Here is a 144,179-nt window from a genome sequence, read left to right as displayed (position 1 = left end):
AGATATGCAAACTACTCCCGCACACAACACAAATACACAGTAAAGATGATCCAAATTTTAATGTTTCTGTTATTAAAGTACCTGCACGGAAAATTACCCTTGATCCGTTGGGTGTCTATGACGGCAAACGTCTAGAATCTTCTTGTCACGGCGATAATCGTCTGACAAGCCTAGTCGTAGAAGTAGATTGCGAAAACATTTACTGAAATATTTAAAAACCCTTTTGGTCATTGTTTCTTTCAATGTTCTTATTTAATGTCGTGCCATATTCTTTTGATTGCATATTTTTAAATTTAATTCGATATTGTGAAATGTTCTTTTCATTGAATTTTTTTTTTGAGATTTATTAAATATTTTGCAAATTACTCTTCATTGCATTTTTTGTATTTTATTGAGTATTTTGCAGTGTTTTTTAATTTCTTATTGTATTTCTTGTATTTTACTGAATATTTTGCAATTATTTTCTCATTGTTTATTTTGTATTTTACTCAGTATTTGCAGTGTTTTTCATATGTATTTTTGAACTTTACAAAATGTCTCACAATGTTTTTATCATTGTATTTTTTATCTTTAGTCTTTTCCCTTCTTTTTATAAATGTAATTTTTTTCTTGAGCCTCGAGTACTCGGCTCAAATGACCCGGACGGTATTAATAGGACATACCTTTTAGTAAAATTAATAAGAATGACATTTTCTCTAAATTGTATTAAAATTAATTTTTGATTAAATTATATTAAAAGTAATTTTCTATCAAAATATATTGAGATTAAATCCATTTATTTCGGTATTACAATTATATACTATTCTAATAAAGATTGTGCCCTTATGAGCAAAAGGCAAAACTGTATACATTTCCCTTGTATCATAAGTCAACAAAAAACTACACTCAGTAAGTTGTGAGATCGACGAGCTAGAGGAATTCCAAAGATTCCTTCTAGAAGGGTAAATGAGCTGATATGGCAAAATTGTCTACCTAATGACGTACATAGACCCAGACGATAGTCTGTAAGAAACGATGGAGCCTCACTTTGAGATACTGGCGCAACACAAGAACTGGATGTATGTGCATATTTGGCCATGTACTAAGAAACTGGTATAAAAAGCCTCAATACGCGGGCACGCCAGTCCATTCGTCAAAAACAATAGGAAGCTTGTTTCGTTACAGGTAAGATTGTCGTCTATGTACTATATTTTTATATAGTATAAGAATTTTAGTGTTAAGATGTTAATCTAACATTACTACGTTTGATCATCGGATTATTTTAATATTTCTTTACTATTCTTTAATATAATGTATTGGAAAGTTTAATCGTTTGAAGAACTTATATTTATTTGTAATTATATTATTGATTACAGAAGAGAAAAAAATAACGTTCGCTACCAATTTCATACTTAGTAATAGTTAATCTAGAAATAAAATACTCTTTAAATAATAGAGATTAACATGCTGACATTTTATATCAAATTCTGTAAAATATATTTATATTAAATCATTGCGGTTTTAGTCTGAAATATTGAATTTTAGATTATTTAGCTATCGTGAATTTATTCGAAATGTAATTATCTGTATTTCGGGGCCCCGAGTGGCCGAGTGGTCTAAAGCGCTCTCCGTTACGGATCACTGCAATCTCACCACTGCCTGCGTGGGTTCGAGTCTCGGATTCAGCCAATGTGGGTATGTGAGAAAAGTAGTGAAGTGGGCCACTTTAGCGACAATGGGAATTAGCATTAAAAACCACCCTGGGCCACTTTGGCGATAATGGGAAATTTAACATTACGTAAACCCCTGGGCCATTTTAGCGACAATGGGAAATTAACATGGGAATATATGTTGGGTCTGTTGAGCGACAAGGGAAATTTAACATGGGAGAAAAAAAGCAATTCTAGGGACAAGGGGAATTTGAACATGGGATTTCTTTTTTTGTTTTTTTCTTCTTTTAAAAATAAAAAAATATAAAAAAGGGGTAGGCAATTGAAAGTCTATCCCTTTTCGAGAGATATGGGTGGCCCTGAAAAGGGCCTTTGAGTTTTATGTTAATATTAAGATATATTGGTCTTCTTCTTGTCCTTAGGCTACGCCTGAATGCAGGACCGTAAATCAGGACTCTTTTGAGGCATCCTTGACGTTCTACATAGACTCTTCGCATCCACAGGCTGGTGTCTGTCCCGTGGATAACTGTCCAGTTGGATCGGACATACATTGGTATGTCCGTCCGGAACATCATCGAAGACACAAGCGTGGAAGATTGTAGGTCGGTCCACATGTTGAGGCGCCGAGAACAGGTGAATCAATGCAGTGAACTGCACTTATTTATAGGGAAAGGAAGGATTGAAACGGATTGAGTTTGTTGACCAATCCAAACACGCGTTACAAAATTCAGTCAGCCCGAATCCAATCCGAAGAGAGCAGTCTGTGACGTCACGTGGTCTATATAGATTCGCTAGCGCCTGTGCGCAGTCAATTCATCCGACAGTTATTCAACATGACGGAAACTCAGAAAACGATAAATTGGGGTGCACCAGCAGTGGAGACCACCCAAGGGAACCCGGACTTACTTTCAGTAGAGGTGAATTGGGATTTTGTGGATTTTCTTACCTCGCAAGAATTTGTTCCGGAACCTGGGTCACCTTCTTCATTATCGTACGTGGATAATTTTAGACAGAGACAAAAAGAAGAATTGGAGAAATTTATACAACAGCAAAAGGAAGCGGAACAAACTTTTCTTCTACAGCAACAACAGCAAGAAGAAGAGGTAAGAAAAAAACAAGAAGAAGAAGAAGCAGCAGCAAAGAAACAAGGGTGTGAAAATCAAACGGTCACGGTACTGTTAGACATTTTAGCGGAGTAAAGAAGTCTGAAACAAATGTATCAGACTTCTTTATTACGACCGAAGAGAATACGACCTTCCCGAGCTAAACACTCCAACCCTGTGACTAAGCCTACCGTACCACCCTTAGTGATTTCAACCAAATCATCATCATCAACAGTACGCAGTCCAGAAGTAGGCCTTGGCCGTGGCAAAGGCTTAAGACAGTTAAAGTTGATTGCTTAAACTCACCCCTACACCAAGAAAGCAAAGTCCCTTTTCAGGGCCACCCACGTCTCTCGAAAAGAGATACACTTTCAATTGCCAATAACTAAAAAAAAAAAAACATTTTAAGCCTATAGTACGTGTGTATGAATGTGTGAGTGAACGTTCTTATTTTAAAATCAAAACCCAAAACCCAAAGACACTTACCTTTTTACACCTAATTTATTCTTTTATAAATATTTACAATCCAATTCACAATTCACAACAGAGCACTTTAAAAAGTTTATAGACCTCTTCTGTCTCATTGTTTAGTCTCTCTGTGTTTTTAATTTCTTCACCGTCACAGTCTTTTCCTCCTCTTACTCCTCTTTTCTTCTCCTGTTTCTTTTTCTTCACCTGTCTGCTTTCTTCCTCCTCTTCTTCTTCTTCCTCTGAAGAATCCCTCTCTTCTTCTGACTCCTCTTGTTTCTTTATTGTGTAGTCTGTTTTTTCAATTTCTTCACCGTCACAGTCTTTTCCTCCTCTTCCTCTTCACCTTCTTTCCATCTTCTTTTCTTCTCCTGTTTCTTTTTCTTTACCTGGCTGCTTTCTTCCTCTGAAGAATCCCTCTCTTCCTCTGAAGAATCCCTCTCTTCTTCTGAAGAATCCTTCTTTTCTTCTGACTCCTCTTGTTTCTTTTTTGGGCAATCTGGAGACCAATGTCCTTTTTCTTGACAATAATAACAGGCATCTTGACTTTTGTCTTTTCTAACCCCTTTTCTTCTTTTTTGACGGTCTGGACACTCTGAAGACCAATGCCCTTTCTTCTGACAGATACAGCAAGTATCTTGACTTTTATCTCGCAAGGAAGGAGAGTAGTCCGTCGGCTGGTCTGAAGAGAATTTTCTAATGACCCCTCGCAAAGCTCTGATGAAATGTTCGATTTGTGTAGTATCTTACATCGTTGTGCTCGGTTAGAGAGTGAAATGAATAGTGAAAGGACAAGACACACCCCCTTTTATATACGCTGGTCTGCCATGACTATAAATTAGTCTATGGTGTTTAAACTTTAATCATTTGACGTTTTGCACTCAAGATGAAACGATCCAATTCATTTGAGAAGAAAGAAGAAGAAAGTAAAAGGCAGAAACGTGATCTATCGCCTCGTACCAGGGCTGAAGTCTTGGCACAAATTCATGCCAGTGATTTTGAAGAGGACATGAGTGAACCAGAATCCAAACCCTCTAAACAAACTTCACCACCCTTAGTCAACCCTGAAAAGTACTATTCCATTCAAGGGACGGAAAAGCGTCCCTCTAGAAAATTTAGAACCACGGCTTACAAATACACGGTGAAGGTTAAAGATTTCAAGTCCGAAGTACCGTTGGAGAAAGCAGAAGGGTTCATCACCGAGATGTGGGATTCTTTACTCACCACATTCAAGCGACAATGTCAACCCAAAGAAGACGATCGCTTGAGACTTTCCATGCAACACGACGGCTTGAAATCCCCTGTTTGGATTGAGTTTAGCAGCCCTGCGGAATTGACCGCTTCCAAAGTCATGGACAAGATTCAACACGTGCAACAATCCAATGACCAGTTTGACATCACCGATGGAAAAGCCACACTGGACATGACCCACGTCTCTCCTCCTCAAGGGACTTGCCGCAAAAAGATGTTATTGGTGAACGACCTTCGCAGCACAAAAAAGAGTCTCGTCCTAATTAACAACCCTCAAGACCAGATGTGTTTAGCCAGGGCTATCGTGGTGCTACGAACCTATGCTAACAAGAATGACACGGTAGAATGGAAAAGAGCCTGGAAAACTATTCAAATATCGGACCGAGCCAAACAAGGAAGTGAAGCAGAACTCCTGTTACAACAAGCCGGCCTGTCCAAAGACACACCCTGTGGCATTCCTGAAATGCAAACATTGCAAGATGTCCTAGCTCCACGCTACACCTTGAAAGTGCACCCTCAAGAAATGCGTGGGCCTCTGTTGTTTCGAGGGAAAGACTTTAAGGATGGAAAATACATTCATGTCTGTTTTCACGATGAACATTTCGATACCGTTACCAGTATCACCGGATTCCTGGCATACAGATATTACTGTGAGAAATGTGACTATGGCTATAACAATCGAGAACAACACAAGCATTGTGGATCGAAACGCTCAGGATGTTTGACCTCTCCACCCTGTCTGAACAAAATGCAAGAACCAGTGAATTGTTCTGGTTGTCTGCATACGTTTGTCAGCCCTGCCTGTTACCAACAACATTTGAAGACGCAAGGTTCACAGCAGAAATGTGCTTGTCAACTGCTGAGATTGTGCCCTACGTGTGGACAAGGCATACGTAGCAATAATGCCAAGGCACACGTATGTTCAAGAAAGAAAAAATGTCACATTTGTCACCACATCGTGGACTTGGAACACCAATGCTACGTGCAAAAATACCAGTCTCAACCAGAGAAAGAGGATGGACACAAGAAGAAAGGCAATTTCATCTTTTTCGATTTCGAATGCATGCAAGAGACCGGTATTCATATTCCTAATTTCTGCGTGGTCATCGAGCGTGCGAGAAGTGCATTCAAGAACCTATCTTCAGTCATTGTCCTCACTGCAGTAAGATTCCCGGAGGGCGTGAAAAAATCTTTCGGGGACCGAACAAGCTAGCCGAGTTCGCCCGATGGGTCCTAGACCCCATCGACAAGACGTAGAGCCAAGAGGACATCGAATGTTACGGAGATTGTCATCGTCATGCCACGGTGATGGCTCACAATTTCTCCGGATACGATGGACAGTTTCTTTTGAGATACTATACGGAACAAGGCACCGAGCGTCCTAAAGTCACTTTGAACGGAGCCAAAATTATTTTCATGCAAGTGGGACAAGTACAGTTTAAAAATTTGATGAGTTACTTGGCCATGCCTTTGAGCCGAATGCCTAAAACATTTGGAATGACAGAAATGGCTAAAGGGTATTTTCCTCACTTTTTCAATACCGAAGCCAATCAACACGCCGTTCTGCCCCAATTACCCGAGGCTCACTATTACGACCCTGAAAACATGCGTACCGAACAACGAGAAGCTTTCTACGCTTGCTACCAGGCTCACGCCTCAGACCCTTTTGACTTTCAGGAAGAAATGTTAAAGTACTGTCGTTCCGACGTGGACATTTTACGACGATGCTGTGGAAAATTTCGAGAACTGTTCATGGAACACGGAGGGGTCGATCCTTTGAAAGAAGTTTGCACCATTGCCAAAGCGTTTTCCTTAGTCTACCGACAACGATTCATGCCTGAAAACACCGTGGCTGTCATCAGTCCTCAAACGACCAACTACGTCAAACGTCAATACTCGGTCAGAGCCCTATGTTGGTTACATTAATTGTGCGACAAGGAAGACAAATGGATTCAGCATGGCCGCAAGGGAGGAGGCGAAAAGACCATCGGAACGCATTCGATCGATGGGTGGGACTTAGAAAACCCCAAGATCGTGTACGAGTTTAACGGTTGCTTATTTCACGGATGTCCCGTCTTTTACCCTGACCGTGGCACTAAAAATCAGTTTTTGCAACGAACCATGGAAGACTTGTACCAGGCCATTTGTTAGCGACGCCTAAAGTTAGAACAGCAAGGATACCAAGTGGTGGAAATGTGGGAACACGAGTACGATCACCGTTTGAAAACCGATCCCGAGTTTAAACGCCTCGTGGAAAGTTACCAGTTCATGGACCCCCTGAACCCGAGGGATAGTTTGCACGGAGGAAGGACCAATGCCACCTGTTTGCTGTACCAAGTCGACGAAGAGAAAGGAGAAGAAATCAAATACTTGGACGTGTGTTCGCTGTATACCTACGTGTGCAAATATTGTCGCTTTCCTGCAGGGCACCCACAATTGCTGACGGAACACATCGACCTGAAAAACATTCGACAATACGAAGGTCTGATCAAGTGCAAAGTTTTGCCTCGCACGAACCTATACCATCCCGTACTACCTCACCATTGTCAATGCAAGCTGATGTTTCCTTTGTGCCGTACTTGTGCCGAAACGTGCAACGAAGACCAACCTTGTCAGCACACCCAGGAAGAACGGGCCTTGACAGGGACGTGGGTCAGCGTAGAATTGTTCAAAGCTCTGGACATGAGATACCAACTGTTAGAAGTGTACGAAATTTGTCACTTTCCCAAGACACAACAATACCACAAGGGTGACCCCAGTCAGAAAGGCATTTTCGCCGACTACGTGGATGCCTTTTTGAAACTGAAGCAAGAAGCCAGCGGCTATCCTTCCTGGTGTCACACTCCCGAAGACCAAATAGAAGTCAAAGAGAAATACCGGGAACAAGAAAGCATCACTTTAGACCACATCGAGAAAAACGAAGGCAGGCGATCGTTTGCCAAAGTGATGTTAAATTGCTTGTGGGGAAAAATGGCACAACGACCGTGTTTACCCAAGACGGAATATTTGACAGAACCTTCCCGCTACTTCCAGATGATTCACGACAAAACCAAATGCATGAAACACGTGGACGTCGTTCGTGAGGATTTGATCTTGGCAATTACGAAGAAGATCTGGACTTTGTACAAGACGACCCTTTGGAAATGTCATCATTGCGGCTTACGTGACAGCTCATGCTAGCTTAAAATTGTACGAAGCTTTAGAACTGTTAGGGGAACGTGTCCTGTACTTTGACACGGACAGTTGCATTTACATCCATCACCCGAGTCAACATCACCCTGACATCGAAGGAGACCGTTTAGGAGCCTGGACAGACGAGCACCCCGACGACAAGATTCTAAGTTTCGTCAGTGGTGGTCCAAAATATTACGGCTACGAATACCGGGACAAACAAGGAGAAGTGCACACGACGTGTAAAGTGAAAGGATTGACTCTGAATTATCGTACCAGTCGTGTGGTCAACTTTGGGGTATTGAAAGAAGCATTGCAGTCTAGAGAAGATGAACACTTTAAAGTGATCACCTATCAGCCCAACAAGATTGTACGTTAACCCACTCACCACATCGTCAGTCGACCCTTGGAAAAAGTCTATCAAATCGTGTACCAGAAGCGAGTGCGACTTCCCAATCATTTCACCTTACCGTATGGACACATCGGTATTGGTCTGTATATAAAAAGGAGCCCTAGGCAAGATCGATAGTTCATTGTGACTACCAGGACCAAGCGAACAAGATGAATACTTTCAGAGAAACACGAAACAAGTTCAGACAGGCACAATTCAAGTTTGGTGACTCTGAAGTAGAATGCGATTGTGAACCTTGCGATGGGAACGATGCTGTACGTTGTGACCTTAGCGACGCCGTAAAGCATCATCATGGGAACTTTGTTCTCACTACCCCTATCATGGAAAGTGATGCTGTGCGTGTCACCCCTGAGGGATGCGAAAGCGATGCCGCTCGTCCTCTTGGACACTTTACTGGGTTTCGTTTTAAAGGTAGATGTCCACCTTCACGTCTACCTCCCTACGGATGTTATCCAGCCCTGAGCAAACTCCTGTCCATGTCACCCAACCCTCATCGAAACGAGCCTGTGAAAGACGAATATTCGTTTCCTGTGCGTTTGTCGGATACTGCGACTTTGAAAATCGTCTTCAATCGTTTAAAGGAAAATGGCTTAAGTATCTGGGAGGACCGACCCCTGAAGAATTAGCCAGAGCCGGATTTTTCTACTTGGGCGAAGGGGATAAAGTCAAGTGCTTCAGTTGCGGTGTGTCACTTCACCACTGGGAACCACAAGATTCGGCCTACGTAGAACATGCTCGATGGTCACCGAATTGTCATTACTTACGCTTAGTGGGACCGAGACATTAAAGTAACTTACCATGTCGTTGAAGAAGAAGAAGAAACCAGATTGGCTAGGAGTCAAATGTTGGACATCACCGAGACCAGTATTTAAACTTCATTTCAAAAGCAATATTGAATCATTACCTAAAGAACTGCAAGAGAAAATTTACAAAGAAGTTTGGCAGAGGCTTGCCAGGGTGAAATCTCAATGGGTGACTGAAGATCTTTTATGTCAAGAAATTAACAAGAGGAAAGTGAAAAAGTCAACCATTGTGTTAGATTTCTCTGGGTCAAGGGTGCATTCATCCTGTTATATTACTCTAAACCGTTTAAATTAAAAGAGTACAGTGAGATTCTTGGTCGTTACCCTGAGTGGCAGTGGTCAGAAATTACTCACTATGTGGATTACTTTTGCTCTAAGAGAAGATTGTGAATTGTACGGACTGACCTATTCATGGATGCTTTGCAAAAGAATATTCGTGCTTTGCCTGTGGAGTTGAGAGAACGCATTTACCGAGAACTGGTCAAAATGCACGTCAAACGTAAAGAACAATTGCATCTGTTACGTCACCGGTGTTTGAACCACTGATACCTGAATGCTATACAAGGACTGATTCAGTTGAAAGCGTTCCATTGGACAGACATTGATCAACGATCCCCTGGTTTTAAAAAGGATTGGTTTGCTATTGATGATTCTATCTACTACATTGTAAACTTACTGCATCGAATTCCAGAGGAAGAGTTAACGAATTAACAACATCTTTTACACAATGTCAACTTAGTGAAAGAGGAAACTTCTGAAGGAATTGTAATGTGTAAATTAGTGATGAAACGATTTAAATTCGACACTGAAGTAAAACCATGTCTGTGCAAACGGTAGATTTCTTGTGTCAGAAAGAGGATTTAGTATGACCTATTCATGGATACTTTACAAGAGAACATTCGTGCTTTGCCTGTGGAGTTGAGAGAACGCAATTACCGAGAACTGGTCAAAATACAAGTGAAACGTAAAGAACAATTGCATCCGTTACGTCACCAGATCTTTAACCACTGGTACCTGAATGGTACAAGAGAACTGATTCGTCAGAAATTGGTTCAGTGATCAGACCTTGTTCAACACTTTGAGTTAGTGAATGAACGACATGTTCATCATTTTGGTTACTTCGAGACTCACCTAGTGCAACTCATTGAGGAAGACAAGTTAAAGGATCACCAACATATTTTACGTGGAATCTACTTAGAGGAAGAGGAAACTTCAAAACGAACTTTGAAGTTTAGGTTACAGTATGCAAGATTTAGATTCCCCACTGCAGAACGAAGATCTCTGGCTAGAAAGTACGTGTATTGCTTCCGAAACAAAGAGAACATAAAAACAGGAATCCATGCCACGACTTTTATCACATGTGATTGAACAGATTCCGTGGAAGGAACTCAATGACCATATTCAAACCGTGGATCATTGCCATCAATTATTACAAGAACTGTATCCAATCAATTTGGGTCGGCGCATAGTGTGTGTCTTATTGACTTGTTTTTCTGAGATTTCGTTTACCAGCCGATTCCATGTGGACTCTTTACGAACAGTACTTACCACCCGAATGGCCTTAAATGGTCACGAAAGACTACTTTTGCTCAAAGCCTTGCGTTTTCATCTGGATACTTCTCGACATCAACAGGAAAAAAAGATTCGTCAACATTTAGCTACCGAAGACGTGTATGACGATGTGTGTGTAGCTTGTGACTTACATCACCATTGGACAGATGTCCGTGACTGGAGAAAATGGGGATTTGAGGCATGGACCCAAGAAGTGGCCCAGTATGCACGAGAGTTGTTCAAGGAAAAAAGTTACTTTTCAACCTGTGTTAGTGACAGTGCCAGAAGAAGAAGAACCCGTCACCCAGGACAGGACTGTCGTGGACATGCCTGAAAGACCCTTTCGGGAGGACACTTGTGTGACCTTACTCCCTATAGAACTGGTCAGAACTTTACCCAAAACATGTTGTACAGAAACTTGTTTCTATTCCACGTTGATGATTTTGATTTGCCTTTTATCGTTGTACTTAAGTTTTTGGCTTTTATGTATTTTTGTCTTTCGTATTCATGTTTAAAACATTCAATAAACGTGTCCTGAAAAAAGTACATAAACTCTTGTCTTGTTTGTTTTCGTGTCACAAGTGAGATTCCTGACACTATAGCTACCTCTGCTGTCTCTGCTCCCTCTTCCTCTACTGTCAAAGTCATCGACGAACACTTAGATCGTGCCAGTTGGGAGGCTTTGTATCTTAGCTATCCCTTTAACATGCTCATTGCTGAACCTAGCGGTTCAGGCAAAACCGAATTCGTCAAACGTTTGATCGAACATGAAAATCATTTGATCGATCGTCCACCTCAACGCATCGTGTGGTGTTACAAAGAGTGGCAATCGGCGTACAGCCTCTTGCGAGAAAATCAAGGCGATTCCATCGTGTTTGTGGGAGGCATTCCTAAAGAAGACGACGGCATCATCTCTGACTCCCGTCAAACAAATTTGGTCATTTTCGACGACATGTTAGGAGAAGAAGAAGAAGAAATTAAACTGTGGTTTACACGCAAAGGGCATCATCGTAATGCCAGTGTCGTTTACATCACCAAAAATTTGTTTCAACAAAGTAAAGCCCATCGCACCATCAGTCTCAATGCGCATTACGTGGTCTTGTTTAAAAGCCCTCGAGATAAATCGCAAGTGCAAGTCTTAGCCAAACAGTTAGGAACGCCTTGGCTGACTCAGGCGTACGACGATGCCACTCAAACTCCACACGCTTATTTACTCGTCGATTTGAAACCTACTACCCCCGATGATTTGCGATTTCGTACCCAGTTGTTTCACCACTGGTGCCAAGACGGAGGGCCTGTCCTGTACACGTCTCCGTCCTCGACTTAACTTCACTCAACAAAAAAATCTATAAAAACCTCAGACACTTTTCGTCTGTCTCACACAGTTTGAACATGACGTCCCTTCAGTCGCATCTTCCCGTCAAATTGATTCGTGTATTGTATGGCATCAGTCGAGAAAAAAATCCACAAATACGAGCTCGTGTCTTAGAAGCTAGTCTCAAAGAAGTCTTACGATGGTTCACGGTGACAGCACGTCAATTACTACAAGGGATCATTCAGATTCCTCATCAAACCAAACGCTTTTTTTATCGAAACAAAGTCGCTTTGACCCAACTGGCCGATCCTCGCATCGACACTCAAGCCAAAAAACAAATCATTTTGAAACCTGGAGGGAGCGGTACTCTAGGAGGGGTCATCATTCGCTCTCTCTTAAGATGGGATCCTAATGCTCCCAAACTTCTCCCCAAGAAAAAAGTCAATCGAAACTCCAAGAAGAAGAAAAAGAGGCACGGTGCCAAGGCCAACTCCCCAAGGAGACCCGTGTCTCCAAGAACTACTCCAGTGGCGGGGCCCTCCTCTTACCAGTCACCACCCCGGAAAAAGAAAAGAAGCCCCCAGAAAAAGAAACAGAGAAAAAGTCCCCAGAAAAAGAAACGTCCACAGAAGAAAACTAGTCGCAAGAGAGGCACTTCGGCCAGGACGCAACCTTACACTCGCAAACCACGACCTGCAACGGCGGTGACCGCGTCTCCGGTATCCTCAGGTTCATTCACTTCTCCGTTGATGACACCAAGAACTGAAGAGTACTTGGAGACGTTGATTACACCAAGAACTTCTCCGTTAATGACCCCAAGAACTTCTCCAGTGGCAGGTCCCTCCAATTTAGCGGCAGTGGCCGCTGCTCACAAAGTACCTTCTCCCAAAATCAAAGTTCAAGAAAGATCCGGCATGTTACAAAGTTTACTGGATTTGTCCAAGCAAGGACTGGTTCGATTTAGTCCGTTACGTACCCCTGCACGACGTGTCATGCCTGTCCTCAAGTTGATACGACGTATAGACAACCAGTGGCGACGCATTGCAGTATAAAATAGGCCTGTGACTAAGTAGGTGTCTCAGTGTTTTTGGTGCTGAAGACTCAAAGATGTCACCCTCCAGAAAACATCCCTCTTCTAAAACCCAAGGAAAGAAAAGGAAAGGACTGCCTCCTCGTTTAGTTAAACATGGGGACATGTTATCTGTCCTGTCCAAAGCTTCTCCATCCCTACGAAAAAAACTCATTCAAACGGCCTCCAAAGAGGTTATCGATACCGTGTGCGAATGTTGTTTGCACCTCTTGAAAGGCACGATCCCTTTGTCCAAACACCAGAAACAATGCTTAGGCAAACATCGTCACGTTCTTCGCCAAATGGTTCAAAAGAAAATCCCCATTCGTCAAAAAAAGAAGATGTTGGTCCAACGTGGAGGAATTTTACCCTTCTTTCTATGCCCATTGCTGAAAAGAGTCTTGGGAACCATGTTGGGAGGACTGGTGGGAGGAAGATAAAAAGGCCCTCTGAAGTCCCAAGATCTCAGAATCGACCCCTGACATCCCATGGAAGGACGAAAACTAGCTTTAGTGCCTTACAAACGATGGATGGAATACCATCGTTGGCAAGAACAACGCACCCAGCATTTACCTACCAATCCCAATTTGAGCGAGATGCCCCAGTTACAACACGAATTGCAGTCCTTGATGGATCGCCAAGATTTGTCCGAAACAGAAAAATCGCAAAAGTACGGTCAACTCTTGCAACGACTGCAACTCTTTAACCAGAAAGCTTTAGACGAAACAGCTCTACTCACTCTGAAAGATTTTAAGACCTTAATGAATAGTCCAGCACCATCATCACTACCACCACCACCACTACTACCATCCCCAGGGGTCACCAGAGATGCTACCCCACGAGGACCTGAGGAAGATGAGATACGAGAAGTGTTTCAAACACCGTCAGCAGCTCCCATTTCAATTAAGATTGCAGCATCCTTGTTGACCCCGTCCCCCACACCCCAACGAGAAGAAATGAAAGCTTGGGTTAAAAAGATGATGTCCACTCCTCCTTCGACAGAAGAGAAAAAGAAAGAACGGAAACCAGAAGTGAAAAAAGAGAAGAAGACCAAAGCCATTCCATTGCCACCTCCACCACCACCACCTTCGACTTCTACTCCCGTAGCCCATCAGACACGTAAATCCGTTTCCAAACCACCCTTTCGACCCACCCAAAGTAGCATCCTCGAAGAGTGGGTGCCTTATTAACACACCAAAAATAAATGGAGACGGTGTTAGGCAGTATTTACTACGATCCCTCCCATCCTGCAGGTTACGCAGGAGTTCAAAAATTGTATCGTGCAGCCAAAACTCGACTGAAAAGTCTCCGTTTACCTCAAGTGCAACGATGGTTGCAAGAACAAGCTACCTACACTTTACACAAACCCATTCGACGCAAGTTTTCCAGAAGTCGCACCCGATTGGAAGGCATCGATCATCAATGGCAAGCCGATTTAGCCGATGTCTCTCATTTGGCCAGCTACAATCGTGGCTACAAATATTTGTTTTGTGTCATCGACGTCTTTTCCAAATTTGCCTGGGTCGTGCCCTTGACTTCCAAATCAAGCAGTGAGTTAGTGCGAGCCCTGCAACGGGTGTTGAAGCAAAGCGGTCGTCACCCTCTTGATGGCAAACGGACAAAGGCACCGAATTTCTGAACCAAGCTTTCCAAAAAGAATGAAAGAAATGTGACATTCATTTTTTTACCACCGAGAATCCCGAAACCAAAGCCAGCATCGTGGAACGTTTTCAACGCACTTTGAAAGAACGCATGTGGAAATATTTTTCGCATCACCACACTCTGAAGTACATCGACATCTTACCGCACCTGGTGCAAGCGTACAACCAATCTTACCATCGAAGCATTGGACGTGCCCCGCAGGAGGTGACTCCCGAGAACGAAGTGCTAGTGTTTGAGCGCCTGTTTGGTACGTCCCCGACGAGGGCTGTCCCCAAGAAAAGTGGAGTGTTGGCCGTAGGAGATTGGGTACGCATTGGCAAAACCAAACGCACTTTCGGCAAAGGTTACTTACCTAACTGGACTACCGAACTGTTTCGTGTCACTGGACGAGTACATGGCCGTGATCCTGCCGTCTATAAATTGGAAGACATGAACGGAGAAGTGCTCAAAGGAACGTTTTTTCTTACCCAAGTTACAACGTGTCACCAAAAAAGAAGACGACGTGCACGACATCGAAAGCATTCTCGAACGCAGAACCCGTAAAGTGGGCAAACGACGTGTCAAAGAAGTCAAAGTACGTTGGAAAGGATATCCACCCAGTTTTGATTCTTGGATCGACGCTTCGCAAGTCATCGACTATAAAAGGAAGAGACCATCATGCCCTTTCACACAGACGCAGCTACTACGGGTACCACTCCTTCACCCAGTTCTTCTGTGCAAGATTTACAAAAGCAACCCTTGTGGGTGTGGTGTGGAGAACGTGTGCCTAAAACGCAAATCGTCTTTTTCTGCCAAATCTTCGTGGTGTATTGTGTCATCGGGGCAGCCATCGCCAATTTGAGTTTGCAACAAGGAGACAAGCAATTGTGGACGATTTTATTGAGCAGTTTCATCGGTTACTTGCTTGCCAGTCCTTCTCTGAAATTCTCTTCCAATGGGAACAACGGGAACCTTGTGTCCAGTGCCAGTGTCAGTCACCACTCCAACAATAACAACAACCTCATTTTGGGCGGAGACACTCCTCTGACGTTCAGTAACCCCTCGGACAATCACAGAACTCTGGAATTATGAGTCACCAAAACCAATTTTACTTAACCTTACCCAGTGACAGTTCCATGGAGGTGTTTCCCAACAACACGTTGTGCTGTTACACGGCCAAATTACCTCAGGCCATCCCATTAGATCACGAAGCCCATTGGGAAGTAGCTTTAGTGGAAATGATTCACGTTACACAAATCCAAAACATCACTGAAAAGCAAAACACTTTTGAGGCCGAAATCATGAACGAACAATTGCAACAAGCCATGAATGACATCGGATTTTCAGGGGACACAAGACCATCCAACAATCCACCCTTCAATATCTACACCTTGAAAATTCCGTCAGGGTTTTATTTTAATGGCCAACATTTGGTGGATACCATTGCTTACAGGTTCGAGTTAGCCTTTGGCAAAGCCCTAAACAAAATCAAAAAAAGTGTCACCCTGGAGTACGATAAAGTGGCTCGTCGCTTACTGATGGAATTTCAGGATACCCAAACGTTGTCCATCAGTTTTAATCGTGACTTGTTTGATATTTTAGGTGCAGACACAAAAATGGCTCCAAATTTTAAACCGAAGATCAACAGCAATACGGAATTTTACAAGTTTTTTCGATTCCCTGTAGAACTGAACCAAGGACTGAATTTGATCTTTGTGTACTCCGATGTGGTGGAGTACTACGTGGTGGGACACACCTCCGTACCGTTACTGCGTGTCATTCCTTTCAAAGTGGATAGTGCCACAACCAATGACCAGGAAGGTGGAAACACTTATCACATTCACCGCGAATTTGTAAATCCTCACTATTTGCCTGTCAGCAAGTCGTATTTGGACACGGTCAACATTGCTATAAAAGGAGATCTGGGACAAAATATTCCATTCACCAAAGGAAAAGTCACGGTGAAACTCCATTTTAGAAAACGGTTCTCTCACGACTCGTAAGTCATGTATCCAGTGTACCGAGGGGTTGCTCGACAGCGAGGACACGGTTTAGGAGATATGCTAAAATCGGTCTTTCGTTCGGTGGCCCCAGTCTTGAAACCGATGGTGACACGCGGATTGCACGCCTTGAAAGATGCGGCATTGACGCAAGGCAAAGAATTTCTCCAAAATGTCATCATCGACAAACAAAACCCAAAATAAGCCTTCATGAGGGAAGGCAAAAATGTCTTGCTGCAAACGGGTAAAGACATTTTGAGCCGACGAGAAACACCTATAAATGCCCTACACTCTACCGAGTCAGGCATTCCTACTTCCTTGAATCCACAGCAAGGACAAGGCAGAAAGCGACGACGAAGAAAACACCCTTTCACCAGACTTCACACCTCTAAAGCTAGAAAGACAAAGAAAAGAAGAACTGTTCGAGACTGAGACTTTTTCGATTATTGAGAAACAGAAAAAATGATGCACCGAGAATCTTGCGCTTGTTCCAAGTCGGAACTGGATCTGTTTGCCATGCCACCCACTATGATGACGATGCAAGAATCCCAATGGGTGGAATTTCACCCTGTTTCCTCTGTCAAGGACTCAGGATCAACTCCCCTCGAGTTTGAAATCAAAGGTCAGCCCGAAGATTACATAGATCTGAATAGCAGTTACTTGTACTTCAAAGTCAAAGTTGAGGATAAGGATGGAAATGCTATAGACACTGAGCCAGTAGCACCCGTCAACAATTTTATGCATTCCTTGTTCAACTCAGTGGATTTGTACTTGAATAACAAACTGATCAGTAGCAGCATGGATACTTACCCTTATCGTGCCTACCTGGAAAATCTCTTGGCGTACGGAATAGACGCCAAGAACACTCATCTGGATGCTTGCGTGGCATGTAAACCTGACACACCAGGTCAATGTAACAACCCCGAAGTGGATACAAAGAAATACCACAGTAAGGGATTTGTAGAACGAAGAAAAAAAATCACAGACAACAAGAGTTTAGAACTGATGGATCGTTTGCATTTGGATATGTGATTAAAAGAAAAGTATTTACTGAATGCGGTGGATTTTCGCCTGAGACTAAATCGTAGCAGTACCGCTTTCCATTTAATGGATGCAACTGATGACGATTACAAAACCAAAATCGAGGAAGCCAAACTCTACGTACGACGCGTGGAAGTGTTACCTAAAGTGGGAAACGACATCAGTCAGACGTTGAGCAGAACGACCGCCAAGTATCCAATACGCCGCGTGGAAGAGAAAACCTTCGCTATTCCCAACGGACAGCAATCCATGATCGAAGGTCATCTGTTCCAAGGTCAGTTACCCAAACGTTTAACACTTGGTATCGTGAGCAATACAGCCTTCAATGGATACCAGAATGAAAATCCTTTCAACTTTTATCACTACAACGTGTCGAAGATTGAAGTCAGTCGCGATGGCAAGACCTTGTGTACCAGACCTTTCGAACCTAACTTTGACAAGAAGAATTACTTGAGATCGTACTTGTCCTTGTACGAAGCTACCGGTCAGTTAGGAACCAACACCAGTCATGGCATTACGTACGAGGATTATGCACAAGGCTACACTTTGTGGCCTTTTGATTTCACTCCAGACCAAGGCAGCGACGAGGGACATTTCCACCCTATAAAATCCGGCCAGATTCGAGTTGAACTTCAGTTTGCTAATGCTCTACCCCACACGGTGAACGTCATCCTGTATGCAGAATTTGATAATACGATAGAAATCAACAGTTTAAGAGAAGTCATTCTAGATTATTAGAAGCCATGGAAGACTGTTATCCCTCTTTACCTAGTGGAGAAACTTTGGGATGTGAGGAGACTGTGGAAGAAGAAGTTATCATGATGAAGTCAAGATGGCCAGAACAAGAAGCCCATTTAGTCTCCTGTTTTGCCAAACACTTGGTCGAAAAAATTACGGAATTGATCAAGAAAGATTGCTATGGATGTCGAAACGATCATCCCAGTCAAATTCAACACGATAAATGCCTGATGCTGAGTCAAGAAGAAAAATTGGACGAGTATCTGGACGAGGCTTGGAGTCTCATCTCGGACGAAGTTGTGTTACATCAGTGGTATAAAGACTTGCGTGAACATTCTTGTCCACCATTAACCACTCAAGAGATCCATCGTATTGAAGCTTTCCTGAATCAGAGTGGGGAGACGAAGCGAAGAAACGGTTATTTGTCGGGCATTTTCAAGCAAAAAGTCAGGATCGAATTGATCACTTATTATTACCTGTGAAGAAGAAGAAGAAAAAACACACAAATCAATGGATACCTGGGAACTTTATTACCTTTTGAACCACAGCTCGTACACGGCTTCTTGGAATCCTGTCGTCTGTGCTAAAGATGAACTCCCTCATCGCAAACCTCAAGACCATCAAGCTTATGTGATCAACACGGACGACAGTCATCTCCCAGGAACCCACTGGGTAGCCGTCTACGTTCCTCAAGAAGGATGTGTGGAATATTTCGATTCGTATGGATTGCCTCCTTTAAAAGACGATATCATTGACTTTATGAGAAGAAATGCTCAGACCACCCGATTCAATAATGTGAAATTACAAGGCACAGATTCCTTGGTGTGTTGACAATATTTAGTGTATTTTCTGCATCATCGCAGCCTGGGCTATTCCTTAGAACATTTAGTAACTCATTTTGATCCTCGTTCTTCTTCTAGAAACGATGTGAAAGTAGATAGATGGTTTTGTGACCATTATGCTTATCTTTTCCATCAATGGCCTAATGACTTCCAACAGTGGAAATCACAATTTCATTCACAACGTTGTCAGCCTTGTCCAAAATAATGTGTCAGTTGAAAAAAATGTTATTTGAAAAAAATGTTTGATGTTATATTGTTGGATTATTGTTAAAAATGTTAGAGTTGTTTGTTAGTGTTAAGTGATTTTTGAATAAAAAAATGTTGTGTTTTGAAAATAAATGCCTTTGTGGTTTGTTTGGCTATAGGAATCTTGATTTATGCTCTTTGACTTCTTACTATCTCTCTCATGACACTCATTGAACGTTGCGGCTCGAAAACCGTGCAGTAATGTTTTCCTTCACGTCCGCGCTTTGACTTTAAAGCCGGGGTAGCCTCCAGTCTAACCATCCATTGTCGACTCATCCTCCTACGAAGATGTGCTCCAAACTAGCTAAGCTAAACGAAGCCTACGTGAATTTGCATAGGGTCAGACACAGTCTGATACCGAAGCCAGAAGAGATAGAGAATGTGAGAATGTTAAAAGTCACTGAAAACCTGATAGAAGAGCTCTTCAGAGAAGAAGTGAACAGGGAGAAAGAAGAATGGACAGAGAAGTACAGACTTCAGAAACAGCAGAGAGAGCAGCAACAGCAACAACAACAGCAGCAGCAGCAGCAGCAGCAGCAACCTGAACCTGACAGAGGCTTTGTCGATTGTCGTATCGACATCAAAGAGTTCTTCTTCTCTTTCCGAAGAAGCAGACCTATCGTCAGAAAGTCTATCGGCAGAGGACGTCGCATTCTTAGAATATAAAAGATCGCCCTAGTTTCAACTTCGCACACAAAAAACAGCCCTTTTCAGGGCTACCCCAATCTCTAGAAAAGAAATAACAATCGATTTGCCAATGTGTGTATGTAGAATAGTGTGAATATAAACACTGACTCTTTTCTGGTGTGATTGTATGTGTTTGTGTTTGTAAGCACTCACTTACGTTTGTGTGGAAAGTAGATAATGATAATGTCTTTTGATGTTTGACGTGTGGGAATAGAAGATTTGGGGTTTGTTTATTGCTGCTCCGCGTATGTGGATAGAATATTATTTTTAATGAAAAATTTTCAAATAGTAATGGGTAGTAAAAAAAGTGAGTGAGTGTTTCTTTTAGGTCCGAGCGTTGTTTGGTTATGATCTAGGTAAGATAAATTTTGTTTTAGGGGATGTTTTCCTTCACGTCCGCGCTTTTAGTATAAATTGAAAATCGCTCGGCAGTCTAGCTACCCTTGTTGATTGATCAACACTAGAGAATGAGCAGAAGGCTAGCGAAACTGTTGGAACTTGATGTGCACCTGGAATATGCCAGGCTCATCCTAAATGAATTGGCCGCGGAGGCCATCGTCGAAGAGGAAAGGATGAAAGAGGAGGAGAGAAGAAAAAAAGAAGAGGAGGAAAAGGAGAGAGGAATGGCTGTAAAACAGCTACAAGAAGGAAATTGCAGAATCCCAGAGACAGAAGATTGGGATTCTGAAGCCACTCATTCCGCCTGTGCTCTCCCCACCAAAAGAGTGAAAGGAGATTGGAGTAGGAGATGTGTGTGTGGTGCCAGGCCTGGAAGGTGCCATCATAAGCCAGATGCCATGGAGTTCAAAACAAACAACCCTTTTCAGGGCTACCCAAACCTTTAGAAAAGAAATAGCAATCCATTTGCCAATGTGTGTAAGTAGAGTAGTGTGAATATAAACACTGACTCTTTTTTCCTAGTGTGAGTGTATGTGTTTGTGTTTGTAAGCGCTCACGTACGTTTGTGTGGTTAGTAGATTATTGGGTTTTGTAAGAGCTTAAGTTGGTTTGTGTGGACAGTAGATTTTGGTTTCATTTCAATGCTTTGCGTGTGTGGATAGTAGATTTGGAGTTTGTTTATTGCTGCTTCACGTATGTGGATAGTAGATAATATGAGAAGAGAAAAGTAGGGGATGTTTTCCTTCACGTCCGCGCGTTGTTTGGTCATGATCTAGGTAATATAAATTTTGTTTTAGGGGGATGTTTTCCTTCACGTCCGCACTTTTCGTATAAGAAACCACAAGGTTCGTCGTTCGCACCATTCTACGGAATAACCGATACAAGATGGAAGTGTCAGCGCTGTTTAACAATTTAAGAAATGTTTACTTTTGGATGATGGACGGAGAATATGCTACAGAAAGAATAGAAAGAGAATGGAAGTTAAAAAAAAGTTTTCACCATGTGAATGAATTAAATTAGCAAGGAAGATGATAGAGGAAGAAGTTAAGAGATTGAGTGGATTGATTCAACCAGAGTATGTCAGAGTGGGGACAATAAAAGAGGCCATGGACAAGGTAACAGAAGTAAGAAGGTTTTTGGAAGAGATAGAAGAAAGGTCAGACTGGTTCTTTGTGAAAAGGGGCAGTGAACAAATAAAGAAAGCGGAGGAACAGATGAAAAAGGTATTAGATGAAGAAGTGCAGAAAATCAAGGACAGGTGGGCAAAAGATAGGAAAGAACAAGAAAGACAATAGAAAGAAAAAGGAAGAATATGAAAAACTGAACAATAACTGGATAAAAATCCAACAGAAGTTTAGAGCAATGGACAACCCTGACTGGATACCTGAAATTGAAAAGAGGAAGAAGAAAGGAATAATGGAAAAAGTGAGGACTTGGTGGAAGAAGTGGAGGAGTTAGAAGAAGAAGAAGAAACCCAAAGGCCCTTTTCAGGGCCACCCACATCTCTCGAGAAGAGATAGACTTTCAATTGCCTACCCCTTTTTTATATTTTTTTTATTTTTAAAAAAAAAAAAAAAATCCCATGTTCAAATTCCCCTTGTCCCTAGAATTGCTTTTTTCCTCCCATGTTAAATTTCCCTTGTCGCTCAACAGACCCAAAATATATTCCCATGTTAATTTCCCATTGTCGCTAAAATGGCCCAGGGGTTTACGTAATGTTAAATTTCCCATTGTCGCCAAAGTGGCCCAGGGTGGTTTTTAATGCTAATTCCCATTGTCGCTAAAGTGGCCCACTTCACTACTGAGAAAGCTTGCCAGTAGCTTTTCATGGGTCGGTGGTTCTTTCCGGGGTTTTCACGGGTTCTTCTTCCACCATTAATACTGGCGCTGACAAATGGCGTCAAACCCTACAACAACATTATCTGTATTATATTCTAAAAGACAGAAATTAAACAAAGTTTTGATGTTCATAAGTGAAGGAATATCGTAGTTTTATATGTATATCTTATATCCGTAATTTAAGTTTATGTAGACTGATAATGGAATGTTGTTGTAATTTTATATGTTGAGTATTTCAATTGATAGTCCATTCGTCAGAGACTCAATGAGGCTTGTGTCGTAACACCATCCCGGAGTACTCTCGCATTGCCATATTCCCCAGATGTAGCCATTGCTTCGTTGTCAAAGTGCACCTCTTTCAAGAGAGCTTGAACCTCTTCTCTCTCTCTCTCTCTCTCTCTCTCGTAATGGGAAACAGCTTGACTAAGAGTTTATGAGACGATCAGTCTCGTAAAACTACTATTTTTTCACCTAGAGTTTGATTTGCACTAAATAGTCAGTGTTGTGTTGATGATGTGCCTTTGAATCAAATACATACATGCATACATGCATACATACATACATACATACATACATAGGGCCCCGAGTGGCCGAGTGGTCTAAAGCGCTCACCGTTCCGGATCACTGCCATCTCACTTCTGTCTGCGTGGGTTCGAGTCCAAGGCTCGGCTAGCGTGGGTACGTGGGAAAGCCTGCCAGTAGCTTCTCGTGGGTTGGTGGTTCTTCCCTGGGTTTTCCAGGATTCTTCCTCCACCAGTTATACTGGCCACCATGTATAGCCTATCTTGTGCTGACAAATGGCGTTAAACCCAAGAACAGCAACATACATACATACATACATACATACATACATACATACATACATACATACATACGTACGTACGTACCTTACTCCTAACCGCAAGTTAAATTTAACGTTTGCATTTTTCTGATTTGACAGAAATTAGATAACCAACTACAAATGAATTATTGTCATGCGCGCAATGTCAGATACGTTTCAAGTAATTTTCATCTGAAACGGAGTGTGAACACTATACAGAATGCTTGGATATACTATTTTAGTTAAGAAGAGTAATGCATTAGTTATGTGCGCACCTAAACTTGCAACAAGGTGAAATCGAATAATGTGTGACATCTCACTAAACGAATGTTTCCAAACGCTTTTGTAATGACAAAACTAAACATGCAAGCTTGAAAATAATGCATACACATTATGCTGTTGTTGTTGTGGAGTTTAACGCCATTTTTCAGCACACGATAGGCCATACATGGCGGCCAGTATTAATGGTGGAGGAAGAACCCGGGAAAACCTCAGAAAGAACCACCGACCCACGAGAAGCTACTGGCAAGAACCATCGACCCACGAGAAGCTACTGGCAAGCTTTCTCACATACCCACATTGGCTGAATCTGAGACTCGAACCTGCGCGGACAGAGGTGAGATGGCAGTGATCCGTAACGGAGAGCGCTTTAGACCACTCGGCCACTCGGGGCCCCAACACATTATGCATATACAAGATGAGTGTATATACATTATACATAGTGTATTATTAACGTGAAGATATATGCTAATACAATATCAGTACTTTGTTTATTTAAAGCCAGAAGTCTGCGATACTGTTTCCACCCTCAAGCTACAACCACACGTCTACAGACCCTATCCCATATCAAAGTTTAAAGCCTGTCTCTAAAACGACACTATCGTCTCCTCTTATATTCTGTTCTGCTACTGGGGATTCTTAATCTGTGTTCTATTATATGTGTCTTTATGGTTTTTATTGCACATTGGATTTTCAAGAATGTTGACACGAATAAACTAGCTCAGAAAAAAAGTCTCAGATATGGCATGTTTTAAAGAAGTCTTTTATACAGCAAACAGAATATCGACCTGCATGCATGATCAACCTAACAGTATTTGCATTGCAAACCAGACAAAAAATGCATTCCCTTCTCAGTTTACCACTCATTCTTAAGATTGAACCTGATCGTCTCGCTCAAACAAAACATAACAAAGCCAAAATATTGATTTTGTTACAAATATTCTGGATGCACCTTGTATAGGACGGGAATATTCGATACTATGCATGTCAACACCTGCAATGTACTTTTAAAAGAAAAACTCGCTTGGGCTATGGAAAGACGGTAACGAAAATTTACATAACGGAAAGTCTTTCTAGAATTCAGCGGTATAAAAAGTAAGAATTTGCTCCTATTAGGCGTAAATGATTGGGACAAAAGATGGATAAGAAAAACCGTGTAAGTCCGTCTCTACCCACAGGAGAGTGTGGTATTACTTATAGTGATATAGAAAATCAGGAATACCAGTGCAACCATGATGAGGAGGAGGGTGGTAAAAGTCCATCCAAGCCATCGCAGAAGGATGGTGCAGGCAATCCGAAGCAGGGGCGTAATACCTGGGCTAACAAAAGGAAAATTTGGACAGCACGATTAAGTGAAAAAATAAGATATAGGTACGAACATATTGTAATGTTTATTTGCTTTATGAGTACTATTTTCTTATCTTAGAGCCTTACAATACCTTGTATATCGTATTCTTTCAGTGTTTGAACTGTCATAAAAAGAGATGAAAAAAACAAAAACATTCATTTCTAATATCAACGACTGGGACTCCATAATAAAGGATGCTTACATTTATATCATTAAAAATAAATCTGCTTGAATCTTACTTGAATTATGTAGAAGATTAAAGACGAAAATAACTTTTGTATTTCAAATCTCAGTTTACGTCTTGTTTAAACTCAGAATAGTACGAAGTAATAAGTGATACATGTGCAGTGCTTTCTCGAGGGGACATTAAAACAAAAAATGTTCGAAAGTAAGACCTAGTTCCTAACTGAAGGCAAGTTTTGATCAGCATACATTAAAGCGACATATTAATCGGAACACATTTTTTCAGAGTGTCAAAGGTGCCTTTTGAAGTTTTTGTTTTCATTTATGATAAAAACTGACGGATATAATAAGATGAGAAGAGATTGTGGATGCATATATTACAGCTGTTCATGTGTCCGAGATTGAGTAGTTAAATCGTTATTATGCGCCTGGATTGAAATAATTTCTGATCGATGGCAAACTAACCAGTCGAAGTGTTTTCGCCAAACCAAAGAATCGTCCATCCTCTGATACTGATCACACTTTTGGCAAGCTTCGTGTATTTTATATACATCTGGTATTGAGTCAAGATCAATGAAAGCTGAGGAACTGCATGATTGAATTATGTTATGTGTGGCACCAAATTAAAATGCTCTAGCTCAATGATAACACAAAAAACACCCCTTAAACAAACAACGAAACAAACAAGGTAATAATTTAAACACTTGCACTCCTGTCAAAGATCAGAGGATGATGAATTAACGTCAATTCAATGAAAAAAAAAGACTCCATAAATTTAGTTAGTCTCGATTGGAGTGTCCGAATGTTTTAAGAATCTTTGTCTTACTCTAGATTTACACGTGACACTATGTGGCCAATGCAAATGCAAGAAACTTGTCTGAGATGGAGCAAAAAGATCACACTAAATATATTTCGTCTTTGCGCACAGGAGTGACGAAGAAGAGTTAAAATTATACTCCTTTCGTGACCACAGTTCAACAGTATAAGACAAAACCTAAGACTAGTCGTTAGACACTGTATTGATCAATTTTAGGCCAGAGTTTAATATTTTTTAGTTGGACTTACCCTGGGACTTAAACTGAATCGAACAATTTGTACGTATGTATGTATGTATGTATGTATGTATGTATGTATGTATGTATGTATCAATGGCCGTTTTTTGCCAGGAAAACCATTCGATATAAGGCAGTTTTGCTGTTCTGATGCAGAGGAAATGGGAGCTAAATGCCCATCCTAAGCTGGAAACATTAATGTTAAATTCACATACAGAAGCAATGTGTATTATAGCAATTGCAACAATATATGCGTTCTATTTACATATATACTTATATTTCTTTCGTTTACGCATATTTAGTAATCACTTATTATGATAACACTAAGGGTGGTTTGCGATCAAACGTTTAAGGAAATATTTTCAAGCATGATTGTCACAATGGATAATGTCTTATTTGAAGTCTCACAACGAGAATTGTACCTAAAACTGGGTTCTTATATTTGATAAACTATACACTGTTTTTCCCACAACAATCAAGGCAATATTTGCCTTCATATTACCTACAAAGTAACTCTTGAATGTTTTCACTCTTTAGTCTCTCAGCAGGGTCGTAATAGTTTTCCACCATGATAATATTGGCAACGTTTTCAATAGCCTTCACTGAGTGGTTTAGGGTCTAACTCTGGTGGTAGCCGATGGCTGACTCGTGCTATGGCTGCCTTCAGTGCATCACTTTTAGCATGCGTAGGCACAAGTCTCCCGAGTGGGTTTACCACCATAATTTTATGCGTATATTTTTATTAGTATATCCTGCATAACTGATTTTGTGTTGTTTCTTCTTCTATTTTGCATTTTCTATGTATGTTGGATGTGTGTTCTTAATGCTTATTTACATCTGCTTTTATTTCGTTTTTCATTTGAGATACCTGAAATTGGAATACTGCAATTATATATCTTCAAATTCCATGTGCAAATTATCAATATTACACACACCCAGATGCTATATTGCATCATTCCATCTATATGTCTCATCTCTGTATTCTAAGAATTGATTTGTTCAGTCATCATAACGGTAAAAATACACATCGTAGAAGTTGCAATATAGAACACAGCTCGAAATCACAAGATATTATCATAATGCAAGTTGCAGAATATTAATCACCGCCATCTGTTATCATGATTAAACCTTATTACAACAGAAATGGATATATACGATATTGAGAGAGAGAGAGAGAGGGAGAAAGAGAGAGAGAGATCGTTTAAATTAATATACAGAATTTCAAATGTATTGTATAAACAAAATCTTAATTGAATGTAATTTATAGAATGTAATTTATAGTCTGCCTTTCATCTCAAGAAAATACAATAAATATGTTGCACAGAATACACTGAAAATGTTCTATTCTTGACATAACTAGAACATCCTTGCTTATCATTCTATTTTCAGGAAAAAGGTACGTGATTATCTTAGCCGATTGGAGAAATGTGGATGCAAGAAAAAATGTGAAATTATGAAGAACTTTCCACTTTCGTGCTATCCTAGCCGATTGCAGAATTGTGGATGCAAGAAAAAATGTGAAATTATGAAGAACTTTCCACTTTCGTGCTATCTTAGCCGATTGCAGGATTGTGAATGCAAGAAAAAAATGTGAAATTATGAAGAAATTTCCACTTTCGTGCAATCCTAGCCGATTGCTGAATTGTGGATGCAAGACAAAATGTAAAATGATAAAGAACATTCCACTTTCATGCTATCCTAGCCGATTGGAGAATAGTGAATGCAAGGAAAGATGTAAAATGGTTAAGAATTTTCTACTTTCAAACTACAACTTGCTTGATTAAACATTTTAAGTACATGCTATTAAAGTTATACAGGTAAGAACGAAATATTATTTACGAGTTATTAATTGAAACAGTTTGAACTCCAGTTGCAAGTAATGTTACGAAAGTTACGTGGTCGACTTATTTTCTTGATTTTTGTTACAGCAGGCTGCAAGTGATCAAAATAATATTATATATCGGCAGCTTTGAACGAAAGTCATATTTATGTGGATGCTAATGAAGAAAACGGCTTTTTCTGTCATAAATTACCCAGTGTAACAATTGCATGCAGCAATTATGTGCGAGATTACACACATACACCTGATTACAATACAGTGCTATCATTCGTTGTTCTCCGGCTAAATAGTACGCAGATTAAAACTGGACAAACTAAAATATCCTATGAGAATGCGTTGAAATGTCAAGACAGATATGTTCCATACTTGTGCGTGTACTTTTTGGACAATTTTAAATTCTGTGTTTTGTAATAATTTTTTAAAATCATCATCTGTACGTATTTGATAATACAAAATTAACCAGAACAGTTTTGTTGTTACAGTCCTTTGCTAACTATAATAACTGTAAGCGTAGAAAATTCTGAGAAACATGACCAATTAATATCAGTATTTTAAACCATTTAAGGTATGGGTCTAGCAACAAGAAAGCATAGTTCTGCATTGTCGTCGCGATATGACTCCGTAGTTAAACCTTAGATATATTGACTTGTTTTGTTCCAACTTGAATACTCTCACATGTTGAGTCTTAAATATAAACATTTTATAACTAAAGATATCTCAAGTCACATATATACTAACATTTTAGAAGAAACGTGTTTACAATCTCGATGTCAGAGAAATATGCAAATGTATACATTATATTAAATTGATCATGTTCTTTTGCAGTGCTTCTTGAAGATACAGAGAAGATGGAGAGAAATGGCATATATGATAGAATTGTGGAGGTCATCTCTGAAACAAATCGAGGGTGAGTTTTGACGCTTGATAGACAGGTTACTAAATATTCTACTATTCCTGGAGAGGGGGGCGAGATGAATCATGTTTTATATATTGAAAATGCTCTCTCTCTCTCTCTCTCTCTCGATTGATTAATGTTTGAAATATATTTTGACACACTCAAGTTGTTTCCTATATATCTGCGTTTATAATTACCCTGCCCTATTCCAGCTCTTTCCCTACATTGCAAACACTTACATGTTCGTTACTTGCACCGTAGAAATGTAATATTTCTTCCTGACCTGTTAATTTAACCAATGTTGTTGCAAAGGATTTCAGTTGGTTACTTTATCTACTTACATCAATTAAAGCATCATGTGTTACTTGAAAATCTAAACAAGAAAAATAATTTTAAAACCCAAAATTAAAAACATTTCCGTGAATGACGGTAAGTAGCATATCTAATGTGGGTAGACGTCAGTAAAAGGCCCTATGACTTTAACACTTAAATTCAGTTGTCATCGTTTCTCAGCTGCGGAAATAATGAATAAGGAACCTCAATTTAATATTATGAACACAAGTTTTGACCCTCAGCAAAAGAACTTGTTTTGACTACACTATAACATTATATGATTGTGTCATTTTTTGTAAGTCGTGAAGCCAAGCTTGTATGACTCTGTATAAGAACGCAATTTAACCTCACGCAATGTGTGTGTGTGTGTGTGTGTGTGTGTGTGTGTGGTCTGAATAACGTTCAAGTAATCAATGTACTTTGCTCCAGAGGAAATATTTTGCAAAATCGATCAATACGAAATCAAATCAAGTCCTTCACATTACAGTTTAAGATGAATTATATAATTCCTCCGCTCTTGCATTCTAAAATTATGAGATATTGGTTGGATGGTACGATGAAAGTTAGAAATGATTTGACTTGGGTTAACAAATGTCGAAGTTTCTACGTATATAATGTAATTTTAAATTTCGATCCTCAAGTTCATCCTCCCTAAACCTCCTGACAATATAAAAACTACAAAAGGTATATCAGATCTTGATTTTTAAGGCAGTTATTCTATTCTCCGCTACATGTTTTGGTGTAGCTGTTGATTACGCGCAAGAAGTAACACCCAAACGTAAAAGGCTATGGTAAGTTGAACAATACAGGATATGTGAGTATTTGCTATTATCTACCAAGCTGAGCTGATATGGATCTCTTTTGTTGAGAAGGAGAGTCGTTTGCCAATCATGTCTTAAATTAAATTAAATTTGAAGACGCAATAAAACGGGCGTAGACCAAGTTCGAGGATATGCCTTAAAATGCATATAGCACACCGGTGGTGTCAAGCAGAGAAATACAGTATGGTAATGAGTCTCAAAACCAGATATTGGCAATTTCGAAAGTCCAGTAAAAGTGACAGATCAAATAGTACTACGTTCATAGAATCTACTTTGATATGATCTTTTGAATAATTATGCCAGTCGTGACCAGTTTGATTGGTTCTGTTCATGTACACCGTATGTAATCCTATAATTATCCACAAATAGACATTCAGTTATGGGGCTAATATAGCTTTCGCAAGAGTCATTTAATCTCCCCATTTTTCAGAGAGAGAAAGAGAGAGAGAGAGAGAAAGAAGCAAAAGAACAAACAGCTATTTTAGTACAAAGGTCTATACTGACAAACCATTTAAGTCCAGCCCAATTAGCATACTGAAGTCCATTCGCTATGTGTAAGTAACATTAATGAAGAACATCATGTCGAGTAAAAATCAAAATTAATTAATTGTCATTATGTTAATTAGTACATAAAAGAAACAATCTGCTACACATTTTGATGTGTTGGAGATTGAAAGAAAGTTAGAGGGGATTTCAGTTCATCAGAAATTAGTAAAGATGAACGGATAGAAAAGAAATCGACTTATCGTGAGATCCTACATATTATATTCTGCCAGTAGATCGCCAGTTCCTTGCACTATTACTTTTGTCAAAAAATATTGTTGTTCCACCAGGGCTAGAGAAGTTACTTTTCGATTTGGTCTCTCCATAATTTTACATGTGAACATCAATAATGCTGTGAAGGTACATGTATGGAAACACCATTTGTTCCTTGTAAATCGGAGATGACACATACTCTACTTTAAGTATCTTCCAAACCGTAATGATGGTGTATTATATAAGATAATAAAAGGTTATTGAAATGTACCTCTTGAGAGGAACGCACGTTATGTGTATTTTATTATTTTGAGGATTTAAACTGTACGCATGTCAAATAAAGAAATAAACATTCGGAGGAATAGTATACAGGTATCTTTTGCTTTGCAATACTCTACCCAATGCTCTTTTGCACCTATGCTTTGATGGCATTTTTCTTATTTGTAGGGTTCGATTTTATGATGTCTTCTGCATTCCTTTTACTTTCTTGTTATCGTTTGTGTTGGCATTGGTCATGAGAGTTTTACGTATCCTAAAGAATCCAAAATATAAATCGTATCAGTTGTGTTTCATTCCTTATTGTATGAGTATCGTACCTTTCACCTTTTCGTGGCTGGCATGGGGCACATCTTTGAAAAATCGGAAACAAATTTAATTTAATAATAATCAGCGATAGCTATATGTAAAACTGTTCCTTAACACTCAATGTAACTTTCATGGTAATTATCTATTTCAGATCACCTGGGAGCAAACATTGCATCCTATTTCGTGTTTTTAAGGTGGCTGTTTCTTCTTGATATCTTCCTCTTCTTCCTGCTATTTGTCACCATTGTCTTCTTCCAAATCACCTTCAGCGTCAGTGATTACGATGAATACGTTCAGGGGAAGGACAGTTTCTATTTCAGTACTAATCTGGCCGACAAGTGCACTGCGTCATACAATGTTAACGTTTCCTCAGATGCTCTGCAGCTCATACTGGACTTCTTACAAGGAACGGTATGTTGACAGACATAATTTGAAGTACTCCACATTAGTGCCTACTATCATTCCATATCATATATAGTATTCAGTTTAATTTGAATGCAGATTTTATGTTGACATGTGGAAATAAAGTTTGTGACTACTGAATATAATTCAAAGTGAAAGTTAGTTACATAAGTGATGTCAAATTTAGTGTTAACGTCGTGTTTGTGACATTATTAATCTCACTAGCAGAAGGAAATGTTTGTCCCATAAGTTGTATTGCAAACAAAAAACAATGGTCACTATCAAAGGGAGTAATATACACGGTGGCAAGTTCTGTTAAAGCTGTTGATTTGCGACTTTGGCTATGGTTTATGATATATATCAATGCTTTGTTGGTTAATATAGTTACTATTAGATATCAGTAAAGGAAACTTGCATAAATCTCCGATCTGTGACCCACGAGACTAAACGAAACACATCAGTTGACCCACATATGGGTAGTGTGCCATTAGTGGCACAAAGATTTGCAGAAAGATTTGTAGTTACGTTTAACTCTGTTGCCGGAAACATTCATTAATGAGAAATTTTAATTTTGTGCACATTATCCTATTTGTTTTAAAAAATTCTTTCAGTGATATTTGAAACAAACATTTTTATAACTGAGCAATTATTATTCCTAATGAAGGAATAAATGCGGTAACTATGTTGACTGATCACTAGCTAAAACAAACTTATAATTAAGAAAATATAAATGTCCTGTATGCCGAGGTAAATAATTTGGATTTTAGTTAAATAACTGCTGGTTCTAATTACTTATCATAATCAAACTATCGAGTATTGCTTGCATGTTTAGATCTTTACTTTTATTCGTCACTAAATATCAATTATTGGAATGATGCATCTTTTAAACGTTAATCATACCTTTATGGATTATAATTGTTCCTACATCTTGTCTTATTTTATACGCAATCAGTTCGATTCAGTTCAGTGAGATAGAAGTAATTCAATTCAGGTCAAATAAGTATAAGTAAAATCAAAGTTCATCCAAGATGATATCCTTTCATTCCGTTTGAGTTATTTCTTAAGAATTCTGTTGACGTTTGTTACTTTAATGTTTCTTCAGTAGCTGCACAGAAATGTTTTTTCAAAACTACAGTCTAAATGCTTGCATTGCCATAAAACTAGCCAATCTAGAGTCATGAATGAAACAGACCACTTGTTTCATGTTTTTTAAAATATCGCTTATATAGGCCTATTTAAAACTATTTTCCTTAAGTAGTTATTTATTTACTGTTGAAATAAAGCTCTAGACTTTCTTTTGACCTTTTCAGGGTTGGATGGAGAGAACGGCTATGTTTTATGGTTACTATAGCAACGCTGAAGTCAAACTGGCAATATCGGATTACAACATGCCCCTTGCTTACTTCTTGGCTATCTGTTTTGCAATTCTTGTGAGCTCACTCCTGTTGACTGGAAAGTAAGTGAATGTTTCAAGAACAAAACTTTTTATGCAGAGTATTTGTGAGTGCTCTTGTTTCATTTGAATTCAAGACAAAGATGGCAACTCATGGAAGTGGGTATTGCTAATTCCAAAGTAATTAACAGAACACTATGAAAGCTTGGGGAACAAATAAGTTTTAAAATGAAACATAAGTCTGAATGAACATTAAAGATGGGTTATACTTGGCCGCTATAAGTCACTGCTTTTAAAATACACATATCGTACGAAGGAATCACTGGTTTAGTGTTTCTTTCTGGCAGCTCGTATTTCTGAATGGTTATTCCGTGGTCATAGCAAATGACCGCTTTTTACTCGTGTAGCTGTAAGACAGGCATGCATATAGTTTGTGCCTTATTGATAGTCATATATGAAGTTACCTCTAACGGCAGTGGCTTCTTTGTGACATCTCTACGGCTGTTTATAGCATCCACGTGGTTGCTGTGTGGTATGCATATTAATGCATTGTGGTATCTACATGGCTGATTTGTGTATGCCACGGGGTGACTTCATGATGTCCACCTGTCTACCTTGTGGCATCTCTCTCTCTCTCTCTCTCTCTCTCTCTGCATTCACATAGATGCATCATAGCACCCAGTTTCATTGCATTACGGTCACAAGACCACAAGGCTGCATTGATTTATTCACATAACTCTTTCATGAGCTCAGCAGCTTTGCACCATGTCAACCACATAGCTGGTTCATGGCAACAACAGCTCTGCATCGTCTCCACCACACATATTCACGATATCGATATCACGGTCTTGTAACATGTAGTCACAGCTTCACTACTGACACCTACCCTGATCTTTGCCTTAATTTCCCCGTAATTGAATGGTCGTCCTATCGTTGCATATGAAGGTTCCCTATAAATCATTGTCACCACGGAGTTTCCCTGTTTAATATATTGTCTATAATTGCTTTTATATTATTTTCTTGGCATGGCAAATGGGGGTTATGAGATACATGCCAGGCTGCCATATCGTTGACGAGGAAATATAATGTTACTTATAATAACATTTCTTGTTTCTGCTTAGTAATTTTAGAAGTACTTAATGACTCAAACAAAATTTAATATAGTGCTTTGTGTTAGGAACAGATTGGATAAGTTGAAGTTTCACCATTTTCGAACTTAACCTTATCATGTTATAGTCCCTGTTTGATGCAGAACTTTGTTCTTCCATTAAAATAAAATATATTTTTCGCTCTATATTTTTTGGAGAACGTTCTGAATAGAAAAGAAATTTAGGTAGAAGGCTTTTCATTAGTGTGGCACGTTAAAGGTCAGGTTTCACCATAAAAATTAAAGACTTGAATCGTAGTTTAGTGTTTGACCTTGGGCCTTTTCGTTCAATTGCATCAGCTTAGCTTTCAGGGCTTAAAACCGCATAAAACTTTACATAATGAAGAGCTTGATCAGTTCTTAATTATAATTCCTTAGGAGAAGTACTATTACCTCGCAAATCGAGCCTTCCCTGATACTACCTTTAGCTTATGGGAGCTAAACGTTGTCTTCCGGCCTATGTGGCGGTCAGGCAGAATGACCTCCTTTTAGGTACAAGACTTGGCGGCAAAGCCTAAGAACCTCTCAGTTACTGCTTTCGCTCGCGCCAATAAGCACGCTCTCGTCACGAGAGAATTCACAAAAGTCTGGACCTACGTGGAAGATATACCACTACAGGTTGGAGGAATTTTTCATCTCTAATGAAAGTATACTCTATCTTAATTTCCATCTTTTTCTCTTTCTATCACAATAAAGTTCTGCCGTTACATGTTGCTAACACTTTGTCGTCGTCACGTATTTGGGTACTTGCACGTGAAGCCTAAGAGACATCACATTCATTTCAGGCTATAATTATCTTATACAAGTCTCTAACGCTTATGTGACTCCTATATATGTGTAATTCCATTATGAACGGGTATAAATCGGTGAATTTCTATTCCAAGGCATTCCAAGCGCCTGGGACCAATTTCTGTACTTGTTCGGGGGATGGGCTTTATTCCCTACAATCATTTGCTCATAATATATATTGTCGCACATACGGTGTACGTTTCTATAATGTTGCCTCAGTTAACTTTTCATTTGAAGTTATTTATGTGCTATGTAGGCACACGTGTACGTATCTGTATTTCTTCCGCTTTGGCCGGAAAAATACAGGTCAGCGTTTTATACATATTTTATTCAGTCGCATCCAACGCATGTATTTGTCTCTAGGCGAGATTTGAGTCATGTTTATCTGCATAAATATTCGATCATATTTAACCAGCAATAAGTTGCTCGCACGGGTAGCCCATGTGACTTCACAAGTTAGATTCGGGCTACATTATTTATATGTGTGATTGTCTTTATGATCTTAAAAAAAACGTTTATGCACTATTTTGTCTTAGATATTTGAACTATGGGCAAAGCGTAAACTACACACAGCTCAAAAGGAAGACGTCACAAATCTTCATGCTGACCTTTTACCCAGTGTGAATCTTTATGGGAACATAAGAGATAATTCAACTTACCCTTTAGCAACGAAATGACGGACATTCCCACGCTCTGAAACGTATCCGGCACCCAAGTCACCACCCCATGTGTCGGCATTTTTGGAACTCCTTCTATCTTGCCTCCTCTGTGTCCGAATTGTTCCCTCTGACGAAACGGCGAAAGAGATCTCAAACAGCTCCTTCTCATTCAACAGACAAATTTTAGGTTAAATGGATCAATTATACCATAACCCTTTTCAACTGATGATCCGATTGATATCCTTCTCACACGGATGGCCTATTTCTTTTGCGACTCGCCTAGGCCAGATACTAATACTACCGATCATGAAGGGCCAAACAGTAATAGTATGGGCTGAATCAATAACAGCCCGGTTTCCAGTATATCGAACCAAATTTGTCCAGGCATGTGCAGGGGCCAGTCTAATTCATACCATCTCAAGACACTCATTCGATATGGTACCACTAGTAGTTACCCAAACCTCAATTTTCTTCTCAATTTCTCTACGCTCACTAACGAGAAAAGCGTCTTTACTCTCATACTGTCTTGAAGTCACGGTGTCTAAGTCAAGCTGTTCTGAGTGATTAATGAGCTGCAGACCACGTCAGTCTTCGCCAGATAATTCTCAAGCCTTACAGGGGATCGTAGCATTACCTCACAGAACCAGGATGACCTTGTGCCCTCCAGTACCGTCATCTATTCTACACTATCCGATAAAGGCAGCTTAGACTGGTCCCTGCACATGTCTGGAAAAATTTGGTTCGACATATTGGAAGCCGGGCTGTTATTGATTCAGCCCAATATATGGCGCATATTCTCAGCGCTCATAGGACGTTCCTGCAATTCGCCTGGAACATCGTATACCAATTCATGGCACTCCAGTTGGGGCTCAACGTTGGTCCCTGGATTTTCACTCGTCCAACGAATCGAGTAATAACCCATGTCCAGACCATTTATATGGCGGCAAAATCAAGTTACACGGACGACATACTGCAGCAACATCAGTGAGTTAGTTCAAGACATGATAACCATTGTTACTAATCTGGACATCTCAGCAGCAAGGAAAAATCCGAACTAGTACCATCGCAACGATTTGTTCACCTAGGTATGGAGTTCAATACACAAGCAATCATTTTCATCTCCCTTAGCATCGGGCGTATAAAAAACCAATGATAGCACCTTTCTTTCAAGAAGATTCTATCCATACAGAAATTCTTTTCGCCTACTAGTCTTGCTCAATGCTGCAGCAGGTCTCATGGTCCTAGGTCGCAGTCTACTGCATTTCTACTGTTTCCTGTTCACGAATTGGCGTCCTCAAGTTTGCCCTCTGGACCATCCTCGACCATCGGCACCCAATTGAGGCACCATTTGCGGATTGGGACCAACCTAACTTGTCTCACGGCCAGTATACATCTACACGGCCACCTGCTTAAGATTATATTCTGTACCGATGCAAGTACAGAAGGCTGTGGAGCCCGCATAGTACCAAGATTTATGGACGTCAGCGGTTCATGCTCTCCCGGGAACGGTATCTTCATATCAATAATTCTGGAGAGGACGGCACTTCTGAAAACCTTTCACCCGTGGCAGGAATATTTGCATGGCAATTCTTTCCGACAACTCTTAAGTGGTGAATTATCTCGAACAACAAGCAGGAGCATACTCCTGCAGTGGTGATTCATTTTTACCAACAACGAGAAACGCAGTCGCCCTGACCTTTGCTTCATTTTTTGGAACGTTCTGAAGTGGCATTGTCATCACCAAAGCCACATACATGTTCGCCGTATCCCGGGACGCCTCAATCTACTGGCCAACTCATTATTACGGAACAATCAACTGGTACAGAATGAATGGTCTCTCCATCCCTCTGTTCTCTCTCAGATCTGTAACCGGTCAGATCGACCGTTGTTTGACCTGTTTGCGACAAGGTGGAATGCCAAACGCATACTTTGTCTCTCCCGTCCAAGACAAAAGTTTGGGCAGTTGGCGCACTACTGATGGATTGGACCAACCTGAACGCAAACACCTACCCCCGCAACACCTCTGATTCCAAAAGATATACAGATAGCACGGAAATCAACCCGTCGCCTAATATTAATCTCACCAATCGGATGGGAGGAGTTGTGGATCAACGAAGCCGTCAATTTTGCATCGGAAACCCTGCGGAAAATGTAGGGTTTCTTCACCTACTCAAACAATCATGGCGACTGTTGTTTCATTCTTGTCTGGAGCTACAAAACCTGCACGTCTGGGTCATATCAAACCGGTCTTCAGACTTAATTCTTTCAACCAGTCGTGGACAGAATGGCTCAGGTGCGAAGGCCCTCAAATTTGGAATGCATCTGAATGCAAATGACACATTTTCATCCAGTGGTGCGAAAACGTACTGCGGGTAGCTAATTTTCTCTTCTGGCTCTTCGAGGAGTGAAGGTTTGCACGGTATGATCACAGGTTACAGCTCCACAAATGCTAACTCCTTTTATCATTAGGGGATAAAGATATCGAACGAACTCAGGATTTATCCGACCTTCACGCCAACTATGTGCATACACGGCCAAAAACGTTAACCCTATGCACATCGCGGAACCTATGTCGGCTATTAAATTGGCTGGACAAGACACCTTTTGAACTATTTCAAGGGCATCTCTGACGATCTCTTTCCATCAGGACATGCTTCCTCATGGCAAAAGTATGCCCTATCAGCAGAACTGAATTACATGCAAATGCCGACAAGACAGACAGTTTTATTCATAATGGCATTCTCTTTCACCTCCAAGAACAAACTCCCTTCCACGTGTAAGCAACATTTGGTCATGAAACCTTTGTCTTATATGGAAACATCAACTGAAGGCCACCTATAAGACCCAGTCGGACTTTCAAGTGTGTCTTAATATAAGAGCTGTTTCGTCGAGGGAGAACAGGCCTCTTTCTTCTTGTAACAACATGACAGGAGGCTGTATCAGAATATATTATCTCGTCAAGGAGTAAGGAAATATTTTGCTCAGGATATAGAGTAATAATCTCAGCTCAAATACACTTATTACTCACTTCGGCTCAAGGTAACAAACATCATTCAGGCTGTGGGATGGAGAGCGGAGTCCACATTCACTAGCTTTTATGTCCGAGATATGTGTGCCCAATTAGATCTGGTAGGATCTATATATGCAGCTCAACAGGTCCCTCCTCCAGATCCATCGACAGCTTCTTAAGGCGCGGCTTCACGACTTCGGCTGAATTTTGAGGTGGTAAAATGTTTCCATTTTAAACCCGCATCACGAGAGATAGAGGTCCCTTAGTTGAGTTACCGAGAAGCTGTCTCACATACCTTAGATGACAAGGGATGATATCTCCAGGGTAAGGTGATAAAACTCCTTTCTTCTCCTACCTATTCCCCTAAGGTATTACCATTGGGTAACGTATTTTAAGAAGAAGCCACTTTTTCCTAGTAAAATATGTTTCTTCGAGAATACTTATCCAATCATAATACACACACACCCTCCCAACTTCTCCGCATTTACATACACAGAGAGCGTGCCTCCTACTCCAGTAGTAATTCAGAGGATATTAACCTTTGCTGCCTGCTGCCAAGTCTTATAACTAAGTGGAAATCACTCTGCCTGACCGCCACATAGGCCGGCAGACATTTAACTCCCTTTCGCTAGTTAGTAGTAGTTCTCCACAGGTGTTATGATTGGTTAAGTATTCTTGAAGAAACATATTTAACTAAAAAAAAAAATGGTTTCTATTTCAAGTTTTTCGATACAATATTACCCAGTTATGGCCTTTCTTTTGTGCGATTCAGCACAACAATGATAAGTCATATTATTTTAGCCATGTCTCTGCATTTGTCCATCCCTCGTGACTGACATATTTTGCGTTTAGGTCTATTCAGGTATTATGTTGCGGCATTTATATTCCTCCAACATATTTCTAGTTTCCTTTTATTGGCAGTAAGGTACATCTTGTATTGATACGTTTCGAGGGAATATAACTTACAGCCAATACGGTACGCAAATAATATTTCAATTGCGCATGCCACATAAAATTGTAGCATGACATTTTTAATTTTGTCGTAAAGTAATATTGAACATCCTAAATACCGTAACAACCTTATATACCGATACTTATAGCAAAACATTACCTATTAAAACGTGGCTGATTATTTATGTTAGTGCAATACATATTTCAAGTGTAGCGAGAAAAGTAAAAATATGCCACAACTCAAATGTAGATCATGGTACTGAACTTTGTAACAAAACTTACTATTAGATCAATTGGAAAGGTACAATATTGGCAGCATGCAGTGCACTGCCTTAATAATATTAATGAGAGCCTGAGAGTGACTCGTGTTAAAAATTAAGAGGCTATTATTACGCGTATCGTACTCCAACATGGGACCTGCTTGCGTTAGTCATTTTCCATCTCTTACATTCTTGTGAGGTCAAATGTGTAAATTCTATTCCTGTATTTTACTAGAGGAAGTATAACCTACCATGGCTGCAGGAACAAAGAAACTGGAGTATCATTATTAAGCTCTTGCATTTGCAGTTACTTAGTCAACCTTCTCAGCATAATACACGTTTAAAAGATAAAGTATCAATACCGTTTTATATTTTTCTAGACCAATTGAGAGTTTTCGATTGTATGTGATGGAAAACGAGGTACATTGGACCATCAGAGTGTTTGCAGTATGGGATTATAGTCTGAACGAAGAGGATGCCATTCGTCAAAAGCAGAAAAATATTAGCTATGCTCTGATTGTATGTATATGAATTGGTCTTGTTTATTATTGTCAGTTCCCATATTTAAGTCTAACCTAAGCCATACTAAAATTGGAACAATCGATATGTTCTTACAATATGCAATTTCTACTCATTTACTATAAGATTTATAATATTGGACTTAATAAATGCATTTCATTGCCTGACACAAAACCACCATACATGTAATTTCCACTTATAGAAATACTTAAACATCATTTTCCACTGTCAGAAAATAGATTTTTCAAATACCCAAAACTCGAGATTTATGTTTCCAAAAATAAGATCGCTGAATTGTTTAAGTATACTCTTTGGAATGTATATTGTTGTGAAAGAAAGGACATGACACATTTTCATTATCTATAAGGTTCCTTGCTGCCTGAATCATTTCATTCTAATGTACTTCACATGTAATTACTATCAGTTATAGAAAAACATATTCCATCAATTCTGTTTTAAAATACTACCTTGTGCACTGTATGTCATTTTAATTGCTCTTCTTGTTCATATTTACCACATTCTTGATTGCAACGAAAACGGCAATACATTTTTTAAAGAAATAACATACATAGAACATAAAATTAGATCTTTGTTTTGCATGTATTTTATGTAACAATGATTCGTACAAATAATGTTAAATTAAGTTAAGATTCTGGGAAAAATATAGGTTTTTGTACACTGTGCCAATATTTGTAGTTGTCAATGAAAACTACCGCTATACTTCCATCGAATGACAAATTAGAGCATCATCTTGAGGTGAGCGAAACTGACAGATGGTCACCATAACGTACAGAATACATTTTGTGTTGATTTTTATTAAATAAACATATCTCTCTTGTCCTTACACACGGATGATTACTGTATGCATGTAAATAATTGTACAGGTTTTATTGGCATACAATTTTGTTCCCCAGGCGGACCTTAGATACGATCGAATATCGCTAAAAGACCGTGTGCCGATGAATCTAGAGTATACTCTTTTCGATTCTTTTCTTTATTTAACTTATTAAATTTATTTCATATCTTAAAACAAAAGAAGTAGACATGTGATATCGATTATTGTACATACTTAAGCATCATCTCCATTAGAAGAAATATTGTTTAAGGTTTTTTTTTTCCTTCAAATGGTGAAAATTGAGTTATGTTTCCATAATGAATTTTCAAATGTACTCTCTCAACAGATATTGATGCAAAAGAGAGAACATGACACCTTTTCTTTATTATATACCGTTTCCTTTTTTTACTAAATTGATTCATTCCAATCTATTTAACGTGGAATTACTATGTTTGGAAATGAGAATCTTTTACTTTGTGCCTAATTCTGATTGTTTTTATTGCTAATACTTACCACATTCTTGATTGCATCGAAAATAACCATCAGATTAAAAAAATTTAAATACATATAAAGTACATTTAAATATCATTGCCTTCGTTTATACAACAAATGCTCACAAAAAAATTTAGTAAACATTCGGGGAAAAATATGCACTATACGAATATATGTTCATGTAAATTGTAATGAAAACTACAGCTGCACCTCTATTGAATGACCAGTAATATGATTCTCTTGAAGTGGTCAAAACAAACATGTGGTCACTTTATTCGTATAGGTATATTTTATATTGATCTTTTTTAAATGAACATATTGCTACTGACGTTTTATGCAGGTGGGTCATGTAAGCATATAGTTGCTTGTACAGGTTTGATTGACTTACAATTTTGTTTCCCAGGCTGACTTGAGAGAACAACGCAACAATCGTGACATTGCTCAAAGAAAATGTGCAGGAATATACACTATTCGATTCTTTGTCAATTTTTTGATTATCTGCATGGTGGGTGGTGCTCTAGCCGCCATCTATTACGCTCAGGAGTTTTCTTCCAATGTAAGTAAACTTAATTTCATCTTTTCTGTGTGCCGTCTCTTTCATTTGTTCTGTTGTAATTGTGAGTTCCGTGATGCCTATTTCAACCTCCATAGGAGTATCCTGAAGAGAAAGAAATGTTGTCAGACTCGTACCTGCAAATACTGCAAAAGGAGATACTGTATCATCCTCCTTCGCCTTAGACCTAAAAAAATTGTACGCGGCATAGTTCTCTGTCTTCACTGTCCTTTTCTCATTATTTCATTTGGCATTTGTTGGGGAAAAATTTCAAAGCTAATGTGTACATTGGATGAAAGATCTGGTGTGAAACGATAGGTTTATGTTACATTGCATTCATGTTTTTGTTGACATAAATTTGTTTGACATTTGCAATTAAATGTTGTATAGGATTTTATTTAACACTGAAGCAGAAAACTCTGGTTCTATATCATATTTTTATTGGACTAAATCTCTGAACAAGAAAAATCTTCTTTTTTTAAAAATAAATATTTGTCAATCCCATAGCAGCTTATATTTTTTCCAGTTCCATAAACTTATTATCATTCATAACTTTGCTCCAAAAAATTATTTGTAAGGGAGGAGGCACCTTTGTATTATCATATTAGGGCATACCGCTCAACTGGGTACATCTTATTTAAGTCTTATGATACATCAGTAGGTGTTTTTGCAGTATGTTCCAGGTGCGTGACTGGGTCTTGTCTTAAATTTTCTCTGATATAGTACTGAATTCAGACATATTCTACATCATTTGATTCATACAAAACATATTAGCACACGATGTCGAGAAAATGTCTAGATAGAAGATATTTTATCAGTAGCTATTTTGCTGTATATGTACAAATATGTGAATTTTAATGTGGTTAAATTATATATGAATTGATAAATTGAGGAGACCCTGGGCTGCAAATCTGTATCCCAAGTACAACATTTCCTTCACTCCACTAAAGGGTTGCATAGATTATATATCGAAATTTATAAAATAAAATGGATCCATTGCAAACTACCTCTTTATTCCACTGTTAAAACTGATACATTCTTTTTATGAAATAATAATGCAGTAATGTTTTCATAAGTATCCGTATAAGATTTAAATCATTGTATGGTCTTGCATTTGATGTAAATTATGCCCCAAATGCATGCATGTCATGAGCGTACTCTATTTCTTGTGAGTAACTTAACATCTTATTTATAAGATGTAAAAATATTGAGTTTCATTTCAAAATATACAGTAATAATGAAACATGTCTCCATCTTTTTTCAGTTCACAACCAGCGCCAACGTCAACAACTACCACAGCCTTGTTAAACTGCTGGTTCAGTTCCTGCCGTCCCTCGTCATCACTTTACTTAACGCAGTCTATCCACTCATCTTCAATCTCTTAGTAACCCTGGAAAAATACCGACCAGCTTTTGAATTCAAGATTTCACTTATCAGGTACATTTCAAAATATGCCAGGAAAAGTGAAAACCAATAGAAACAAAAAAGAGGTGTTGCTTGAACATCGACTTCTACAACTTGACACGTTAACGTCTGTGAAATTTACGTGGGGAGCAAAATCGTTACCAGGTTATGATAAAAGTCTGATTTTAACTTGGAAGTGCACAAGATAATTGTTTATTGCGATAACCATCGATATCTCCTGTAAACGTTTTTTCTGCATTTATCATATTGCTGTATGTGTGTGTATGAGAGAGGGAGAGAGAGAGAGAGAGAGTATACATGGTCTGTTAATAAAGTTAGTTAAAACTGGTCCCTTTAAGAAATACATCGTTGGTTTTAAAAAGACAACAGTATAAAGAAAATATAAAGAAAATATACAGATTATAATATGACATTTGTACTAACCTCTTCAATTTTTCTGTAGAAAGGTGTTTCTAAAGCTGGCGTCACTGGCCATGCTGATGACATCTCTGTACATACAGATAACCTGCAGTGATCAAAACAGCTGCCGTGTGGGACAAAACAAATGCCCAGCTATTCAGGTACTTTTTTGTCAACCTGTCTAACTGTAGAATAAGTATTGGTCCAGATACGTGTCGGGATTGTATAGTGCGTTCATTTTTATATGTGCATTTAAATGCAAAAACGAACTTCATGTGATCATTCAGTACCATCCCTAAGTGCGTGCTTTCAAAATTTGCGTAATGTCGCTAAACTCTCCTATAATTTAAGATAGGTAACGATACTTTAAGAGATGCACACAATTTTTGTTTTAATGCAAAAACCACCTATACAGATGGAGTAGTAGAGGGGCCGTGGGATTAAATTTCAAAGACGATGAACAACAGTAACCGAGACAAGCGCAGATGCATTCTGCTTTGTTGCAGTTTTTCGAATTTTATGTGAATTTTAAACAAACACACATACACCCATTATTCGTATAATTGTTATAATCGATTTCCGTTATCCACCTCCAAAATTTCCGGAATGATAATGACAAGTTTACGTGACGATATGATTTGAAACGGTTATTTGTGATATGACTAAGAACTTGTATGACATGTGTTTGTTAAATCGGGACAAAACTTTGAGAATAAAGAACTAATTATTTAAGCAAACTTATGTGTAATTAGTGTGAATCAAAATAAACAAGATTCATTAAAGCATGAAAATTTTAATTAGAGAAACAACTTTATTAAATAATAACGCTATTCCTCGTTTACCAAACAGAGAGATACCTCAAGTAAGAAACTGCCTTTCCAAAAGACCTTCACCTATGAAACTGACTATAAACAGGTAGTTGCTCATTCTAATAATGAGTAGATATACTCACTCAAGTAACGACTTTTTAAATTACACCGATATTAACACGACCCTGTTCCGATGACGTAATGGGTGGAAATATTAGATTACAATTCATATACCACTTTTGATTAGATAGGTTGTATGACAATTACAATAAGAGAGACATACACCATATGTTATTATTATTATTATTATTATTATTATAGTGCTGGGAAACCTATGTTGGTCAAGCTATATATAAGCTGATTCTGTTGAATTTCCTCGTCGAGATCGTGTTCACCCTTCTTGTTGAGCTGCCTCGAAAGTAAGTTCCCTAATTGTCACACGATAAGCTTATATTTGAGGATAAATCCAACCTCTTATTTTTGGAAAGTTACAAAAAAGCACCACATCATGTTAATGTAAAAGAAATACTGTACTAAAAATAAACATGTCATTTGAAATAAGTGGTAGAAACACACTGACAAACGCATAGTTTATGAGCAAAAATATTATACCATTAATCATTTACCAGTAACCACTCTGAGACATAAGAATATACTTTACTAGGTTTATTTCATTTATATATCTTCTCACACTACAACAGTAAACCTAACATATTTTACTGCATGCACCCAACGCAGATATTGCAAAGAAAGCAAGAAAATCCATTCTTAAGCGTCTATGAGATGTGGCTCATTGGTTAACGTATCACAAACGTGTGGGCTCAAATCCCACCCAAATCAGTGTATTTTACTCAAATAGCCAATGGCAAAATATAACCTTACAGGTGCTGATTTGCCTTTTGACACTAAGTAAACAGAGAGGCAAAACGTCAAAAATCCATGTTAATAATTTCATCTTATTGCTGACGAGAAACTTATGAAAATTGCCCATTTTATATTGTGTTCAAATTGCCCATTTTATATTGTGTTCAAATTGCCCATTTTATATTGTGTTCAAATTGCCCATTTTATATTGTGTTCAAATTGCCCATTTTATATTGTATTCAAATTGCCCATTTTATATTGTGTTCAAATTGCCCATTTTATATTGTGTTCAAATTGCCCATTTTATATTGTGTTCAAATTGCCCATTTTATATTGTGTTAAAATAAGTGAATAAGAATAATAAGTAGTTGTAACAGACAGTGTCATTTATTCTTAAGTTCAATTGAGTTCATTTTTGTCAGGTTGATCACAACAAAGCTTAATTGTGGCTTGGACAAGACGATTCAACCAGCTGTGTTTGATCTTCCCTCAAATTTCCTGGAACTAGTATATGCACAGACACTATGCTGGTAAACTTAGATTATAACTAGTATATGCACAGACACTATGCTGGTAAACTTAGATTATAACTAGTATATGCACAGACACTATGCTGGTAAACTTAGATTATAACTAGTATATGCACAGACACTATGCTGGTAAACTTAGATTATAACTAGTATATGCACAGACACTATGCTGGTAAACTTAGATTATAACTAGTATATGCACAGACACTATGCTGGTAAACTTAGATTATAACTAGTATATGCACAGACACTATGCTGGTAAACTTAGATTATAACTAGTATATGCACAGACACTATGCTGGTAAACTTAGATTATAATCATACTCATATTGTAAAAGACATATGTCTATGAGAAATTGTTGTTGTTGTTGCAATACTGGATATTAACTGTGCCAAGCATAAAAGCACCTTTACTCAGAGGTAATACACCTAGCTCCATTCCTCCATTCACAGAATTGAACAAATTTGTGAATTGAAGTCCAGGCATGACCTTTTGTATGACCCAACTTTAACAAACATCCAGTGCACATGATTAAACTTTTAAATATGATCATCTGATCATCCTATTTCATGAATATTGGTGTGTGGCCTCCCAAGGTCCATCAAATTGTGACTGCTTATACCACATGGAGATAAATTAGACATTTATTCTACCTCATTCATACAGTTCTTCTTGATACCTTCTAACTCAAAAGTCCATAAAATGAAAAAAATGAAAAATCATAGTTGAATGTCAGTATTATGTAAGTTTGGTTTGTATATAAAGATAGAATGGATAAGACCTGCCAGAAATGTCTTAACTCAAACTCCACTCTATGGGAACTTACAGAAGATGATTCTTTGTTTTGAAATTTGAGTACAAACTACATTTTTGCTAAGCAATCCTTGAGACCATGAGACCAAAGCTCACAGTGTTATATACTACAAACTGGTAAAATATGGTAATTCTCATCAAATTGTTATGTGTACAAGGCTAGTATAATAAACAGAGCTTTAAGGTAACAAGATTAGGCTTGGTTTAATAATATATCCCCTGTCATTATCATAAGCCAAAAAGTAGACCCACCATTAAAAATCTTCCAATATAGTTTGTTATGTATATTTAATTTGCAATGCTTGTTTGTTATTATTTCTTCTATTTTTTTATTTCATTATATGCTATTGTAATGTAACATTGTATGTTGGACATAATTTTGTCCAAAATCAAGTTTCTTTTCTACTTGACCAGAAGTATTGATTTTTTTATATTTCATTTTGTAAACATCTGATACATAGCTAAAATATTCTGTATGTGTATGGATTTAATATCAGGATCATTATTAATAGAAGTTAACATGTTTGTTTGGGTCAGGGTCTAGGTTATTGAAATTCCCCTACAATTTACCTGGTCTATCAGACATTGTCCAGGTTATATATTAACATTTCAGTAAAATATTTCTGGTTATAACTAACATTTTATTTTGTAAACATTCTGAACTTTCTAGAATGTTATTTTCCATTCGGTAATGTTTTTCTTTATAAAAAAAATGTTAATGGTGACCTGTGGTCAAGGATAAGACTATATAATCAGGAGAGATTTTTTATTTATTCTTTAAGATCTGGCATAATCAATTTTGTATCATTGTTGTGTCCAGAACTACATTCGGACTGAAAATTATTTCTTCAAATTGTTTAATTCAGTGATTGTTTCTCTGGTGGAAATTCAGAGTGCTCATAAACAAATGATATTCTCAGATACATTCTTTGGGATATTTAGTGAATTCAAACCTGGAATTATATTACTGTATTTCAACAAAAGACTGTTGGTGCAATAAACAATACAGGCACACCAACACCTTCAGCACTGTACTTTAATTTGTATTTCCACTGATATATATTCAGAACTTTTTTTTTAGGACTTGTGTCTGCAATTCAATGATTATTTTGGGATTTTAATTCATAATACTGTAAGTTCTTTTTTTATTTTCACTCTTTACTCTAGACAAAAAAATATTTGTTGAACTTTGGAAAACTTATTGCCTTTCACTCTTTTTTGTTACTTATTTTAAGAGCATAGACTCATAACAAGCTATACGGATATTCCAAATGAATATCCATGAATGTTTGTCTTAATCAGTGTTCCTTTGACTACACCCCTTCAAGTGTGTATTAATAATGATTTCTTATCTTTTCTAGGCTTGGATTATACTATGCACCTCTCATACCAGCTATCTATATTTTGAAGTTGTTTGTTATCTTTTACCTGAAAAAAGTGAGTACTTAAATTATATACTATACTGTATTTATCCATGTAGTACAACACTCATCCAACTGTACATTATTGAGTAAGAACAGGTTTACCATTACATCATACCTTGACAGATCAGGTTTTCCACAAAATCCTCCCCATACAACTGATAAATTTGGTATCTTATCAGTTTTTTGTTAACAAATTATTTGAAGTAAAAGTTAAGTTTTTAGAAAATAGGAAAACAACCAAAATATTACTTACAGATTGTTCAAAAGTTTAATGAAGTACAATTTCAGGATGACCTAAAGAAAGTTCCATGGAATAATCCACAGTTTTAATCACATAGATGAAACTCCGAAGGTGTAGACTGACTTATGGAAGTATACTCTAAACTTGCACCACTGAGTGTTCATAAGGTAAAGCATGAAATCCAACCTAACATGCTTGCTAATGAAATCCTAGATGCTATGAAAATACGAGACCAATTTAAGGCTATGGGAAACCATGCACCCTATAAAGTATGGAGAAATAAAATAACAATTAAAAGTGCTAAAAAAATTTATAATCAATCAATACTTGAAAACAAAAGAGAAACTGAAGTTCTGTTTGGAAATTATTCAATGTTGGGGGAACACAAAATGATCAGACAAATACAATAGACTCTCTTATGGTAAATGGCACCATTGCCACTGATGACACTGACATTGCCACTGTTTTCAATTATGTTTGGCACCAACATTGCCACAAAATTAAAGGAACCAGTGATATAAAACAACTAACTTTAATTAACTGAAATGGTCTGCATGAGGAAAATTTTTAGGTAAGTAAATTTCTCTTTTTAAAAAAATGTCTCAATGAACTTGACACCAAGAAAGCTACATTTTCATCTAAGATTCATTAGAACATCTATTTTAGCTATTTTTGATAGCATAACATTCATAATTAATTTAAGTATTGCAACCTCATCTGTCTCCAAAATATGGAAAACTGCAAAGTTAATGCCTATTCACAAATCTGTTTCTAAGACTGATGCTGATAACTACTGGCCAATCTCAATAATACCAAACTGGTCAAAATGGACTGAAAAACATGTCCATCACTTTTCCATGTCATCTTTTACCAAACACTTACTGTTTTACCCTTGCCAATCAGGCTTTAGATAGACACATTCATGTGAGACTGCCTTGACTCCCTAACTGATAAATGGCTTCAAGCACTTGATCAAAGTAGAATAATAGGATCTGTATTTGTAGAAAGCATTTGACATGGTGTATCATGAAATTCTTTTTAAAAATGTTTACATCATACTTAAGTGAGAAAACACAATATGTACATATTAATAATGTTTCATCTCAACCTGGAACAATTAGATATGGAGTACCACAAGGCTCAATTATAGATCCTTTACTATTTATATTATTCATTAATGACTTTTACTGGGGGATTCAATTTCATCTACAGATCTCTATGCAGATGACACAACATTATCAGACACCAAAAACACAAAGCATGAACTGAAAATTTCCTAATAGGATGCCCTTAACAAACTGGTCAACTGGTGCACATGCAATGACATGGTAGTAAATGCTGGGAAAACTAAAATATTACTTATCTAAACAAAGCAAAAAAGAACAAATCATCTAAAGAACAAATCTTGACAGTGATGAACTATGACATGGAAGGATAAAAATTTGCAAATGGTCTGTCATGATAGACTACTTGGTGTTTCGGTAGATAATAACCTATTATGGACTGAACATAGAAAATATACCATTAAAAAGGCTAACTTAAGTTCATGGCTTCTCAGTAGGATAAGATATTTTCTCCCAGAAAGGTACAGAAAACTATTTTATAAGTTACATTCAACTCTATGTAGATTGCTGCAATACAGTATGTGGTAATTCAATAATGATAAAAGCAGCAAGGCTAGCACATCTTCAAAAATAAGAATATTTGGACTTGTATCGATTGAAACAGAAAACAGGAAAAATTAGGCGATAAATTTAGATGATAAGTTAAAAGACCAAATCCAGTGGAGAAAAACCAATGTAATGTACAGGATATCCAATAATAGTGCGCCTGAATATTTGCAGTCACTATTCCAGTATTGGCTTCAGATATGTAGTTAAAATGAGAATGGAAAAATTTGTATTTGAATCCTTGAGTGCCTCTATGCATCTTTAAATATAATACTCATCTATTGTGTCACTAATTGAATATTGCTTGTGTATTTTGACTATGTGGGTTCAATATGTATGTACTAGTATCCATCTGGTGCCCAGATGTAAAGTAAATATATTGTTGTCTGTACATGTACATGCTACTATGTACATGTATGCATGTGTATAAATGTGTGCTTTGCATATATATAAGTTCCTGTGCATGAATGCCTCAAGTTAGATTAGTTCTTCAGCTTAACTGTGGTACCCTCTTTAATTAAAGAATATTATTTGTATTATTGTAATTGTTATTGTTTGCACATATTTCTATCAGAATTCAGCTTGGCTATGGCTGTGGCATTAATAAATGTGTAAAGCTAAATGGGGTATACAAAGTTTGTTCTACTTGTGAAACATACAAAACTGCATATACCATTATCTAGAAGAATATTTACAACTCTGTCAGGTATTCTCAAATTTAGTTTATCTTGAGACTCAAGCTAAATATGAGCACCTGAATTTGATATTGTAAAATTAGACTTTTTAAAATTAGAATTTTTCATTCTAGTAAAGAGACCAATGTTCAGAAAATTGTTAAAGGTCTGTGACTTCAAATGTAATTAGACATAAGCTGCAAGTAGTGGCCATGTTTTGACTTAGGGCTTGAGCTTCATACTGAACAGACTTTGAGAATATCAGTTTATACTTTTTAAAATAATGTGCATATTATTCACCAAATGTATAGTAATCTGAAATGAAATTAACTGCTGCTAATCTGACACAATGAGTTGCCCAGCCAACCTTTCATTGCTTTAAGTGTCTTTTTAGTATTGTAGTTAAGACATTTGTATTGCAGTACTTTCCTTTCTAAATATCTCTGTTTCCTCCCCTCATCCCTACCCACTTACAAACTCCTCATTGCTAAATTGATTCCATGTAAATTGCTTTCTCAACCATATCAAGTACCATACTTCAATATTTTTTCCTGTTGAAACATGTGAAACATTTTTTCTATTTATAAAACTTATTGTATTTAATAAACTTTTCTTATCAATGCATGTCAAAAATGTTGTAATTCCTTCTAATGTTTTGTATATAATCTTGACAAAATCTTAGCTGACAGTTATGTAAGATGGAAGTATTCTCTTTGAAATTTGTAATAAGTAACATTATTTTGGAAATATTGTGATTTTATTTTATGAGAGTCATTATATTCCTCATTTATTCAAAATATAATGTATAGATTTTTATGTTGCTAGTCTGTGTCACATTATCTTGTTAGGGTAAATAAAAATACTTACAATAATTCAAACAGTCTTTCATATTAAAAACTTTAAAACTTGCCCGGGGCAGCTGATTTTAAGGAATTAAAAACAGGAAGTGTATTTTGTTTATTTTGTGGTTCACATTTGTTACTGCTGTGGTGGTGACCTTGTTTGCACATTTCAAGACCAATAAATCAATGATGTGCAGGAAATTATTTTAAAATGTACTCAAAAACCATTATAATAACTCATACTAAAGACATAATTTGATACCAAGTTAAAGGTCTGACAGATTTACATGTACACAAGTAATAAGTCATTTAGAAAAAGGGTAACAACCTCCAGGACTGACTTATTGTGCATGATTAATTACTTGCCAATTAACTGGATTAATGACTCATTTTCAAACAAGTGTAATAACTCATACTGAAATTTTTGGTTCAAATATGGCTTACCTGTTTGATATAAAGATTTAAAACGTGTAACTTGTAAGCTTGTATTTTAGTTTTAGGACCCTCCTTGATGAAGTTGGCACAACCCAATACCACACACATCCCTCTGCCCAACTAAACTATGTATTGATTGGAAGTTGAGAAATACATACACCAATAACCTCAATGATTGGGTTTGCAAGAGAACTTTACTGATTAATGTGTGATTTTAAGCAAATTTGAATTTAGCATTGCATTAATCAGATCTCAACAGAATTAAATTTCCAGCCATCTCTGTCATCACTTAGATGAGATATACTCTCAAATTTTCTATCCTGTTACATTTGTTTCTGATGCTCGATTTCCTTAAATATTGTAGGACTTTATCCAAATTTGGAATGCCACCTGAATGACTTTGATTTCCAGCATCTCGAAGCACCATTTACAGGAGTTATGCCTGTTACAGCAGTTATGCCCCTTGATTGCCTGTACTGCTGACTTTGGTTTTCATGTTGTAACTTTTCTGTTGGATTTCAATGAAATTGCTAAATGGGTTTTATTTTCAACAGTACACAATACTATTATATGAAGTATGCCCCCTGATTTACTATCCTCCTGATTTTGGTATCTGTGGTACAGTATTACTTACTAAGATTTTTGTTTTGTTTCTGTTTTGATCCAAATCTGGTTAGTGGACATTTTATTCAGAGGCCTCAAATTAATTCAGTTTTCAGGAATTATTCTATATGATTGTACGTTCTTCTGAGTTTGGTTCCTGCACCTTTAATTGCACTATCAAGGTTTTCAACTAATTTTGCTGTGGGGCCACTACATTTATGATAGCTTAAGTAAATTCTGTTTCTAAGCTCCACAACATTATGACAAAAGTTCTTGCTTCTAATTGGCCTGCTGCTATCTATATATTGAATTAACTCAATTTTCAGTGGTACACATAATCACTAAGAAGGATTATGTCCTCTAGTTTATCATGCACCTTGATAGAGATGCTGCCTTGAATGAGTTGAATTTCCAGTAGCATTCACAAGTTGTTCTATTTAAGGCCCTGCTAAGAAAACTGCAGTGATTGGGTCTCTTTGTGATACAATTTAAAGACATGCTCTAAATAATTTTGTTTCAATTAATATGTACTGACACTGTAAGATATAGGTAATCAGTTTTGTTATAGAATTTAAACATCATTATGCTGATTGTTACAAAAATAAAGAGGACTAAAGGCAATATTTTTCCAACATGAAGAGCTATTACACTTCACTATTAATGATACACAAGGAAATTCCTTTTAGTTAGTGAGCTATCAGAGTACTCAATCATGACTCCTAGCTATAATGAAACTAACCTTACACTGCCACAAGGGCATAATTATATGCACATTTTGAGTGATGGACTATAATTCAAAATATCATTACACTTTTTCTACAAAAAATATCCCAAGACCAGTAACGTAAAAACAAATGTGTAAACCCTGTGAAACTTGATTCAAGTTCTACTCTAAGTAAGTTGTTTGCTGGGAATTTCAGGCCTACACTTAGCCTTGGCCGTCTCCTTCCCACTTTCCCTTCCAGCAGATGAATGGGTTGCTTAGCTGGTTTCTACATCACTGCCAGAGCCTTATCCAGACTTTCTGTGTCCAAATGATCTCAGGTTCAAAATGTCTAATTCACAGTGTGCATTTAAAGCTCTCAAATCAATCAGAAGATTAGACAGGGACATATAGGTCAAGTCCAGCTGGGACCCTGATAAGGATTTCTGGTGTTTGTCTTAATGATTACTTCAAACTAAATGCATAGGTGCAGATCTGTTGGTTCATTACATGATGGCTGAAGTGGGTCTGTGCATTTTGCAGTTAGATTTGAACTAGTAAGTATATAAAGCTGATTATATGTGCTAGTATCATAATCAGATATATGGTTAGGAGATTAATGCCCAAAATGGTTAGAAAATATGGAACATAATCTATTTAGCACCGTCATTTTAATTGGAATATAAAACATGTTTTTGTTACAAGGTCTTAATTTCTCAAATTGTTTCTACATTTCAAATTTGTGCAGCTGTCAGCAATGTACAACACAGACCCCATTGAAAGCCGTTCCCAGGCATCCAGGAGCAATTCCTACTTCATGATCATCTTGATGGTGGCATTTTTCAAGATCTGTATTCCTGTCAGCCACACTCTAGTCAAGTCAGTACCATGACATTTTTTCATCAAGTTTACATGACAGTTATTTGGGTTATAACAAGTTTGGACAAGCATTTTGTTTCATTTTATCATGCTTATAAAACAGTTGCTTCTAAATCATTACATGACAAGGTGAGTTAATCTTTCATCCACAAAAGGAACAAAGATTTAAGAAAAAAGAAAATTTTAGTATCTATACTATAACATACTAACATTAAGTTAAAAGATACAAGTATCTATGTCAGATTGATATTTCTTTTTTTCACAACTTTATCAGTCATAATATTAAGAAAACTAACACGCCAAAGAATAAGCATCAAACAATTGTACCTTGTCCACGAAAACTCTTTTCTGCCAATAAAAATGGAAACTACTCTCTGTCTGCAAATTAACACTATGTGACTTACTTCAATTGGCAAGAAATCTGATTTTGACTGATACGATTTAATATTATTGTTTTAACTAGATTGACAGTTGCCAATTGTTCCCTTTGTTACTGGTGGAAAAGAGTATTTATTTAAAAAAAGATACAACAGTCACACAAGATACAACTTAGTAACACTGCACATTGGAGCCATGGAGAATACTGACTTATACTAATGTATATTAAACACAATAATGTGAAATATGTTGCCATGTTGCCTTAAACAAGAAATGATTTTGTAATGAAGGAACAAATGGTTATGAATGTTATGTGTGAGAATATTTTTATTAACACAAAAAAGGAGATATGATTGCATTTTTATACAATTTTCTAGAAAATTAGAGTACCTTGTACAAACCTTACCTACCTATCTCAAAGCAAAGTGGTTTGTGAATTACTATGTCAATCCATAATGTTTTAGTTGTTTAATGAAACTATATAAATAAACAAAATACTGGTATGAGGGCATATCCACAGTCAATGCCAAGTTTTCTTGATTTCAATAGTACAATGTGTGAAGTAGAAATGTGATAGTTATTAGTGATGTATATTCATATACATCAATTTCAGGATGACCCCATCCTCCATGTGTGGACCCTTCAGGATCTACAACAGCCCCAAAGACATCTTCAGTGTTGCTATGACGAATACTGGCTATTGGTTCCAGGTCGTGTACTCCATATTAACTCCCTTGGCTATCATTCTCCTTGTGTAGGTATAGTATGGTTGGCAACCAAACTCACTGTGACCTTATATACCAAACTGAAACATGGAAAATACTTTTCAATAATTTAGATAATTTATTTTTAGAATCATATTTCAGGACTTTGAGTGATGTACGAAAACTGTTCCCAATATATTGCTCTTGATCCCAGATTTACCATGCTCTTAATTATGAAAGGTAATAAATATTAAGTCTCTCTGCAGGCTTGTAGAATAAAAATGTGATGGCCCTCCATCATGTCATTCAGGACATTTGATGGAGGCAAACATTTTACGATGTACCCCTTGAGTGTGTTAAACCAGTCTTCCATGCAATCTTGACATTGAAAGCTCTGTAATATATCACCCAGTTACAATTGATGAGAGCTTGAAAAACTGTTTTGGAACAAGGTAAATGGTGTTACTCTCAAGTGTCAAACAATACGGCATATGAGGTGCACTGGTACAAGGTAAATGGTATTACTCTCAAGTGTCAAACAATACGGCATATGAGGTGCACTGGTACAAGGTAAATGGTATTACTCTCAAATGTCAAACAATACAGCATATGAGGTGCACTGGTACAAGGTAAATGGCATTACTCTCAAGTGTCAAAGAATACAGCATATGAGGTGCACTGGTACAAGGTAAATGGCATTACTCTCAAGTGTCAAAGAATACAGCATATGACATACACATGCACCTATAAAGTATGCATCAGAAATATGCATGAAATGTCATTAAAATGAATGCAACCTTACAAGTATTGCATTCCATATACAATATACATAGAACTTGCAAATATTACTTTTAAAGCTATACAGTTATATTTCTTTAATAGTTTATGGAGTTTACCCATATTTGGTCCAGATATATTGTAACTGGCTGGTCAAGATATACAGTATCTCTTTGGGTAAGATCTCAGGTCTTGTCTTAAAGTTCTAAAAGAACATAGAGCTTGAACAAATATACCTAGAAATTATTGACCCACAGTTTGTCAAAATTTGGTATGGGCTTGATATCAAGCAAGGGCATATTATAAGATAAATGTGTCTTTATCAGCTAAAAGTCTATGTCTGTTATATTTGCAGGATGGCACTGTATTACTTCATGATATTTTCGTCAGGACGCAGAGAAACAGTTCCTTTTGTAAAGCATCAGGAACCTAAGGTAATAATGTAAAAATTTTGGATAATAAATTTATATCAACAATAGATGCATATAGATGTACCAGTACTTATTTTAACAGGATAAAACATATTTACATGTGCAAAGAAGTAAAACTCTAAGACCTTTCATTCATTATTCTGATGGTAACTTTTTACAAAAAGATTTAGCATATATTGGGTCTTTTTCATATCCAAATTTAGCATATATTCAGTATTTTTCATATTCAAATTTAGCATATATTGGGTATTTTTCATATCCAAATTTAGCATATATTGGATATTTTTTATATCCAAATTTAGCATATATTGGGTATTTTTCATATCCAAATTTTAACTTAATTCTAAAGGTTTCTTGTCTTGTCTCCAGCAGTAGAGGATATCTACATTGTTTGAGTTGATATAAAGAACCATTTTATGAGTAAAGTGGAAAATGTTAATTTTGACAAGTGGCAAAGCCACAACTGATAATATAAAATGTACCCACTTTGCAAGTGAAATAGTTCTTTTTTATCAACTCAAGCAATGTCAACAGTACAGACACATTTTAAGATCTCTTCATCCTAATTGATCAAAAGAGAGGAAGAGAGGGAGAAAGTGAAAGAAAAGAAGACAGATAAAAGTAACCTAAATAAGAACATACAGGTCTGAATAACATATATAAGGGCAGATTTACTGCCTAATGGAAAAAGAAAGTTATTCCAAAGAAAATATTGCCACTCTGGTGATAACAAGTGGTATCACCAATATGGCAATATCATTTTCTCCCACTGATTGTTTCACTAGGTTGAAGGACCATACACTAACAGATAGTTTTGCACAGACATACAGCAACTTGTGGAACCAAGTGTATGTGGAACCATAAACTGTCAGAAACACATATCTGTGGAAACTTGTGGGACAAAATGCTTGTAGGACCCTATGTTAAGAGATATACAGATACACAGCCACTTATGGGACCATAAACTCTCCATAACAAAGATAAATAGCAACTTGCATGACAAGATTTTTTTGGGACCAAATACTGTCAAAAACATAGATGCACATAAACTTGTGAGATGATAATGTTTGTGAGACCATAAGCTGACAGACTCCCATGAGCTGTATTAATATGCAGAGAATACACAGCAACTTTGAGTTTTGGCAACTCAGAATCATGTCTCATGGATTTAACTTGAAATCTTAATGTATGCATAGATAAGCAAGGATAGAATATTTGATACATTCCATTGAACTAGAATAGATCTTCTTGTGGTAATGAGTCACTTCTGGATTTTAATCGGAGCATATATTGGAATTTAAAATCGATGAGAATACAAAAAATTACCATTTGTATAAATTGTTTCCACTAAGTGAAAATATTTTTCTCCTTGAATTAACGATTTATTATGCAAAGTTCAGTAATTTGTATTTTATGATTAGGCAACTCTTAACATTCTGCCGTTTGTGTGCACAGAAAATTTGAAAGGTTCATTGAGCACCATTATGTCTTAAAATAGATGAACATCATCTTTTATTTTTTTAAAACAATTTAATACATTTTATGACTAAATTTAAAAAATAATAGCTAAAACAGCTGTTTTCTGTCTGCATACAAAACATCTGAGTTGACTTGAAAATACCAGTGATGTTATCATTCCAAATTAAAATACTCATACACGCAGATCAAAATGGTCATATATAATTCATTCAATTATTTCAACAACAATTAATTTGAATTTTTTTTCAGGTGCCCAAAGCGCATGCTTAATGTGTGTAATGGGTTATTTGGTGCTGTGTATGGGTCAACTATAGGAAATCACTCTCTGTTTGTGGCCATTATAGGGAATCAACCACTGTGTATGACCACTATAGGGATGTATTCTCTGTTTTGTGGCCATTATATGGAATCAACCACTGTGTATGACCACTATAGGGAATCTCTTTGTTTGGGACCAATGTATGGAATGAACCACTGTGTATGACCACTATAGGGAATCTCTCTGTTTAGGGCAATTATAGGGAATCACTTTCTTTTGATGGCCACTGTAGAGCATCACACACTTTGTGGGGCCACTGTAAGGAACCACTGCTTGGCTTTTTATCAATTATGAGTATCTTTGATAAATTAAAACATTAGGCTGATTAAAAAAAGTTATGCCAGCTGTGTGATTTTATTCTAGGACTCTCCACAACTATATGAAAGCAATCTACAAATCTCTAGCACCATTGATGCACGTGGAAAAGAACTCTTCACATTACCCAGCAATGAGATGAATGGCAATAAGAGGACTCCAGTCTCCATCATCATCAACACAGAACAGGCAGATGTTGCACGACTGCTAGATTACTCTGAGAACATCCTGTCATTGAGAGAATTTTGACACTGATTATTTGTCAACAATCTATAATCTCTGATGACATGTTGATGATGTATATGGATATAATAAATTATTTTATCCTCTACTAAATTACTATACTGGAAATTATTCTGAATTCATTCAGTGATATTTTGGAGTTAGCATATCATACTATTCCAGACTACTGGCATATCAGCATATTCAATATTAGAATTAATTAAGAACACTACTAAAATTCATTCAGAATCCTTATATATTTTTGGACTTGTAATAGAACTTTAGGACTATTTTAATTTAGTTAACAATGCTGTTCTTTTTACATTTTCACTTTGTATTCAGGGAAATGAATTATGTTTATAATTTTTTAAAACTTGTTAGTTTCTGTTCTGCTACATACTCTAAGACCATAAGTCGTAATACTATTGGGGCAAACTTTATGAGCAGTGAAGTTCTCAATATGTCCAGTTAGCTTGAAAAACCACCAAAGTCTTTACTGTCGTCAATATTCGAGTCAAGTGTAACAATGAAATAGATATCATCCACTCATTTTGTTTCCATGAAGTCACAATCATGATCCCCTCTGCCTAAAATATCAATTTCCCTCCCAAAATGGTCCATATTTTCATCAAAATCAGCACCTGCATTACTGCCTTGAACACTTTCCATCACTTGCCATTTCAGCATTATCTGCCAGTTTGATCCTTGCACAATACTTTGGATGGATAGCTTAGAGAATGTATGAGGATTTATTGTACTTTGGATAGACAGTTTAGAAATAGAATGAGGATTTATTGTACTTTGGATAGACAGTTTAGAAATAGAATGAGGTTTAATTGTACTTTGCATAGACAGTTTAGAAATAGAATGAGGATTTATTGTACTTTGCATAGACAGTTCAGAAATAGAATGAGGATTTATTGTACTTTGGATAGACAGTTCAGAAATAGAATGAGGATTTATTGTACTTTGGATAGTTTAGAAATAGAATGAGGATTTATTGTACTTTGCATAGACAGTTCAGAAATAGAATGAGGATTTATTGTACTTTGGATAGTTTAGAAATAGAATGAGGATTTATTGTACTTTGCATAGACAGTTCAGAAATAGAATGAGGATTTATTGTACTTTGGATAGACAGTTCAGAAATAGAATGAGGATTTATTGTACTTTGGATAGTTTAGAAATAGAATGAGGATTTATTGTACTTTGCATAGACAGTTCAGAAATAGAATGAGGATTTATTGTACTTTGGATAGACAGTTTAGAAATATAATGAGGATTTATTGTACTTTACATAGACAGATTAGAAATAGAATGAGGATTTATTGTACTTTACATAAACAGTTTAGAAATAGAATAAGGATTTATTGTACTTTGGATAGACAGTTTAGAAATAGAATGAGGATTTATTGCACTTTACATAGACAGTTTAGAAATAGAATAAGGATTTATTGTACTTTGGATAGACAGTTTAGAATTAGAATGAGGATTTATTATACTCTGCATAGACAGTTTCGAAAAGTAGTGATAATTTACTGGATTTTGGACAAATAGTTTAGAAACGGAATGTTGATTTACCATACTTTTTGACAAATAGTTTAGAAATGGAATAAAGATTTATTACACTGTGGAAAAAATAGTCTAGAAATGAAATGAGGATTTATAAGGATTTATATGAGGAGATAATTTAGAGAAAGAATGACAAAAATACTGTACTGTGGATAGATAGTATAGAAAAAGAATAAGGACTTACTGTACTTTGGAGAGATAGTTTTGGAATATAAAGGATGTATTCTACTTAAGAGATATTCTGTAAATGGAATATGGATTTGCCTTACATTGTATAGATAGATTAGAAATGAAATGAGGATGTATGGTACTTTTGACAGATATTTTGGAAATGGAATGAGTCTTCACTGTGCTTTGGAGAGATACATTACAAATGAAATGAGGATGTATTGTACTTTATATTGATAGTTTATAAAAGGAATGTGGATTTACTGAACATTTGACAGCTAGTCTGGAAATGTAATGATGATTTACTTTACTTGGCGTAGATAGTCTGGAAATGCAATGATGATTTACTGTATCAGGTTGAGATAGTCTAGAAATGGAATGAGGATTTCTTGTATTTTGGAGAGATAATTTAGAAACAGTCAGGATGTAATGTGCTTTGGGGAGATGATTTAGAAAAGGAATGAAGATTTTACTTTGTGTTGATAGTTTAGAAATGGTATGAGGATTTACTGTGCTTTGGATAAATAGTTTAGTAATGGAATGAGGATTTACTGTACTATACACTGAATAGATAGTTTATGAAAGAAATGAGAATTTGCAGTTCATTGTACAGATATATTAGAAATGAAAAGAAGATTTATTGTACTTTGGATGGATAGTTTAGAAATGGAATGAGGATTTACTCTACTTGGCATAGATAGTCTGGAAATGTAACAAGGATTTACTGTATCAGGTTGAGCTAGTCTAGAAATGGAATGAGGATTTACTGTATCAGGTTGAGCTAGTCTAGAAATGGAATGAGGATTTACTGTATCAGGTTGAGCTAGTCTAGAAATGGAATGAGGATTTACTGTATCAGGTTGAGCTAGTCTAGAAATGGAATGAGGATTTCTTTTATTTTGGAGAGATAGTTTAGAATCGGAATCAGGATGTAATGTGCTTTGGGGAGATGATTTAAAAAAGGAATGAGGATTTTACTTTGTGTTGATAGCTTAGAAATGGTATGAGGATTTACTGTGCTTTGTGTTGATAGTTTAGAAATGGTATGAGGATTTACTGTGCTTTGTGTTGATAGTTTAGAAATGGTATGAGGATTTACTGTACTTTGTGTTGATAGTTTAGAAATAGCATGAGGTTTTACTGTACTATACACTGAATAGATAATGAAAGAAATGGGAATTTGCAGTTCATTGTACAGATAGACTAGAAATGAAAAGAGGATTTATTGCACTTTGGATGGATAGTTTAGAAATGGAATGAGGATTTACACTTCTTTGGATGAAGAGCATATAAACAGAATAACAATTTACTCTATTAGGGGAAATTTTGTTTAGAAATGGAATGAACATTTACTGCACTTGGTTAACAGTTTAGAAATGAAATGAGAATTTACCTTGCTTTGGACAGATAGTTTAAAATGGAATGAGAATTTTATGTACTTCGTACATATAGTTTAGAATAAATTGGAGTGAGGATTATTTACTATACACTGTATAGATAGTTTAAAAATGGAACAAGTTTTATATAACCGACAAATGAGAGTGAATTAATCATATTTAAACTGGCTTTCTTAAAGGGAGCTCTAGGAGTATCTCTTTTTATCATCTGAGTTTTGTCACCCCAAATAAACTTGAAAAATTATGTATTCAGTTGATTGTCTGTGTGGGTGGAAGACTTGGTAGAGCAGCAGAAAGATGATAAAATTTTGACAAAATGACAGATTTTATCAAATTATATTGTCAAAAACAGGAAAAATTTCTTTTGCTGTACCAGCTGAGCAATTTCTTTACTTTCTTCAGCTTCGACCAATAATTAAAATTCAAAAATATCCTCAAAAATTCAAAGAAAAATCTACTCCCAGTAATCCAAATTGGCAATCAACTGTTTAATATCAAATTTGTGACATATTTTTCATTAGAAAGTTTTGATTTCCTATCCAAATAGGTTTTGATTAAAGAACAATGCATTGCAGACCGGATACCGAGGCAAGGTCGTTTCAAATCTGTATGGTACATTGATTATCTTCAAGGACAAAGGGGAACCATCTAATAATAATAAAAAACATCATCAGCATACTGCTTTAATTTGAACTCTGTTTCATTATAGAGAATGCCTGTAATATGTTCTTTTGTCAGTTCTATCGCAGGGAGTTCAATTCTTATTATAAATAAGTAGGGTGCTAAGGGTCTCCCTTGCGATAACCTCTTTGTAAACGGGGGATGTTCTTTTCTAAAAACAGAACATTTTGATTTATTGCAGAATATTCTAAACCACTGACAATAGATTCCCAAAGTTAAAATATTTCATCGCAATCTCCAGAAAGTACAATGACACCTGCCTAGAGGTCACATAGCAGACTACAAAACTTTGTAATATGTGTGCAAGTGTATTTTACCAAGAGACTCATTACCCTGAGAAAAAATAAAGACAAATGATATCAGAAAAATGACCTTTATCCAAAGGTATTTGATCAATTACTTTCAATTACTTTCTTATGATTATACCGTATCTACATGTTTATAAGTTTTCAACTGTCATCTGCACAAATGCAGATCTGCAGCCACATAATACACGAAACGATCTAGGTCTGTACAATTCCTTAGGTGTAATTAGTTGAACAAGTAACAGTGACCTTAATCTGCAGGCACATTTTGCACTTGAGGATCAGTGTCTATTCCTGAATAGAAAATTCCTTCTGAACTTTTGGGAGTAATTAGTGACAATGCGAGTTATCAGACCCAAATTTGATAACTAGATTTTAACAAAGCAGATGGATTAAAACCTAACATTAAAACTCTGCTATAAAATGTCTACAGAATAGTGACAAAACTGCAGCATTGTTAAACATAAATGTTGATAAAAAATATAAAAAGTCGATTGTTAGTTACGCTAGATTATTTCCTTTTGTAGTGAAGCTTAAATCTTCTCTAATAACCCACAGTTTCAATTTAAATCTGCCCAAATAACCCACAGGGTTATCTAGAACTTTCCTTAGTAACCAACGGGTTCAAATAAATCCTGCCCTATTAAATCTAACATTCCACTAAATTAAGTCCTAATAACCCATCTGTTTAAATAAATCTGACCTAGCATCCCACAAATGTAGTTGCAATCTGGCCTAATATCCCACAAATGTAATTGAAATCTGTTCTAAGATCACACAAATTTAATTGAAATCTGGCTTATTATCCCACAAATTTAATTGAAACCTGGCCTAATATCGCACAAATTTAATTGAAATCTGGCTTATTATCCCACAAATTGAATTGAAATCTGGCTTATTATCCCACAAATTTAATTGAAACCTGGCCTAATATCCCACAAATTCAATTGAAATCTGGCTTATTCTCCCACAAATTTAATTGAAACCTGGCCTAATATCCCACAAATTTAATTGAAATCTGGCTTATTATCTCACAAATTTAATTGAAATCTGCCTTAAGATCCCACAAATTTAATTGAAATCTGCCTTAAGAGCCCACAAATTTAATTGAAAACTACCCTAAGATCCCACAAATTTAATTGAAATCTGGCCTAATATCCCACACATTGAATTGAAACCCGGCCTAATATCCTACAGGCTCAATAGTTTAACAGTTTGAATGGCACGATGCTCAGTTCAAATTTAAACTGTAATTAGTTTTGTAAGATTTAGCTTGTTCTCCAATAACATCATATGACTATCGTTTTACTTAGTTACTCTTCCTCAAAAATATTTAATAGCTATATAGGTAGAAGTGCAATTAGATCTCAGTGATACGTGTGATAGAGTGTTTTTCCTTTCTTTTGTGTACATGACATATGTTTGTGAATATTCTGTCCAAAATGTGTTAATATTAATAAAACTTTACCAACCGTAAATATTTCTTTTGTTTTTAGTGTAAAATAATTTATGATTTTACCCTGCTTCCTGATTATTTCGCATAAATTGACAAAATAAGCAGCCAATTGTTTGTACAGTAAACCACTTTCTAGATACAGAATTATATTTGTCCTTGAACTTTTGAAAATCTCGAGCTTATAAGCAGGTCTGATACCTATCTTTTGTTGCAAGTTTATTTGTTATAACCTAGATTTAATTCAAACATATAAATTACAATGCATGGCCTCTTCTATTCCTAGCTAAATTTATATCACAGATTATGTGCTTAAAATTAGATTATCTTTACAAGTAAAATCTATCAATGAAATTATATATGGCTGATTTACATACTGGAAAGAAGGCAATGCTAAAGGTAAAGTATACGTTCCTGCTTATAGCTGAACTTTTTCTTAGTGATTCTTTTAATGTTATCAGCTGTAATGTCTCAGACGTCCGATTTCAGAGTATATCTAAAGCTGCTACCTTTTACCTAGTTTGGTGTTTTCCTGGTGTAATGTCATCCCCAAAAAGTAAACTTAATGTGCTTTTCATTGTGTTTTTGATGCACACACACACATATACTTATAGATGCACAAAGATATAAAGGCCTACCTACCTACCTACCTAAATACTCTACCTACCTACCTACCCCCCCCCCCCCACACACACATACACATACTCTTATTATTTTATGAACTCGAATAGGATAATGTACTTAGAATATCGCCTGTCAATTTCTGAGGTCAGGCGTTATTTCAACAAAACTTGAAAATCAGATTACCATTCATTTCCCCGATATATAAAAACAAATCAATATTGATTTTAATTTTTTAATTTATCAAAATAAACAAGGTTAAAGAAGCTTGATTTTATACATTTAAGAGGCTGGTTAAAGGCTAGAAAGCAACATCAATACCAAACAATACAAAATGAAGTAAAGTAAAACAAACTTGACCGAAGGAGCTGCATTAGTATGTCACGGCAAACATATTTCTAATATGTATATGCAGGGCCGGCGCCAGACCCCGGCCAGACTATCAGGCGCCCTAGGCAAGGTTAGATTCTGGCGCCCCCCGCCCCTCTGGAAAATATCAATGTCCAAATTTATAAACAATGAAAAAAATTTAAAAAATGCGCCCCCCACCCCCCTTAAATCAGCGCCCTAGGCGGCTGCCTAGTTTGCCTATATGTTAGCGCCGACCAGGTGTATATGCATTACAATGTATTTGTAGCAGAGACAAAAAGTAGACGAAATTTCCAAATAGATCCTACAACTATTTATTATTAAACCTTTCAAGCATTATTTTTTACATAAATGTAAATGAATGCATGGATACATATTAGGAAGATAGCTTACTCAAAAACATCTTTAAATCTTTTGCACTAAATGTGAGGCTTTTCTCTCCTTTTTAGTTTCTACTGTTTAGTGGTACCATGGTGGCAATGTAATTAATAAGCCCCGTAATTAACTCTTTCGTATATCGTCATCTGCCACATTAATAGAGAATGGAAGTATTGCAGTAGTGTCAATATGCTGGTTTCGTCCATTTTTTCCCTTTTCGGCTCTGATGCACCACACAGCCTCTTTCCCCTATGACGTGGCAAGCGTGGTGCATACTATGTGCAATAAATAGCTATTAGCATTAGCAATTCACGAAAGTGACTATTCTTGGGGAATAAAGGGTTATAACATATATCAGAAGGGAAAAAGGAGGGAACAAACAGGCTAGATTGACAATACTCATAATATGTACAACCTATTGATGATTAGCACGCTTTTGAGACTGTGTACTGTATCAGCATACATCAGCGGCAGACAACCACTACTGAATAAATACTCTAGTCCCTGTTTTATTACCAACCTTGCTGATAATCCTGACACTTTTGAAACCCCAGTTTGGCCTTCACATTATATATTATTTCTTCTGATATATGTTTCCCTTCTTCTTCTCAATGACGCTGTTTCAAAGTATGTTATACAATTTTTAAAGAAAAGTGATGAGTCTGCTGTAAAAATTGCAATCTTGACGAGTCATTTATCCATATCTTTTATTTCATGTCCTATTTCATTGGATCACATTTTTATTAAATATATATCATCCCTCATATTTGGTAGAGTTTCTTGTTCCAGGGTGTTAATACTACGAATTGTAAGCAGTAGATCTTTATGACTGATCAGATTTTTGTATACCTCATGGCAAGATTTGAGAGCATTCCATATCTGATATAATCTTGTTGAGTTTATGCCCTATCGTTCGTGGTCTTCTTTTGCAGGAGGAGAACCATGCAGGAGCTGTATTTACTTAATAATTTGTGGTGGAAAGTCTAGTTTTGTTTTGACATTTATATATCTTTATTCGTTTTCTGCGGTCTGTGGTACTCAGGGTAGAAAGAGGCATTTTCTTTGTCAGCCAACATTCTTGCATGGGGAAATGAATTTTAAGTTTCCATGATAATTGTCATGAACGTAGTAAGTTGATGTTTACCAAACAATTTTTCCAACATTAAATGATCACCTCGTTGTTTACATTCCCTACTGTCAAACGTTTGAAACTGGTTGAATTCTTCCCAATCTTTATGGAAAATGAAGCAAATATTCTGCTACATACAGAACACAAAATGCTGAGTTAAATTCAGTCTTACATTTTAGATAGTGACATTCATTACAAATTTTACCCCCAAGGTTTATGTTTGTCCTTGATGGAAGCTGGAACAGCAACGATTTTTGCATTAATATACCTTCTATTCTTGACATTTCACTTCTTCAACATATGGTTCAGTAGAACATTTCTTAAGGCTTATGATAACAGCACCCGTGCAACACTTTGGTAGTATTATTGCATTTATAAAAAATGTTAGGTAAATTATAAACGGAAGGAGTTAGAGATAATTAATTATTAATATCTATACCTATATATACTCTTTACTCTTATGACGATCGTCCACTTATCATACTTTTATCGAAAGCTGAAGCATGTAACCTGCGAATGGGGAGCAGATTGGTTGGATTACTCTAAATAGTGCACACGTGGCTTTAGCATATACGTGATTCTGAACTATTGCTTTAGATATTTATATGCAGTACAGAATCCAACCAGAATCAGTCTAGTGGGATCCGGAACTATTTCAGCAAGCGCTGCAACCGATGAAATGATGCGTGGATACGTGATGGAATTAAGGTTAACGTGTATACACCACATGATATTAAGTGATGACTGGATGGTTGTAATCTGGAGAGTTAAAGCCAAATGCGAGATGTTTCTTGAGGTATTATAAGTAGAAAATGAATAAAATGTGGTCCTCCTGGCTTTTGAGTCTTTGATTAAAAACCAGCCAACCACTGATCAGAATGTCAGCCGTCCATTGATAAAAAAAAATCAAAAGTTGAGATAAAAATAAAAGACCTTTTTAAAATTACTCCTGCAAAAATACTTGAGTAAGTATTTTAGCTTTGTTAATGGTCTTGTTTTAATATTATTGCATTGTTCATACTGTCTCAAATCAAAGTGTAACGAATATTCACTATCCCTTGCTCACGTATAAGCAGGACCTGTAAGCAACATCAGAAATGTAATCAGCAACTGATTAAATCACGACAAACTTCAGATGTTGAAGAATATAAACACTAATGATCTACTGCGTACGAAAGACACAATGAGAGCAACTAGAAGATGGTTGATCTTAGGACCTGGAGGAAAATATTGCTTTATGTTAAATGTTTGAGCTCCAAATAAACATACAAGTCAGATTAATATTGTGTTTTCCAATTTTCATATTTAAGTGTAGAAATTGCAACTTTATGATCAAACATAATTAAAACCGGTGCAATGTTTAGCATATAGAAATTGGAGCCAGGGCTTGTGAAATATGAGTCAATGCTTTCCATTTTGTTCTTCAAAGTCACCTACTCTGGGTCTGCGTCTGTTTTGTTTCTTTAATCATTATATGACGAATAGCATGCATGAACAATAAGGAATCATTGCCATTCTGCATACATTTTGAATGAACAATGAATATAATTTGTACCGTTCAAATAAAGTATTTTTCTTAATAACTGTCCCATTTACATACCACCCTCATCTTCTCTTATTAGCGATTCAGATACCTTGAAGTGGGTCTGTACACTCACCTTTTGGAAAAGGCAAGAATACAAAAGGTGGACAAAGTAATTTGTTTCTGATGTTACCGACAAAGTGAAAACAGACAATGGGCCATGCATTAATTGCAATTAAGGCAAAATAATTGCATATCATGAGAGATATAAAGGTCAGAATAAACGCCATAATGGCCGAAGGCAAATTGTAAGTCGACAAGTGAATACCAACTTTAGAAAAGGCAAAAGATGCCAGACCAAAGGAATATGTGCGCGTAAGAATCGTAAACATGTTGTTCTTGTAGGGTGTGTATATGTCAGTGATTTTGAGTTTTAATGTAGCTTTAACAATTGTTCAGTCATATCGCTACGATGTCTGCAGTGTGGCAGTTTAAAGTGATGTCTAGCACTGGGGCATCATGTCGCAGACATGTAGCATGATGTCCTACCCAGTCACATTCTGACACCAAGTCTAACAGTCCTAACACTAACCGCTTAATGCTGAACGCCTAGCGAGGCAGCTATTAGTACCATTTTTACAAGTATTTGGTATAACTCGGCCGAGGCGAACGCTGTAACCAATAGGCCACATGAGCGGTCCTTGTAGGGGAATAATAAACCTCTGTCTTGCGAAGAAAATATCTTTGAGAAAAATAATTAATAATCACTTAAGACATTATATGGCTGCCTTTTTAGAGAACGCTTAGATACAAGTAACACTATAAGCATTATACATACATTTGTGTTTATTTCTTTTTTTTTTCTATAATCAGAGGAAGAAAGTGTTAGCGTATGCTAATAGACATTTCATTGTGTCTGAAAAACGAACTATGTGATTCACTGAATATGAACTTTTCTGAGTCGATAATTCATAATATAGGCTTATCAAATGATAGGAAACATGTGATAACATAATTTTGTTAAAAGGACTTTAATGCAAGACTATGCTGAGGAACACAAGAACTCAGAATTCATTACTAATCTATAGTGGCTTGAACTGTTTGTGTAATTTATTAGCAATGGGATGAATGAGGTACTTTGACAGGCAATTAATTGTTTCAGCAGCAACTTCACATTCGGTTTATCTTGCACATACCTTAACGTTAGTAGTATATGTAAATGGGGATTCTGGGCCACTTTTATCAATACGTGATAAAAAGGGATGGTCCATAAAAGTTCCAATACTGAAGTGTGGGGGTTCTGAGCCATTCCAATAAAACGGGATTCTTGCTCACTGTTTTCTTGAAGCAAAATGGGGATTTCACAGGCTACCTTTACATGATAAAAGATTGGCCTGGAGAGATCTATACTGCGGGGGGTTTCGAGCCTCTTTTTTCTCCTTAGCTCTTTGTATGTGTTAGAGATATGTTTGTAATACAGTGAAGATTTCTCTTCCATGTTATCCCTGGCGTGTGGATCAATTGGGTTTATGTATTAAGGCGATTTGTCCTGTGCCAGAATTAAGTAAAGATGAATATCAGGAACGGTTGAGGCTTGCGAAGGAGTTGATAGCGTATGCGAATAAGGATCTGAGTTATGTGCCTGAGATGATTTACTGTGACGATAGTGAAGAAGAGGAGAACCATGAGTCGGTGAAGCATAGACACAGTCCGCAGCATCCGGTGCACTGGTAGAATCAGAAAAACTATATCAGGGATAAACTTAATCGTCTTCATCTGTCAAAGTTTCAGCGAGATGAATTTTATTTCTTTTTGAATAAGGTGACTCAAGTTCATTGGTACGTCATGCGAAACGCATACCATTTGAGTATGTGTTTAAGTGCATCTTTGAGAAGAAGGGTCTTCAAGAGCATGCGCGATATGTGAGACGGTCTCCGGAAAGAGTTTGGGTGAGGAGTACGCATAATAGGCGTTCTATCTTCCAGATACGTCGTAAGAATCCAAGAGTTGCATCATTCAGGAGATCCAAACCACGTGACGAGCGATTTTTGACCTCGGGTAGAGATGACATTTTCGATTCTGTATACGTCCTGGTTTGTTTTCTGTAATTCCTGCTCGTAAAAAGACCCTTGGATAGGTTCTCCTGATGAATCTTTAAACGTGTAGGTGACTGGAATGGTTTTTTGAATGATATCAATGGCGAAGACTTCTTCGTCCAGTTTGGGTATATCCTTTCTCGAACCTGGTTTTCGGTCTGTGGATTCTGACGTTATCACCTACCTTGAATTTGGATCTAAAGGTTATGCCTCTGTGACCTGTTGTTTTTTATGTGTGTAAGAAGCTTCTGTGGGTGTCATGCGAATGCTTCGATACCACGTTTGATCGTACTGTACAAGGAGGTATGGTAAGAAATCTAAGTATCGGTGATTGTTATCGCTAGTGAATCTCTTCCACATGCGATTTTTGAGAGTTCGGTTAAGCCCCTGGATGATAAAGGCCTTGAGGGGACGTTGTTTGCTGTACAGGTCAATGTCGTTTTTTTAGGCCAGTCCGAGAAGGTGGTGTTATGAAATTCACTTGCAATATCTACCCAGAGATTGTTAAGTTTACGTGTTCCTTTAAGGTTACCCAGTGCCTTTACAATATGCTTTCATTTTTTGTGGAGAAGAACCACTCAGGTGTTTTTACTGAACAGATCGATTCCCGTCATTAAATAGTGGAAGTGATCTTTATGCGCGCTGTAATCTCTCATGTTTACGAGCTCTGCCGACTATATATCATCAGCGGCGACAACTATGACTGCGTCGTGGAAAATGCTTGTGTGCTAGTTTATGCAGTTCTTCTGCCAAAAATGTAATGGCTGGAATGTCACCCAATTTATGTTTAGTACCAATAATGCTACGCACGAGAGCTCGGTCGACACGTTCTCTGCAATTTTTAGGCTTGATTTCTGTTAAGTACCTCAGCATGACTCGATCCCGCTTTATTATCCGGATGATCTCGGTAACATATATTGTGTCGCATCGCGATGTAATCGACGCAGTTGTAGTGTTCCTGGCCTAATAGTGGCTGATCGTATTCATCTAGTTGTTGTTCTAAGGGAATCCATGGTCCGATGTACTTATGTCCTGGCAGCGTCCATCCTCCCTGAGGTCTGGGAAGTTTCACGATCATTGTATGAACATCCACTGCTCCTCAGAGAATTTTGTCGTTGTCCGCAGCCCTTACAGTCTCCCACTCACATACTTCTTTCAACTCGATGGTCCTCGATGCCCGTGTTGAGTTCTCAGTTTCTGCAATGGTGCATGTTTTATACAGGGCATTATATTTTAGTATCCAACTCATGTTGCTTGATGAAATATTCTTGTTTTGGAATCACGCACAGCACAAATCAATTTGATCATGAAGCGATGATTTTTGGCGACCACCAGGATGTGGTTTTCACTCTCAGTTTTGGTTTTGCACTTTAGACACCACTAGGCCATGCTGAGTTATTAGGGTGCATATTATTTTTAGGAATAACACTGTTTTGACTGGAGAGTGCCCTTCATACCTGCGTTGGATATACTCGATGCAATAATAGCCACACGTGATATCGTGGACGTCTTGAAGTTGTAAAGCGTTGTTCACAAATCCTTTAATGGGCTGTCGAAGATAATGTACGACACCATCGGAAGGAGGTAATTTAAACAAAGCGAAATACTTGATATCGTTTAAATGTGGATTTTTGACGACGTCCAGCGTAATGAATCGGTCTGCTGTCACCATTGCGTAGCAGAGGTAATCGCTTTCCGCAGTAGCAATCAATCATATTTCGATGTCGGCTGGAGAATCTTTGAGAGTTTGGAATGTTTGAGACGTCGATGTGAAAGATGGGATATAAGTTAGCTAAATAGTCCAGTGAAATCTGCGTGATTGTATCTATGTCTTGGTACTTTTGCATTACTTCGATCAGTATCATGTACGCCCGAGCATAATGTCCTGTACCTGCAGTTTCATTCGGGTTCTCGCCCTGGATATTGTCTAGAGATGATGCGGATGAGATAGCGAGACAGACTGAGATGGTTAAAGACGTTCTGTCTCTGCTTTGCATAAATACCCATTATTCCATGAAAAGCGTTACCACATGATTAGAATGTAAGGTGCAGAAGGAAAACTGCTTTAATTTCCCGGCATATGTTAATCATCAAAAGCATATTAGAGTTATCCCCTCCTTTTTTGGGCATAGTAACGAATATCCCTTCTGCAGTGAATACATTTTTGTCACCTACGCGATGCTCTCTCTACAATAATTCCAGCAAAAACACTAATTTAGACCCAGAGAGGCCAATAATCTCTACCATAAAACCCACTACAAAATGCATCATAGACTGCTCGAACAAGCTCTCCAACACGGTCTCGTTCTTAACGAAGTTCACCGACACTCAAGTTTAAACAATCCCAGTGGACGAAACCCTATATCGACTTCAACACGACACAACAAGCCAGAGCCACAACCACCTTCGACAATGAATTCTTTAAACTCATGAATAATAGCATTTTCGGGGAAAAAAATTGGAACACATTCGACATCGCAAGAAAACCGAAATTGTCAATGACGTTCGACAATGAGATAAGCTCGTCTCTTTTCTTCACACAAAAATCTTCGACGAAGAACTCGTCGAATCGAATCTACAAAAAAACAATCTCAAGCTGGACAAACCCATCTGCATCGAGGCAGCTGTCTCGAATTTTCCAAAACGCCCATGCTCGAGTCTCATTACGACTTCATCAAATACACCTACGGAGACAAAGCTTCCCTACTCATGACCGATACCTACTCGCTTGTCTATGAAATTCACACATCGGGACGTCTACGCAGATCTCTATCAACACAAACATCTCTTCGATCTAGGTTACTATCCACAATACAGTCCCTTCCATTGTAAAGACATTAACAAAAGTACTCGGAAAATTCAAAGACGTAACTCAAGTCATACCAATCCAGGAAAATCTCGGACTTCGAGCTAATACGTAACACCATTATAAAAAACGCCAAAGAAGCAAAAACAATCCGTCGCTGCCATAATAGACACATTAAACACATGCACTACACGGACACATGCTTTTTCTTACCGCATGAGAACTTTCCGATCACAGCAGAACCAAATATCAAACATACTCAGTCACAAAAGAGGACTATGCTCCTTTGATTATAAACCTTACTCCACCGATTTCATTCACACACTCGCTAATGGACACAATGGCACTTGAGACTAAACCTAAGACAGCCAAGGGAGAAAAGAAAGGTCCGAAATCCCCCGTAGTATAGATTTCTTCAGGTCACTCTTTCTTTTTTACTTCAAGAAAAAAGGAAGAAGAACCCCATTTTTCTGACTGGCTCAGAACACCCACACCTCAGTAATATAAAACAAGTGGGGGCTTTTCTTGGTCATCCCTTTTATTACGTAGTGAAACTTTAGACCCATAACCACCATATTTCTATATTACTAACATTTCATGTATGTCAGCAACATACCAACCCTGGCTCTTATCTAAACAATAGTATAAGTTTTACACCACCAATCAATTAAAATTACAGCACAGAGAGAGAGAGAGAGAGAGAGAGAGAGAGAGAGTCTGTAATTAAATTTTAAAATAGAAAATTGTGTTGGTTTATTTTTACATATATAAATAAAAAATATGCAAGATATAATGTTATATATGATCAGCTTTTAATGTTTTGAAATACAGTATGCATTTATTCGAGCTAAATTAATATTTGCAGGACGATGGTGTGAGGTGGAATGGATAATGTTTCCAATCATAATATATTTGTTTCGATTACCGAAATATATTTTTGTTATCAAACTAAATTAATGGATAATGTATAATAACAATGGATATAATAAGTTTTCCATTTTCTCAACATTACAGAGCTGGAATATTTCCAAAGCTGATTGGGGGTCGATTTTTTTATTTCATTTTCAGACCCCTACCACACCCCACACTCTTAGTAGTCTAAAATTAAATTGTCAGTCCCTCAACGTTTCATTAGCGATCCTCAATGTATCTTTGCAAACAAAGTGCGTTTTCAATGAATAATATTATTTGGTGGAGGATTTATCATGGTCTCATTATTGCACATTCATATTGTTTTCCACCATAAACCCTAAGATATTAGCCAAGAAGCTGTCCAAAACAGTGAAATAAATATAAACTGTCCGCAAAATTATCGCCTCTTTTCAAATCAACAGTTTTTTCATCAACAAAAGAATTTGCGAATTTGCAAAAACGCAAAGCATGAAACATTTCTTATAATGCCTTAAACAAAACAAAAGTAAAGTGTTTACACGTGTGTACGAGTAAATAAAAAATGACGTTTGGACTATATTTTGAAATTATTTCATATGTACTGTAATTTGGGGTAAATCGTCTTCGATTGTGCATTATAAGTCACGTCTCTTTGGCGTACTCCCAAACAAAAGAACAATCCGGGTGAATAAAGCATAAATGCATGTTACTATGGATTATTCACTGTCACACATCATTGATCCTAAAAGCTAAGTAGTAAATTTATGATTGTTATACTTGACTCTTCTCAAGATTCTGAAGCAGTTAAGTTAATAACCACCAAAGTTGCAGCCCAGTAGGTTACACCTGTTAAGCTGGTGAAGGTAGTTTTAAAATTATATCTGATGTTGGAAAAGTTATGCAATTGTTATATGATTTGCCCAATTTGGTCCGAAAGTTGATATATGCTTGAGATGTGACTTATGCTTGAATTCATAAGATTGATGTGACCAACTGGAAATTTTTTTATCTACAAATTTAAGGAATTCATAACTTATTAAATTGTCTTAGAATTCGGAAATACAACTTCTGATGCAGCTTAAATTGTTTCGAAAATAATCATAAACTGTATGTGATGACTAGTTTTCAATAGGAATCCGATCTTCCCACCCATGCAACAGAGGCATCTACCTATTTTCCTAACCTTCCTTTTCCCAATCTCAGTATGATTATCTCAGACCTGTTGTCTCTGTCATGATGTTCAAGGGTTAGGAACTACTTTTAAAACGAAACCCTTGCTGTATCATTGCACTAGTGATAGCAAAACGCCATATTTTCAGGACGAAAAATATAAATTTCCAAGAAAGTCATGAATTAGAAATTTCCTCAGTCACTACGATAGCTTAAGTGGTTAAAGCGTCCGCCTCGGATGCTCAGGTTGTAGGTCATACCAACTGAGTCATACCAAAGACTTCTAAAAAAATGATACTAACAGCTGCTTGTCTAGACATGGTGTTAGAATAATACCTAATGCATTCTGTTTTGTATCTGCTAATTATATTGCAAAAGTGCAGGGTTGTTTTGATTAAGTGGGAAAAAATTGAATGAGTAAAATAATCTCGGTGTTTGTACCAAGAAAAAGAAATCTCTGTTCGCGGGTTTCGATTTTATGTATCCCCCCCCCCCCCCTCGGCAGAGCCCCGCAGAGAGGAAAACAATGCAACCCTTTGACTACGTTTCCTTGTCTCGGTCCAAACCCCAAAATAAATTATATTAGTCCATGGTGCAGTCTTGCTTTGGTAGAGCATATAATCAGACATGGCATTATTTCACAAGAAAACTTTGAATTGGAAAGTTTCTGAAACAAAACTGATTTGGCTATTTTCTTCAACATTATGTTTCGTATTCGCCGCCAAATACATGTATGATATGCCAAAATTGATTATTTTCAGCACGTCATTCGCGGCGATTTTGCAGCGTTAATATAATCAGGTACTACTTCCAGGATGCTGTCTGTCATTGTCTTTTCCGCTTTGTCTAACAGTCTTACGCACTTATTGGAAATTCAATTTTATGTAAGGCACAACAGTAAAAATTTTAAAAAATATGTTAAACAAGGTTTAAAATGTTGCTTTTTTAAAAAACAATGTATGTGCGTAGTGCGTATTTGGACGTTTATGAAGATCAATGTAATTTGAAGTTTTCTTCTTTCTATTACTCAACTTGAAACGGGTGCTAAAATTATAATGAGGACAGATAAGCAAGATGTTTTTATCTGCTTTGTAACCGCTCCGGTGGCCTAGTGGTTAGAGCGTCCGCCTCGGATGTGGGAGGGAGGTCGTGGGTTCGATCCCCGGCCGAATCATACCAGAGACTTACAAAAATGGTACTAACCGCTGCCTCACTTGACGTTCAGCATTAAGAGGTTAGTGTTAGAACTTGTCAGCCTGGTGTCGGTATATGTGACTGGGTGGGACATCATGCTACATGTCTGCGGCATGATCCCCAGTGCTAGACATCACTATAAACTGCCACATTGAACACATCGTAGCGATATGACAGAAAAACTGTTAGAGCTACGTTAAAAATCAAAATTACATCTCACGGTGTCTGCTTTGTATGAATACCCATTATTCCTTGAAAAGCGTTTAAACTGCTTTAATTTCCGGGCATGTGTTAATTTTCAAAAGCATAATAGAGTTATCCCTTCCTTTTTTGAGCTTAGCTACTTTCTTACTATTAACTTACACGAGGTCTCTGCATGGTTATAGCCGTTACTTTGCTTATTGCGTTTTTAGCCCTTGTTGCAACCGCAGCCTTTCCTTCAATTATATACAGTCGTCAAAAGTTACGAATCCTAAACTGGCCAATTCGGCGTCGACAGTCCAAGAACGATGCCAACACCAATTATTTACTCACAAATATCTCATATAGTTTTCCAATGACTATTTCTTCCAACACGTCATTTAAACTTTCTCTAACAGACGACATTTATCCAATCTACTCATTTAATCTTTAAAAACCATGTCAAATCTTCAAATAGAAATGAAGTAAGAGCCCCGAACCCCAACAACCCCCACAAACAAAGACTATGACTCAGTGCCGGAATACTTTGAGACTGTTTGAAATGATCTTATATTGGTAACATTCCGTTGATGGGCGAAGTTTTATGATCAGGACAAAAAAAAAAATTGTAGCCAATTGCCCTTCTTTCAAAATTAGTGTAGGGTCTTTTTTTAAAACCATTACATATATTTAATGTGACTTTTTTAAGCCTGTGTAAAATCGGCTAGGGTCGTCAATTAGAAACGGACTGTCGGCCGACCCGAAACACATTTTTGTGCCCCATCATCATCATCATCATCACAAAGTAACATCATAAAATGAAATGAGCTCCTTGATGATTAAACCACCAAACAGAAAGATCTAAGTACTACATATAAATACATAACCACGGGATATAAAGGAAAAGAACTTGAGCACCGACTATTGAGAAACATGCGCCAACTATACTTAAGAAAGCATCACATAAATTAAGAAACCAACCGCATATAATAGCAACCCTAATGCATATGATGACAAAACCACATCATACTGTATACAAACTACCAGACACCTACACGAAATCACCGCATATAATGTTAAAACTAAACAATATAATGACGAGACGACAGCATATAATGTCAAAAACTACCGCATATGATACGCCAACTACAACATATATTGATTACAGCGTTGCATATCATGACAAGTGTACGACATACAATAAGGGTGAACAGTATAAGACAGACATGGCGTTCCATAGGCGATTGCTTGACGACATTGTCATCAGTTCATAGCTATCATTGAGTTATCAACACAAAAAATGCTATATTCGAGCAAACCACAATAATGAGGAACAACCAAAAGCACACAAAATCAAAGTTTTCCGATACTTCTCTCCAGGAAATTGTAGAATGATTTTCACTGTCACAATCGATGCAAATATCAATTGTTTTTATATTATGTGCCTTTTTAGCACGTGTTATAGCAGCAGCGCTCGGACTTTTCTTTGACATTGGTAATACATGAGGAAATGTGTTTTTCCAGGTTGGATGATATTGTACACTCCATCTTCGCTGCCAACTTCGATTAATATTCATCTTCTTTGAATACGATTTTGCGTCAGAGTCATCAGCAAATGAATAAAAAAGCTCTTTTCTTGAACATTTCGGTATGATCTTTGACGCCTTCCTGCGACAAAAGAGGCGTTTAATCCATGTGGGCACTGGCTCCCGTCTGTGGTACAGGTGAACGCTGAAGGCGGTCAAGGAAGTCCCCAATGCACAGATCAACATAATGCCCAACAAATATATAGCTATGAAAGAAAAAAAAAAAAGAACATTATTTGTATTAATGAAAAAGATCAAGACAGAATGATAGATTCTAATATGATATTTGCTAATATAAATTAAAGAAAATTTTAGAACCAGCCTTGTATCTGCGTGACGACTCATCATGAAATAACTCATTTAAAAGAAACATTTTCGACATCAACTACAAAGTATAGCATAGTAAAAGACTTTACTTTGATAATGAAAATGATCTATTTTCAAGGATCCTGTTGTACAATTTTTTCGGCCATTTTAGTCACGCTGAAACTTGTAACTTACTTAAAAAAAAACAATGTCGTTTTATCTATCTTAGCGAAGCTATATATTAACGTAGACCTTAATTGCTTGTTTTTAATTAGCGTTGCGTTGCGTACAAACTTGAGTTACGCAAAGGTAATAAGGAGTACTGAGTAGTGAAAGATAATAAATGTAAATGCACCATCATACATGTATCTTGCGAGAAGTCGTGGACTTCTATGTAAGACAAGGCAGAAAATGAACAAGTAATAATAGTATCCAGAAAACAGTTGAGATTTGTCAACTCATTAATTGGTCATCAAAGAATAATGTTTCATAGCTTGCCCTTAATGTTACATATACCATTATCTATGTTACCTATGTAAGGCATGTTGATGGACGCCGTAGGCAGCAGCGAACTGAGCAACGTCAGTAATACAGTGTACGAAAGCATGATTGTGAGGCTGTAACTAACTCGCTCTCCTGTTTCTACAGGCAGAACAAATGTCCACACCACCAGTACTGACATCGCCACGGACGGTAGGATAAAGTTCACCAAGTAAAATTCGTTCAGTCTTTTAAATTTGAAAAAGAACGTCAGCGTAGGAGCTCTCTGGCCACTACAGCAATATTCTATGGATGTGTTGCGGGTTCCGTAATCTACGAGTTCCCATTCTCCGTTTTCTGTGTAGGTCACGATATCAAGACCTGTTGCATTATCTGGTGTCTGCTGAATACCAAAAGAAGGATAAATTGTTTCTATTGGCCATCCGATGATTTCAATCCCACAGACCTGTTCGTCGAAAGGAAAGAGAGACGGATTCACGTCACATCTGCATTCAGTGAAAGCAGGTATCTCTAAGAACATGTTACCATTTGGCAAAATTAATGGAGCCATGTTGAATTCGTGCCAGATCCACTGAGTTCCTGCCAAACTGAAATATTAAAATACACAGACAGACGAAGAACAGAATGTAAAGGTTAACAACACATAAAACGCATCTTCTCTGTTAATTGGTTTTCATTTTCTATTTGATACAGTTCGTAATAAACTCGGGGTATAAGCAACTCGGGGTATATTTTGTTATTTGCGGATAGCTTTTCCGTTTCACTTCTATATTAGCAGATCTAAGGAGTAAACATCGTGACATTGTGGTGTCAAGTCAAAGCAGCTTGCGACAACTTTAAGATGGACAATATTGTAATCAAGTCGCTATGGTGTCGGGCATCACGTCATAGGTTAAAAGGACAACAAATGTTTGCCATGCATCTATAGCGGCATGGGTCTCATATAAAATAAAATATATATTGTCTTCTCCTACCGACATACTTTTAATCTCCTGACCGAACGCCTAGTTTCCAGGGTAAGTAAAATAAGAAAATAAACAGGCTGTGCCAAATAATTATATCATACATATAGACTAAAATAGCCTTTGTAAGTGTTATAAGACGGACTGGTTGTACTCCAATGACTGAATCCCAAAGGGCCCCTGTGAAAGGTTTGAAAACAATATCATATTTAGGTACCCTATCTTTGTACGGTATAAATGCTATAATTTACCTCTCCACGAAAAAGATTTGAAATCAGGATACAATTTCATGACTCTCAAACGTTTGTTACACCGAACTGCTAAGTAACAGGCTGCTATGTATGTATATACTTCATTTCGTTTTGACTATTGTAAATCATCTATTGCCATACTTGATAGATTACCATGTGAACATTTGATAGTTTTAAATTTATTTATTTAATATTGTGAGAATTAGGAACGTAAAGTTACACATAACACTATGACAACTACTGGCAAATCGTAAATGCTTACGAGTTGACGATAATGAAGACCGGTCTCCAAACCTTCGTCATCCGTGTCATCTGTACCGGGTATTGAGAGACATTCCACAAAAGTCTCGGATCATTCCAGGTCTATATAGTAATAAACATAAAAAAGAAATTACTTTTCAAGGAATAAACTTTACATTTTGTATGTAGGAAGACAATTATATTATGCCCTTTGCAAGGAAGCAGCCATTTGAGTGTTGTTATCACACCACAAGGTACCTCTGCTTTTCAATTCATTGTAATAGCTCTACTGTCATTGTGCAGAAGACGTTATGGAATAGTATTTTGTGTTCGTCATCAATCATTCGTTCATTGTCCGTCATTCACCCATTATTTGATCCCTTATCATCAGTTATCGCTACACCTCAAAAACTACTTGGATGATTGTCACGAATCTATCCAGGAGCAATCACCACTTATTCAAATTGGTACTAAATGAAAATGCTGACTCTCATACATGTAATATCGTCGTCACAGCATCCACCTTCAAAATCTTGTTATTGTTACTCCGAATGCATGATTATATCAATATGGAGTTTTCACCAAAAGATTTCATATGATTAATAATATTTAGTTTTACATGAAAATAGTGCCAATCTCATGTACAGTATGACCGCCACCAAGCCCATCTTGAAAATTTTGTTATTGATACTCTGTCTTGAACAAATGTTAAAAATAGCATGGAGCTTTGACCAGAAAACATTTTACGATGTCTCGTAAATCGTAAAGGAAGTTGATACTGCTTGAAGGTCCAAAATAGCTGCTACTGTTTCCGTCTTAAAATATTTCAAAACGGTGATGAGGGCATCCATGCTAGATGTGGGACTGATGGAACCAAACTCAATTACAGGCCGTCATGAAGGTGAAGGAAAGATTCATTAGGGACTTCCTCTTTGCAAATACCTGCTCCCTCAAAGCCAGCTCAGAAGAAGACATGCAAACCAGCATGGACAGGTTAGCAGAGGCATAAAAAGAAGACAGAATTCATTTATCAACCTGCCCCTTTAAAGCCATATTACGAACAGACCATCACAGAAAAAGGTCAGTAACTCCAGGTTGTTGACAGCTTGACGTATCTAGGCAGCAGTCAACATTGACACCGAGTTCAACAACAAACTTGCCGAAGCCAGCTCAGACTTCGCTAAACTCCTTTGGAATATTTGGGACCCCAAAGAAATCAGTCTTATCAACAATCTAAAGTGTATCGTGCTACAGTGCTACTCACCCTCACGTATGGCAGCGAAACGTGCACTGTATGTAGCAGAAATTCCAGACAACGTAGTCAATTCATATCTGAGCTATATCTGCAGGATTGTATTGATAATTTGAGCGAAACGTGCACTGTCTATTGCATAGATTAAAGACAACGTAGTAAATTCATATCTGAGCTATATCTGTAGGATTATATTGATAATTTGGCAAGAATTCCTGACATCAATGTTCTCGTGAAGGCCGGCATCCCATCTGTCTTCACCTTGCTACACAGGGCCCAAGTTAGATGGACAAGACACATCGTTCGCATACCTGAGGAAAGGATTCCAAAACAGCTGATCTATGGCGAACTGCTGGAGGAAAAAAAGAAATGTTTCATGGACTCGTTGAAAGTATCTTTGACAAGCCTGCATATCAACAGTGCCTCATGGGAGATCCTTGCGTAAGGACAGAGCTCCCAACAACTTTCCTTCTATACCAACCCTTGTGTGCTCCACATGCCGGAGACACTTCCGTACCCGGATTGACCTTTCTAGTTATCCCTGGACGCACCACTTTACAGCAGAGAATTGAAGCTGCAGTATCGTCGCCATTTTTCTGAACTGATGAACCTAATAACATGTTTTTACGCTGAGTCTTCTTATGGTGTGAGGTTGGTTTTAAATTGACGGGACTCAGGCATCCAGTATGCAACCACAGCAGTGATCTTGTAACTCTTTATATCACTATTCATAAAAAACGAGTAAGAGGTCTTCATTGAAATCTTCTTATGATGATTAATTGGTCATAAATGAAAATGGAACCAATTTTACCTCCAATACGACCGCCAATACCGCATCCTCGAAACTCTTATAATCGCTACTTTTTATATATGGCTGATCATGTTGACATTGTCCTAAAACAGAAGTCATCTCGTGACGCCCACGTGTTCCCAAATGGAAATGGTATACAATAGATAGATATCTAATATGGCCACCATGGCAGCCATCTTGTCAATGATATTATTGTTACTCCTTCAAATGGAAAGTAATATAATCATGAGTTTACTCTAAAGTACTTCTTATGCCTTGTTCGTCGAAGTTTTCACAAATAGACTTTAGTATGCCTAGTTGGTCCTAAATGGATATGCTGCCAATTGTACAGTCAGTATGACTGACATGATGACTGCCTAGAAAATCAAAACAATAGTTTCTAACTGGCTAAATGGATTGATGACGTCAAAGTAAAATCTTGAATAGATAGCTATCTATCTATTGTCAAGTTGTGGCACAGTTTGCCTAATATAATATATCTTACTTTCATTGTGAAGAACCAGCTGCCTGAATGAGTAAACACAGCACACTGATATTAAAAGTAGTGTACATAGCACATTATTTATGCATACTGTTCATTTATCACATAGTAGGAAAATACTCATACAAACACACCGTCGACTTTGAAGATGATCATTTGGTATATTGTTTCGAGTCTAAACGCATTTTGTCGACATTGAATTGCTTTGTAACTGCTTCCAAAGTTTTGAACAAAATCTCAGTTGTATCAAGTCACATAAGATTGTAGTGCATTTAGGATTTGTTGTGCTTTCTGCAGGTGTTACATTAATAAATGGGAAAAAGTACATGTATGAAATAAGTTCCCACTATCATTTTAAAAGAAGAGTAACTGCTTGATTCCATTTAAAATGTATAATTTTACAGAGTAAAATATTTACTTACAAACACAAATACTCCTCCAAATACCATTTTCTCTTTCGCTGTATCCTGTAATAATAAAGAGAATAGTAATATGCATTCAGGAAGGAGAAATTCAATACTACTAAGCTAATACCCTCATAACTTTACACAGAGATAAGCTACAACAAAACGAATAACATTTGAAAGGGATAAATTATATTCCAACACCGTTTCTTTGCGAAAATATTAATCCCACAAGACGTGTCCATATAATGCAATTATTGTACACATCGACTTTCACCTTATGAACAATTCTAAACATGAGACAGAACATCAGAAAGTTAAAGTGCTGCCAAACATGTGTTGAGTTTATCTACGTCGTGAATATAAAAGGGACAGAGTGGACCATTCGATTGATATCGAGTCGTCGTGAGATATTCGAGTTATCGAAGGTTTACTTCATTTTCATATAGCCTCAACCCTTAACATACATCTTCTCTCGAATTTGTTGACATAGCACAAAAATGCAATACCAATCTACAAAACTGAGTTAAAGAAGAAGAATATATGTCAATAGCGTTAGCTATAAATCATTAATGAGCAAAGTCAAAGAACTGAGAGTTGAATATATTTAATAGCAGTACTAAAAATGTGTGTGTTTTGTATGTGTGCATGAGCGAGAGAGAGAGAGAGAGAAAGAAAGAGACACCAGCGTTTATCTTCACCACCCCTTATACTGTAATATTTTTCTTTATATTTTACTACACTTATTGTTTTCTTTGATACCATGTATTGTTGCAATGCCTTACATAGCTGCGTATGTCTTTTTGCTTGTATTTCTTTACGTGATAGACACAAAGACAGACAGACAAGACGGTGTTACCAGCTCCACCAGAGTTCGAAAGGATAGTCTAACAGACACAGCTATCGGTCGGGATGGTGGGATATCTATGTCATAGTCTTGCAGGAGGAAACGCCACAGCTTTTTCTCTTCCACGTACGTAGCATTTAGACCAGCATATACTGAAACGTAAAAATCCATGCTCAGCTAAAGTTTAGTTCCACTGTGTTAACAAACAACAGTACGTATAATCTCTGAGTATGAGATTTAGCAGAACAGCTGCACAATCCTATTCATACAGATACCGTTTAAACATTAGTTGCAAACGTTTTGAGCTAAAACCAGGGAGGAAAAGGGAATCTTACCGGGTAAGCAGCCTAAGAACACTGAACTCATGCGACTAAAACAGAAAAGTTCACTATGGGACACCTTCAGGCAGATAAAATCATTATTTGTTTTGAGCTTATATTTTTCAAAACCTAAATTGTTCATGTGGTTCACTATTTATACACTGACTCATACTACTTTTGTAATTCTTATTGGGATAACTATTAATGTTGCAGTTATTATTTTCACCACGCAGAGATGAATTATACGGATGTAATCTACAGTTAAAAAAAGAAATGACTATCCTGTTGGTGGTCATCACCAACCAGATTAGCTGCTTAGTGCAGGAGATCAAACCTATGAAGTCCGACACTTAGACATGCCAAGCAACACATGCAATTTTGTAAATTTATTGCTCTAATGTGTTGTATAGTACTTGTCGTCTTTGTTCCTGTTTTGTTACTGCCTTCGACAATTACTCAGTGAGTCAGGTTTTGAGCACACATGCATACATACACGTATGTGTGTGTTCCTGCTAGAAAATAATTTATGTGCGTCTTGCCTCATCCCTCAACCCGCCTGCCCTTATTTCTCTAAGGTGTGCTCCTCTGTCCCTTTCAGTGCGTCAATCTCCCTTCTTGAACTGCACATTTGGCATTTGTATATACACGATGTCATTTTCCACTTGCCTCGTTGGTTAAATTGGTTGTTCTAATTGTTTAAATTCACTTGGGAATTTGACTGCAAATCACATTCGACTTGGATTAACGGCAGGTGTATGTCCTGCCTGTAATAGTATGAACATGGGCTATCTGACTCCTGCCTCCCTTGTCTGTTCCATGTCATAATAGTCAGTTTGCAGTTAGGCCTGGGGCTTCGACATATATCATATTACCGAAACATATATTTTAGTTCATCTTAACAAACGAGGGAGCTTAGTATCCGGTTTTATCATGTAAACACTTAGTAGCCAGTTACATCATGTAAACACTTAGTAGCCAGTTACATCATGTAAACACTTAGTAGCCAGTTACATCATGTAAACACTTAGTAGCCAGTTACATCATGTAAACACCCCTCTAACAGAATCTTTAGTTTTTATTAAACTATATAGTTTTTAAAAGGGACCTATATAAATCGTTTCATAGTGTCAGAGTTTGCAAACAGTTTAACACTAAAGTGAATGATAAAAATGGAATAGATTCCAGTAGCAAGTCAGTATTAGAAGATAATGCTGCTGAAAACTTGAGACGTTGTTTACAACAATATAAATTGTATATAAGTGCGGTTGAAAAAGACCAGAAAAATGAAAAAAACATTTCTAGCATTAGCTGGAGCAGCGGAACTGTCAATAGATTTTCCTTTGAAGAGAATCAGGAAGACAAAATAGGGCATAAATAAATTTGATGAATAGTGTTCCGTTAGGAAACGTGAGACATAAGAGATTTTTTTTAAACGGGAGATTAAAAAAGATCTGGAGAAAGCTTTGATCAATTTCTGATAGATTTAAGAATCCTAGCAAAAGATTGTGGATTTTATAACCTGAAAGATGGTTTAATACGTGACAGAATCAATGAAGGGATAACTGATTATCATTATATATACAAGATGGATTCTGTAAATCCATACGATGATGATGTTGCTGAATGTACCGACTGGGTGTTAATTCAGGTCACGACGATTCACAATTTGTTTTCCACTTGTCAGCGAATGTATGTGTGAAAACGGATTTACCATACAATTATTTATGCTCAAATATAATCCAGACCAGAGTAAAATGGAAATCAGCAGATGGGATCACCCTGATGTCCAACTATTAACTTGGCACTTTCTTGGAATCATCGCATAGCACGCAAAATCTCTCAGTCGCTGACCACATCGCTGTTGGATCTCAAATCATCAACTGCGATAAAATTTCAATAAACTATTCGGAAATCATCTACACTGATACGGTCAGGAAAAAATCCTCAGCCGATGTTCATCAAAGACGCGATTGTCCGCGTAACAGATTTCGGGCAAATTTATCATTAACTGTACCAAACACATTGGTAATCTATATAAGTTTAGGCAAACATGGTGATAGACCCTGAAGGCGCGTGTGCGTCTTGCATCCGGCCTTTATGCGTCTGGACAAGGTCACTCTGTTGATAAATTGTACCACGATGGCATTATTAATAGAAGAATTGTAATGGACTTCCACAAGCCAATACGTGACAATATGGTAACTTTGCAGTCGCCCAAGGCATTATCAGTACAATGGCCAAACAATTATCGGTGGCCATTGAAGATAATAACAGTTACCACAAAGGAGTTCGAGACCGTGTTGGCTGAAATGGAAAACGTCCAAAGACTCCGTCCACATAAACGAAACAAGTGCGCTAGTGTTGAGGCGGAACCGAAAAATGCAGTTGATTTGCATGCAATACAAATCGAGTGAACATTTAAACCTTTGGGTGATCTCAACAGTTTCTTATAAAAGTTATATAAATGCTGAGAATACAGCTAGATCTTATCCCGCTAATTATTTACGGAAATATAACGCCTTCATGGTTCTATTTCAACAAAAGAAGTCCAAGAATGACATGGAATAAGCTCAGCCAGATTATATCAGGTATGGCGTAAAATAGTCTGATAACGGCCTGAAAGAATTACAACCTGTGACTGATATTTTTAGGTCAGTGATGATTGGATTCTATGATGTGGAAGAATTAGAAACATAAATCAACGAAACCAACAATATCCGGACGTTTTACCTTAGATCAATTTAGGGTATAACGATTATCAAAAGGAGGAAATAGGTTTACAAAAGACTTGGTCAATTAAATCCAGGCAGAACTGGGGGCCAAATAAGGCCGCGTAACTCAAGGATATTTGCGTTTTTATAGATACGGTCACTCCGCTCTGCGCTGACCGTTCCCGTCTTTGTACGGGTAGGGTAAACGTTCCATTTTGGTGTAGGAGTAAAATCGTTGGGGCTGTATGGCTCGAGCATGGGTAAGTAAAATAATTTCAAAATTATGAACTACGTTTTTAAAGTCATTAACCACCGAGATGATTTCGTTTGTAAGGGTCAGAGAATAAATATCTAGGGCATAAGTCAATGTTTAAAACCCCACTCCAAATACATAACAGCAACAACAACAACAACAAAGTAAGAATCTATGCAACTGTAAAACATTAGTAGTGAAGTGGGGCGATATACGGAAAATGGAAAACCTAGTCACAAAGGCCGTGGGCCTGTATACGGATAAGATTTACACGAACATGGGAAAACCCAGTGAAAAAGGTCTGGGGCCGGTATTGGGACAAAAGGTTGGATTATATACGGACAAAAGGAATAGAACAGGTAAGGTGACGTCACTGTACTGAAGATTGGTAACAATGCTGCAAGGAGCTGACCTCAATCTACCAAACAGCGGCGGAAAAAACCTAGAACGCTTGGCGGGAACGGGACTGGCGGGGCATATACATAGATAACACATGCAACATACAAGATACAAACACAAACAACTAACTATGCAACCGACTAAAACGTTTTTAATGCAAGGAAGCAAATCTTTTCGAGGCATATGAGTGGCCCTGAATAGGTCCCTTGGCTTCTTCTTCTTCTTCTATTTTTGTCCAGTTCTTCCACCATCTCCTCCTCACTTTCTCGATAATTCCGTTCTTCTTCTTCTTCTTCTTCTTCTTCTTCTTCTTTTCCGTCTATTGAATCCAGTCAGGATCTTCCATAGATCTACAATTCTCCTGCACCTTCATCCAGTTTTGATTTATTCTGCCAAAGCCCTCTTTTTTCTTTCTGTTTTCTTAGTCCTTTCTTTCTTTAGACCACCTGTCTTTTATCTTCTAAACTTCTTCTTCCACCACTTTTTTCAATATTTCTTCTCCTTTTTTGAGTTGCTCCAACCCGCACTTCACAAATGACCACTATGTCCAATGCAATGTGTCTTCTAAAAAACACATAGCTTTCATCACATAATCAAGGTTCCAACTCTCACATAAGTTGGTTGAATGAAGCCTTGTAACTTTCCTACTTCCTCTTCTATTATGCCTTTTCCCAGATATCTGGCCATTTTCAGGCTGGTAACTTGACTTGTCACAAAGTCATCGGTAACTGGATACCTCCATTACTTCTCAAGCTTTCCACCACATAGGTGGCATCCACCATCCAGTACCAACTGTCTTTTAAGTTGTTTAACTACTCTATCGCCATCTTCGTTTATTCAATGTTGAATGGCACGAACGACGAACCCTTTGACTTCATATTTATCAAGCACTGACGTGAATAAAAACATCCCTTACACTCATTTCACATATAATCTACTATCCATACAGAAAGAAATGTAAAAAAAACTTATTATATATTGACAAAACAAACCCCCCAAAATATGCTATCAACACGGAGGTGAGAAGCGAAACCAAACCAAAATATACTATCCACACACGCGAAGGAGAAAAAACAACCCCTTACTATACTATTTTCAAAACCAAAATATACTATCAACACAGGGGTGAGTAGCAAAAACAACCCAAAATATACTATCCACACACGAGAAGGAGAAAAAACAAAACACAAAATACTATCCACACACGCAAAAAACAAAACCTAACCGCAAATGTACTATCAACACACGGGAAGGATCAAAACAAAACATAAACATACTATCCACACACGGGAAGGAGCAAAACAAAATGCAAATATACTATCCACACACACAAAGAAGCAAAAACTAACCACAATTATACTACCCACACACGCAAAGAAGCAGAACAAAACACAAATATACTATCTACACACGGGAAGGGAAAATAGCACACTATACTATCCACACAAACGTACATGAGCTCATACAAATACACACACACAAATACACACACAACCACATCAGTAAACGAGTTAGTGTTTATAATGACACTACTCCACATTCACAAAAATTGCCATCTTGAATAGTGTTTCTTTTCTAGAGATTTTGGCAGCTGAAAATGGCTCATTTTAGAACTACAGATGTACCTGGCTAATGTGACATTTCCCACGCATAGCACCACATATACAACGACGACTCAAATCGTTCTCCCAATTCACCGTTGTGGTTCGGAGCGCAGAGGGGGGTTGATTGGCTTCACTCTCCCAGTCTTCACTTTCAGGGATATTGAAGACTTCCCTCTGTCTTCTCCTATTCGACACTCTTGGATGTTGGGGTCTCCTTATATCCTCCGCACGCACATGTACTACTTCTGACTGTGGTGCTGGTAGAGGCTGCGGTGTTGGTATTGGCTGTGGTGTTTGTGGATGCATCCTCGCCTCAGGCTTGACCTGACGCAAAGGTCTCATCATTACGTGAGGTAGGATATGTTTCTCTTTGTCCTCTTTTTTCTTTTTTCTCTCCTCCTCTTTTTCTATACTGGCCTCTTCGGTTACGGCCTCAATAGTCAGCTCTTCCAATAAACGTTTGACATATTCCAGGTGTATCTGGAGTTCCATCAGTTTTGTGAGTCTGCTTCTCATTCTTCACAGTTGATGAATGAACAATGGTTAGCCAGACTATTATTGGATTAAAGAGGTGAGCACACATTAAGTGCATGTACCTCGGATTTATGACCGCACTGCGGCCTGTCAATTGTTCCTGGGGGAAGGAATCAGTGCCTCATTCCACGGGCAATTATGTGCTCAAGGAGCACTGTAATTTAGCCTCAGGCCGTTGGTCCATATAGGACCCTAACAGCCTGAATGGAGGACTGACATGAGTGGGAATGGACCCAAAACACTCTTATGTTTAAGAAATAAAAATCTGTTCCATTTGATGGGATGAGTGGAAATTGTGCTCTCTCATTCAAGTGATTATTGGAAATCATTTATGCGCGCATTGCGTGTTGATAATTGGTGTCTGTCAGTGGCAAGGGAGGAAAAGTGCGAGAAAGCAGACTGATGTCCGTTTTTTCCAGGTTGATCTAAGGTTCCGCTATGCATAAATTTTGAAATGTATTGCTCTAAATGTTTGAAATTTGGAAACATATTCTGTGCTGTTTAAGGTTAGTGTAGCATGCAAGTAAATGATTTTTTTTTAAAAAAAAACCTTCTAATTTAAGCGTAAAACTCAATTTAATATTTCTTTTTTTAAATAACAGAATAGATACATACATAAATAAAGATTGAGGGTTGTTGCATTTTATTGTTCCTGTATGTGTGGGATTTTGTGTTGTTTGTTTTCTCGTAGTTTTATTGATGGAGCTATTAGTATATTGTTATTTTATTTCCAGGCTAAGTTTTATTTTATTAAGAATGATATCTGTGCCGAATAATCGGGTTCCTATGACATGTCAAAGAAATTTGATCTTATTTATTCCCTAGTTTTAAGATTATTAGCCTGTTTACTAATATGAAAGTTGATTTTATTTTGCTTTATTTAAGTGCTGTTATTTTATTTCAGCCTAAATCTGTTTTAATGAGACAGATATCTTTGCTGAATACTCGGGTCGCTGAGACGTGTCAAGATATCTGAATTTATTTTTTGGGGGGTTTTCCCCCTAATTTTAAGTTTGCTAGCCTGACTGATAGTTAGGGTTTTTAAGGTTTTTAATTATAGTAACCAGTTTTTGTATCGGAGATAAGTTTAGTGGAGGAGGTTATTTAATATTTGTTAATTAGAGACGGATTTCTTTGCTGAATACTCAGGTCTCGTTAGACCTGTCAAAGTCGCCCATCTTTTGTTAACTGCCTGACAATGTTTTGTGGTGCTGATTATATGCTATTTTTAAATTCGGTTTTTCCTAGGACTTTAATATATTATAGTATGCTAATAGTATGTTAGGGCTTTTCAAGCCTGGAAATTCTGGAAAGGTAAAAAGGGATCCAATTGCTTGTTGTGAAATTTGGAAATTGGTTCTTGCTAGTTGGAATTTTGTGCAATAACTGAATACATGGTGCAAGTCTTCTACGGTGTGACAGTGGCATCAGTTTATGTCTACAGGTTTGGGGACTATGTATTTACCAAAACTGCCTGCTAATTTGGTTTTACCTGTCATTATTCGGTTAATTATTGTTTGGTCAACATTCTTACATTTGGGTGGTTGAATGGACCTGTTAACTGTTGTTAGGATGGAGTGAAGTTCCCTACCTTTAGGGGTGAAATTCCATTGTTCCTGCCATTTTTGATTGATATAGGTTTTTATGAAGCATTGAGCGTCTGTGATGCTATATCTATGTGTGGCTGAGTTGGGGTTTCCTAACTTACTTTTTGCGACTTTATCAGCCTGTTTATTGTCAGGGATTCCTATATGGGATGGCACCCACATGATCTCGACTATTTGATCTCTTGTGGATAATTCTTTGAGCATATGGAATGTCCCATCAAGGAACAGCTGCCTTGATTTAGTGTTTCGGTTTTTAATTGAGTTTATTACACTAAGGGAGTCGCTACTAATGACTGCTTTTTGGATGTTGTTGTTTTTGATCCATAGAAGTGATTCAGTAATTTCCCAGAATTCAGTAGTGTATATAGAGCAATGGTTTAGCAGTCTGGTTCCCATTTGGATGCTAAATTCAGGAATAACCATTGCAGCTACCGTTCTGGGAGGCTCAGCTGTTTTGGACCAGTCTGTGTATATTTTAATGAAACCAGGGTAGATAGCCAGACTGACGAGAGTTCCTCTACCACTAATAGTGGCCGCCATGCATAGCCTACCATGTGCTGCAAAATAGCGTTAAATCCCAGAACAACAACAACAAAAAAATATTAACAATTATTTTAAAATAAACAATCTAGCAATTTTCAAATAAGAAACTATTTTGGACATGGTTGACAACGTTGTGAAGTGAAGCTAGCCTTCCACTGATGGAAGTCATTGGCTCATTGATGTACACTACGTTTCCTAGCTAAAGACAAAATATAACCATAATGGTTTCTAAACCATCGATCTAAGTTGTCATCGTTTCTAGAAGAGTGACGATCAAAATAAATAACTAAATGTTCTAAAGAATATCCAACACTGCGTTGGTGAAGGAAATATACACAATATTGTCCACGCACCATAGAATATGTGCCTTGTAATTTCACATTATTGAATAGTGTCATCTGCGCATTTCTTCTCATAAAGTCGATAATGTCATTTTCCAAAGGTGGCAATCTATTCGAATCAAAATACTCCACACAACCCTCTTTAGACAGCTACCCAGTGGGTTCCCGGGAGATGACTGTCGTCCGTATTGATAACATAAGCTTGATGGTCTTGAGGTTTGCAATGACGAAGTTCATCTTTATCACACACGACATGATTCCAAGAAGCAGTGTACGAACCGTGGTTCAAAAGATAACAAAGTTCCCAGGTATCAATTTTTTGTATTTTTGTTTCTTGTTGTTTTTCTTCACAGTTAATTATAAGTCATCAATTCAATCGTGACTTTTTGTTTGAAAATGTATGACAATTAACCTTTTCTTAGCTTCGTCTCCGCACTCTGACCAAGAGAGCTTCAATGTGATGGATCTCTAGAGTCATCATTGGAGGAGAGGAATGATCGCGCAAGTCTTTATACCACTGATGCAACATGGCTTTTTCCGAGATGAGACGCCAAGCTTCGTCCAGTTTTTCTTTTTCACTTAGCATCAGACCTTTATTGTGTTGCATTTGACTGGGATGATCGTTTTGATATCCATAGCATTCTTTCTTGATCAATTCCGTACTCTTTTTCTGCCAAGTATTTGGCAAAGCAGGAGACTAAATATTGTTTTTGTACTGGCCATCAGGACTTTATGACTATGTTCTATTCGTCTTTGTCTTGGGGTTCTGCTTCCACAGTATCCTCACATTCCAAAGAATCTCCACTATTCAAGGAGGAATAACAGTCTTCCATAGCTTCTAATAGTCTAGAATGACTTCTCCCAAACTGTTGATTTATATGCTATCATCGAATTCGTCATACATGATGATGTTCACTATCTTGTTTACGTGTATTGGCTTTGCAAACTTAAGCTAAACACAAATCTGGCCGGACTTTATAGGGTGGAAATGTCCTTCGTGACTGCCTTGGTCAGGGGTGAAATCAGAAGCTCACAAAGTGTAACCTTCTGCATAATCCTCGTACGTAATTCCGTGACTGGTGTTGGTTCCTAACTGTCCAGTAGCTTCGTACAGGGGCAAATACGATTTCAAGTGATTCTTTTTCTCGTCACTAAAGTCAGGTTCGAAAGGTCTGGTACACAAGGTTTTGGGAATGGTGAAAGTTTTCACTTTCACGCGTAGTATTGGATACTTGGCGGTCGTTCTGCTCAACGTGTGACTGATGTCGTTTCCCAATTTAGGTAACATTTCCACGCGTCGCACGTAGAGACTGGCCTCTTGTATGATGGTTTTGTAAAAAAAAGCATCACTTATCAAATGGAAAGCGGCACTGCTACGAATCAGTCTCAGGCGGACATCCACTCCTTTCAGCAATTACTTCTCTTGCAACCACATATCGATGTGCAAACGATCCATCAATTCTAAATGTTTTTTGGGCATTTGATTTTGTTTCGTCGATTGTTGAATCCCACATTATGGTTGAGGTCTTTATCTGTAATCAATTCGGAATCGTCAAACTTGCCCGCTGTGTCAGGTTTCCATACCATGCAAGCATCCAGATGGGTGTTCTTGGCCACTTTTCCGTACGTCAATAGATTTTCGAGGTAAGTTGGTAAGGGTGAGTGTCCATTCTGCTACTGACCAGTTTGTTATTCAAGTACAAATCCACTCCACTGAACAAGGAATGCATGAAATGGCTGACGGGGCTACATTATATTCGTCCTTTATATCGGAAGCGTCCGTCGATGTATCGATCACATTCACCTTAAGTACAAGTAACTGCTGTTCAGATCGATTTAATCTTCGGTCTGTCCTTTGATGTCAAACTCGATGGGAGCTGACGCTAAGTCAATTACAGAGGAGATGGGATGACATTCGACCCATTGTGATTCTTGCATCGTCAATATGGGGAGGGGGGCTTGGCAAGCAGATTCAGTTCCGATTTTTAACATTCGCAAGACTCTAGGTGCATCATTTTTTATTTCTATGATTTAATAATCAAACACGTCTAAGTAACGAGCAGTTCTTCTTTTCTTAGTCTTTGTAGACTTATGGGTGTGAAGTACTCTGGAAGGGTGTCTATTTGTCTTTCTGCGTTGTCCTTGTTCTTGCGTCAGGAAAACGGGGATGCCTGACCCAGCAGCGTCCAGGGAATTTATAAGATTTTCTCGCCGACCTAAAATGTCTTTGCCTGTTTGAAACAAGACATTTGTGTCTGCTTTCAAGAAAGATTTTTTAGGGTTTTGTTTGTCGATGATGACATTTTGGAGAAATTATTTACCGTGCGTCAATGTGGCATCTTGTAAGTCGTACAATCCTCGTGTAACCATCGGTTTCAACACCGGAGCCACCGAACGATAGGCCGATTTCAAAATGTCTCCTAAATCATGTCCTCGTTGTCGAGTGACTACTTGTTACACTGGATACATGAATTACAAGTCGTTAGAGAATCGTTTACGAAAATGGAGTTTCATCGTGACTCTTCCTTTGGAGAATGGAATATTTTGTCCCAATTCTCCTCTTATAGTAATGTTGACACTGTCGAAATACGACTTACTGACAGGTAAATAGTGACGATGTAAAAATTCGCGGTGAACGTGAAAGGTATTTCGACCTTCCTGGTCATTGTCTGTGGTAGAATCCACTTTTAAAGGAATGACACGCAGAAATGGTACTGAGGTGTGTCTCACCACGTTGTACTCCACCATATCGGAGTACACAAAGATCAAATTCAGTCCTTGGTTCAGTACTAACGAGGATCCAAAAGCCCTGTAAAAATTCATATTATTTTTGATCTGGGCTCAGATTCTGTGCTACCATTTGTGGATGTCCACCCAAAATTTCAAACAAGTTACCATTATAACTGAGGGACAATTTGTCGATATCCTGAAATTGTATCAGCAGTCGACAAGCCACGTTATGGTACTCAATCTTAACACGTTTTGACTCTGTTCATGGCTTTGTCAAATGCTAACTCGAACCTGTCAGCAATTGTGTCCACCAAATGTTCACCACTAAAATAATAGCCTGACGAAATTTTCAACGTGTAGATGCTTAATGATGTATTGCTTGCTGACCTTGTGTCACCTGAAAACCTTATTTTATGTATTTCTTCTTGCAACTGGAAGTTCAAAATTTCGACATGGAAGGTGTTGTGAGTTTTAGTGATGGTTTTAATTTGTATAGAGTAAATCATTTCCACCAAAGCCACTTCCCGATGAGCATCGTGATCGAATTGGATGGCCTGATGTAATTTGGGTGTGTAACAACATAAAGTGTTATTGGGAAACACCTCCATGGAACTGTCATTGGGTAAGGTTAAGTAAAATTGTTTTTCTGTTGTTCATAATTCCATAGTTCTGGGGGTCAGCGGAAGTGAGAGACCTGTCTCCGCCCAAACTGTTGTTGTTGTTATTGTTGTTGTTGGAGTGGATAGTGACGTTAGACGCAAGGCTTCCGTTGTTTCCGTTCGAGGAATATTTCAGGGAAATATTGGGAAGACTTAACCGATGCAACTACTCAGTAAAATAGTCCACCATTGTTTGTCTCCTTGTTGCAAACTCAAATTGGCAATGGCCGCACCAACGACACAATACACTACAACAATTTGACAGTAAAAGACGATTTGCCTTTAAGGCACACGTTCTCCACACCACACTCACAAGGGTTACTTTTGTAGATCTTGCACATAAGAACTAGGCAAAGGAGTGGTCACTGCGGTAGCTGAGACTGTATGGAAGGGCATGATGGTCACTTCTTTTTATAGTCAATGACTTGCGAAGCATCGATCCAAGAATCAAAACTTGGAAGATATTCTTTAACGTACTTTGACTTCTTTGACACGTCGTTTTCCAATTTTACGGGTTCTTCGTTCGAGAATGCTTTCGATGTCGTACACTGCGTCATCTGTTTTGGTCACACGTTGTAACCCGGGCAAGTAAATCGTGCCTTTTAACACTTCTACGTTCATGCCGTCCAATTTATAGACAGCAGGATGACGGCTACACGCTCGTCCAGTGACACGAAACAATTCGGTGGTCCAGTTGGGTAAGTAACCTTTGTCGAATGTGAGATTGGTTTTGCCAATGCGCACCCAATTTCTGGCTGCCATCATGCCACTTTTCTTGGGACTGCCGCCGTCGGTGACGTACCAAACAGGCGCTCAAAAACGAGCACTTCATTGTCGGGAGTCACTTAATGGGGGTACGTCCAATGCTTCGATGGTAATATTGGGTTGTACCTTCGTCCAAGTGGAGCATGACGTCGATGTATTTGATAGTGTGTTGATGCGTAAAATATTTCCACATATGTTCTTTCAAAGTGCGCTGAAAACGTTCCCCGATGCTTGCTTTTTTTCGGGATTCTCGGTGGTGAAAAATTGAATGGTACGTTCCTTTAATTCTTTATGGAAAGCTTCTTTAGAAATTAGGTGCCTTTGTCGGTCTGACGTCGAAGAGGGTGACGACCACTTTGTTTCAACATTAGTTGGAAGGCTCGCACTAATTCACTGCTCGATTTGGAAGTCATTGGCACGACCCAGGCAAATATGGAAAAGACGTCGATGAAATTAAACAAATATGTGTAGCCACGATTGTAGCTGGTCAAATGTAAGACATCGGCTAAATCGGCTTGCCATTGATGATCGACGCCCTCCACTCGGGTGCAAATTCTGGAAAATTTCCATCCAATGGGTTTGTGTAAAGTGTACATGGCTTGTTCTTGTAACCATCGTTGCACTTGAGGTAAACGATGACGTTTCAGACAAGTTTTGGCAGCAGATAAAATTTCTTTACTTCACCCTAACATGCAGGGTGGGATGGTTCTTAGTAAAATGCTGGTTAACACATTTTTTCATGAGTCACCACTCGTCACTGATGCTACTTTGGATGGGGCGAGATGGTGCTTTGGAAACGGCTTTACGTGTTCGATTGGCCACGGGAGTAGAAGTTGAAGGTAGTGGTGGTGGTGGAAGTGGTAATGGAATGACATTGGTCTTCTTTTCGTTTTTCACTTCTGGTTTCTCTACTTTCTTTTACACTTCTGTCGAAGGAGGAATGGACATCATCTTTTTATCCAAGCTGCAGTTTTTCGCTTTGAGGTGAGAGGGAAGGGGTCAACTAGGACGCTGCAATCTTACTAGGAATGGGAGCTGCTGACGGTGTTTGAAAGACTTCTCGTACCTCTTCTACCTCAGGCATTCAAGGGGCTGCGTCTCTCTTTACCGCTGGGTGTGGTGTTGGTGGTGATGGTGATTTAAGTTTCATCAAATTCTTAAAATCTGTCGGAGTGGACAGAGCTGTTTCTTCTAAAGCTTTCGGGTGAAAGAGTTGAAATCGTTGCAAGAGTTGACCGCACTTTTGCAATTTTTCTATTTCGGACAAATTGGTGTGATCCATCAACGTCTGCAATTCATGTTTTAACTGAGACATCAGGGTCAAATGAGGATTAGGAGGGAAATGCAGAGTCTGTTATTTTTGCCAAAGATGGTATTCTATCCATCGTTTTTAAAGCACTAAAGCCAGTTTTTGTCCGTGCATTCAAGAGTCACGTCTGAGTTGTTTGGACCACATAGGTTCCTTTTATATTCATGGTCCTTTTTATCTTGATCCCACGAGTCCTCGCAGCATTGTTCCCAATACTCCTTTTGATCAATGGTCCTAACAACAGAGGCGTTGTACCAACATCTTCTTATTTTGACGAATGATATTTTCTTTTGAACCATTTGGCGATTAGACAAAGGTATCGTGCCTTTCAAGACTTTCCAACAATATTCGCACACGGTATCGATGACATCTTTGGAGGCGGTTTAAATGAGGTGGAGAAGCTTTGGACAGGACGGACAACATGTCCCTATGTTTGACTAAACGAGGAGGCAGTCCTTTCCCTTTCTTTTCTTTTGGGTTTAGAAGAGGGATGGCTTCTGGGGGGTGACATCTTTGGGCGTTCAGGAGCACAAAACACTGATTCCTTTTCTTTGCCTCGTGCCTCTTTTATACTGGAAAGCGTCGCCACTGATTGTCTTTACGACGTATCAACTTGATGACAGACATCACGCGCCGTGGGGGTGTTCGCAACGGACTAAATCGGGACAGTTCTTGCTTGGACATATCCAGTAAACTCAATAGCATGCCCGATCTCTCTTTGACTTTGATTTTGGGAGCAGGTAATTTGTGAGCAGATGCCACTTCGGCTAAATAAGAGGAGGGTGTCACCGCTGGAGGATAAGTTCTTAGAGACGTGGGTTTCCATTGTTTCATCAACTGAGGAAGGTCGTGTGTCAAATTGGGTTTGGCAGGCATCCCGACAACGGAGAAGCGGAAGACCATGAGGCTGCTGAAGGCGTGTTCACCGTCGCTGCAGGTCGTAGTTTGCGAATGTAAGGTTTCATCCTGGTCGAAGTACCTCTCTTGTGGGTAGAATTTTTTCAGAGGGATTTTCTTTGTCTTGGGCTGTGACCTGGTCTTGCACCGTAGCCTTTTTTTCTCCTTTGGGCTTCGTTTGGCTCTTTTGGGAGTTCTTTTTTTCTTGGGGAGAACTTTGGGGGCATTATGATCCCATTTTAAGAGGGAACGAATACTTACACCTACTAGAGAACCGCTCCCTCCAGGCTTCAAAATGATTTGCTTTTTGGTTTGATTGTCGATGCGGGGATCAGCCGGTTGCGTAAAGGCTACCTTGTGTCTGTCAAGAAAAGCGTTTGGTTTGATGAGGAATGTGAATGATGCCTTGCAGTAATTGACGTGCTGTCACCGTACACCATCGTCATACTTCTTTGAGACTGTCGTCTAAGACACGAACATATATTTGTGGACTGTTTTCGCGACTGATACCGTACAACACACGAATCAATTTGACGGAAAGATGAGACTGAAATGACGTCATATTGAAGCTGTGTAAGACAGACCCAAAGTATCAGAGGTTTGTATAGATTTTTTGATAGGTCGACGACACGGACGTGTACAGGACAGGCTCTCCGTCTTGACACCAGTGGTGAAACCAAAGGGTACGAAATCGCAAATAATCGGGGGGTGGGGGGGTTGGGTTAAATCGATGGATAGATAGGCATATGGGGTTTGAGTGGTATCGTCGTGAGCATGAGTCAGCCAAGTAATTCCTAACTTTCTGGCTAAGGCTTGAACTTGCGATTTATCTCTAGGGCTTTTAAACAAGACCACGTAATGATCTTTGAATCTGAGAGTGCGATGGGCTTTATTTGGTTGAAACAAAGTTTGAGTAATGTAAATGACACTGGAATTGCGATGATGCCCTTTGCATTCGTCATCGAAAATGACCAGATAGGTTTGGCTGGGGTCAGACACGATTTCGTCGTCTTCGCTATCAATGCCTTCCACAAACACGATGGAATTGCCTTGATTTTCTCGCAAGAGGTTGTACGCCGATTGACACTCTTTTTAACACCACACGATCCGTGGAGTTGGACGATCAATCAAATGATGCTTATGGTCGGTCAAACGTTTGACAAATTATGTTTTGCCTGAACCACTAGGTCCAGCAATTAAGGTGTTAAAGGGATGGCGAAGATAAAAGGCCATCCAGACTGGCACGATCTAAGTGTTCGTCGATGACACTGAAAGTGGAGGAAGAGGGACCTGAGACAGCAGAGGTAGCCATAATGCAAGGAATGTCACTTTTAACACGAAGACAGGCAAGACAATAGTTTTTATACTTTTTCAGGACACGTATATTGCATGTTAAAATGGAACAACACGAAATACATAAATACATGGTTAAGTATAGCAATAAAAACCACATCAAAACGATCCAAGTGGAATATAAACAAGTCATTGTACAACACGTTATTGGTAACCAATGTGTCCTAGGAAGAGGATGTAACGTTCTTAGTCTACATTGGGTAATGTCACAGACATGTCCTCCCGGAATGGTCTTTCGGGAATGTCCATGACAGTTCTGTCCAAGGGAGTGGTTGTCCACGGTGACCGGTTCGTATACTAGCACTGTCACTAACACAGGATTAAAAATTATTTTTTTCCTTGGACATTTGAATTGAGGATCACAACTCTTGGGCATAATTGGCCACTTCTTTGGTCTAAGCCTCAGAACTCCAATTTTTCCAGTCACGTACATCTGTTCAATGAGGGTGTAATTCACAAGCTACACACACATCGTCATACACATCTTCGGTACCTAAAAGTTGACGAATCTTTTTTCCGGTAGAGGTCGAGAAGTATCCAGATGAAAACGCAAGATTTGAACGAAATGAGTCTCTCTTGGATATTTAAAGGGACCACTTTCATGTTTTATTTTTGGTGGTAAGTACTGTTCGTAAACAGTCTACAAGGAATTGGCTAAGAAACGAAATCCCAGAAAGGAAGTCACTTAGACACACACACGTTGACCCCAGTTCAATAGGCACAGTTCATGTAATAAGTGTGGGTAATCCTCCACTGCCTGAATAGTGTCATTGATTTCTTTCCACTGAATGTGTTCAATCACGAGAGATAAAGATTGTGGCATGGTAGCCCGTTTTATACCCTCATGTGTCGGAGATAATAAATATACTTTCTGCAAAGAGATGAACGTATGCTCAGGGATGATCCAGTGACGAAAAAAAGTGATTGAGTCACTAACTTGCACGTCACACTTTATTCAGAAGTTTCCTCTTGAACTAAATTTACGTTGTGTGAATGATTTTGGTAACCCTCTAATTTTTCTTTTGGAATTCGTTGCAGTAGTCTACCATGAGGCACATAGAGTCAGCAGTAACAAACCAAACCTTTGTGCAAATGGGTACTTGATCAATGTTTGATCACTGAAACTCTTTCTTCTCATGAATCAGTCCTCTTATACCATTCAGGTACCAGTGCTTGAAACACTTGTGACATAACCGATGCAATTGTTCTTTGCATTTCACTTGTATTTTGACCAGCTCTCGGTAAATGCGTTCTCTCAACTCCGCAGGCAAACCATTCAAGTTTTCTTGTAAGGTATTCATGATCATATCAGTCGTATTTATACCCAAGTTAGGGGGTCACTTCGAATTGTCCTTATGTTATTTAAAATCTTCTCCTAGAGCGAAAGTAATGAAAATACTGAGTTTTTTCTGACCACTGCCATTCAGGATAACAGTCAAGAATGTTAATAAAATATTCTGATGTAAATGATCTAAATCAGAATAATATGATGAACGCACACTTTATCCACAGATATTTGACTCGTTTGTTGACTTCTTTTGCTTTTCTCTTGTGAATTTCTAGACACAAAAAGTTCTAGTCACCAATTGAGATTTTGCTCTGACGTGTCCCTGCCCAACTTCCTTGTAGATCTTCTCTTGCAGTCGTTTGGTAATCCTAGAATAGTTCTTTTAAATGGGGTTTAATTACTTGTCTCGGTGTTGTCCAAATTTTGACTCCTAGACAAGCTCATTTCTTATACAACATGATATGCCACATCAATTAGTACGTCCCACTAAAGTTAGGTAGTGACAATTCGGAGACAATCGAGCATGTTCCAGGTTAACCGGATCTTTCTGCTCCCATTGGTGAAGTGACACACTGCAACTGAAGCACTTGACTCTATCCGCTTCGCCCGTGTAGAAAAATCCAGTTCTGGGTAATTCTTCCGGGGTAGATCCTCCCATATATTTAGGCCATTTTCCTTGGAACGTTTGATAACAACATTCAAGTCATAGTTTTCGGGCAAACGCACAGGGTAAGAATATTCGTCATTCCAGGTTAATTTCGATCAGGACAGGGGGAAATCGACAGGAGTTTGCTCAGTTTCGGATGACATCCATATGGTGGTAGACGTTTGGTCTCATGTGTAGGTTAACAGTGACAATTAAAACCAGTAAAGAGTCCACAATAACGAGTGACATCGCTTTTGCATCCGAAAGGTTTGACACGCACATCATCCCTTTCCGTGGTAGGTGTAAGGTTAGTAATAGTAGTTATAGCAAAGTTCCCATGATGCCTTGCTGCATCGTTGAGGTCACAGCGTACGGCATCGCTCTCAACGCAAGGCACAGCATCGCACTACGCGTCAGAATCACCAAACTTAAATGATGTCTGTTTAAAAGGATTCATCTTTCTTGCTTGGTCTTGGAAGTTACAATTAACTATCGCTCTTGGACGTTGTCCCTTTTCATAATCTGACCAATATCGAGGTGTCCGTACGGCAAAGTGAAGTGACTGGGATGCCGCACTCGCTCCTGGTAAACAACTTCATACGGTTTTCCAATGGTCGACTGACAATTTGGTGAGTGGGTAAACGTACAATTTTGTGCGGTTCGTAGATGGTTACTTTGAAGTTTCTCTACGTGGTCTAAAGTAAAGCCTTCCTGCTCTCAGTTTTTCTCTTTTAGTTTATTTTGGTCTTCGGGAGTGTGGCACAAGGAAGGATAGCCGCTGACCTCTTGTTTCAGTTTCAAAAAGGCATCCACGTAGTCCTTCGTTCAGCAATGGTTGAGAGACCAAACATCCTGAGCATTTCGATCTACAATGCTTGTGTTGCTCTAGATTGTTACATAGTCTCATTTCTCACAGTAATACCTGTATCCCAAGAATGCGGTAATACTGGAAATGGCACCGAAATGTTCATCATGATGATAGACATGAATGTATTTTCCGTCTTTGAAATCTTTGCCTCGAAACTATAGAGGTTCTCGCACTTGTTGGGGGTGCCCTTTCAAGGTGTAGCGTGGAGCCAAGACGTCTTGCAATTTTTGCATTTCAGGAATGCCACAGCATGTGTCTTTGGATAGCCCGGCTTGCTGTAACAGGAGTTCTGCTTATCTTCGTTGTTTGGCACGATTCGATTTCTGAATAGTTTGCCACGCTCTTCTACCGTGTCGTTCTTATCGGCATACGTTCGTCCCCCCACGATGACACGGGCTAAACAAATCTGGTCTTGAGGGTTGTTAATTTCGACGAGGCTACGCTTGAATCTGCGAAGGTCGTCCACTAATAATACTTTTCTGCGTTGTTCGGTCCCTTTGGGGAGAGACTAGTGGGTCATGAACAGTGTTGCTTTTCCATTAGTGATGTGAATATTGTCGTTGAATTGTTGCACGTGTTGAATCTTGTCGATGACTTTGAAAGGTGTCCATTCTGCTGGGCTGCTAAACTCGATCCAAACGGGGGACTTCAGACTGCTGTGATGAATGGAAAGTCTCAAGCGATCGTCTTCTTTGGCTTCACATTGTCGTTTCTGTGTCGTCAACAAAGAATCCCACACCTAGGTGATGAAGACCTCTGCTTTCTCCACGACATGATGAGATCGTTTCATCTTGACTGCGAAAAGTCAAATGACTACGTTTCAAACGCCATGTGTCTCTTTATATCCATGTCAGACCGGCGTTTATATAAAAGGTGTGTGTCTTCCCTTTCAATATTCATTTTGCTCTCACACCAAGCAGAACGATGGAATAACCCACACATATTGAACTTCTGTTCCGATCTTTGCGAGGCGTCATAAGAAATTTTTCTTCAGACAAAGCGACGGACTATTCCCCCGTCTTTCAAGATAAAAGTCAAGATAATTGCTATATCTGTACGAAGGAAGGGCATTGATCTTCAAAAGTCCAGATACCTGTTACCATTGTCAAAAGAAAGGACATTGGTCCTCAGAATGCCCTTGGAAACAACAGTAGCAAGAGGAAGAGAGTGGATTAAAACAAGAAGAAGAAGAGGTAACATCCCCTAAGGAAGGTCCCAGACACGTGCAGAAAGAGAAAAAAGAGAAGAAAAAAATATGAGGAGAAACTGAGAACGAAGAGGAGGACAAACCTTGAAAGTGAAGAAACTTTAAAAAAATGAAAAACTGAACAAAGACACAGAAGTCAAAGAGCTTTTTAAAGTGTAGTAATGTGTTGTGAAATGGATTGTAAAATTTATGCCAGAATAGACCATGCAGAAAATGTAGTGTCTCTTGGTTTTATTTTTTTAGAATATGGACCTACACTCACGCACTCACACACGTACATCATGGGTAAAAAAAAGAGATTTTGAAATCTAATTGATTTTGGCAATTGAAATATTATCCCTTGTCGAGAGAAGTGAGTAGCCCTGAAAAGGACCGTTGGGTACATGTTTGTTTTTAAACAAAAATCTCAGAAACGTGGCCTAATCAGTTTTAACTGCCTTAAGCCTTTGCCACGACCAAGGCCTACCACTGGACTGGCTCCTGTCAATGATGATTTGGTAGAAATTACTAGGGGTGGTATCGCAGGTGTAGTAACAGGGGTGGGTTGTTTGGCTCCGGAAGGTCTTTTTCTCTTGGGTCATAATAAAGAAGTCTGATACATTTGTTTTAGACTCATTAACTCTGCTAAAATGTCTGTTGAGGCGGAGGGGGAGACCAAGCTAATATCAAACAGAGAGCGAGCGAGAGTCAATAGCAAGCTAACAGGAAGATTATGTCACGCTGCCTTGCTTACACCAAGTTGCTGTTATATATATATGTTTTGTGACTTTTACTTTCGACATTTAAATATACAATGCTGTTAAGACTATCTAAAAATTTTTTGCCACATTCGGGCTCTTCTTCGACGTTATCCTCATATCTCAGATCTGGATGCTAGAATGAAACAGTGATCCTTGTGTCTCACTAGCTGTTAGTGTTGACATTATACGTTAATTCATACATTTCCACGGGAGGATTAGGAGGAATAAGGCCACAAATTTCCAGTCTTCGGTCAAGTCCCACGTTCTTGAAGTCATCCTAATAAATTCAGCTGATTTTATCCACTTTAGTCTGTTCTGCCCCTAAAATGTAGCAAAATTGAGAACTACAATTGGTACACATATAAGTGCCAAGTTGAAACAAAAAAAAAGGACATTTAGAAATGCGTGTGTTTATTATTAAGTTAACCCATCCAGCAGCAGAGAGGGCGAACAGACCTTTTGCTAGAACGTCATTTTAAACAAAATAAGGCTTCCTACGGAAACGAAAAAAATAAGATCACTAACGCTAAACCAAAGCCTCTAACGTACCGTGAGTTTCTCTCCCAAAGTCTCTCTCCAATAGTATCTCTGGCGGGTTTAGTTTTCAGTTACTTTATCGCTGTCGTATGTGTTTTTCTAACAATTTTATACCTGTTTTTGTTTACCCACCGCAGGTCTCATTGAGGTGGCGCCCTCTCTGCTGATATAATTATCAGCCAAATATTTTATCAAGACCTCTTGTTCTGGGATCGTGTAAATGTTTTGTTATAAATCCGTTTGGAGCTGATTGTGTTTTTGAAAAGAAGGTTCAAACTTAATCATGTCCATATCCCCACTACACCAAGTCTGGTGCATATTTTGCAGAGTTTGTGTATCAACTCCATTAAATACAACTAAAATATTACAGTTATCTCTCATCACTTTAGGTATTTGTATATATCGTTGAGTAACATAAATTACATAATTATTTTTGTGCCTACCTCGAGAAGATATTCTAGGTGGATTTGATTGCTTGTCCAGCATTACTTCGTCGTATACTACGAGATTATTAATAATTCCATATAATTCATCTACGGACGGTGCTTCAACAATATCGGTGATAAAATTAATAATGTCAGCACGATCTTCATTTAACAATTTAGCATTTTCATTAAAGTCTTTTAGTATATCGTAGCATATCTGATCATCAACTGATGGTGCAACTAAAAATAACTTGTCCAACTTTAACCATCTTATTAGAAGATTAAGCAGTAATTGTGTTACACCTGGTCCTGAAGTGCCCATAATAACCATTTTGATGGAATTCGGGAATGCTGAGATATGTTTTACTGTCTCTAGCTTTGGTGTCCCTGAGAAAACAATTACATCCGTATTATAAATATGCATACATCTTAATTGCTTATCACTGATTTAGCCATGGCTACAACCAAAAAAAAAAAAAAATGGGAAAAGAGCATATGGTGGAAAATGTGCAATATGTAACAGATTTTGTTTTTCGTTTTTACCTGAAATTCAACGTAAGGTTGGTGGTGATATTGCTACATTAATGTCAAGATTTCCAGGAACTTCATGGGCTAAATAAGTAATCGAAAACCAACTTCCAGGATATAATTATTGCGGTGCTGGAACCCACTTGATATTTGACTTGACGAAAGAGATCAACCAAAACCTAGAGAGTATCCAGTAAATGCTATTGATCAAACATGTCGCGTTCACGACGTAGCGTATAAAAATAAACATTTACAACAACGACATATTGCAGATGTGAAGTTGATTCATTTGTTAAATTCTATAAAAAATACAAATATCAGAGAATCATTAGCTAATTATTTGGTAAGATCCGCGATGAAAGGTAAACTAGTATTAGAAGCCGGTAATTTATCAACCTATTATTGAAATAATGGAATCAATTTATTATAGCCCAAGGGGATATTGGAATGCTAGAGCAGCTATTAGTGAACTCGCTGATGAAGCAAATGTTCCACGTTCTGCTGCTGAAAAACGGTTAGCACGACAGGCAATAATGCAAATACATCTACCACCGCCTAAAGAAATTCAGCATGCACATTTTGATGTCAGCACTCCTAATGAAGTTCATCAAGCAGATATAAAAAAATACCACACGATACTATCACAATTGTTAGACGTCAATTAACATACAAATACGCGTTGACTGTCATTGACGTTGCAGGTATATATAAAGAAGCAGAACCACTATCAAGTAAAACAGCTGCTGAAAATGCATCTGCTTTTGAACGAATTTTTTTTCAAGGAGGACCCTTGCTATGGCCATAACTATTACAAGTTGATCTTGGCAAAGAATTTATTGGTGTAGTATCATCTCTGATGAAAAACATATTGTCTTAATCAGACGAGTACATACTGCAAAACATCATGATCAGGCAATTGTTGAACGATATGAGCGAACACTTTCTGAGCGGTTATTTGGAAATGAAATAATTCAGAAAGGTACGAGATCTCGCGAATGGGTTGCTAGATTACCAAGTGCAATAGTTGCAATAAATAATGAAATTACATCCTGCAACTGCCATGAAACCTCTTAATACGATTACAAAAAATGCATATACCAATACAACGACATGAATTTTCAAAACAACCAGTATTAGGTAATGTTACTGTAAGATTTTTATATGAACCCGGTGAACTTGAAGGCGGTAAAAAGAGCAATTGATCCAATTTGGAGTATTACAACACATAAAATATCTAGCGTGGTAAGATCCACGGATTTTTTTTTTGTCACACTGCTTATAACTATTTTTTTCTTCTCATTATATCATTGTCAATAACATCGACAACAACAACTTTGTTGTCGCCAGTGGTTTCTGTAAAGTATTTGACCATTCTCCGCAGCTGAGATATTTTTCTAACTCTAGACAGCGCGAGGTAAACTAAATTCGACCATTCGATACGATCATCGACAATCCAAACATTTGTATCAGAGATGGTTAATCCTTGTGATGAATGAATCGTCATTGCGTATCCTAGCTTCCGTGGAGTTTTGTCCATAGATAACGCGCCCTCAACAACACTGACATCAACTCAACCAATATCATTTAACACAAGATTTTGTTTATCTGACGATCCTGGTATATCAACGTGAATGTGGAGACAATCCAACAAAAGGCGGTGGTTGACCATGATCTCCACACATCACCACCGCTGTAGTTTTTGTCAACAACCAATCAAGATATGTTATTAATGTTTCTAACAACACTGTACATATTTCATCCCAAACGACAATCGTTGGATAATATTTCTCTCCCGTTCGTTCAGAGGTCCATTTATCTCCTTTCCACCGAAAATTTTTTGGATAAATTCATTATTTAATATTTCGTTCTCTCATTTCTCTTGCGAGTCTGTGTGTAAGGGTTAAAATGACCATATCAAAATTCCGCAATAGTTTAATCACACGAATTGTTTTAGCAGAACATACAGGACCATTAAGATAAACTGTTTTATGTATAGCTACAGGATCATACACTGACGGTGCTGATGACAATTTTGATATCTGATTATTTTTGTGATAAATATATTTGATTTCAACGTCGTCGGATTCCGAATAATCGAGTACATTTTCTTCTTTTATTTTCCATGCGCCCCATGATGCATAAGTGCCGATATTTAATTTTTCCAACAATCCTTAATATTTTTGTATTGATATAAAACGAATCTGTAGCAACTATGACAGCAAACTTAAAAACTCTATTTATCATCGATAATAGATTTATCGAAACGTACGCGAGCATTGAAAATGTTAAACTGCGGAATCTCACAATCAATATTAACCACAATTGTACCTAATTTATTTCCGTCCGATAGGTTAGCATGCTTTCGACTTATAAACGTATTTATTTTTGCAGTTTCGCAATTATAAAATCTAACTCATCATCGCCTATAATCAATCTTGTACAATATCCTTTATGATCATATGATCCTCCTTGGGTGAATTTACCGATTATTTTTCTGCCGAGATCTTTTGCGCTTTTATTTACATAATCGGTTATATCAGGATTTTTATCATTAGAATATTTCTTTTGTTGTGGTAACGAAACTTCTTTCTGCGGACGATATGATATAATTGCTTCACTTACTGTCAGAAATATCAGTATTTTTACATCGAGCATATACCGTGATATTACTGTTGGTGCCAATGTTTTTTCTGAAAAATGTTTGCCAAACCAGATATAAAAAATCGGATAAGATCTTTGGCAAACTTAAATGGTTCGAGACAAGTAAATTCAGTAAGGTCAACATCTGCTAATGGTCCATTTATCGATTCTCTTGTCATTTCGTGCGTGGGATGACCAAATCGCTCAAAATACATAGAACACTCTCCCATACCAATAAAACGTCCGGGATAAAATGCAATAATATCAACCGAGATAACAGATTTATGATCGTATTTACTATTCCACAATCCACCGTGTCCGTATTCGACACAAATGGATATTATATCATTAAGAAAATCAAATCGAGTTGGTTTCTATGAATTTTTTTCTCTTGCAAATTGAGCTGCAACTGACGGAACTGTAAAACAATTGCTGAGTAATTGTTCAGCATCATCGGTATATTTTAATGCAAGATTTTTCATTTCTTCGTGGAGACATTCTGTGCGACAAATAACGTAATTAGGTCGTACAAACTGATCATATTTTCCATCATTAGATCATTGAAATAACCATACTGATACAGGATCGTTTTTACTTATATCATTAATAAAATCAAATATATCATCATTATAAAATTTAACAGTTCGATATCGTGGAAATATTGTTTTTGCATTAGTCCACCCATGCACATTATGATCAATAATTTAAATCGAAGCTCCTTTCGATTTATACTTTGACTGGTACAAAATCTCTCCGGTTAACGTTTTAATGTTTTGGGAATGTAAGTTTCCTTCCAAGCTCAGATACATCTTTGACAGACGCTCCAGTATCCTTAAATATTTCTCCCCACTCATTTATTATTTTATGTTTTTCATCCGTTAGACCTTTTCCACGAGTCGAAATGATAAAGTCTTCGGTTATTCGTTCGGCTACGCAATTTAATTTTGAAAATTTCATTTGTTTTAGATTATTAACGCTGGGTTTATCCTTTATCGGATATAATGCGTAGATAACCACGGTTACATGATACGCTCTTTAATAATACGGTTTGTCAATACCAGTCAGTATTCCTGGTTTGGAAGTTTTACTTAATACGGCGATTTTTTCACTATGAAGGACATGATCATATTTGTCACGGATAATCCAAGCATTATTGTCTGTTTCTGCTAATAGAACAAATTTTATTTTAAAAAGATATTTTCGATTGTCGAGATAATTAATGATCGTTGCCGCTTGTTTGTCGTTCATAGTAGCATCGACACCTTTGTCATTGCGTATGATTTTGAACGTTGACCACACATGAGATGCGCCATCTTTGCGAATTTCTTTCTTGGCGATATGAATTTTATTAATTAAACTTTTATTCGTCGGACCAACCAGAGATTTTATCGGTAAGTCTGAGGATAGCAAGGGCGGTGTCGTCTGCGAATAGAAGTTATCTAATAAGTTTTTCGAAGGTCTTGGTGTGGGCATGAAGTCGCCTTAAGTTGAAGATGATGCCATCAGTCCGAAATCGGATATAGATGCCATCTTCGTAAACAAGGTTTTCTGTTGCTTTTTGGAGCATCATACTGAAGAAGATACAGAACAGTGTGGGGGCTAAAACGCAGCCATGTTTCACGCCATTTGCAGAAGGTCTGTGACAGGTCGGTACTGTTTCTGACCTGATCAAGCTGGTCTTCATGTAGTTGGATGACCATGGTACGCAATTTAGGAGGACTGCCGAGCTTTTCTGCGGACATCATTTACAAAGCGTGCGTATGAAAGTCTAGGACCAAAACTGTGTCTGAAGTGTGGTGTTGGAGTTAGAGGAGAAAAGCGACTGTGTGTGCAATGTGGTAGTAAAAAATACAGAGAGCTCAAAAGATATTATGATACAAAATAATGACAGTGATAAGGTTATAAAAAGTGTAGAAGATTATCTCGCTAGATTTTCAAAGTAATGATTTAAACAAATAATCAATTAAACAAATGATATTATAAGTTAATAAACCATAACTTTGTGAAATATCCTATCATAACGAATTACGAAGCTTCTTGTGATGGTGTAATCAGGCACTGTCGACGAAAAAGACCTTTCGTCGGCAATGTTAATAATTTTGGTTATCTAAGATTTACTGTTGCGAAGAAAAGTATTTCTGCCATAATTTTATTTACGAATGTTTCAAGGGATTAATCAAAGACGGTTTTGTAATCGATCATATTGATTCAAATTACAAAAATAACTCTTTGATTAATTTGCAAGATGTCGCTCAGCGCCAAAATTGCAGATTTGGAAATACTGTATGTAATGACAAGAGTGCAAGATCAGTTGTATCCGTAAATATAGAGACTGGCGAAGAAATAATGTTTCAATTGACATATGCAGCTGGTAAATATTTCGATATTTGTTTTGCTTCAATCCATTCTGTCACTGAAGTATAAAACTCTGTTTTCTCTAAGAAATGTAAACAAAAGATAACTTTTCATTATTGTTGAAGAGAGACTTCTCTCTCTCTCTCTCTCTCTCTCTACGGAAGAGTTAATTAAGCAGTTATCTTGATTATATTTACTAAATATTAGTAATTAATTTATTGTTATGTCATCATTCAGTAATTAATTAATCATGATACAACCGCCAATTTATCATTCTAAACTCATTTATGATGACCGGTTTTCGGTAGGATACTAAAAATCCATCGTGCAAGGGCTTGCAGACGAAAATAAAGGTTTCAAGATGGAAAGTATGGAAATGAGCTCATACCCCCCTTTTTATATACTACTCTTCTACATTTCTTTAAGTCAGTGACCTGAAGGAAGAAAGATAACTGCAGCATATGTTTGTCCGTAAATCGTAATTAATTTTTGTCATCGTAATTAATTAATTAACCATCTATGTTATAATTAATATAACGCATTCAAGAAAATGTTTCACTTACCTCTTCTCACTCTCGAATTCAGCTCCAGTCTGACTGGGGATAGAGAAATTCTGGTTTGCTTTTATAGTCAAACATTTTGGGAAACCCATAATTCTAGAACACTCCAGAATGACTTAATCATATGATTTACTAGAATGTTCTAGAATTATGGGTTTTTCCAAATGGTGGATATATACTATCAGCCGAATATCGATTGATTAAGACAATCCATGAAATTATGTTACAATCTTTATCAACAGTGAAAAATATAGAAGTGGAAAAATTCGTCCCTTTTCGATCGCAATTGAGAACATTAGATCAAAACATATGACGAATACGAAACAAAAAAGATTATAAATACACGCTCAAGACAACTGAAAAAATGATATCAGATCGTGAAAGCGAAAACACTTTTACTCTAAAAGTACGAGTAAAAGTGAAAGTAGCGATGAAAATGGGAAGTGATTAGCAAGAACCAGTAAAAAAATATTCTGTTTTATTTATTTTTTATTTTTTAAAATATATCAAATCAGATTTTTTTAAAATTCAGAATTAGACAATATTTCTTTAAGTTGAACAAATTTAATGCAGGAATGTGCATAATTCAGAATCTGATCTCTGTCACACGTGATCATATAAATATGTTCTCGCCGCAGTTGATTTAATTGTTCCTGCGGAAATAAAAAGTCTTCGTTGCCGTATTCATCAATAACTTTATCAACACTAAATTGTTCTGTGTTGACTGGAGCCTGTATCATTATTGTTCTGATGGCTATTTTAAGTACCTCCTTGTCATGTATGAAACCTCTCACATGTTGGTACATTATATAACATGCCTCTTGATTTCATTAATTGTAAAACACTCTGCAAAAGTATCTTCATGAGAAATAAATCTACGGACAATACTTTTATCATAATAATTTTTTATTTTTCTAAAATATTTTAGTTCTCTCTGAACTTTATTTTAAAACTGTTTTAATGAAAGTAGTCAAGATTCATCGTTTTTACACCCATTTTAGACATTTTTATCGAGGAAAATCTATCAGATTTCGCAATTCAGAATAAAACAATTCTGTTTTCACGCTGAGGTTGAAAAGCGTCAAGATTTGACATACATATTTATATTCAAATGTTCATTTCTTAAGTCAATTAAGCGTCCGGATTGTTCAGTAAGTTTGAAATTTATTCTTGATAATAACGGATAATGACACAACGTAGATAAAAAGATGGATTAATAGGTTCTTGCACAATCAAATATCCAGGAGGTACTTGCGGTGTAAAAGTATACGGAATATATCCTTGCTGAGATTGATTTGGTTTTTCAAGATCTTTTTGAAACCTGCCATTAATTACATCGCATACAAGATTGACTGCAGTAGTTGAAGTTATATTAACGATTCCTGGTGAAATATGAAGGCTGACACCGTACGGATTATTGTTATGTTTGAGAACAGTTTGAGGTGGGGCTATTTTTCTCCATGACTCGAGTATTTTGGGAAAGTTTTCGTTGATAAGATCGTTGATTTCTTTAGTTCGTCGGTATTAAATCCAGGAAGTAAAATTTGTGGTATGTCTTCTTCAGCAATTGTTTAATGATCAATGAATAGTTGTTTTAGTAGCACCTTTTTATCTGAATCTATTTCTAAAGCTGTCGTCTATAGTAGACATATCATCTTCGAGAATCACTTCTTCAACAATAACTTTATTGGCAAACTCGAGATCTGATACAACCTGGTTTAAATGTTATATCGGTTCAATGATCTGCTGAATCATGTCACTGTTGTAATATTATATGATGCCTGAAATTACATTTCGTAAATCTATAAGTAATTAAAGTGTTCGGACTTAATTTCATTAGGAAAACCGTTAATAAATTCTTATTCAATATATCTTTCTCCACTAGGATATTTTAAACTATATATAGTTATTTTCATTCTAGGAAGTGTTGTGCCGTCGGATGCTGTAAAATAACCTTTTTAACGATTTACAGTTATATATATATATATATATATATATATATATATATATATATATATATATATATATATATATATATATGCCCACGGATATTATTTTCGATATTCTAGAAGTTTCATAAAAAATTATGTCTGTATTAAAATCATCTCGTTTCGGTTCTAGCGGTCCTTGCTATTCTGGAATAATTTCAGGCCCACCTAAAATTATTTGATTGACGATTGATAAATATCTACAACGTAATCTTGCGAATCTACTCAATCACAGCCGATAATATTGTTCGTGAACTGTTCTAGATATTTTAGCTTCTCTTATAGATTTTATTCTGCACTGAACTCATCAGTGATTTGTTCAATCTGGTAAATACCTGTAGGAACAAAAACAACTAACCAGTCTGCTGTTCCACCATCCTTAGTTTTATTTGCAAATACAAACTAATTATTCGCCTGTTATCCACAAAATTATTTTGATCTCATATTTGGCCAACTGTAATATATTCGTAATTGTGCTAGTGCGATTTATTTCACTGGAATTGCAGTTGGAAAGTTAACACTAAATTCTGGATTAATTTTAGCTTACCGATATCATTGTTGTTTCTGACGGAGTTGTGTTCGTTACGATTTGTTGAATTAGCTCGCATAGCGATGTAAGTGGAGTTGACAACGTTATTTAAATCCTGATTTTCTAAATCACTCACAGTCATTGCTTCTTTTTAGATATTAACCATCCCCGTAAACTCCCAATCTGATATTTTTCCATCACTAAGGCTCGTCAATAATAACGCGGATAATTTGGAATATGCTAAAGTCGCTGTGTGTACTTTTATTATATAATCATGTAATTAGCATTTGTGCACGTACATATTGTCTTTTGGACAACTTTGAGAATACAGGCAAACGTTGTTGCAGTTTAAATACAAATTGTTACAACTACTGGTGCCATCATTTTTATAGTTGATAATAATACATCAGCTCCAGCAATAACAGCAGACGCTAAATAAACAATTATATCGATGTCTGCGATATTTCTTTGCTTTCACTATATACTCGTCAAAGATATATTTCAATTTTGTTTGTCATACACGTGTTTGGCTATATATGCATATATATATATATATATATATATATATATATATATATATATATATATATATATATATATATATATATATATATATATATATATATATATCCAATGTGGGTATGTGAGAAAGCTTGCCAGTAGCTTCTCGTGGGTCGATGGTTCTTTCCGGGGCTTTCCCAGGTTCTTCCTCCACCATTAATACTGGCCGCCATGTATAGCCTATCGTGTGCTGAAAATGGCGTTAAACCCCACAACAACAGCAACAATAACAATATATATATATATATATATATATATATATATATATATATATATATATATATATATATATATATATATATATATAATGTTGCGCTGCTACATCACGTTGAACGTAGATAGGAAGGCTTATTATGTTTTATTTAGTAATCAACTGAGGTGTTTCAGCCACAAATTCCACACACCACCAGTAAGACGTTGCGGTTAATTTCTTAGCAGCTAAGCTGATTCCAGAATAAATATATTTCGTTCCCTTTATTTAATATGATAGACACAACTCCAGAAAAGCTATTGGTTGAATGACAACAATGATAGGTAGTAAATATTTAAAATTTTGCAGCGCTGAACACGGACAGCCTGTACACACCAATGACTTCTGGGGTATGTTTTATAGTGTTATTTACCTGTGATCATGTTGAGAATCCTGATGACACTGTATATACTATGTTGGTAATCTGCCCGTTGAGATTTTAATTGGATTATTTCTTTTAACCATATCAAGAATCCCACTTATAACATCTTCTAGTTTTTGTCTAATCGTTTTGTTTCTGATATAACTGTTTCAATTTCACCAATATTAACGAGTTTTACGTGCAAAGTCAACGGACCTCCAAAGAAATCATCTGTGATTTCATTAAGCTTTTGAAAGTTTCTACGAAGTCTTGTAAACGTGCTAACGTGAGCGCCATACTCAGCTCGTAGCGTGAATAATTTAGTATATACTGTATTATAGTTATTGTCTACATATTTTTTGTTGCGTCGTCTTCATCAGATGTTGGATCTCTTAAAACAACTATTTTATTTCCGTTCATGCTGAGTTCGCCCGTCATTGTATCACCGTTGTTCCGTAAACGATTAGCAACGCTTCTTGCAATTTCATTTCTAATAGTTGCGAATGATATATTTGTGTCTCTTTTGTCTACTGTCGTCAGTAAATACTGGAACGTTATCCGTATTAGCACCATGAGCTCTACGAACTATATCATTCCAATTGATGTTGCTTGTCTTTAAAACATGGTATGTATCCTGAAAAATAACCACCTTATCTCGATCAACTCCAGAGAGTGTCATACTATCGGCAAGTTCATCTTTCGTTGCGTAATTTAAAAAATCAATGTCATCTTGTTTTCTTTCTTGCCCTTCATGGTACCGTTAAGAGAAGATCTTCCGTAAATATCAGCCATTATATTTTAAGATCTGTTGAAAACGGCGAGGTTACATGTATACTCGTGCACGACTTTATGAGAAAGTAATGTTGACTTTGATATAGCATTGAGCACATTAATTACTTCAGGACCACATATTGACGGATCAGTTAGTGTTTGTGTTGGTAATGTTGAATACCAAATTGGAATGTTTCTAGCGTATTTTACAAATTCTATTGGCGGAGGAAGCCCGTATGAATCAAAATAAATAGAACCACGTGGACCAAATGCGTATGCAACCCATTGAGTTCCTGGACCAGAACTGTTATCAAGAATATTAATTCATGTTTCAAAATTGTTTGGTTGTTTTGGTAACTGATCACGCATAAAAACACCTCTGAAATTTGTTATATTTAATGTTTTAGCAGCATCAAGTAAATTAAAGTTAGACATTGGACGGATTAACGAAGTGTTCCTGGAAGTTTCAGAGCTTTCCCGTACCGATAAGGAGTTTCTGACAATCTTAGACCCCTTCCCTTTTTATATCCCTGTCCTGTTGCTTTTTTTAATGCGATTCCAGCGGTGGTTCCAACAGTACCAAGTGCATCTGATTTTGCTACAGCTAGGGCTGCTGCGGCTATTCACGCTGATATAGCTGAAAGAAGTGGAATATACCACCTATTTTAATTGTGTCTTTAATGGAACTCGGAGAAAGATGAAGTTGAACTCCGGTTTTTGATTCTAAAGCCTTATTAAAATGTTTAAGTTGAGTCTAGGTTAATGATAATTTGTTTGGACCACCACTAGAAATTCGATCCTTTTTTAGTGATAATTTGGTTTCGATTGTAATTTTTTCACCTGACCGGAAGTCAGAGTAACATTAACGTGACTATACGACATTTTATAATATGATAAGTGATTTAATTACATGTTTTCTACTGGTGCGTCAACAACTCGCATTCGTCCATCAGCACCTTCAAGTAACATTGATTTATCTGAAAGAATAACTGCAATCGCTCAGTAATTACCACCAGCGGGTATTACGTTTACTCGAGCTCGAAAGTGAATAACAACAACAGATTGTCTAGATAAATCAAGAAGTTCCAATGGAAAGTAATAGATCGGATACAGAGTTGTAAAATCTAGTTGTGATATTTGCAAACCAGTATCGATATCATGATCACATCCCATAAATGTCATCAAACGATGATATGCACGTGCTACATAATTTTGATCAAAATTTAACAATATATCTTCAAATGTTTCTTCATGTCTATTTTTTCTTAAAGAAATTTCACCAACTCCAGGTTTGTCAAATATCATATGACTACGCATTTGCGAATTTACTCGTGCAGTATCTTGGAAAGCAAAAGATATATGCCGTAGTGCAGTAACACCTTGCTGAGATGCTATGTGCCATGTAAATAAACTATTAACAGTTGTTATTGTTGTTGTTGGGTTTAACGCTATTTTCAGCACACGATAGGCTATACATGGCGGCCAGTATTAATGGTGGAGGAAGAACCCGGAAAAACCCCGGAAAGAACCACCGACTCACGAGAAGCTACTGGCAAGCTTTCTCACATACCCACATTGGCTGAATCCGAGACTCGATCCGGCGCAGACAGAGGTGAGATGGCAGTGATCCGTAACGGAGAGCACTTTAGACCACTCAGTCACTCGGGGGCCCTCCGTTAACAGCACTTTGAACACCATCTATAGTGTTACTGTCAACCATGATAATAATGATTTACCGCCTTCATCCATAAAAGAAAGTAATTTTTGTTCTTCAGTAACTACTGGAGTCATTACTGGCATCCACAGCGAAAGTTTTGTCAGTATTACTTTTCCATGAAGTGCTGCGGTTCAGCTCATAGAGCATGCCAGATAGCATCGTCATCAGTAGCCTTTCCTACAAGTACAACTGTATGTTTATCTCCGAAAATAACCTTTCCAACATTCCTGCAAAATCCAAAAATATGTGACAGCGGAATTGCACATGAAAATCTACCATCATCTTTCAGCATTGATCGCCGTGAATTAAATCCAAAGTTGAAATTTATGTTCATTGATACTACTATGGGTGTTTCTGCAGTTCCTGCAGCGTTTCTTACGTTACCTGTAGTTATGTTAATATATTCAGGATGATCAGAGTATCCTTTGCAAACATCAATGTTGGGCCAGCTGATCTTGTGTAACCATCATAATATCTTGCTAAAAATATTATCGTTGTAGCAACGTCAACATCTTTCTGAATTGATTCGATATTTCTTCCATCAATCATGTACGTAGCACTTTCTAATAATGCCATAACACCATTATTAACAAAACCGATTTTACCGTTATCTCCGTATACAGTATTATCAACTTTCAGAATTTCAACTTCTACTTCAATAAATGCTTCAGCGGGTAAGAAATATCTGCTTACATCTTGACCTTGTAATTCGATTCTTCCACGCTGATTTGGTTGTCTTGCATCATAAGAATACAATTGATAATCACGAATAGATTCATCATTGAGAACTGGTGCGTCCATATCGAACGCTGGATCGGATATACGTTTAAACATCTTATTATAATTGTTATCGTCTAACTCGAAGACCACTACCTGCTATCAGACTGAAGTTATATTTATTTCTGCTTCACCAGCCAACTCTGATAGTTTTTTATTTGCGGCTTTATTTATTATTTTACTGACATTTGCAGGCATAACTTCAGTGCTAGGTAATTTTACTGGTTGTGTTTATTTTTGTACTAATTTAACTCGTCTATCCTTGATTGTCGAGAACGCTTTACCGGCAAGATTACCAATAGCGCCGATGACTTTATCACGAACATCCTCAATAGCCTTCATTCCTAGTTTTGCAATCGGTATTGCTTTTGGGGCTATCCTTCTAAATAAACCTTGAACAACATCACCGAGTCCATCTCCGTAAGTTGCTCTCTAAGTTGGTAATCGTGAGTTTACTACCCTGATCATTATAGGTCCACGTTGTGCAATGTGTGCAATCAATTTTAAATTACATGATGATTAATTAGTTGTTTTTTAGTCGCCGTGATAATCATCAGCAATTTCATTAATGAGAGAATGATAAACATTGATATCCATAATACCGCCATTAAAAAATTTCGACAAATATCAGATATTTCATTAATGATTCCCGGCGAATTATTTCCAGCACGTTTTCCTCCAACCAAAATTTCTAGTCGTTCAATATTGTCAGGACCATTTCTTAATCCACTTCAGATTTTTGGTTCAGAGCTTCGCGTGTGTCTTTTTGACAATTCAACAAACATAGCTTCTTCTTCCTGTTGTTATTCTTCTTCTCGTTTTCTCACCTTATCACGAAATAATTGCTGAAAATCTCTATTATGTACAACACTAGAACCATATGAAACTAATCTTAAATTATCAATCCAATCATCTTTTGTTATAGATTGATGTTCAATTTTTAAATATCTATTTTTTCATCATATTTTGCAGCAATATCATAAACTTTTTCTGGATCTGCATTTGAAATAGCCATTATACTTTTATCTTTACATTTTATTTCAGCTTCTTTAAAATATTGAGGTTGTTTTTGTTGTTGTTGTGGAGTTTTAACGCCATTTTTCAGCACACGATAGGCTATACATGGCGGCCAGTATTAATGGTGGAGGAAGAACCCGGGAAAATACCAGAAAGAACCACCGACCCACGAGAAGCTACTGGCATGCTTTCTCACATACCCACATTGGCCGAATCCGAGACTCGAACCCACGCAGACAGAGGTGAGATGGCAGTGATCCGTAACGGAGAGCGCTGTAGACCACTCGGCCACTCGGGGCCCCGGTTGTTTTTGTTGTGGTATAGGATGTGATAGTGGTATTGGAGGAAATGGTTGTGGTTGAGGAAGTTGAGGAAGTTGTCGTCGAGGAGATTGTGGTTGATCTTTAGTTACAATTTGTTGTAATTGTTCAGGTTGTTTTTTTTTCTTAATTGTCTTTTAAATATTCGAAAATCAGAATCATCATCCCTGAGATTCTCTGAGATCATCTTGCCTAGTAGAGACGAGATACACACCTCTAATCCAATCATCTTCTGTAAAAGAATCAACATATTCATTCTCATATATCCAACCCTATTTTTATATTTTAAAGCGCTATCATAAACTTTATCCGGATCTGCATTTGCGATTTCTTTAAAACCCTTTTTTGTAAATTTATCTTGAAGAGAAGGAGATATAGGTTGTTCTTTTCGTTCTTCTCTAGCTTGCTTACTTCCCTTGTATAATCGAAATATCCAACTTTCCCAAGTGTCTTTTGAAACCGGTTTATCAGTACGTTCAGGCTTTAAAAATTTATCTCTATTACTAAGACTCGCAATAGCAAATTCAGCTAATTCTATTGGTATTTTCATTTTTCTTACTATACCAACAATGTCTTCATGAAATTTATCAAATAATTTAATCTTTTTTTTTTTGTTTTGGTTCTCCACTAACAGCACCTTCTACTTTAAGTTGAGCCAGTGGTTAAACGACTTGAAGATTCTCCAAAATATCTCTTGTTTGTTTCGTTCTTATTGCTATTTTTTCAGTTTGCTTAGCAGCTGGTTTCACTGCCGGACGAATACCTTCAGTAGCTTCTGCAACTCTTTCAGTAACTTTTGCAATAGGCTTAAATAATTTGTCTGTACCTTCTGCATATTCAACTCGTGATTCTTGACGTTCTTGAAGAGTTTGACTAAAATAATCCGGATCAAGTAAAAGCTTTGTCATTTCTTCTAATCCTTCTCGAGCTAATCTAGCAGTAAATATTTGTCAGCACTAGGTGTCATTATTGATATAATAATGATCTAATTATAGAAGCAGAGAGGGCGCCACCTCAGTGAAACGTCCGGTGGGTAAACGAACGAGCATACAAATTTAGAAAAACACTAACGACAAAAATAAAGTTAAAGAAACCAAACTAACCCCCAGAGAGACATTTGGAGAGAGACTTTGGGAGAGAAAATCTCGGTAAGTTAGAGGCTTTGGTGTAGTGTTAGTGACCTTATTTTTTTGTTTTCGTAAGAAACCTTATTTTTTCAATAAACGTTCTAGCAAAAGGTCTGTCCGCCCTCTGCGTTGCTCATCCATTCATTCATTTTAAAACATTCATCAATTTGTTAATCTGTCTCTTCTTTTCTCTTCTTCTATCTATCAATTGGAAGATAATGGCACACATATTAGTGTACTTACATATATATACACACACACATACATACATACATACATACATACATACATACATACATACATACATACAGTCTTCACTATATTGTATTCCCCATTACTTTTGTTTCAGAACCGCATCATGACATCAAGATTTCTTACCTCTGAGCCATTCCTACCATTTTCCTTTATATTCCGAAGACAACTAATCGATAACTACCGATTAAATTCCATGTGATACAAGCCAATACAAATAGCGAACGAAGAAAGTAAACAATCATACAGAGACAAATATTCTGCCACTATATCCACAAGGGGCGTTTAACTCCTTTCCATTCCACCCCGTACGGCCTAGCAAGATACAACGATTTCAAATGTATTTCCAGTGATGGTCTTATCTTATGGGGGCGGGTTGACGCAGGTAAGAAAGGGGTTTGTAGTACGGAAGCCTCAGAAACTCGTGAATTTTATGCATTTTCAGGCATAAATGTATCCATTTAGATGCAACGATAATTTCCAAAAGAAACCTTTCCGGTTGTTTCATGCTCACTATTAGCAGGCTTTTAAGTGAGAACGCGCACCGATTCGGCCCCCGTCTCTCTCCAACGCCACCCCATCTCTAGGGGCTTTGGAATAACGGCTCCATTTGGTCTGTTTTAAACCAGAACATGCCTTTATGTGTTTGTATGTGAGAGAGAGACGTGTAGCATGATGTCCCAGACAGTCACATTATCCTGACACCAGGCCGACCAGTCCTAACATTAACCTCTTAATGATGAGAGCCAAGCGAGGCAGCTGTTAGTACCATTTTTGTAAGTCTTTGGTATGACTCGGCCGGGGATCAAACCCACGACCTCCCGCATCCGAGGCGGACGCTCTAACCACTAGGCCACCGGAGCGGTATTTAGCTTTATTGCAGAGACGTAAGAGAGGGTTCTAAGTGAGACACTAAATGCACATAAATGTGAACCAAGCAGTCAGAATATAACCAGAATCAGCAGCATGGAAACGTTTGAATTTGGTCAGGGAACAGAAACAGTGTATTGATAAAAAAATATAAAAGCAACATTTTCTGTGCACACAATGTTATTAACCCTTTTAAAGTCACGGCAATCACAAAGTTTGAAAACCTCTTCATCCCATGTGCTTTAAGCTATTAAGAAATCCTAATGAAAAATACAGAATATATCTCGACTGAAAGACCTTAAAATGAACTGACGTAATCATTTAAGGAAGAGAAAAAGGGACCATCTTTGGTTCTTTTCCACGACTAAACCGCTTGTTGTCTTAGAATTTGCTAACCGCCCGATGAAGACATAGGCAAGAACGTCCAAACTAGATATATGAAGTCTAAACATTCACGACAAAGATGTTTCAAGATAAACACAATGTAAGCTTTTAACCTTGGAATCACGACAAATCATTTGACATAAAAATCACAAGACCATAAATATTGTATTGAAAATAATATTCAAATAATATATTTAAACATACCTAAACTGCTGAGTGATGATTCCTATACAACAAGGCACAGATGGGATCTCCATGTTATAGTTTGGACCGTCTATTACTGCTATCCCCTCAGTTGTCAGTCTATATTTATCTCAAACGATCGTGACCGCATGTACAATAAAGCCAAATCTCAGTTGCTAGCTCACCAAGTTTCGATGTTAAATCTTTGTATTTTGTGCAGAAATCTGAAATTACTGGAAACTTCACTGACTACGTAAAGACGTTGATCACGGGCACTTTGATTAGAAATATGTGTAAACATTACTTCTATCTAAGATCCGCTTCTTTAAGCGAGTCATCACTGGTAATAGTCACGTTATATTCGTTCCAACGAGCAATAACAATGTGACTAAATACTTACATGGTCCGCTGAATACGTCAGTATCTTGAAAAAGTTGAGAATAAAAAGTGCAGAACGACGATATGATTCATACCTATATTTTTAGTTGTCGTCTTCGGCAGTGCAGTCATGCGTTATGATGAGTACAGTGTTTGAAGGGCAGATTCGTTTGAAACATCTTCGTCTCCATCCGATGCGAATCGAATCACTTCGACACTGTGACACTAGCGTGCGAAGGGATAGGCCGATTTAGTTCCTATGGGTGCAGACCATGATCGTACATGGATATTCAGCGGGGTTTCACATAGAAAATACATGATGCATACTTAGCATGCATTCTTTTTAAATAACGAAGAGAGCAAGACAAGAAACTTATTTACTCCTTTTAATTGAAGTCTCAGGCCACAGGCATATGCCATGCCAAGGAAAATATCAGTGGTGACAAGTTGCGTTTTGAATATGTTGAAGATATAATAATTTTAGGATGCAAACAGCAAAACGTGTATTTGTAATATTTGGAAGAAAAATGATCAACACTGAATGTGAAAAATATTTTAATTTCAGTCGGACGAACAAATTTATTTTAATAGGTCTCTGTAAATAAACAAGCTACAAAAGTTGTTATATATTATATTTTCTTCCTACAGTTTAACACAAACGTCCTAGCCAACATTTATCTTAACTTTTGTTATTCACATCATATATTTACATTTTGTTTTCAAAACTTTTCTTTTTAAATGAATCATTGAATAATTTCTATTGCTAATATGGAAACTGAAAGGTATATGTCATTAAAAAAACTTATTTTGCTTGCTCTATTGGCATTTTGTTTTGCTGCTTCGAAGCTGCTATTTATTTTAGCAATTTTATCAGACAGTGTTACCAACAAAATCAATCGCTTTTTTCTTCTCCATTTAGATTTCCAGACGTTATTTTATTTTTCTTTGGGTAAGCGTCTTAAATGTTGTTTGAACCAAACTTGTATTACCATGTAAAGTGAGTAAAGTTTATTCTGAATTCTGAAATTGTCAGCGTACAGTAGAGCATGAACTAATAAAGTTAATCGGAGAAATATTTCGTGATGTGAATGTTCTCTTGCTTTTACCTTCGATGATTGTTATTTTTAAACATTTGAATTTAAAATATTTTTCGATTGATTACCACTATATCTGGCAAAATTTTATAATTAGCAGAACTAAATTGGTGTTCCGAAAAAAGACATCGCAAAGTGTTTCATCAAGATCAAGTTGTCGAGACTAAATAATATTTGCATTGGCTTAAAAGTCGATACCAACTGCAAACTTCACAGACCCAAATTTGCCGTAGCATAATGCGCCGGCAGATCTAGGTCAATGCAGTTTGTTAGTTGTAATCAGTGGACCAAACAAAATAGATCACGATCTGCCTAACGAGAGATTAATGCCTATCATGTGGAATCGACTTATATAATTGATCAAAATTATCCTTTTATCAATAACAAATTTGCCGTAGATAAAGTATAAAAGTGGCAAAGCATTTTGTCAAAAGAAACTTGTCGGTAAAGCTTCGTCAACAATGATAAAAATCTGTCGCATACCTTCTTGCATTGAAAATCTACCACACGAAACACACAATTATCTCAAATCCAACTATTTCTTACAGGAGTTGGGATGGGGGAACATGCATAGTATTGAAATATACGCCTTCTTCTGTTTGATATATTAATATTTTTAATTTTGAGTCAGAATACGAATCTGATTCTGTTCCAATGATAGTCACATGTGAAGAGAATGTCTTCTTAGCAAAAGCTCATAAAGCCCGGCTTGAATGAATTTATTGCTACTTTCTGCGTTAGGTTGAAAAACAATATATTGTATGATCAAGATTATCAGTTTTTGTATTTTGCATAGATGTCGAAACTTTATACAATGTTACAAGAAGTTAAAATAACCAAGTTTACTTTAAAGTCTACAAAAGTTGAGTAACCCAAACATACATACATACATACATACATACATACATGCATGCATACACCAGACAGAACAGAAAGTGCTCTCCCTGGATTCTATAAGAGAATGCTTGATAATACTAGCATAATGTATCATTGATGCACGTAAAAAGTCCACTTTTGTTTTGCATTTTTAGTACTCATGTTTTGACCGTTATAGATGAATGAATTAACCTTATGAAAATTGTTTCCCAACCAGCAAACCCATGATCGCCTCTCGTGTTAAAGATAAATGAGTCAGGGGATTTTTGTGTGGGTCGGGCTATTATCGCCTCTCGGAAGAACCTCGTTGCTATATTCATCACGGCTCTGGTTTCATTATTGCTAATTCTCAAGTTACCATTTTCAAAGCTCAAAAGTTTTATGTACGTTTTACGGAACTTGTTGATCCAAGAAATGCAGATTTGTGCATGCGTTAATTATCAAAGAGAAATTGAACTTCTTTAGATTGAGGTCCCCAACAATCACACTTAGTTACGGGCGATGTAACACGAATCGAATTATTGCTGGTGCACGTGCCAAATAATAATTATGGATTCGTTTTATATCGGCACAAGGGGTGGGGTGCATTACGTGATTTTCGTCAACGCTGTTCAACGTATATGACTTCTTTTTACCAGATGACAAGTCATTTAAAATTTGCCGGGTGCAGGCTCCTTTAAGATTAGCAAGTTTGAAAGAATATTGACGCATGGAATACATGCTGAGGGTGAAGCTTTATTAACCGTCTGTGATATTTGTATTAAAAAATCGCCAGTCTTGTACACATGGCGGTCGATCATCGCAGTGCACATAGACCGGGTGATAGATCAGCTAGCGAGAACGTGTGCCAACATCGACGACAATTCTGTTCCACTGGTCGACGTAGAGCTCCATGAACACGGGGTTAACAGACCCTCATATATAATAATAATAATAATAATAATAATAATGTGGACATTGTATAGCGCCTAATTTTTAGAAGCTCTAAGCACTCGTAACATTAGACAACACCTATAACATAAAAAAAAAACATTTATAATGATATGATTACAAAAAACAAACACCATGAATTTAGAAAACATAAAAGCATTCTGAAAATAGTTAAGGTAGGAAACATTACTGCGTCTTTAAGTTTGTTCTTGCAGTCCAAATAGGTGAGTTTTAAGAGCACTCTTCAGTGGGCAATTCGTTCCATATTGCTGGGCCCAGAACGTTGTCCGTGTGACAATAATTAGTATACAATTGTCAGAAGAGGAGCGTAAGCTTGTTGCTGGTGTGTACACATGGGTGAGGTAGGATAGGTATGTTGGACTGGAGTCCGTCATTGAAACGTAGCACAGAGAACAAATTTTGTGTTTGATTCTGGATCGAATGGATAGCCAATGTAGGGTACGGAGCAGGGAGAGATGTGCTTTGATCTTGGTATACTAAAGATGATCCAAGCAGCTGTGTTTTGAACTTTTTGAAGTTTCTGGAGTAGATCTTGAGACGAACCAGATATAATTAACTGTAATCTCGCTGAGGGTCACAAATAAATCGATAGCTGGAATCACCCTGATATATCAGTACCAACTAGAGACCCGATAGGAGTCATCCATTTAGCAAGCAAAAGTGTCTGATCGCTAGAAGCTACGCCGCATTCCGGCGTGAAAACACACTGGGATTGTTTCTATAATGATGAAGTAATATTCAACGATAAATTCACGGCAATATAAGTTTCCGACAGGCATATCGACTCGACATTAATGAGACAGGCCAAAGACGGATCGGGACTAATATTTTACAACGACGACCTCGCCCCTTTAAAAGTCTTTCTCCAAAAACGAGAAAAACATCATTTGCGTCTCAGAGTAATGGCGTGATTGGAGCAGTTCTATGCAAACTCCCTGAAACGCACAATCGCCGGAGATAAACGTTCCAGGGAAAATATTTTCTATGATTGCATGAATTTGTACGTGTAAACAGAGCTAATTGGTAATTAAGGCGTGTGCGTGGTGCACCTAAACAAGCCAACGCGGTGACAATATTAATAGAAGCATTGTGATGGACCCTCACATACACCCACGTGAGAAAATAATCGAAGAGGAACAACAGCTGCAAGATGTAATCAGCATGCAAACAATTTTATACTCACGAATTATAAACGCATGTGTGTTATCGCGGACGCGATCTTTGGACTCTCCGCGGTAATAACTGTTGGCCGGGATGTGGCAGAAACTGAGATGTGCTCTCGCAGCTATATCGATAGCAATTGGTGCGGGTGGCGGCTCTGGCAAAAATCATGTCCATATATTTCCGTAAACATATACGTGTCTATTCGGAAATTCTCGCTGCAGCACAAAGCAGTCTCAGCACAATTGCCAAGCTGTACTCAGTAACCATCGAAAAAGAAACGATTACCACCGGTGTCGAGTTCGAGACGGAGCTGGCCGAAATGGAAAACTTCGAACGACATCGTGAACAGACACGGAACCACGGAATGTAAACGAAACAGTGATCTGATTTGCATGGTGTAAAAATAGAAAGTGGTTGCGGATCGAAAGGCGATCATAGGGTTTTCGGTTGGGAAAGCTGCAAGCGTCGTCAGCTCGGATCTTTCCTTGAAGAACCTGTAAAGTATACCGGTTTGGAAACCTTCGAGAATCGCTGTCCCAGACCTTTGTGGATACATGAGTATTTATAAAAGGAGAAAGCCAAGAGGTTTAAAGGAGATAACCCTGATCAGTAACCAAAATCTTCAGCTCATATAATGATTCTATTCTTGCACTGACAAATTTACCAAACCGTGTACCTTTATGTTTGAAAGTATTGCAAAGGATGTTCTCCTCCACATCCACGTAAGTGCGAAAGGTATCTATTAAAAGTCTAATCCTTATCTGAACTAACCATTTGGAACTTGATTCACTGAGATTGTAACGCCTATAAGCTCGATGCGCTTGATGGATATATAACGTCTGGATCATGTTCGTGATTGTCATTCAAATATTCAAATATTAACGAGCGACAGTCTTCGCTGACTACAAATGGAATACCCCAAGATACGAGGTCATTGCCTCTTTAAAACGCATTCACCATCATGACTTGTATGCAAGAAAGTCAACAAGTTCTCTGTTACATTCGTACAATAATGACTTGCACGTTTTGCTCGCTATTATTTTAAATTATTTCATTGGCTGATTGCAGGTCTTGTAAGTACATACAAAATGACTCTAATTTATCATCCATGAATTTCAAAATTATTTTTACCCACCCGATGGGCCTGTTGAAGTAATCTTCCGATGTTACACTGGGCCTGCATCATGAATGTGAGGTGTGTACAAAGTTGGACTTGACTTGTGTCTCTCAACTACAACATTCCACCCTTCAAATTTAGTTCTCGCGTTTAATTTTGGCGATGCTCACAAATATGTAATATCACAGAACGCAAGTTCCGTTCATTCAGATATCAATTTTTTTATTCATCTGAGATGTTTTTTGCTTGATTAGTTTTCCTAGTCTAAAGTACAAAAATAGAAACTTAGGTTACTACTGTGGAATTATATATCTATTTATGTAACTTTTTCGCATAATTTAGAGCGTAAAACAAATTTTACGTTAATATTGAAATATTGTGACTTATAAGTTTAGCTAGATTCTTTGTCAACTAGTTAACTCAGTTTCTCCCCAAAAATTGTTCTGTAATTCTAAAATGATGTAGCTTGTTAAATGTATATTTTAAATGGAAAACATAATGTTGTAATTGTTATCTTTGTGACTTTTCAAACTTAGCTTATTTGCCAGTGACGATAAAATCATACATACAGACATGTGTGCCTAGTGTCAGAAGTGATATACAGGTAGAAAATTAGAACCTATAAAAAATGCAAATTAAAAATAACAGCCAAAAACAAACAAAAATTTCATGCATTCTAAAGGTTGAGATTTTGGAGGTACAAATGTGAGAAACAAAATCTTGGCCAATACGATTTGGAACTAGCAATTTAATGACTGTTCTTTTTTTATTCTTGTTATCCTCTATGTTTCATTTGTGCCTTGGGAAGAGCAATGCTTCCACTGATGTCAGTTTTTAACCAAACGTTGAAAGATTGTGTATTATTGAGAAGGCGTCCTTCTTTTAAATTTCAAAACTTATTTACGTTGTCGAAATATATGCACTAGAATAATAATGAATATGCATTCATTTGCAATTTCATTCTAATTAAACATATAGGGTCATATGAATAAAACGATATTATTCTTACAATCCTCAAGCGTTAAATAAGTTGCAACTTCGAAACCATTATCAAAATCAATATATTCAAGTTCCGCTTACACTATACCATAGTTACGGCGCCTGCGCAAGAGTCTGTTTCAGTACTGTAACATGTTTTGGGTAATATGTAAAGATCACTGTCGGCGAGGATTCGTATCCAATGATACATATTTACTTTTGAAATCAGAAATATCGAATCAAAGAGATTCCATTGTGCATCACTAGATTAAACACAAATTGTACTAGTTTAGTTTTACATCGAATTTACATTCGATTCCGCAGGTTATCAATATGCATCAGTGGTGTAAATACGGTAGTCGTGACGTGTACGAAAAGCATGTTAATGAGATATGTGTATGGCATAAAGTAACCTATTTACTGTCGTGCTGTTATGCTTGCTTTTCAATGTATTCTGTGTTTTATATACCCCCGCTGGTAATCCGTTGAATATTGATCATCATTAAGTACTCTCTTCCTGAGGACATGCAATATGTTTTCCGTGATGATTTACATCCATCAATAGTGAAATAACACTTGTCCTTTACGTTATTCAAAACGAAACAAGGATACTGCTGCACGTTCCATTTGATAATCTGATTACACGGTTCAAGTACATGAAATTAGTTTTTGCACTATCGTCGTGTTTAAACTTAATGATGTGTACGACAACCAAACAGTATTTGGTAGACCGCGAATGCTTGTTTGTGCAATTGTTATATTGAGATCGAAAGACGCGTACGGGTTTTCAGCCACAATGAAAAATATTTCGAGGTTCAGGGCCTGTTAAAAGACCTGTTGAATGGTGATGTGGCTATTCGCTTCCATGTGATACGTGTATATTTTTAGAAGTAAGGGCAACTTGATGGAAAGTTATCGAACGTGAAATTACCCCATTTAATCTGGAAGGTAAAACAAAGGGCGCTGCGCTTAACTTTTGCATGTGCCCAGGCTGTCATTCTAAAACTTGAATAAAATTGATTGGACTGTAACCCGGGCCAGTTATAAAAGAACATGCTTCCGGCACACCTTTCTCGCAGCAATGTACACCAGTATGAATGTCTGTGTATGGTCATCCACGCTCCTTAACATCAACCAAGAAGACACCTCACCAAAGTGACATCTGAAAGAAACGTAAACCGATACATAGTAGACGATGATGTCTGAAGTGGTGAAGTAGAATATTCCGCTATTTGCACTGAATGGGATTACGAAACGGCAGTTTCAATGGGGGTGGAGGGTGGGGATGAGGCAGGGGTTCGTATGACCTGGGCCTCAACCCCTAAGGGCCTCTGTGTTTATCAGGATTTCTCTCTCTCTCTCTCTCTCTCTCTCTCTCTCTCTCTCTCTTGTCTTGTAAATATTAACATAGCAAATGATAAGGGCTTTTTTTTACATTCCAGATTTCAATTTAACAAGGGCCTAGGGGCCTCAAACTCTTAAAGTGGCTCGGGTCTCTTCCATCCTCTGAAGGGGCCTGTCAAAAAGTCACACTTGGTCAATCTACCAACTAGGTAAGCCGCCATTTTTAGGAATTGACGGTGCATGGATATCAGTGGTTAAACGAATGTCACACTAGGCAATCGACTACGATTTTATGGATGAGTGAAGCCTAGAGATTTTACATGAACAGGTCAATTAAGTTTACTCGAATGAGATGACGCGTGGCTACAGGGAGTAATTGTCATCAGAAATCTATCAAAACTCCAAAAGAAATAACATTAATATCGAAAGTCATGGTTCAAGTGCAACCAATATGCCTAGCTCTAACTTTAAAGATAATTAGGAGACTATTGGAGATTTACCCTGGCAACCAGGAATGATAAATAGTTCTTGTTTCCTGAACGAGAAGTATTCATAAACAAAGATCACACAAACCTAACTACTTGCACCATCATTTTAGAGACATGGTGTGCAATACCACTCTAATTGCTTCACAGATTTCAGAGAGGTATTCAAAACCAAATAAGGTAAACATGTCTACCATCAGATCTACCAGCAAAGTCATTTTACTGAATTATCAACCGCACTAAAATATTGATGGATATGTTCTATTATTTATTACCTTCTCACCCCACTCAGTCATACCAAAATATGAAAACAAATGCATGTAAAAGTACATTAATATATATGATCTAGTCACCCCATCCAGTCACGTGACATATGGAAGCATTAATAAATATGATCGATTCTTACCCCAGTGAACCTATCACCATATGAAAGATCTACTTTTCCTTCAGAACAATAATCATAATTTAATTAGCATAATTTAAAGTAAAGATCATTTGCAAAGTAATATAAAAACTAGTTTTTTTCCTTTATTATGTATTCAAGATCGCAAAACATTACCATCTGCTTAAAATAGTATACTTTTGGAAAGCATTTAAAATTTCTTCTTCTCTACTGTACTCGACCGGTCTCAACCATCTCCCTAAAAAGAAATAAATCAATCTAAGTCGTACATTGTTTGATGATCTCATAAAAAGCAACATAACAACCAGATGGTCACATAAAAAATCATTATTTATACCGTTTTATTCAACATCAAGCAATTTCATGATAGCAGGTATGTATATTATCATAACGCATATCAACAATCAACATCATATTTTTTTTTACTTATTCTGTTTCATCTATAAGCTTATGTGTTTCTTTTGTAACAAATAGTCAAAGAAAATTGATGGCAGCGTAGTTTTCAAGCTTTCTCTCAACTCTGATCGGTTATCAAAAGAAAGTTATATGGGAAGTGGAGAAATCCATTAACAGTTTGATAATTGTGACAAATAATTATAAAGGAGATGATATCAAGTATGATGAAGAAGTAATATATATTGAGGAAGAAATAGAAGAAAGTGGGGAGGATAAATAGAAGAGATATTGAGCAGTGACAGTCATCGTACGTGTGAGGCACCATGCACTGAGGAAGACTGGGTGTGTGCCCAATTCTGAGTCATAGTACGTGTGAGGTACCATGCATCGAGGAACTCTGGGTGTGTGACCCATTCTATTTTAAAATTTCCTAAACAAAAATGGGTGCCAAACAGTCAATAATGTCTAGCTCGTACACTGTAGTATTCAATAAACTAGCAGAACGTATGACTATCTTTCTATTCATTTTTTAAATTTTATAATATGTAGCGAAAACGAAAAGTATTTTCAATGTCAGTTAATTTTTTAAAATTTAAAGTAGGTTTAATATCATCATAAATGTATTAGGTTAACATATATCAAATTTTCCATGCATTATATTAAAACAGATTATCTCAAATGTATGAAATAACATATGTTACTTAAAATGTAGAGAACACATCAAAATGAAATCAAAATTTATACTTATTACATTTGTATTGGAGTATCTCATTAGAATCGTGTGCGAATTAAATTTATTTATAACTAATATATGCAAATGACTAGGGCATAACCGATTAGCATTTTTCTACTGATTTCCGATTCCGGATTTTGGGCATGAAATTTTTCCGATTCCGGATACGATTCAATTAATCGGAAATGCTAAATTAAAAGGTTTTTCAAATTAACTTTTTAAACCGTGTTACACACGTTTTGCATATCACACCGATGTCACAAGGGGAAGGATATGGCAGGACTATAGCAAAATGCAACGAAGTTCAAAGACACAAAGAATCCATGAAATTTTTTATTTTTTTGCCAGTTCCGACCCATTCTTTGTTCAACAATTAGTTGATCTTGCCGCCAGGCTTTTATTTTCCCGCCTTAATCATTTATGTCGGCAAGCGGCCAGTTCCATCCTGTACTTTATTCAACAATTAGTTGATCTTGCCGCCATGCTTTAATGTCGCGGTCAAATAAAAATAAAACAGGCTTTTGTTTGGTCCTATAAAGTTGGCCTCTTGCGGAATCATTTTCTTTTAATACCTCATTAGCATGTGTCAATGTATTCAATATTATGCCTTCATTATTGAGGATGTTGACATAAACGGGTAGGACTGTATTATATATTTTAATAAATTTAAATCTTTCGGTCTAACTCAAGTATTATCGTTTCACCCCGTTGTGTTGACCATATTGGACTTTTCTGACTTCTTATTTAACTTTATTAACGCACTATCGAATGACACGCAGTGTTAGACACGGTGCTATAGAAATTCAACTTTATTATTTTTATTATCCGAATCGGTCGTTCCTGCCTTGTCCGACTCCGATTAATCGGAAGTTCATACTATCCGGTGGAATCCGATTTCCGGATCAAAAGTCGGTTATGCCCTCATTTGAAATGACGATATAATCAAACTATGTAGACACCACATTCGTGTCTAACTTTTAATAATCTAACCTGCCATTTAAAAATGTAAATAATCTTGTAAGACTCTAAAGAAAAGCAAAGCAGGTATGGGTTGAAACATGTTAATAATGAGTGTAATAGCTATATATTGTTTATGGCATAAATGTATGAGATAAATATTGATAACTTTACATGTTAGCACGATAACCAGACTTTGGCATTTTGGAACTGTAGGACAGATTTTGTCATGTTGATGACGTCTGCACCAATCAAACATGCTTTATGTTATAGATATATGACAGATATTAATAACTATACATTTTAACAACATAGTCGGAAACGATGTGAAGAGTTGTTAAATGGAGTCAAAGGGAGTTAATTCGCATAAAACTTTCAATACAAGGATGCAAATTCCCTCTACATAAGTTACAGATGATCTTAAGTTAAACCACACAAACACAAATGTGATGTATGCATCAAAAAGACTAGCATAAGGCTATCAATGTATCTTGTATCAAACAGATCAGAGTCTACATTTGTTTTTATAGCAATTATAGAAATGTCACTATTGTGGTGAAAAGCTCTATCTCATTCCAATTCAAGTTTATTGATATATGTTTAGTAAAATCAAAAAATATGTCCTTGAAGAAACATTCAGATATATATATATATATATATATATATATATATATATATATATATATATATATATATATATATATATATATTGTTACGTGGTTAGGCTCTCGTAAACAGTAACAAATAAATAGTGAAAACAACAAGCTTTGTAAAATTTAACAAATAATTTTTTTTCCATGGAAACACGATGGAAAATGGAGAATTTTTTTTACGGTTTTAAGAATCAAATCAAAAATTATTCCAACAATAATCCACGAATTAAATTTTAGAAATCCTAGTAATGAAATGTTCTAATGAAATTAGAGTTCGAGTCCCGACGAAAAACCTAGAATGGAAGGCGATGACGAATGCTATAGCTAGTATTATGCTGTTGTGTCTACAGTTCTTAGTTGTTCCACAGACAATAATACTCCGGTGTTTGAATTCCGAATAAAATGTAAAGAAATATATTTGTCCAAGAATTCTCTAAGAACACTAAAATATTTCCAGCAAAAAGAATTAGTCTTTTAGAATCCCAAAAATGTGAATAAAACTTAAAATATAACTGAAAACTGGTTACAAACAAACGAACACCTTGACATGAAGTGAGTTTAATCCCAAACTGACTAAATTATCTATAAACATCAGTATTACTTATGACTACTGCGCAATTCCGGTATAAGCAAAATTGCGAAATAGAGGCTGTTTACTTATTTCACGTGTTCACGTATTCAAAGTACGACGTTAACAAAACCAATCATTTTACTCTACGAATAAGATAAAAATAGAAAGTTGTTTACTCGACTCTTTGGTTTCTGAATCTAGGTCGGGAACTATGTCATGTTAATTTGTTTACGACAAAACATTCAGATCAAATTAATTACTTGAAAATGTCAAATTCCAGTAAACAAAATTACATTATTATAACATGCCAAAAAATTTAGCACATTTAAAACATACAAACCGAATATCAAATTAAATCAAATATAAATTAAATAAAATATACATAACATTTCCCAAAAAAGAAAAAGAAAGATTTATATGTTTTCTCTCTAAGCAAATAGTATAGATTACGAGTAAGAAAATAAATATAGACTTAAAGATTAATGAAAGCAAATTTATGTTATGAGAGAACAAAATTGTACGATCCAGTTCAAAAATTATTCATACAGGCTTCAACCTCGAATGATCATGAAATAAAATTAAACAGCAAACTCTCAAGATTGTTATTGAACCACATGCCACTCTTTAAACAAAGAATAGTATTTAAATTATCTCTCATTTGAGATATAACAATTTGTATAATATAACTTTATATTATTTTAGTTATAGCACTAAATCAGTTACAAATATTTTCCATGTGATAATAACTGCTATTATTAATAATATTTCATTCCAAGCATGATATTATAATCATAACGCAATCTAAAATGAGTTAACTATAGTTGAATATTTACTAGTCGAACCTTGAAAACATTTGTTTGGATGAAATAATGATTATTTTTAGAAATATCCTACAATGAATAAAATATTCCAAAATGAAATGTGTCCATATCATGCAGAAGCTTTCTATTTTCAAAGCAAGACAATGTAACGAATGTTTCTTGAACACACATCGCGTGTGTACTGTGAATGGAGATGATACTATTCTGCTTTTCTATACATGTACGATGAGTGCTTTATATCAAACAATTTGTCCTATTGAACATTTGCAAACTGAATGATGGATATACATACTTATGCAAGAATGGATCCAGAGGGATCTGTTATAAATGATAGGTTGTAGACACAATGTCAAGTGTACTTGTGATATTCGATTAAAGTACGTTCAGTGTCAATGATGAAAGAAACCTAAATCATCTGACTTTGACAACGAAGTGAAATCTGTATATATCATATTGATGAATCAACAGATTGAAGACAGAATGGAAATTGGAGAAAAAAGATTATAGATAGATGAAATTATATAATAATTTATGCATATACATCAATTGCACATTTCATTTCCAGTGCAAAATTTGGTTTGAGCTTCAAGCAACAGAAATATGTATGCCACATTCCAAACTAAATACACAAGCGCATATTCATCATTACACAACAACAATATTGTTATTGCGCACATAACTCCGCCCAGATAAATTTAAACTTAGTCGCGCGCTCGACATAACTTTCGATAGAAAATGGCGTGTCTAGTTAAAATTGAAATTTGGAGTCAGATTGTGAATGAATGCACATTGCAACAACTTTTCCATTTGATATGGAATGAATAGATTTTCGCATTTGTTTCCATTCTAGGAAATTTCGTGATTATGGACTGGATTTATATATGACAATTCCACATGAAAAATACATGGGATTGAAGAAGCGAGGGAGAAGCGTGTTGACATCTGCAAATGTGTTTATGTTTCTGTCACTGAATTTCTGAAATCATAATGTGCGAAAAATATGAAGTCTTTCAATTGCAATTATCAAAAAGACGCTATGTAAGTTAAATGCTTATTTCATTTTGACTACAGTAAGGAGGATGTAATTGCACTTATTATCGAAATTACAGTACAATTTCGAATTGTTTAATCAAGATTGAGAACCTATGACATGGCTCAAGTAAGTCGGATTTGCAGAACTAAGAAAGTACATCTTGAGGAAATTCAGGATGTAAAATTGTAAGTATATTTTTTTGCCATTCTTATCACCAGCTAAAGAAGACAGTATATCACTTGTCACTTGTATGTTATTTGTAATGACCCTTTCTTGCGTATGTTGTATACTGTAGCTAGCCTAAATCCGAAACATTGTATCAACGCGGAATGTGCCAACGTAGTTGGTATGTGGCAGACCACGAAATATCTGTTTTAGTTCATTGAGAAACAAATTTAAACAACCACAACGTAAAGTGCCTCTTACGCGAGTGTACATGATTTGTTTACAAATCAAATGTGCTGGCGTCTGCGTCCATTGTTTGTTTACAATAGAAAGTAGTTCCTTTATGCACGTAAATGCTATATGTGTATTGGCGCGCGAGTTCAGTATCGGGTAAAGTTGAAGGGAGTAAAATGAGCATATAATAATATATTATATGCACCTTCGTTGATTGATGTATGAAAATATAATGATATATCATTAAATTATATCACCTTATGTATCCAAGCAATGTGCAGTATACAAATTAACACCATTGACTGACTAATAATGAAGAGATCTGTCTCTACTGTATCTAAACTGGGCATGTGACACAGGTATACCATCATGGAAAAAAAATTGAGTGCTTATTGGACAAAAACAAAGAGTCTGTGAATCACTGTAGTATACATAATAGGAATCTGGCAAAGAGGAGAATGCAAATGGACACTGTGGTAACTGCAAATGTTAAAGGATTTTCTGGATCTGTATGTGACTTTGCAGATGCTTATATATATATATATATATATATATATATATATATATATATATATATATATATATGGAATTAAGATGTCAACATTATATAAGTAGTATGGAGGCATTCTCAGTGAGTGCCATATTGCATGATGACATACATCAAATTGTTGATATGAAACTAAATACAAACGTTTTAAACATAGGTCACTTAAATGTATATGTTATAGTGGGGAAAAATAATCCAGATCAGGTTATGTTAATGTTGTCTTCAAAGTAAAATAATATACATATTTTATGACTAACTGAACCAAAATTAAATTGTTACCACAACGATAATCTATTTCACTGTCAAGGCTGAAAAGAAAACTATTATACAGGGTGTAACGAACCGAAGGCAGAATTTTGCAGAATCAGAGCATGTGGGCCGGACGTCTTACTAGGAATTACATAATTTTGGATCTCTAAATTGGCTTCAAAGGTATTTAGTCCTTGTGCAAGCAGGGCTTCTACCGAAGGGCATATTCTGGCCGGATACCCCGTAGCGCGCCAAAATGGACATAGAACACAATTAATTTTACTATATGTTCTCTACATTTGTTTCTCAGTACTGACCTTTCCACTGTGTGACAATCAATGCAAATCATATGTTAATCTAAAATACCTTCAAATATGACTTCACGGTGAAGTTCTTGTCAAAGGTTGACCTGCTCTTTTTTGAGACGCTGGACTGTCAACAGAGCAACATGTAAACAGAATACATATTTCACTTCCTAATCATCACCAAGGCATTATTTCTCAATGTGCACTGTCGCTAAAATACACACAGACAACAGCACCCTGAGCTCATATTCTCAAGAATAAACAATTACCTTTAAATCCCTACCAAAAATGCATAAATAAAACTCTTCTATCATCACCAAAATGAGAGAGGAAAAAATGTTCTAAAAATAGACTAGAACTACATTCGTGGGTACTGAACTGGAAGTATTAATTTTGACCCGATTCCAAGATGGTGTGAAGAAACCTGGACCCAGGCGGAAAGAACATCAAACGGTAGGCGTGTCGACAAATTAGGGATGAGAGAAGTTAGATCTTCCGTTGGGAGGGGCTAATGCTTTAGACGGGAAAATGCTTCATTCTTAGTCGTAAACGCGCACATACCCGTTAGTGAGCTGCTAATTCTCGGGGTGGGGGGATAAACGTATTGTGTAGTAAAGCAGGAAGCTTATGTTGAGGAGGGAATTTTAGCTGAAAGCCACTCCGAGACTTAACTCGTGAAAAGAAGGGAATTGACCTGGGTAAACAAGCTTCTCAAAGGTGAGACGGTATCTTGGCCGAGTCTTTGTGCTTAATTTTAGTAGATAATTGAATATATTAGAATACTGAATCCTCACGTATAGATGCAGTTATTAGAATATTTAATCGCATCATATTGTTGAATTTATTAAATAATTGAATTATGACATGTACTTAACATCCGTCAGAATGTAGATTGAGCACTATGCGAAATTAGACGGAGTTGGATTTATTTGCATATGTATTTATATGTGTAATTCTGTCATTCTTTGGACGCATGCAATAGGAATGATTGCATAATAACGATGGGTAGATACAGTGTGAGTGTGTTACAAAAATTCATTGAGTAATGATATTCGTGCGTAGAGCGCAAGGCAGGAATCCGATAAGTGGAAATTTATAGGTACATAGGTCCTGGTAAAATTGTTCGCCCATTAGTCTGATGGAAGATCCGTGAGAGAGTGGTTAATTTCAAAGAGTAGAGTAGGGAGACAAAAGTGTACGTCCCTTATATTTCTACAGGAAGCTCCCACGGTGCCGTGAGAGTCGGTGCTGAGTTATTCCTGGGTGTACGAAGTGACGACACCGAGAGAATAAGAAGGAAGCCATGGAGACTTCCAGTGTGTACACAAGAGGCACAGTGTATAGAAGGAGGAAGAGGAAGGAAGGAGGAAAGAAGAGAAATTAAATGAGTACTTGGGAAAACTCACTGAACTTAGACTCTCTCACAATAGGACAGTAATTTCTATATGACGAAGTAAAGACTAAAGGGCATTTGGTCAACCCGGCCATTATTGTATTATGATATATCGAGCTGATGATTTATGTCCATGAAATTCTTGCATTCGTATATTTGATAAAATTGTTATTTATTCAACCTTGAGTTGTTATAGATAGAAACATTCATGTGAGACTGCCTTGATCTCCCTAAGTGATAAATGGTTTCAAGCACTTCTGGATATTTACAATCACCATTCCAGTATAGGTTACCTGGTTATGCTCCCCACCTGCGACCCATGTCTACCAAACATTATAAAGGGATGATCTGGAAATCTTCGACCGACTATATCCCAAGAAACGCGAGAAATAGCAGTAAGTGTCTAAAATATACAACGATGCGTTGCGGACAGGTCTGTGTGCAAACAATTCCTTGATTTTATGAATTGATGACATCATACCCATCAATCACCCATCAGTATCAACACAGGTTAGGGATTTTTACTTTTTATCGGACTAGACATAACACAGCGTGGCATGTCTCTAAAGGGATATGATATTATAAAATCAGAACATACTTTTCCTGCACTCACCCACTCTGCGGCGCAAAGAAAATGATTCTTAACACTAGCAAACTTTGTCACGCATACGTTGAACTGAGAAAAATAATGTTCTTTCTCCTTCTCTCGTTCGAACATCAGATGGGACAATTTATCTGATACACAGCAATGACAGCAAATGGAAGTCAATGCCAACAGAACACCATCTCATTCGACGCTGCCTAACATCGTTGCGTTCTTGTCCAGCTCATTCAGTTGAACAAGGTATTATACCAAACGAAGGCATTCTAAGTACCACGATAGTGTTCCAAATATGGACCGTTCATAAAATATTTTAGGTCTTGTTCAGGTTAATTTGCAAGCCGGGGAGAAAAGAATCTAGAACTTTGCATTAAGTGATATGACCATTTTGATGCTATCGCCATCATTAAGAACATATTTAGATCCTAACAATACATCTAAATAATCGCTATTCAGATGACTTTCAGAGATAACACCATCCATAATACAAGCTTTCTTTGGAATGCGACAATCTTCCCACGATACGCTCACTGTGCATGTTTCACAAAATGCAATGTTACCGCACATTTTAAGGCAGTGTGGCACATTTTTGTCCCAAGATATACGCATAGTGCACATTTAGTGGCAGAGGGACACACTCTCGTCCCAAGGTGCATCTTAGTGTGCATTTGATGACAGGTGCACCTCTTTCGTCCCAAGATGAATTGTACAAATCTGATGTCGGGAAATGTACGAAAATTGTAATTACGGAACGGAAGAGAAACACGAACGCGATTGTACGGGTATTTAATTACGTCCCGAAAAACAGTTTACAACGTTACGGATGTGATGGAATGCAAGGAATATAATGAAGGAAATACAAGGAATGGTGAACTTGCAAAATACGTTTTAGAAGTAATCACAGATAAGTATGTTTGCTCTGCATTGAAATTGTATTATAGATTATTAAAACGGCGGCATATCGTGCAGTTAAGGTTAATGAAACGACCGTTTGTGGCATACAGGTGTCTCTTTAGATATTTGTAATAAAGTCTGTTATTTTACAAAAGTGAGTAAACTCTCTTGATATGATAATGATTATAAACTATTTAAACCCTTTTGTACATGTATGGGACAAAACTGTATATATATAACAGGATCACCAAATTCTGTTTATCTCCGTTTAGAAATTTCCTTCACAGCGATTTCAAAAGGTAACCCCGTTCCTCCCGTGGAGGTAGAATTGCTCTCGTAGCAAAGACTCCTTAACTGCACTGCAACATTCTATTTCATCGATAAATCTTTTGAACTGGCCCAAGCCACCATCGCAATGGAGCAAATGTCAGTCCATTTAATATGCCTCTTCTACCTCCCTCCTTATTGTCGAGAACATAAGCAGAGTTTCTGTTTCTGGAACAGATTCCTGACCTCCTGGACCATGAAAATTAGATAGGTGGCATCTTGCTTATTTTTACAAGTTTCAAAGTTCACTTTGACCGTCCTGGAAACCTATACACATCAAAACTTTCAGATTCCATTCAGATTTTGAACCTTAAAAAGCCAAATAGCCAATCCACGTAAAATCATGGTCACAGTTTAGACTGGATTCTTCATAGACATGCAGATAATATTAAACAGTTTTCATTCTTGTCCTACGAAATTGCATCATATCACATCTGCGTTATATACCATGCTGATGTTTCGGTCTCTAATCCGCCATCTTGCTTTGGTACTAAGACGAACCTGAGGGTTATACGTATAACCAAAATAACCCTGACATCCAAGCAAACCAAACAATTTTGTAGCGTCTCACAGATGAAAAACTTGATAAGCGCTTGCGGTCAATGTTTGACAAACATGGTCCGACAATTTTATTTAGAGTAATCATTCAAAAATGTTTTCCTATTATAGTAGTGTTAGCTATCAGAGCTTGCCTTGCTTAAAGAAAACGCCATAAAGCTGACATGATTTGGATAAATCCGGTCTGACTATACATAAAATAAATTTATGAAGCCGCTAAGAATAGTATCACAAACGTTTTGAAGCGAAATCAACTTATTTGAGTACTAAGACACTGGAAATTCCAGCTGCAAAGAGGTCTTTGATATTAATAACAATTTAATGTCAAAGAATACATTCACACCACTTGCAAAGATCGTCTCCTCAGTTCACCTTCCGAACCTGTTTGCAATTTTTTTCGCTGACAATGTGCAAACCATTAGAGATCAGCTTAATAAAATGTGAATCGACCTATCGACACCACACAGCTGTGATAAAGAATTTCAAAGAAAACCATTAACATCATTTTAAGCCTGTCTGTTCGGATTGCTTGCGTACACTCCTGATGAACAGCACAAAAAGATTATGTGAACTTGATTCCCATTCCGACATCATTGCTGCTTGAGTGCTAGATTCAGTATTAATTTCACTAACTGGTGTTATTAATACCTCTGTTATTTTCCAAACCTGTCATTGTAAAGCTTCTGGCGAAGAAACAATTATCTAACAGTCACAATTTAGAAAATAGCTACTGCTCTCTTTGTGACTTCGCATTCATATCAGAAATCTTAGAAACGTTGTTGTGTACCAACTTGAATCCTATCTGAATTTAAATATAATTCTTTTAGCAGTTTACAGTCCGCATAGAAAATATTTACTACTTTCTGGCCGGTTTGGATGGTGGAAATATTACAGTCGCAAATTCGTTATGTTGATTCCTCTCAAACCCCTATGTTTTTCTTTAGTTCCGTCTAGAACTGACAATGATAATTCGCTTCTATCTCAAGAACTTATTTTAGAAACTTCAAAAGTTTAAAACAAAGCTGTTATGATCATCCTTAGAGTAATAAAATCTGAGTACTCCTTCTCACAGCTTTGTACCCTGGCTACGCGTTCGTTCAGAATCTAGCTCAACATCTGTTCTCTTTGTTACAGTTCATTGATTGCTTCAAGTTCAAAACATATATCGGACCTCACGCATGCACACAACCATTCCATATACTTACTCTTTTCTTTCGTATTATCGCCATTCCATCGATCATAAAACATATCTTACGTCAAACATCTACAGTGTATCAGGGCCAGCTACCTCAACGAATAGATTTATGAATTTAGACACAGTTATATTGTGAATACATTCAAGAGTGCTTTAAAAAGAAATATTTTGACT

At 37.1% G+C, this 144,179-nt stretch overlaps 2 protein-coding genes across 2 annotated transcripts; one reads left to right on the top strand and one right to left on the bottom strand.

Annotated features, from left to right (window-relative positions):
- The first annotated feature begins 28,576 nt into the window (after positions 1–28,576).
- LOC149802791 (transmembrane channel-like protein 7) lies at positions 28,577–64,676 on the top strand. Its single transcript, XM_089952224.1, has 14 exons — positions 28,577–28,654; positions 31,289–31,548; positions 32,850–32,995; positions 40,129–40,267; positions 41,998–42,150; positions 43,412–43,584; positions 44,015–44,132; positions 45,102–45,199; positions 46,067–46,174; positions 48,350–48,425; positions 54,329–54,459; positions 55,451–55,591; positions 56,674–56,752; positions 58,911–64,676. Exons 1-14 carry the CDS (start codon positions 28,606–28,608, stop codon positions 59,109–59,111), a joined length of 1,872 nt encoding a protein of 623 aa, XP_089808350.1. The 5' UTR covers positions 28,577–28,605; the 3' UTR covers positions 59,112–64,676.
- Positions 64,677–74,376: 9,700 nt separating this feature from the next.
- LOC149802790 (neuronal acetylcholine receptor subunit alpha-6-like) lies at positions 74,377–123,931 on the bottom strand. Its single transcript, XM_089952223.1, has 7 exons — positions 123,605–123,931; positions 105,632–105,752; positions 84,670–84,809; positions 83,829–83,873; positions 80,885–80,985; positions 79,440–79,996; positions 74,377–78,808 (listed from the first exon to the last, which is right to left on the bottom strand). Exons 2-7 carry the CDS (start codon positions 105,705–105,707, stop codon positions 78,294–78,296), a joined length of 1,434 nt encoding a protein of 477 aa, XP_089808349.1. The 5' UTR covers positions 105,708–105,752; positions 123,605–123,931; the 3' UTR covers positions 74,377–78,293.
- Positions 123,932–144,179: the final 20,248 nt, after the last annotated feature.

The sequence above is a fragment of the Sinohyriopsis cumingii genome, chromosome 3 (assembly GCF_028554795.1).
Source record: "Sinohyriopsis cumingii isolate HCF-2022 chromosome 3, ASM2855479v2, whole genome shotgun sequence".
NCBI classification, from domain to species: Eukaryota; Metazoa; Mollusca; class Bivalvia; order Unionida; family Unionidae; genus Sinohyriopsis; species Sinohyriopsis cumingii.
The sequence above is the reverse complement of the archived record's forward strand: the minus strand, read 5'-3'. Positions and strand labels throughout refer to the sequence as shown.

Coding starts and splice junctions, on each gene's coding strand:
- LOC149802791 (XM_089952224.1), top strand. CDS start 28,606: ATGGCATATATGATAGAATTGTGGAGGTCATCTCTGAAACAAATCGAG. Junction 40,268..41,997: donor ATATTAGCTATGCTCTGATT/GTATGTATATGA, acceptor TTTGTTTCCCAG/GCTGACTTGAGAGAACAACG. Junction 43,585..44,014: donor TTCAAGATTTCACTTATCAG/GTACATTTCAAA, acceptor ATTTTTCTGTAG/AAAGGTGTTTCTAAAGCTGG.
- LOC149802790 (XM_089952223.1), bottom strand. CDS start 105,707: ATGACTTCAAGAACGTGGGACTTGACCGAAGACTGGAAATTTGTGGCC. Junction 79,997..80,884: donor GTCTTCATTATCGTCAACTC/GTAAGCATTTAC, acceptor TTAATATTTCAG/TTTGGCAGGAACTCAGTGGA. Junction 78,809..79,439: donor CATCAACATGCCTTACATAG/GTAACATAGATA, acceptor TTTCTTTCATAG/CTATATATTTGTTGGGCATT.